General features: G+C 40.3%; 7 protein-coding genes across 13 annotated transcripts; 2 read left to right on the top strand and 5 right to left on the bottom strand.

Annotated features, from left to right (window-relative positions):
• Positions 1-9,004: 9,004 nt before the first annotated feature.
• Positions 9,005-17,437, bottom strand: LOC131233335 (bifunctional adenosine 5'-phosphosulfate phosphorylase/adenylylsulfatase HINT4). Its single transcript, XM_058230015.1, has 6 exons — positions 17,166-17,437; positions 16,908-16,954; positions 9,960-10,036; positions 9,779-9,845; positions 9,449-9,526; positions 9,005-9,298 (listed from the first exon to the last, which is right to left on the bottom strand). The coding sequence occupies exons 1-6, from the start codon at positions 17,241-17,243 to the stop codon at positions 9,196-9,198; spliced, it is 450 nt and encodes a 149-aa protein (XP_058085998.1). The 5' UTR covers positions 17,244-17,437; the 3' UTR covers positions 9,005-9,195.
• Positions 17,438-19,494: 2,057 nt separating this feature from the next.
• LOC131232817 (putative pentatricopeptide repeat-containing protein At2g02150) lies at positions 19,495-23,385 on the bottom strand. Of its 4 annotated transcripts, XM_058229302.1 has the most exons (4): positions 20,661-23,385; positions 20,058-20,130; positions 19,860-19,954; positions 19,495-19,752 (listed from the first exon to the last, which is right to left on the bottom strand). In XM_058229302.1, exon 1 carries the CDS (start codon positions 23,199-23,201, stop codon positions 20,904-20,906), a length of 2,298 nt encoding a protein of 765 aa, XP_058085285.1. In that variant the 5' UTR covers positions 23,202-23,385; the 3' UTR covers positions 19,495-19,752; positions 19,860-19,954; positions 20,058-20,130; positions 20,661-20,903. The 4 variants fall into 4 exon arrangements, with proteins under 4 accessions (XP_058085285.1, XP_058085284.1, XP_058085286.1 ...); XM_058229301.1 differs by having other exon boundaries at positions 20,058-23,385; XM_058229303.1 differs by lacking the exon at positions 20,058-20,130.
• A 3,053-nt stretch (positions 23,386-26,438) lies between these two features.
• On the top strand, positions 26,439-54,707 carry LOC131232751 (protein arginine N-methyltransferase 7). 3 transcript variants are annotated; one of them, XM_058229223.1, is made up of 14 exons: positions 26,439-26,900; positions 36,689-36,923; positions 42,665-42,790; positions 43,838-44,002; positions 44,089-44,207; positions 44,291-44,394; positions 46,310-46,581; positions 48,757-48,993; positions 50,091-50,164; positions 52,304-52,397; positions 52,474-52,623; positions 52,783-52,857; positions 54,285-54,381; positions 54,516-54,707. In XM_058229223.1, the coding sequence occupies exons 1-14, from the start codon at positions 26,470-26,472 to the stop codon at positions 54,671-54,673; spliced, it is 2,337 nt and encodes a 778-aa protein (XP_058085206.1). In that variant the 5' UTR covers positions 26,439-26,469; the 3' UTR covers positions 54,674-54,707. The 3 variants fall into 3 exon arrangements, with proteins under 3 accessions (XP_058085206.1, XP_058085208.1, XP_058085207.1); XM_058229225.1 differs by having other exon boundaries at positions 26,760-26,900; positions 36,694-36,923; XM_058229224.1 differs by lacking the exon at positions 26,439-26,900 and adding an exon at positions 31,674-31,697.
• Positions 54,708-62,330: 7,623 nt separating this feature from the next.
• Positions 62,331-91,368, bottom strand: LOC131233949 (chaperone protein dnaJ 13). Of its 2 annotated transcripts, XR_009165427.1 has the most exons (14): positions 91,026-91,368; positions 85,389-85,675; positions 79,451-79,648; positions 78,696-78,810; positions 77,979-78,065; positions 76,680-76,768; positions 76,031-76,115; positions 69,960-70,013; positions 69,253-69,333; positions 65,256-65,333; positions 64,130-64,369; positions 63,227-63,334; positions 63,019-63,143; positions 62,331-62,636 (listed from the first exon to the last, which is right to left on the bottom strand). XR_009165427.1 is itself a non-coding variant. In XM_058230842.1 (13 exons), the coding sequence occupies exons 1-13, from the start codon at positions 91,158-91,160 to the stop codon at positions 63,087-63,089; spliced, it is 1,614 nt and encodes a 537-aa protein (XP_058086825.1). In that variant the 5' UTR covers positions 91,161-91,368; the 3' UTR covers positions 62,873-63,086. The 2 variants fall into 2 exon arrangements, 1 of the variants encoding a protein (XP_058086825.1); XM_058230842.1 differs by lacking the exon at positions 62,331-62,636 and having other exon boundaries at positions 62,873-63,143.
• Positions 91,369-96,534: 5,166 nt separating this feature from the next.
• On the bottom strand, positions 96,535-109,266 carry LOC131233951 (uncharacterized). Its single transcript, XM_058230845.1, has 7 exons — positions 109,159-109,266; positions 108,693-109,004; positions 108,542-108,601; positions 107,212-107,324; positions 100,259-100,327; positions 99,868-99,958; positions 96,535-96,956 (listed from the first exon to the last, which is right to left on the bottom strand). Exons 2-7 carry the CDS (start codon positions 108,972-108,974, stop codon positions 96,780-96,782), a joined length of 792 nt encoding a protein of 263 aa, XP_058086828.1. The 5' UTR covers positions 108,975-109,004; positions 109,159-109,266; the 3' UTR covers positions 96,535-96,779.
• Positions 109,267-116,058: 6,792 nt separating this feature from the next.
• On the top strand, positions 116,059-120,997 carry LOC131233950 (probable pectinesterase 68). Its single transcript, XM_058230844.1, has 5 exons — positions 116,059-116,440; positions 116,537-116,726; positions 118,343-118,549; positions 119,123-119,361; positions 120,673-120,997. The coding sequence occupies exons 1-5, from the start codon at positions 116,172-116,174 to the stop codon at positions 120,827-120,829; spliced, it is 1,062 nt and encodes a 353-aa protein (XP_058086827.1). The 5' UTR covers positions 116,059-116,171; the 3' UTR covers positions 120,830-120,997.
• A 1,386-nt stretch (positions 120,998-122,383) lies between these two features.
• LOC131233952 (peroxisome biogenesis protein 19-1-like) lies at positions 122,384-138,442 on the bottom strand. Its single transcript, XM_058230846.1, has 5 exons — positions 138,290-138,442; positions 138,175-138,220; positions 137,753-138,089; positions 131,453-131,772; positions 122,384-122,814 (listed from the first exon to the last, which is right to left on the bottom strand). The coding sequence occupies exons 1-5, from the start codon at positions 138,327-138,329 to the stop codon at positions 122,769-122,771; spliced, it is 789 nt and encodes a 262-aa protein (XP_058086829.1). The 5' UTR covers positions 138,330-138,442; the 3' UTR covers positions 122,384-122,768.
• Positions 138,443-144,179: the final 5,737 nt, after the last annotated feature.

The raw sequence follows: 144,179 nt of genomic DNA, 5'->3' as shown, positions 1-144,179 counted from the left end.
GATATTCAACCTCGATTGCTAATCGGCAATCGGTCACGATAATCGGCCTCGATTGCTAATCGGCAATCGGCCCCAAGGCGGGGTTTATAGATGGATGACCGATGATGGATCAAACAATATCAAAGGGGCCCAAGCGTTTGAGTTAACCCATTGGGGAACGATGAGAATGGGCCTATCTAGGCCTAAGGGAAGGTCACAATGTGGACATTAAATCATCACTGTCCATCAATGTGGCCTTTTAACTAACATTGCTCCCAATGAGTGGTCCACATAGAGCCAAACGTATCATGGGCCCATGGCCTCACACAAGGACCTAATACATATTACTATGGGTCTCACTCATGGGTCGCTTATGCATCACATTGGGCCTCGCTCATGGAACTCATGTTCATCATAATGGGCCGCAGCACATGGGTTAAAAAATACATCTCATAGGACCTTGCCAAATGGTCCAGAAATACATCATAATGGGCCTCCAGCATGTCGCAATAGGCCTCGGCACATGGGTCATGAATACATCACATTGGTCCTCATATATGGGCCTCAAATATACATTAAGTAGGTTGTATCCACGGGCCGCACCAATGAGCCTCATACATCAAGTGGGCTGCATCAATGGGCCACACCATGGGCCTCATATACGACAAGTGGGTCGCACCAATGGGCCTTATACACATTAAGTGGACGACATCAATGGGCCTCATAACAGGTGGGCCCTACAAATAGGTCTCATATGCATCAAACGGGCCACGTATCATGGGCCTAATACATATCACGATGGGCCTTGCCCATAAGCCGCAAATACATCACAATGGGCCTTGCCCATGGGCCTCAGATTCAAGCAGGTGGGCCCCGTCATATGGACCACACCAATGGGCCAATATGCATCAAGTGGACTACATCAATGGGTAGCACAAGTGGGCCATATACACATCAACTGGGCTGCACCAATGGGTCGCACAAGTGGGTCATCAAGTGGGCTACACCAATGGGCTCCACAAGTGGGTCATATACACATCAAGTGGGCTGCACCAATGGGCCGCACAAGTGGGTCATATACACACATCATGGTGGGGCCACTGGGACATAAAAATCAAGTCAATCCATGGCTTGTGTGGGCCACACCACACACATAAGTTGAGGGATTTACCCTCCCTAAGACATTCATAATCATTCGTTGGGCCCACCAATCTGTAGTTCACAAATCCAACCCATTCATAAGTTAACATATTGATAGATGAAGTGACGACAAATATCAGCTTACTGGAAACTACTGCAGCCCTTAAAAGTTTTAAGCGGTGGATGTCACTATCCATGTTGATGGTGGGGTCCACTTGAACTTTAGATCTAATTTATTTTTTAGTCTCTAGCATGTAAGACAAGCTTGCCAAAGGATTGGACGGTTTGGGTGCAACATATACATCACGGTAGGGTCCACACACGTGGCCCACCAATTACATGGATGGTGTGTATGTACACCCCGTTTGGATGGACAGTTTATATGGGGGGTCCACCTAGCGGGCTGACGTCTGATACATCAGCCCACCTTATCTCAAAATAGGTGAGTCGCCACGTGGGGCCCACCATACTATATTTTATAATATATAAATTATATTATAATATATTATATATATTATATAATATGTGTATATATATCCAGGCCAGTCCAGCGTGTCCAGCGTCCAGACGCTGGACGTTTGGATGGGCGGTGTTGCTAAAACGCGGATGGACGGCGTGGAAATAAAATAAATACATCAAGGTGGGTTACATGTGGGGCCCACCATAACATTTATCTACCGTCCAATCTGTTAATAAGGTCACAGGGACCTGAATGAATGGAAAAGCTACTGCCTTGCATTATTATTATTTTTTTATTTTGAGTTTTTCTAAGGTTTTTCACATGTAGGGCCTGTTTCAGAAAAATCCAGCCCATCCATTGGATTCCATGGCTCAAGACAGTCCAAACGAGCCCACTATTTGAGGTATTTTGGTGTATAGGAACATCAAGGTGAATTTCAACGGTAAAAAATACTGTTTTCTATGGTATGGCCCGCCAGAAAATCAGATTCACTTCATTTTTCAGCTCAACGCTTAAAATAAGCTGGGGAATGAAATGGACGGCGTGGATTAGACACATACATTAAGGTGGGGCCTACATAAGTGGCCCACCAAAAATATTGAATCAAGCTGACGGCTCTCTCTCTCTCTCTCTCTCTCTTTTTAAAAATGCCCAGCGCATCCAAGAGGTTAGGACAGCATGGGTGGAAACACCATCTCATGGTGGGTCCCACCATACGATATGGACCATGTGGACACCAGACACCACACGTTCCTCACGTGGGTCCTACTTCTGATGGATGGCGTGGGTATAAAACCCTTAGGGGCTGTTTGATTTTTTAATTTCCCTGGTAAATACACAGAATTACCTGATTATTACTTACTACACCTATTTGAAAGTCGTCAGGAATTACGTTTCGAAAATCGGTCCATACAAACGTTGTTATTACTGATTTAAATACGTGGGCCCTACCATGACATATATGAATTATTCACACCATCCATCCTCTAAAAAAATACATTTTAAGGCATGAGCCCAAAAATGAGGAAAATCAAAAGCTCAAGTGGACCACACCTTAGGAAACAATGATCATTAAAATGTCAATGGTTGAAAGTTGTTTTCTCCCTAGGGCCCACAGTGATGTTTATTTGTCATCCAACCCGTTAATAAGGTCACATAGTCATGGATAAAGTGGAAACAAAAATATCAGTTTCATCCAAAACTTCTGGGGTCTTCAAGAAGCTTTCAATGGTGGGAGTTCAATTCCCATTGTTTCCAGTAGTGTGGTCCACTTGATCTTTGGATCTGCCTCTTTTTTTGGCTCATGTCCTAAAATGAGTTGGCTAAAGGGATGGACGGTGTGGATAATACATGAACATCAAGGTGGGCCCCACAATTTAACTTTTTTCTCCTCGGGTGGCGTGAGGAGTGCTGTAAATGAAAGGTGGAGGTCAAATCACCTTGGAAATCTAACCGGAAACACAGAGGTAAATAATTATTACTCATTTACCTTGAATTACCTCTGTAATTAGAAAATCAAATAGGCCCTTACATCATGGTGTAGCCCCACACGTGGGGTGGGTCCCATACACATAGCTCATGATACGGACCCACAGAACCTGCTGCTGTCAATACAGCATATGGGTACACGTCCAGATATTGGACGGTTGCATCAAGGTGGGTCCACGTAGGTGGGCCACAAAATAAAGAGGACAGAGAGAGATCGGTAAGAAGGGGAGGGACCCCGCAAGGCCTTCCCTAAATACAAAGCATACATCAAGATGGGTCCCACCAATGTGGGCTCTTAAATCACAAAAGACAAATACAAGATCACCCACCTCAAGAGCTCTTCTTCCTTCTTCCATAAACGCGTTCTATAGTTCCAAAGAATGTGATCCAACGGTTGAGATGAGGGTTGGATGGTGGAGATGGGAGATAGGAAAGTGGGCCACACTAGCTCTCCTCTCCTTGGAAACCATGGACGTTGGAGTTGCTTGGGAGAATGGGAGAGATGAGAGAGATAAGAGAGATGAGAGAGAGTGATGTAAGGGAGTGATGGGAGAGAGGGATGGTAAGGTGATGGAAAAGTTGACTTTTTGGGGTTGCTTTTGTACTTGGGAATGGGAAGAGTAATGGGTTGAGTGATGGGTGTACTTTTGACAAGTGAGGTGATTGATGTGATGGATTCTCTTGCGATTTGCAATGCGCGGCGTTTTCCTCGAACTGAACGCAGGGCCACATCTCCCTGCCATGGTATCGGATCGATATGTAAGACGCGACATTAGAACCACGGCGATGGTGCGGTCGCAAGGATATAAGTTTCGAGTCGAGCCGACTTTGGAATACGGGATACAACTTAGGGTCACGCGCAACTGCCGATAAAAGATCGCGGGTCACCAGAATTCGATCAAGAGGACCGCAGAAGCCTATGGAACGGTACGGACTAGGATACGAGCCTTACAAGCTCAATGTAGGAATGCGTCTAATTGAGTACAATAATCATTTCAGCCAGTGGTCATTCCGCTCCATGCATATTTAGTAACTTCCAAGTGCAGCCTAAGCCTAGAACCCATTCGCTAGAAAAGGTTGCGGAGGGATAAGGAATATTCAAGGCTTCTAAAAAGAGAAACTTTGATGCTTTGGAAGAGTGTGATGTTGATATGCAAGCACTAAAAAACCTGGATCCTAAAATAAGCATTTGTTCACCACCAACCATGTTATCAGTGCACTGTATCTATGATTGCAATGTGCTGCCAAGATTCCAATGAAAGACCCATGGCTTGATTTCCCAATATCATAGCTTCCTCTATCAACACCAGAATTTTGTCAACTACCATCAAACCCAATCCTTTCTGTTCAACTGCTGTATTGAGAAGGGAAGTGAAATGAAATAAATGTAGCAATTCATCAACAGGCCAGACATAGCTTGTCACGCCCCAAACTCGGAAACCGGGCTCACAAAATTTTCGATCGCCGAATCCGGCGCCGACAGCCTCCGTAGAACCCCATTCTCGGCTTCCAGCGCCCATTCGCCAGGTTCCGATCCTAGGATGCTACGAGGAGGATTTTCAACATCAGTTTGATTCATAATAAGCATAACCAAAGGCATAACCCACAAACAATAACCAAAAACTCCATCACATTTCCACTATGATCAAAAACTTTAAAAGTACAATGAACATAAAGGGAAATACAATGATAATAAACAAAAAGCTCTAAGATGATCAACAAAGCGCTCCTGCCTCAGCGCTGCTGTGCTCCAACGTCACCTGCACACAACGGTCGTGCATAAGCTTATGAAAAGCTTAGAGGGTGGTGTAAGTGTGTGCGCAAGGTAGTAGTTATGCAGTATCAGAGTAATGCGAAATATGCTGATAAATCCATGAATGCCATGAGCCGTACCAAGGCTATGCAATGCAAGGCATGGATGATGTCGGCCATACCAAGGCCATGCGGTGTGGAATGCAACTCAAGCATGCTAATCCTCATCTAAGTCCACATATCAATACAGCTCAACTCTGAAATATCACCGGGATCTAGTACACTCCAGGCCAGATTGCCGCCCCATCGCGCGCAATAAGGTGAGTGGAAAAGACCTCACTATTCGCCTGCTAATATCGGGCTCGGCTCGTCAATAGCGGACCCATTCCTCGAGCTGGTCAGACTGAGCCTAGCTTTAACCCCTCCTCTCGGGCGGGTAAGGCCACATCCCCTTCCAACCGACTACGACACAGTGGAAAACGCAACCGTCTAGCAATCGGCACTCGGCGCTCATGCATCCACTCGGTCTAGACGTTGGAGCTACCTCTTGGTACCATAAGGGTTTAGGAACTTTCACCCAAGGATATCTATAACACCCTAAGTAGAACAAGATTTTCGATATCCAATCCTACCAACCATGATACGCCTGTGGAGGCTACGGCCCTGATGTCGCTAGGGCGTACGGTAATCATGTCACACAATGCGAATGCATGAATCACACTATCCAGTCATGCAGAAATCATGCGCGTGTCGTGCGCTCATATAGGGCAATACCGCATATCCAGGAGCCCTTAAATAATTTGCCCGAAGGCATATGCTATGATCAGTCACTTCTCATATTAAGCATACATATGATGCGTATGTTCATGAGTTATAAAGCTATACTATACATGTTATAAAGTAATGCACTATCCTTCAAACGCAGATGGCCTAGACGGCCTACACACAACAAGTACAGGCCAAACAATGGGCCCTAGGGAGAGTTGTAATGTGGACATTTAACCAACATTATACTTGCAATGTGGACGTCAAACCATCATTGCTCCCAAAGCATAGTTCGTTGTAAACGTCATCACATAAACTATGTTGGGATCACACATTGCAATAGACCTTAGGTACATCCCATTGGGCCTTAAATACATCAAATGAGTCATATCATATGGGCCTTATATTCATCAAGTGGGCCACATCAATGGGCCGCACCAATGGGCCTTATGTACATTACAATGGGCCATAACCCATGGGCCTTATATATATATATATATATCAAAGTGGGCCTCAACCACAGGCCACAAATACATTAAGATGGCCTCAACTAATGGCCTTATATAAATCTCCAAAATGGTTGGACGGTTTGGATGAAACTCATGCATCATGGTAGGTCCCATAGGGATGGAAGGCATAGATTAATCACATACTCCATGGTGGAGGTCCATACTGATGCAAGGTGTGGACACAATACATACATAAGTGAGTCCTAAGTAGGATCCACCGAAATGTTTGTTTTCCACCCAACCTAGGCCTAACATAATGTTTTTTTTCCATCCAAATTGTCCATAGGGTCACATGGGCCTAGGGCCCACTGTAATATTTATTTGCAATCCAATCTATTCATAAGGTCACTTGGACCTTGGCCCAGTGCAATATTTATTTGCCACCCAACCTATATATATATATATATATATATATATATATATATATATATATATATATTAAGGTCACACGGCCAGGGTGGGGGACCCACCGTAATATTTATTTACCATTCAACCTGTTTATAAGGTCATGTGGACCTGGAGGTGGGCCTAGGGCCCACTGTAATGTTTATTTCCCATCCAAACTGTTCATGAGGTCACGTGGACCTGAGTGAAAGGAAAAAACACAAATTTCATCTTGTTCCAAACTTCTGTGGCCCATAAAAGGGGGGTTTCAATGGCAGAGGTTCAATCCCACTGTTTCCTGCAGTGTGGGCCACCTGATCTGTGGATGGAGCTGAAATTTAGAGGGGGCCCACTGCTGGGAGTGGCCCACCTTGTGAACGGTGTGGATCCGTCCGTCCGTCCGTCCTCCAATAAGCAGTAGGCGCCTGCGCCCTCTGCAGCAGCGTCTGCTGCTTAAGATATCTATATACATATATTATTATTTTTTTAAATGGCGTCTTCTTATGGTTTTTCGGGTGTGCGGCCCGCATCATGTAAATTCACCCCAGCCATTGGTCTTTACTGCTCAAGACAGACCCAACGAGTCCAATATTCAATATATTTTTGGCACATCAAAACTTTAGGGTAGATTTAATGGTAGACACACTGTTTGTTATGCTATGGTCCGCCAGCACCTCGGATTGGCTCAATTTTTCGGCTCAACGCCTAAAATGGTCTGGGGAAAAGGTTGGACAGCTTGGATTAACGACATTCATCAAGGTGGGGCCTAAATAAGTGGTCCATCCAAAAAGCTTGTAAATCAAACTAATATTTTTGTTTCCCTAACACGTCCAGCGTCCTGGACAGTGTGGCATAGCACGTCCTTTAAGGTAGGCCCTGTTCAAGTGGGCCACCAAATGATGGATGGTGTGGTCACAACATATATGTAAAGTAGGCCCCACCTACAAATGGCTTGGATCAAATACATGCTTCATGGTGGGGTCCATTCAAGTATGCCACAAAACCATATCATGATCTTATAAAAGAAAATGAAATAGAGAGGGAGAGAGAGGGATAGAGAGTGGGACACGCGTGATGGAGGGACCCCGACACTATGGGCCCTCCCTTGCACTAAATTATACATCAAGTGGGTCTCATTATACATGGGCCCATTAAATCAAAATCCAACGGTGGAAATCCCTTTTCCACTAAAATAGACGGTCTAGATGACTCTAGGTATACAAGAAAAATAAACATAATAATGAGGTCCATGGAGAATGGCTCCATCATGGAATGATCATGATGATCAAAGTGGGCCATCGGCCACATCTTAGGGTCCCAAGTGAGATTCAAACCATTGGTCGGTTGGCCTCACGTGACCCATCTTAAAAATATCAAAACTACTCTACCAAAGCACCTACCGCTTGATCTTCTTGCTCCCTTGGCTTCCTTAGCTCCTTAGCTTCGATTCCAACGGATGAGATGAGGTTTGGATGGTTGAGATGAGAGGTGAAGGGGTAGGAAAGTGGGCCACCTTTGTTGCTTGGGAAAGCTTGAAGAGGCTCATACGTATGGTGTTTTCTCTCTTGCTTGGGAATGAGTTTGAAAATGAGAGAGAGAGACTTGTAAAGGGAGAGAGAGTGATGGGTGATGGAGTGATGGATGTGGTGAGTGATGGGTGTGTAAAAGATTTTTTGACTTTTAGGGATTTTGGTGTAAGAAAGGTATGGGCTTATAAGAACTTTTTGACTTTTGTGGTTGCTTGGGAATGGGTGAAAGGTGATGTGTACTTGACATGTACTTGACATGATGAGATTGATGGGTTGATTGATTGATGTGACATCTCGTAGAGATTCTCTCATAATTCGCACGCGCGGCGTTTTCCTTGCACCGAACGCTCGCCCGCATCTCCTGGCCAGAGTATCGGATTAGCGTACGAGTCGCGGCATCGGAACCGCGGCGACGGCGCGGTCGCTAGGGTACACATCTTGCGTTGAGTTGACTCGGGTTAACGGCATGCATCTCAGGGTCGCACACAAACATCGGATATGGGTCGAAGGTTGCCGGAATTCAACCGGGAAGACCCCAGAAGTCTATGGAACGGTACGGTCTAGGATACGGGGCTTACATAGCTCCACTAAAGAGCAAGGGGGGATCCATGTTGTTGATATTTGGCGTGGATTCCATGTATGTGGGGCCTATGGATTGACAATCCATACCATTGGCTTGATAGATCAAACCATGGATGTGAGAGGATCCAAAAAATCTACCAGATGGGAAGATCCTTGCCATCCAATACTTGATCTTTTTTCTTCTTTTTTTTTTCCATGGAATGTGGACCAAATTGCTGCATTTTTTTTTTCTTACCTGTTTATCGTGTACGACGGAAGGATTAGAATTCTCCAATTTGAGAAATTTGCAGGGCATCTCCATTATGTGTGTAGGGACCCGGCTAATCAATGATATGGATCATCAACCATGGGCTCCACATGTACAGAATCCTATAATTCATTGGTCCAGAAATGAGTATACCAAGAGGACAAACATGTAGAAACAAGAAAATTATTAAATGGTGATAAGATTTCAGACATTCAAGAAGCATTTTTCCACGAGAACCTTTATAATTTTGTAGAGAGAAATCTTTTAAAAAAACATGTAGAGGGAAAATTAGGTCAGACTGAACCCTGAACCAGACAGTTTGAGAAGGATCAAACCCACAGCAGAGCAGTCAACCATTAGCTATGAGTGCACCACTGTCGATGGCTTTATCTTCTCCAACAGCTTCTCAGCCTCTATGAATGCACCAAGAGATCCCAAAGATACATACTTTAAATGCTTCCATCTGTTCAAGCTTTCCAAAAGTTAAAGAAGAAAGATGCAGCACATAACTTCTACATGACAGATTTAGAGTTGTTTTCACAGAAAAAAATAAAAATAAAAATAGAAATGAATGATTCAAGCAAATAGAAGTGGAAATGGCAAAAAATAAAACCTTGGCATGAAGGGAAGTGCTAAACAATGAAGATGGAGATGGTTGACGCTGTTGAATGGAGGCTGATGAAACCCAAACCTGTCAGAGGGCAAATGAAGCTTTACACATGTGAGAGCACAGATGTACCTTTCCAGTAATTCCACAGCAATGTTGTTTTATGAATTCTTCTAAGTAAAAGAAAAAAAAACAAACACTGAGATCTTGAGCACAATACAACAGTTCTTTGATTGATAGAAGCAACGGGAATGAAGCATATCTATGATAGCAGAAATGATTGAATCAAAAGGCATCAACTTCACAAAGGAAACATGAAGTGTTCAAAGATCATACCTATAATGCCTACATCCAGGTGCATCTTTTTGCAACAGAGTTTGTCCGACATTCAACATGTGGCTCACTGTGATGAATGCAAACACTAGAGGCTATAGAAGTTGCAACAAAATTATAAAATGATAAAAAGCTAGAAATTGCCACATTGGTTCATGATAAACTGTCTTATAATTGCATGTACCCAAATGATAATCTTCACTTCTTCTTTGGAGATCCTTGACGGTTGATATATGCTCCACAGGAATAACCAGATAGTGCCTATCAATTTTTCACATCAGAAATGAATGCTTTCATAAATGAAGGTTGTCAGTGAACAACCAGAAACAAATGGATAAATGAATTGCCCTTGGTATGTAAAAATATGTGTTAGCCAATGGATGAAATAAACCAAACAAGATTGTTTCTTACTGTGTTAAATAGGCCAGTGAAACATAACAGAGCATGACGTGGCAAATAAACCATTGAGTATAAATACCATTCAGGCTTTCAGTCTATAAATGGGGTACATGGTTCTAAGTCCTTTGATAGATGTCCCAACAAAGAGTTGGTTAAGAACAAGAACAACTTACAAAAGACAATTCACATCGAACTAAAAAAGGCATCTAATATTCCAATTTGGGGTTTTTGGTGCATGGGCCATCTGGGATGAGGCCCATCATACCAACAGTTTGGATCACTGAACCATGAGCCTCACTTGTAGAAACTGAATACCTGAATATGCTGTACAAACTCTTGGCCTGTTCACCATATAATACCTCTTAGCCATTAGTATTGGTAAATAATCAAAGAAAATATAAGTGTGCAAACAGAAGTTTTCTACATGGTAGTCGAAAATAAACATCTCATCGGTGGTCTGTGATTGATCTTGGATTCTTAATAGCATCAAGAGATGGGAGTCCAAGATTGTGAGTCAATATATGGATCTTTTGACTGGTGAGGAGTGGGTGAGTCCGAGGCTTGACAGACTGCCATTTAATAGCTTGACCAAAGTGGATGCTGCCTTCCTTGAGAGGCCAGCTTCGGAAGAAGTTAAACCCGTGGTGGATGCGCTGGGTAAGGATAAAGCCACGGGGCCAGATGGATTCCCCTTGGCTTTTTTCCAGGCATTCAGGGAGATGGTAAAGGGCAACATGGTCAGTTTTATAGCTGAGTTCTTTTAAGAGCAGTCGGTTACCGTTGGACATGGGCAGTTCCTTTATAGTCACTATCCCGAAGAATGAAGGCACTGATTATTTGAGGGACTTCAGGCCCATTGGCCTATTCAAGAGCCCATACAAGATTCTTGCCAAAATTATGGCCTCCAGGTTTCGGGCGGTCCTCTCGAGCGTTTATCACTGGTAGATTGATCCTGGATAGTGTGATGGTCGTGCACAAATGCTTAGATTCACAACATAGGGCTGGTAGCAAGGGCATCATTTGCAAGTTGGATCTAGAGAAAGCTTATGATCATGTGGACTAGGGCTTTCTAAACTACATGTTGGGTTGGTTGGACTATGGACATCGTTGGAGGCAGTGGATCCGAACATGCTTCGATCCACTAAGTTCTCTCTATTGATTAATGGTTCCCCAAATGGCTTCTTCAAGGCCTCGAGGGGCCTTTGGTAGGGAGATCCCCCCTCTCCCTTTTTGCTTGTAGTGGTCATGGAGGCTCTCATCAAAATGTTGGATAAAAGTCAGGCCATGGGTCTCACTAGAGGGTTCAAGGTGGAAAATGCCAAGCTTCAAATATCCCATCTTCAGTTTACTGATGATACCATACCTTTTGTGAGGTGAATGAAGTCATGATGGATAAACTTGAGGAAGATTATGAGGTGTTTTAAAGTGGTGTCGGGGCTGAACGTTAATATCTCTAAAAGCAAACTTTTGGGGATTCATATGTCTAACGAGGAGGTGGCAAGGTTCATCGTGGTATTCGGGTGTCACTTTAGGTCCTTTCCATCAACGTATCTTGGCCTCTAGCTATGCGTGGGCAAACTGCAAAGCACTTGTGGGACAAAGTCATTGAAAAAATGAAGAGGAAGCTGCCAAGATGGAAGAGTAGATACTTATTGTTGGACAATAGGATCACACTTATTAAAGTTGCATTATTTAAAATGCCCTTGAACTTATGTCATTGTTTAAATGCCTGAAGTTGGTGTTGGCTAGGTTGGAGAAATTGAGGACTTCCTTTTTTTTTTCTTTTTTTGAGGAATGGTGGGTTGTTCATCCCTGTACAGAGCATCTAGCACGACTGTCTGTACAGTGAGTAAAGTCATGGAGGGGGTTTGCTTCTCCATTGGAGATGTGGCTCAGGCAAGGCTTCTTAACGTTGACTTCCCTAGGCTCTCTACGATTGCAGATATCTCGATTGCTCGTTGCTTCTCCTTCTTGAGTGTGGAAGTTGTGTGGTCCCCCCACTGCAAAAGGAACTTCACAATCAAGGAGGTAGAAGAATTCATTGGGCTTTTGGCCCGGCTTCAAGGACTCTGCCCTTCGCCCAATGAAAAGGATCTATTGGCATAGAGCAAAGACATGTTGGGGAGGATTTATGTCTGCTCCTTCAAGGGTATGGTCTCCTAAGCTTCGGTGGGCATGAGCTATATGCATACATGTTTCATTTAGCATTACCCCTGCGACCTTTGCTTGGTTGGTGGGAAGGAATAGGGTGCTCACCATACATAATCTCCAGAAAAGGTCAATGGCACTCCCCAACATTTGCATCCTATGTATGCATGACGTGGAGTCAATGGATCATTTATTCATCCACTACCCCTTCGCCAAAGTTGTGGGACCATTTTTTTTTTTTTTTTAACTTCCTCAAAGTCTCTTGGGTGATGACGGGGACTATCAAGATTTCTTCCTCACGTGGTGTGGAGGTGGGCCAAGGAAGAAGGGAGGGGCAAGGTGGAGGTTAGCTATGTAGGCCAGTCTTTGGGTTCTTTGGGGACAAAGGAATAACCGTTGCTTTTGGAACCCAAGGAGCCATCTTTTGAAGTCTTTAAAAGGGAGAAATCTGATGTTTGGAGTGGGTTTCTTGAATTTTTTTGGGGATTTTTGTATCTTCTTTTGCTTTGACTTGACATCTGTATAGCTTCGTTTGCCCTTTGGGTCTTTTCTTTTAATAAAATCTTATCGCCTTTTTTTTAAGAAATTGTTGTTGTTGTTGTTGTTATCATTCTGAATGATATTTGTCCAAGCAATTCAATCCTACTTTTAAAGTCCATAACCCTTGGTTGAAATATATCATGCCCATGTGCTCTAGGATAATGCCTTGTGAAAAAAACATCAAACCCAGTTCAATCCCAATAAACATTTATTCCTTTAACAACGTGGAATTGGTGTGGAAATAATTGTTGCAGTTGCTCAATTAACCACCTATTGAGCACGCTTGGGAAATAATGCATTGAAATGGATTTTGATGTAGGACCAACCATATGGTCTCACTACTCATTAAAGAAGACCACCAATAGGGGTAGAAGATATCAAGGTCCAAGTGGGTCCCACACTAACACATGAAAGTGAGAGTTCTTTAAAGAAATGGATCAACAGGGAATAAATGTTGAGATCTGGTTAGGACTTAGGAGTCTAACAAGATGAGCAAAATAGCTTCTTTTACAGTCTTTTCAGGAAAGATACTATCTTGTATATGGAGTCGGCCCATTTTGTTTGGGAAGGAGGTTCCAACGAGTGAAGTTAGAAGCGTCTCAAGGCTTGTGATTGTTCAACAAATGGGCCCCACTTTTGGTGAGAGGAAATAGTGTAAAAGAAATCATTAGAAGTACTAGCTAAATTGCGCTTCAATGCTCCACGCATAAGACATAGGGTTATGAGGGTCTAAAATTCGATCTAGAATAAGAACTTTTCTCTCCCCATCTAATATTGGCCATTGTAGAATGTGAGAGGCTTCTCTTCTCCCTTTCATGATATGCATAGGTTCAATCCATCCCCGTGTTGGGGATTTACATTCAATTATTATTATTTTTTATCGGTAATTTGCGCCCAATTATGAGTGAACTTTCTTTTTTCAATCTCCACTATCACTGTTCCATATTCTAGAATTAAAAACTCATCCTCCTTGGAAGGCAGAGAAACAAGTTCTACTCAACGTGATTAAATGCCTTCTCCACATCAATCCTGCACACCTTGGTTGCCTCACAATTTCATTGAGAGATTACACAAATTCGACAAAAGAACCCATCCAAATTTGACAATTTTGCACAAAAGCAGCTTGAGAGTACCATGATGGAAGGCATAATTTACCTTACAGGCATGTTTGGATTGTGGGAAAAGAAAAGAAAGGGAAAGTGTAATGATTATGCAATGATGGACTACCATGGATTCCACGAGCATTATTGAAATGTGGATTCCATTTTTTGGTTATTTGTTTGGATAGCAAGTGAAAATCTCTTTTTATGTGAGAGAATACTACCCTCATAATTTGCGTTGGGGAAATTGACTATGGAAAACTGTAATAATGATTGCCATGTGGAATCCACCCTCTTCCTTGCCATCTGAATATCACAAAATTGTCACATCAATGGAAAACATTTTCTATTTCCTTAGTTTTCCATGGTTTGCCTCCTATCCAAAACACACACTAAGTGATTTGCAATTACTTTCCTAGCATTCATATTGAGGGACTAGGCTCCAAGTTTCAATAACTTTAGTTTCAGGTTGGACTTGAAAAGAATATTTTAGAGGGCTACTTATTATTTGGTTGTTTCCTTAGCATTGAGCTAATGCTTGCAAAATCCAATATTATATCTTATTGTAGCCTACAACCTGATGGTCAAAGAATGATCGAATGGTGAACATGAAAATATAAGTTGGTAATCAAGCATTCAACCTCAATGCACATGGACACATGTACAACATTCGGACCGTACATTTGTTGGTCCTATTGTGGATGGCATTGTGTACATGATCCTATCCACATATTGCAAGATTCTTGCCCATTGAATGTTGCCCATTGTTTGGAACTTCCCCAACCACCCAATTGTAACCCTAAAAAATCTTTGAATTAGTGGCTAGAATCACCCAATATTTGTGGTTTTTTGGAGTACATTGAAGCCATGGTAGGTTCCAACACATGAATGGCCTAGATCTCGCATATTTATGCCACATGTATGAATAATGAGTCATCATCATCATCCTCATTTAAGCTCTATCCCAATTAATTGGGGTCAGCTATATGAATCCTATTCTGCCATTCCATTCTATCAAGGGCCATAATTGTAGTTAGACCATAGGTCATCAAGTCTTTCCTTACTGCCTCCACCCGCGACCTTTTGGGCCTTCTCCTTGCCTTTAAGAGTCTTCAGCTTGCACCAACTCACTCCTTCTAACCAATGCAGTTCTTGGTCTTTGTTGCACATGACCAGACCATCTAAGTCTACTTTCCCTTATCTTATTACCTATTTATGCTACTCCTAAGTCCCCTTGAATGCAATCATTTCTAATTCTATTCCTGTCTTGCCACTCATCCATCATTCATTCTATGAACATGTTGCTCCTCGACCACTCAATATTTTGTCTCGTAAAGCAAGGTCGGTCTTATAACCATCCTATAAAAATTTCCCTTTGAGTGGTACACGGTGATCACATAAAACTCCAAAGGCCCATCTCCATTTCTTCCACCCTGATTGAATTCTATGGGCAACATCCTTCTCAATCTCTCCAGTGTAAGGAATTATCGATCCACGATATCAAAAGTGGTCATCTTGGAAAACTTCTTGGCCAAGAATCTTAACTAATCCCTTTTTCCACTCTTGTTGTTAGTAAATTGCACTCGATATACCTTGTTTTAGTGTGACTAAATTTAAATCCTTCATATTCTAAAGCACCCCTCGTAAATTTAACTTTGGGTTTACACCCTCCCTCATCTTATCAATCAAAAGTATGTCATCTGCAAACAACTTGTCCTACAAATGCCTCCTTAACTTGTCTGTAATCAATGCAAAAAGGTACACCCCCAGTGCAAGCCTACAGTAATTGGGAACTTAGTTCTCTCTCCACTAGTGGTCCTCACATTTGTTACTGCTCCCTGATACACATCCTTAATCTTGTCAATATATCCTCTTGAAACTCCCTTCTCTCCCAACACCCACCCAATTGACTCTCTAGGGAAGTATGAATAATGAGAGTTTCATAAATAACTAATATATTTTCATTTACTTCTAGACACTTTATCTAATTACAATCTGCAATTAAAATGCAAGTACTTGTATAATTTCTATGCACTGAATTAAAACAGTACATTGGAGAAAATGATACTAAATCTGCAGCTTCTTGACTCCCGGTAGGAACAAAAAAAAAAAAAAAACCATGCATCAAATCAAATACAATAATACATATAAAGATAGGGTGTGTTTGGATGCTCTATTGAATTGGGTTACAACTAGTAGTCTAATGAACTGGGAAATGGATATAACCATGTTGCATTTTACTTGCTATGAGGGCATGACATTACTTCCAAGATGGACTTGAAAGGAACATATTTTTAGGGGTCGTTTAGTAGCTTGGATTCTGGTGCATTTGGAATTGGAGTCCAAATCCAAACCAAAATACTATGTTTGGCACACTGGAATTCAGGGGAGAGATTTGAAATCCTAAATAAGCTCACTTTTCAATTCCTCTCTAGAGGATAGCTTACAAAATTCAAGGATTTGAAATCCTCTCTAATGGTCATATTTTTCAAACCGTTTATTTAAGAAGAGTAACACATGCCTTCTCCACACCTCCAAAAGCAGGTCGCCATACACAGTTTCCGGATTCCACATATTGAAAATCCAGGCCGCCAAACACTAACTGACATAATGAAAATCTCAGGGATTCAAAATCCTGGATTTCAGAAAGCTGCCATAGTTTGAGTGCTACTCCCTTATCATGAATTATAGAAAATGTTTACAATTCAATTCACTTGCACATCCAAACGCAACCATAAGAATATATCTCCATTCGAGGATCTAGGAAATGCTCGCAACTCAGTTCACTTGCGCATCCAAACGAAACCATATTCTTATTTTTTTGAAGCAAACACTTGCAATTCAATTCACTTGCACATCCAAATGCAACCATATCCATATCTTTTTCGACGACGACAGGAAAAAAAAAAAAAGAAAACAGAAATTGGAATGAAATCTATATACACCTGAATGCCGAAGGGTTAATATCTTGAAAAGCAACGACCTTTTCATCCTGCGATTGAACGATAATCGAATTATGACAATAGAATAATTTAAGTGATGTAATTGATATCTACACCCGCCCTGATTGATTTGCAAACCCCCAATTCCCCTTTTTTGGAATTGAAATAAGTACATAAATCAACAGAGGATGGGTGTGAGCAGTCGTTTCCACGAAGAAAGTGGAAAATGACAAGAAGGGTAGAGAGGAGAGAGGGTCTGACGGTGTAGAGGAGAGGGTTAGAAGTGGAAGATCGGGCAATTTGGCAGAAGAGGCACGGCCCAGCTACTGCACCCGCCATCTGCACTGCCCGAACTAATACGCTGCGCGCGTCGGAGTTCCGACCTTCTTCTGTAGCAAGGAGGAGACTCGAGTGAGATGCACGTCGCGGTTCTCGACACAAGCGTGTGAGAGATTTGGGCCGTTGATCAAAGCAGCCTTCATCGTCTGGCGGCGAACCCGACCTTTCCACCCATCAGTCCCACTGTCGCCTGTCGGTGACGGCTCATATTTAACTTGTTTGGAGTTCTTCTGTCTCGAGTACCAACTCATTACTCAGCCCCACGCCCACATGCTGAGATGGACTGATGGTTTAGACCGTCCATGTTCTCGTTATTAACGTAAATAAGCCACTGGGAAGTAATCAGGCTTGAGTGATGATTCTAAGATTTGATTTTTAAAGTCGAATGAGAGCCGTTGAAAATTTTTCCTTCTCATTGTCCTGAGCAGGTAGAGATAGTGATGATCACGACCGTCCACTTAGTCAAGTTTTTTAAGATGCCCGGCATATATTCCACAACATAGACGGTTCTCGACCACTTGTCACGTTGAAGGCCTCTGGGCGCCGACCCACTGGATCCTGAATCGCTGGGGGACACGCTGTATGATGAGGAGGCGGATTGCGTACTTAATACGCTATAGTGTAATCAGTAAACTCTGTGGGGCCCACTGTGATGTATTTGTCTTATCCACACCGTCCATCCATTTTATCAGCTCATTTTAGTGCATAAGCCCCAAAATTGAAGCATATCCAAAGCGCAAATGGACCCCATGTGGGGATAATGACATCCACCGTTGAAATCTTCCTAGGGCCCACAGTGATGTTTATTTGTCATCCAACCTGTTCATAAGGTCACACAGACATGGATGAAGAGAAAATACGAATATCATCTTGATCCACAACTTCCGTGGCCCATAAGAAAATTTCAACCGTAGGCATTAAATTCCCCATGGTGTGGTCCATTTGAGCTTAGGGTATGCTTCAATTTTGGGCCTATCCCCTAAAATAAGCGGCAAAAAATGGATGGACCGCATGGATAAGACACATACATCCCGGTAGGCCCCACAGTTTTACCGAGTAGGCAATCCGCATGGGTATGATGAATGACCGGCTTTCCTTTAGATGGGCCTTGATAGGATGCCGTGCTCTGTGCCACAGTATCGTAGCCGGGTGCGTTTTCACCCAGGCTGCATCTTAGATGATGATCTGAACAGTTCAGGTTCTCATTGATGCCTTGTAGAAGCTATCATCTTATAATCTCACTACATTGATGATGCACAGGACTCCATGAAATGACAATTTTAACCTTTCCAGTGTGGGTCCTACACCTATATACGCCCACATGGTGCTCACCGGTGTCATCCATGACCGATATGGGGCAGCATCCGTGGCGAAAGATTAGATACCCGATACACCATTTTTGGATAACCCGAAATGATCACCCACAACAGTTGCATGGAAACACCTTGAAAGAAGTCTTCAATGCACATAGGGTTGCAGTGGCACCAACTCTCCCCACCTCTCCATCCATTGATTTCGTTGGTATGGTCCACATGAGTGGATTGGCATGATCTTGTGCTTGGTAATCTATGATAGGGCCCACCTTTTGCATGGCTTGGATGTCCCACTCATGTAAAGGTGCAATCCTAGCATGCTCAAATGTGATCATTTGTCCTATTTTTGCACCAATTAAAAATAGTCCATGTAAGAACATGAAGCATTCCATGACCCCTATGCTTGCTCAAATAGCTGGATTGGCTCAATATTGCAACACATCAACATGCCTTTGGGTAAACCAAACCGCAAGATGGGCTGCTGGACATTGGAATACACGGATATTCTCAAACGCATGATGGGCATCTCAATATCCCAAAAATGTCGAATCAGTGTCCAAAAAATACTGGAATTTTCGAATTTCCACAAGCAGTTACCCTCTCTTTCAGTTCAATTGACTCCCACGGAGCCTAATCAGGTAATGCTTATGATAAGAGGACCCTTCCAACCAAAAAGGCCACTCACAGTGGAAATGGCCCAGAGGAAGGACTCTGTTTCAATTATGACAAGAAATTTGATTTAAGCCTCTTAAATCATCGGTGACCCCAAGCCTGGATGGTAAATGTTTCAATTCCTGTGACTGAAAAATCCATTTCCAGCTTTCAAGGACTCGTGATGAATCCGAATGCAAAGGGCTAATACAAAAAGTACCCAAAGAAGAGAAAAAATATCATAGCTTTCTTCTAAGACAACCCAGTGTGGAAGTCCAAACCACACATTTACCCAATAGACCTCTCTATGGATGCAGTAACAGTATAAATTCTATTGGAACAGACCTTCCCGTTGACGTAGTATGACAAGAGATGGCACTGCCATATTGTCATTACACGGCATCTTTAAAGAATTACAACACACATTGCTCTGCGAAGAGTAAACGATTCTTGTTGCTCAGTCATGCAATAGATGTAGTTAGATTGAAGTTTGAAGACAGTCTCCATGGGCATGTATTTTGTCTTGAGAAGGGGAAGGCAATATCCTGCAGATAAAGATGAATCAGCATTGCTTGGTATATGACATGCTTTCAAAAGACTGTGAATGACAAATGAACAGATTTTCTTTCTTTTTAAATGTAAAAATACAGACCGGAACAGTTACATCCATATGATCTCAAGGTCCATGAATATACAAAACTATTTCTCTGATGCCGTATCACATTTTTCTTATGCACAATCTACCATCTGCCATAAAAATAAGATACTAGGCTATCAGGTCACAAGAAATATAAGCAATCTAACAGCAAAAATCAAGGAAAGCTAACAATGCAATGAGGGTCTTATCAACCTCCATTTCGTGGGATGGAAGAAGATGCAGCAATTGGATAGCAGTTTGACAGAACAAACCTCTCTTATAGCACCTGATAAAATTAGCTCAAGCTGTAAAACTTTTATAATGATGTGATCTTTTCCATTCGTAACATGGAAGCAATTAGCGCATCACATTTCCTTACAAGGAGATGGGAAGGCCTTGTGTCACATAAGCATAAGAAGGGGTGGACTCCAATGTGTGTTTATGAATTTGCCCTAGAGTACTAAATTGCAGAACTCATCCACAAGTCCAAACTGTGGGTCCCATCATGGTACGAGAATAGCCTGAAAGCCACACTGGTCAGACAATCGTGGTGATCTGTTTTGCCAACTGAATGTTTTCTTTCAGTCCTCCAGTCGATGGCAGCAATCTGGCAGTTAGGATTCTCCAATCAGTATGACTTTCAGGTCCATGATGGAGCCCATGATTTCTACGGCCTGGATGCATGTCACATGTACTGTCAATAACTTGGCACGGCTCAGTACTCTAGAGGCAAATGTAAATTGGTGTTGGGAAGGAGAAGAAATGAAATTTCATTGCCAACAGAATCAGATAAAGCTTCAGACAGCAGAAACCTACCTTTGTAGTTGGTGTGTGTACCCAACAAAAGGTACCATACCATGGATGAGGTTTGGCGAGCATGAAAATGGACAGTCTGACTCTGGACGGACAGCTGTCCACCGTCCAACATGATTGCTCAGTAAGTGAATGCCACTATCTTGGATTCCGATGCAAGAGAGAGGACAGAATAAGGCTGTCTCTTGGCCCAAATCCATTGAGCAAGAACAGCAAATTGGTGCTGAAAGAATGTAACAAAATTACTCAGGTTTGTTCATTTGGTACAGCATCACCAGTAGTGCTTGCTGTTAAACCTCTTCTTCTCATTTCATTTTGTAGCTCGAAGGCTTCATCAATATTGCCTAGCTCATGATACTTTCTCACCAGACAGCTATAAACACCCTCGTCTGGTGAAACGCCATTTCCTATCATCTCATCCAGCAAGTTCCTTGCCTGCTGCATTTGATCACATTTAGTGAGTCCCCTTATCAAGACAGCATATGCATGCAGATCAAGCTCAATACCACTGTCAACCATTTTGTCCCATAGACGGAGTGCTTCCTGAAGATTTCCGTGTTTCAAGTTCCCGTCCATCAAAGATGTGTAAGCTACCTTGTCTGGAGACATACCCTTTTCCAGCATTTCATCAAATACCTTCTTGGCATCTTCCAAGCAACTGTTTTTACAAAGGCCATCAATGAGGGCTGTGTAAGCCAGTACATTGGGCTGCAAACCCAAAACTTTCATCCTATCAAAATGGTAAGTTGCTTCCTCAACTGACCCACCTTTGCACAGTCCATCGACTAACGCACAATATGTCACAACAGTGGGAACTATGCCCAAGTCTAACATTTCATGAAGCAGACTGAGAGCTTCTGAGGATTTCCCTGCCTTAAAATAAGCATCCATGAGAGTAGTGTATATGACATGATTGAGCTTCAAACCGCGCTTTGTCATTTCAGCGACTAAAAGCTTAGCTTTTTGAAGCTCACCCCGGTCACATAGACCCCAGATGACAGTACCATACAACGACAAGTCAGGTTTCATGTCCATTCCTTGCATTTCATTCAACAGAGTCATGGCCTTTTCCATCTGTTTATTCCTGAAATGCCCATGAACAAGGGCAGTGTAGATTAGTTGGTTACTGGGCACACCTGCTTTCACCATTGCCCTGAAAATTTCTTCCGCTTCCTCAACCTTTCCCTCTTTACATAGACCATCAACTATAGCTGTATAGGTAACAATATTTAAGTTAATTCCTGCCTGCACCATTTCTTTAGCCACCTTCAATGCTTCATTGAGATTACCTGCTTTACAGTTTCCATCTATCAGAGAAGTATACGTGAACTCGTTGGGTGCAAGACCGATCAATCTCATATTCACGAAAAACTTGATTGCTTCTTGCATCATGCCTTCCTTGCAAAACGCATCAATAAATGTACTAAAAGTTACAACATTAGGCTTCACACCATTTCTCCTCATTTGGGTGAAATACCTTAATGCCTGCGGCAGCTGTTCGAACTTACAGAAGCAGTTGATAAGGGCATTGTATGTGATCACATCAGGCTCACAACCCACCCTCATCATTTCATCGAACAGACATTCTGCTTCTTCCAACTGCCCAACCTTCCCATGCCCATCAATAAGAGAATTGTATGTGATAACATCCGGCGTGCAACCCATTTCCTTCATCTGCGAAAACAACCCTCTGGCGGCCTTCAAATCCCCCTCCTTGCAAGAGATGTCTATCATGATGTTGAAAGTAAAAACCGACAGTGGAATATTCGCTGTGACCATGTTTGTAAACAACTTCCTTGACAAATTCCTCCGGCCCACTTTCGAAAGTCTGTGCAAAAGAACATTGCAAGACCGTGCCTTTGGCAAAACTCTGAACTTCCGCATCTTTTCAAAGCACTCACTGGCTTCATCTAACAACCCCAAATCCGTCAAGACGCCAAATAGCGCATCAAAAACTCCAAACCCTGAATTGCAGACGCTTCTTGTTGCTATCAAGCCATCGAGAACATCTGAATTGGGTGGGACACATTCGGACGACACCAGCACTTTAAGAACTTGTTGAGCATGAGAATACATCCTAGCCCGGAATAGTATATGCACAAGAATGCAATGCGATTCTGTTGTGTGGCAAAAGCCATTTTGGGTTTTCACCCAATTGAAGAACTTAAGCGCCAGCGGCGCATCTCGTCTCAATTCTACCAAAACTCTAGAAACCTTAGTTGGAGATAAAACCGGATCGAACAGACTTCTTAGCCGATAATCATCCCACTGCTCTTCTTTGATGATTTTACGTATCGAATCTTTATCGTATTCTTCGAGAGACTTATCTGTTTTCGCCTCCGTCGTGAAAGGAAATCGCATTAAACAAATGAAACTGGTGAAGCAGATGAACATGGAGGTGGGAAAAGGAGCGGATTTGGCAAGACGATGGCAAGAGACAACCGAATTATCGTAGTAATGAAGGGATTGATATGGGGCGAGGATTGAGAAGGAGAAGCTTGCTTGTCGGATGCCGGTGCGAATGTGGTGCATGGAAAGGCGCATTTCTTCCTGTCAACAACCGAGATTGGTTGAGGCCATTTTCTATGGACTGATTGTTGAGAGATTCTAGGGTTTTGCTTTTGGTGTTCTTCTCTCTGTTTCTTCCATGGAGATTTTCTAGGGTTTCTGGACTGAGCAGGCGGAGAGACATGGAACAGCCATGAGAAGGCAGCAGGAAATGCAAACAAGGGGTTGGATGGCTTTTATAAGGCGTTGGGCCGAGTAAAACTACTTTTTTCTCCACCTAGCAACTGGCCCACCAGAAAGTGGGCCCCCGTGGCATATGGGCCATGCTCATGAGCAAAAAAATAAAAAATCTCGGCTGTCGGATGATCCTAACAGTCTGACTTTGTGGAGCTGATTTTTGTCCAGGGCGTGTTTGCAGATTGGCCCACCTGATGACTGGCCCAATCATGCAAAATTGTGTAACACTAGCAAGATGTACTGATGCACTCTTGAACAATCTAGACTGTTGATCTGATGAACACACCAATCTGAGATGAAACCCTTCATCGTTGGATCGTGAGGAAGTGGGGTCCTTTTCTCCTGTGATCCAGACCATTTAGCTAATGATAGGCACAGTATTCTCGACCCCGGTTTTTACAAGTGGGGTCCTTTTCTCTTCGATCCAGGCCTTTGATTTGATGGCACTCAAAACCGACGGGGGATTTTACCTAAAAACACCATAAATTGGTTCTATGCAGAATTTTCCTCTTGGCCATCTATCTGCCGGCCAACATTTGAATGATTTGGGATTATCCCACCTACCTTGTAGCATATCAAATCAACGGCCTGGATCGGCAACAAAGGAACCGATCAGATACGGGCGAGGTACCATAGCTTGTGCCACTGTATCGTATTTCCGGCTAACATGACATTGTGCAAGACATCCATACCATCAAGACGGTGGGCCTCACCGCGAAGATCGCCTGGGACAAAATCACGCCCGTTTCACTTATCAGGCAGGACTCGCCATTGGAATCAATGGATAACCGACAATCAGACTCAATGTAATGGATGCGGCCCACCACTGATCGAGCCGATCAGTCTGATTTTGAGAAAGATGATCTTCACGGTGGACTTACTGTTTCCATGACGTTGATGTCCTACGCAAGTGGCATGCTGGCGATAAATATTGTACGGCACCACAAGTTGTGGTACAGTTGTATGTATGTGACTAGTTCTCCAGCAACACTGGCACGCTTTGTCCAAAACCCGCCCGAATTGTTCAAAATAGAACTAATGCCCAAGCTCGTGACGGGCCAAAGTAGCTCAGCCAGGTCGAGAGAGGTGTGCACTGTTCCAGTAGAAAGAGAAACGAAGAGAGTGAGCTTCTGTGCAGGCCAGGCCCGGCCTTGAACTCAGTCCCAAGTGCAGGCCAGGCCCGAAACTCGACGGCCCCGCCCAGCCCAGCCCATTGACAGCCCTATCACCGATAAACAAAGGTCCACCGCTCGACGTTCAAAACTTCAGGTGGTCTTCTTCGCGAGATTCGCTTATTCCACACGTGTGACAGCCTTACAAATCCACACGTGGACATAAGTGTCATAGTGTTACACATGTGTGAGATCTAAGCTTTTCATCACGTGAGATCCAGTGTTTGGATATTTAGCCATAAAAATCAGGCCATTTCAAACCCCAGGTGGGCCACAACATATCAAAACAAATATATGGCTAGAAAAACTTAATCCTTACTCTACCTGGTAGCTGGGACGATTTATAATGTCCGATTTTTTTGGTGGGAGATCTAACCATTATTTTCAACCATATGGAAAGCTCAGATCCCGCACACGTGTTTCATATATACACGTTTCCCCACGTGTGGATGTGTACGGCTTCATACGTCCTTCGTCACTGCATGCCCTATCTCGGCGGAATACAGGCCCTCGATTTGCTCTCTCTGTGGAGGGAATTTACAAAAGTACCCTTTAAAAAGTAATACAGTTAGGGCGTGTTTGGATTCATACATAGTATTGTACTACAATGTAATACTGTACAATGCATATACTCCGAACATTGTATACTGTATCCATGAGTATTATCATAGAGCAATACAATGTTTGGTATGGAGTGACCTTGGATATCTATTCAGTGGATATATCCAATTCAGTGTTTGTTTAAGAAATGGACTCCCTGGTGCGAAAAGTCCTTAACATAGGCCATATGTGTTAGTTGTTATGGACCATAGATTGGCTACTAAAACTTGACACCACTCAATGGATGATGTCAAATGCTCTGGGGGCATCAACACAATGTATGTCTTTCATCCAAACTGTCCAAGATGTAGTGTGCAGCAACAGAAGTTGTATGGAGAGAATATGTATCCAGAAGACATAGAATGCATGCTGTCATGTAAAAATGGTGATCGGACTATACCTAAGATATTGCAAACCATGAAAAATACATTACCTGCTCTTTCATAGTCTGTGAGAATGATGGGTATACAGGAGAAGAATATCAATTTTTATCACAATGAAGCAGCACAACAGTTCATTGCATCTTCGTCTGGGCCAAAGATGGATGGGCGTACATCCCGACTAACGCCCCAGATTCAAACGGAGAGGCATGATCTCCTCTTTCACAAAATGGCAAACAAGCGGAGAAGAGGGAATAAGATATACACTCGCGCAATGGTCTCTCAAGACACCATAGGAAAATGAGATTTTTTTTTTCTTCCAACTTGATCTGCAACGCAATGAAGTCGGTTGCCCTGCCCGATATGAGAAGACGTAAAAGCAGTGACGTGTGCCCATCCGTTTCTATTCGAAGACGTACTTAGGGCGGCGAGTGTATATCGGATTTCAAATCCGATTCAAACATGTGTTAATGTAATATTTTAAAATAAAACAATACTGTACCTTCTGGGCGTGCGATCCAAACACGCCCTTAGAATATTGGGTCCACATGGTATATCAATGACATTCAACCTGTCAATCATGCGCACCCAACCATGATAATCATGCTTTCTGATCGAATTGGCGTATGGGCTGCTTGTATATTTTGATGTTTTTAAGCGGTCTATGTTATTTTCTGCATTGTGGCTCACCTTATGTTTATACTGACCAAAATTTTGGTTCTTTTGCATATCACAGCGGATTACGTCTATTGGACGGGTTGGATATCATACAAATGTCACGTGGGCCCTCACAATCCTCCATTTTTTCGGATTTCTTAAGTAAAAAAGAATACGGTGAGGTTATGGTAGTTTCCGTGGTAAGGAAATGTTTTTCTTTCGTTTCGGTCCAGTGAGGATTATTTAGTAAAATCCCAAATGCTGAGGAATGTTGCTATAAAGGTCCCTTTTTTCAAATCCTGCCGCGAACTCTCCCTCGCAAATCTGATCTCAGAAACCCCACCGCCGCCTCGCCATGCCTCTCCTCCTTCCACCATCATGGCGACTTCTCTAATTTCCCATTTTAGCCTCCAAACCCTAACCCGCCTAACACCTCCAAACATCAGAAGATCCGTTCGAGCCATGAGCTCGGCCCCACCACCACAGCGCCTCTTCCAGCTGAGGCTCGACCCTTTGACGGGGACCTCCGAATGGGTGGTCGTGGAAGAAGACGTGGAAGAAAGCACGCCCAGAGCCCTTCTATCCTCGACTTCGTATCTCGACATGCTTAATGACTCCAGCAGGAACGCCGCCTTCCGTGCCGCCATCGATAGGACTGTAATGAGGCCTTGCCACGTTCTTGACATTGGGTACTGTTATCATTCGATTCATTCTCTGCAACATGTTTCATTTATTTATTTTTCTTTTCTTTTTGTTAAAATTATATTGAACTGATTTTTTTATTTTTAAGAAAGCTTGTTACCTGACAGTTGGTCTTGAGCTGAAAATTCGAGAAACATCAGTGAATAAAGTAGAAAGAAGACCATTAAAAGTTAACCTGATAGGAAATTGGAATAAATTTAGAATAAAATAGGGACTAGTTTGAATAAGATAGAATAAAATCCCAATCCAGTTGGATAGGGACTAGTTTGTGAGGATAAAGATTAGTTTGTTATTTCGTTGCTATGTATGGATTATAATGATTGTGTTTTGGGTCAGGGAGACCTTGGATTGATCTTGTACTCATCCATACATTGAGTCATTGAATGATGAAAATCACACTATTCCCATAAACAATTCAATGTCTTGTGTACTGAGAGGTAGTCTGGTAGAGCCCCTTTGAAGAGGATCAAGTACTCATCCTTACTCGTGGAGCAAGGACCATATCATTTGGCATTAGGGAATCAATCCTGGGGACGCCCAACACGCCACATGAGCTCATCAAATGGAATTGATGGAGGCTAAAGTTGGAATGTAAGTGAAGAAGTGCAGCAATATTCGTGGTTGTTGTGGGAGATCAAGGGGACCCTTGTTGCCATGAGCCTTCAATTGAGTGGTTGTCATCTTCAATGGTTAATGATACAATGTATATGACTGATGATCAAGATACAAGAAGCGAATCCAGTGGACCTAACAGTGGGCCCCGCAGAGATAGTGTATTTCCCATCCAAACAAGGTATGCTCATTTCGATTTTTTGAAGTTCAGTGGCGAAGATCCGATTAGTTGGGTATGCTGCGTAGAGCAAAATTTCAAGTTCCTAAACATGCTAAAGGATCGAACAGTTCTGTGGCATCCTTGACATAGGATCTTCGTCAAGTCCCCGTGTGCATGTTTTGGATCAATTGAATACAAGGATTTCTTGAGAGGGAGGGAGAGAGAGAGATTCATCATAGGGCTTAAGTAAGAGGTTGAGGTTCAAATGTTCCGGTGAACTACTTTAGTGGTAACAATTGGGCTAGCACACCCTATATTATTCCAATGATAACAAAGTAGGAGATGCTCTTGTAAAAAACTGTTATGAGCAGAATACATGCACGCTAGGAGAAGTTCCTATGTTACAATTGTGATGAAAAGTTCGCATCAAGACATCACTGCATGCCACAACAATTGTTTTTACTAGATGGAGATGTTGAAGAAGAGATTGAGGAAGAAGTGCGCCCAAAGAATGATCGAACTTTGAGGACAAGGTTCTTCAAAAGCAGGTAAAATGATTGGATATGAGAATAAATTGGAACAAAATCCCAGAGATAGGTACTACTTCGACTAACATGAAATAAAATCCCTTCCCAGTCGGAGAGGGACTAGTTTGTTAGGATAAAGGTTAATTTGTTATTTTGTTACTATTTTGGATTAATATGATCTTGTTTTGGGTTAGGGAGATCTTGGATCGTGTGTGCATGTGTGTTTGTATTGAGTTATTGTATAATGAAAATCACTGATTGATTCCTATAAACAATTTAGTGTCTTGTGCACTAGGAGAATCCCCCTCGAAGAGGATCATGCACAAGACATTGAATTGTTTATGGGAATCAATATGTGATTGTCATTATTCAACAACTCAATATTAGATGAGTACAAGATCAATTCAAGACCTCCCTAACAAAAAAGCGTAATAACATTAGATGATTGTATAAGGAAGATGGTAGGTTCTTTGTTACCATCCAAAACTTAAAACCCATCCCCAGTCTCCTCCAAAATCCATAATCCTAAGCATAAAACCCTCAATTCCAATCCTAAAACCTAAATTTCCCATAAACCCAATCCTAAATCCTAATCCCTAAAACCCCACATCCCAACCCTAATTTTCCAAATCCCAAAGTCTCAAACCCTAGTTCCCACAAACCTAATTCCCTAAAACCCTAACTCTCGAAACCCTAATTCCCAAAACCCTAGTTCTTAAACCCTTTAACAGAACCAAGAGATTCCCTTTCGAATTAGGTCAATCCCTATGTTAGATGGAAGTCCTACCTTTCATAGGTCCTATTTAATCATGTTTTATAAGATTTAATTGCATGATTGTGATTTAGTCTTGAATTTGAGTATAATTAAATACTTGACTTCTTTAAGTTTGTGATAGATTAGTATTATTTTGTGCTCTAAATTGTTCTAGTTAATCTATTTATGATCTCATTGCATCATTCTAGGTTAGGCCATCTATCCTGTATCAAATTTTGGTATCAGAGCCTAGGTTTAGCATAGGATTTTCATATCGCAATTAGGGTAGGTTTTCATATTGCCGTGTTTAGGGTTAGTAAACTTCCCATTGTCATAACATTGCATTTAGAGTCTTTAGTTGTTAGGGTCCCCATTAGATCCCCGGTTTATGCCCATTCATACTGGGCGCACAATGAACTCGGAACAGCTTACTGAGACCCTCAATGCCATCAACCACCATCTCGCGGCCATCAAGGCCTAAAGTAGAACCAGTAGTCACCAACTGGCAACTCTTAGGAATGAGATCAACACTCGCATGAACCAGTTGGAAGCTTCCCTCCAAGCAAACCCCGACAATGGGGAAGATGACCAATTTCAAGTGGGAAGTGAAGTTGAAGGAGTTGAGACTGCGCCACTTGCAGTCTTTAGATGTGCCTTAGGCCAGACTATAGAAAGTGATGATTGGCGCAGGAATTCATTTTTCCACATTTATGCCAAGTGTGATGATAAAAATTATAAGTTGATCATTGATAGTGACAGTTGTACCAATATGGTCTCTGTTATGTCTGTGGATCACTTAGGTTTGATAGCATTCCTCACCCTTGCCTTATCGAGTCTCATGGGTTGATGTGTCTTCGATTCCAGTTTCTCAGTGTTGTCCCATTTCAATCCAATTTAGTTCCTATATGAATACATTGTGGTGTGATGTTTTGCTTATAGATGCAGGTAGTGTTCGTAATATCGATACTATCGGGCGATATATCGGCCGATATTATCGTTATCGCGAGCCAACGATATGAAACCCCTTAGAAGCCCTCAAAAATTAAAAGAAAATCCTGGAATTCCTTATTGTGAGATATATCACAAGATATCGCATAATATCGTCAAATATGGCTGATATTGACGATACATCGCGCGATATCAGAAATTCCGTCTTCCTCTCCAGAAATTCCAAAAATATAGAAAAAAATTTCTCTTACATTTGAGTCCCTTTCGACTAGATTTGGTGGGCCACGGTTGAAATCAACGGATCAGGTAAGAAAAACCCTAATCGCCCCTCTTTTTTCTTTTTTCCTTTGAGGATAATTGTTTAGGAAGGAAACCAAATTTTCGTCGGGAATTATGGGGATTCGAGTTAGGATTTGAAGAAAAAGTGGAATTTTGGGATAGATTTTTAGTAATTTTGGGTTGGGAACTACAGATTTCCGGCGAGGATTTTGGTTCATGGTTGCGGACTTCGGATCGCCTTTAACGGAGAAGAGGAGTCTTTCGAGCTCTCTTTCTTGGTCTCTTAAATTAGGGAGCAGATTAGGTGTTACACGGGCAACAACTTATTGGGTGTTAACCTTACCATGTGGGGCCCATCTTGATTAGTGTGGTTCAAATCCATGCCGCTCATCCATTTTTTCATATCATTCGAGGACTCTGTGCCAAAACTTAAGCAGATCCAAATCTCAGGTGGACCATACCACTGGAAAAAATGGTGAATGACCATTAAAAGAGTTTTGTAGGCCAAAACAATTTTGGGTCAAGCTAATATTTGTATTTTTCTTTCATCGAGTTATGTTTGACCTTATAAACGGGTTGGATGATAAATAAACATTACTAATATCCTTAAAATAGGCCTTGGAAAGTTTTTAATGGTAAGCATTCAATCATCACTATTTCACGTGGTGTGGTCCACTTGAGATTTGGATGTGCTTAATGTTTAGGACCAAGTCCTAAAATGGGTTGTAAAAATGAATGGACGGAGTGGATTCACAACATATCATCAAGGTGGGCCCTACAATAAGGGTGACACCCACTAAGCTATTACCTGTGACACTTGATCCGCTCTTGAGAGTGGGTTCGGTGTGACTCGATTGCACTAAAGTTGGTAAGGCCCTTCCGGTGGGGCCCACCTTCATGTATATATTGTATATCCATTCCGTCCATCCATTTTTAAAGATCATTTTAGGTCCTGAGACAAATCCAAAGCTCAAGTAGACCCCACAACAAGAAATTGTAGGGATTGAACTCCTACCTTTGAAAATTTCATGGGGCCACAGAAGTTTTTGATTAAGCTGGTATTTTCATTTTTCTTTCTTCCATATCTTTTTTTTTTTTTTGAAAGATAACGATTTATATATTAAGAAAGAGAAAAAAGTACAGAAACAGGAGCGAGGATCCGCTGAGCGAGCAGAAACTACTAGACTCCAAGAAAAAGAAAATCAAAATCCTTTAAAACATCTACTTGAGCAGCCCATTCAATCATCAAACGCTTTGCTTTGGAAGCAACAACCTCTGCGGGATTAGAGACATCCCCAAAGCATCTGCCGTTTCTTTCTTCCTAGACGGACCACCAAATTGTAAGAATAGCCATTCTCCATATCTGAGTCTTTTTCTTTCCTATTCTTATCCCATGCTGAACTTTCAGGAGAAGATTCGCGGAGCCCGAGAGACACTAATTGATTCTGAATCGAGAAACAAAATCTGCCCAAATGCTTGCAATAAAAGGACAATGAATGAGAAGGTGATCAACCGATTCTTCTTCCCCCATACGACAGGTTGGATCTCAAATAAATATCATGGTGAGCCCCTAGAAATGGTTTTAAGTTTAAATGGTAGGCATCACTATCCCCATTGTTTTCTACGGTGGGGACCACTTGAGCTCTGGATCAGCGTCATTATCTGGATCATGCACTAAAATGATCTCTCCAAATAAATGGATGGTCTGGATACAACACAAACATCATGGTGGGGCCCATAGTTAGGATCCCACTCACATTCCATGTTCCATTTTGTGCGTGGATTGGGTACTACCCCCACCAAGACGAGCGTGATTTCAGTGGAACCCCCGATTCACTGAGGTGGGTGGGATCACTGACCGTAGGACCCACCTTGATACATGGTCCTTATATCCACGCCATCCATCGGTTTTGAAATTTCATTTTATGGCATGATCCAAAAAAATGAAGCAGATCCAAATCTTAAGTGGGCCATAATAAAAGAAACAATGGTAATCGATCAATGAAAACTTCTCATGGGCCGCAAAAGTTTTGGATCAAGCTGATATTTTTGTGGTCTCTTCATCCAGGTCTTTGTGACATTCTCAACAACTTGGATGGAAAATAAACATTTTGTTGCCCCCATGAAGTTTTTAATGGTGAGGATTCAATCACAACTGTTTCTTGTGGTATGGTCCACCTAAGACTATGGACTTGCTTCATTTTTGGAATCAAGCCCTAAAATAAGCCATAAAAATATATGGACGATGTGGATGTAATACACATACATCAAAGTGGGCCCTACAATTAGGAATCCACCAATCTCTATTAAATAGTCTGTTCGATGGCAAATAAAAATTCCGTTGGATACGGGTTGCCTACTGGCAGTGCATAACTTAGGATCCTGCCAGTACATAGCTTAGGACTCTTTACAAAGGAAACCTATTATGCACACTTCTTTTTTGAGATTTTATGATTTAAAAGTGTGTATTAAAGTCTTTTTAAATAATCCCTGAAATTTCATTGAAAAATTCAATAATTTCCCCAATGTTTCCCCATGTTTCCCAAAAAGTGCGATAAATTATGCTATACAAACGAGATATCCCGTACGATAATTGATAAGTATCTGTATCCCAAGGGTGTGATACATGGTGTGATACCGATATTTCGAACACTGGATGTAGGCTACATCATTATGGGCAGACCTTGGTTGTATGATCACGATGTGACACTATTTGGCCACTCGAATACCTGTTTATTTATGCATGAGGGTCAGAGGATAAAGTTGAATCCTCTCCCGCCCAAAAGCACCTCGGAAAAGGAGGACATCAAGAAATGTGATTTTGAAGATGTGAGGAAATTCCAGCTTAAGTCTCTTCTTATAATAAATGCCAAAGAGTTTGAAAGGGAGACTAAGGCTGATTCGACGGTTTATGCCCACGTGTTAAGTGAGGTCACACCTAAGGTTAGTTTGGAGATTTCATCTAAGGTTACACCCGTGGGTAGTGTAGAGTTACCACCTGAGGAGTACGGTATTGGAGGAGTCTAGTGATGTTATCTTAGATGATATAATGGATGAGCTAACACCTGTGCGTGACATTTAACTTGCCCTAGATCTTGTCCCTAGGTTAACTCTACCAAACCTTCTTCACGAACAAATGAGTCCCACGGAGGAAGCAAAATTGGAAAGGCAAGTAGATGTGCCTAGGAGCCCCATAGATTTTATTCCCGCATTAGTCTCACATAGGTCATCAGAGTCCGCAGATGCATTTACATGTCATATCCATGATTCGCATGTTGAAATTAGAAAACGGATTAACATGAGCAATGAATGAAACGTACAAGATATTTGCTGAATCTCATCACAGGTTTAGAAAGTTTCAGGTAGGTGACTATGTGATAGTTCATATAAGGCCTGAACGGTGTCCACAAGGGATCGTTAAGAAACTACAAGCCCATAATATAGAACCATATAAGATATTGAGTAATTTGGGACACGATGCATATGTTGTAGATCTTTCACCTGACACGGGTATTAAATCTACATTCAATGTGGAAGATCTTGTATCTTTTTAGCATCTAGCGTCTACACCTACTAGCCTTTATTCAAATCATCACCTTGATCCTGATGATATCCCTCCCGACCTGTCGACCCTTGGCCCATACTCGATTATTCTTCTCAGCATCTACCTATTTTGTCATACATACCTACCAAGAGAGAAAAGATATAGGATATCTGGGATGAGCGAGTGGCATCTACACGATATGGAGGTTATCGGGAGTGCCTTGTCAAATGGAAGGGCAGGCCAAAGTCAGATAGTATGCGGATCATAGAGGTAGAGCTTTAACGCGAGACTCGGATCTCCTCGAGTGTCACCGCAACTTCATTTTGCCAGAGGCGAAATCTCCTCAGCCGAGGGGAATTGATGATGACATCTAAGCAACATATTAGAGGGCTGAGCCAGTCTCCTTATGGCTAGACGACCATTACATGGGGCCCACTTGGCCCAATTCACATTCTTAGCCATGTTGAAGACCCCACACTAGGAAAATGCACTTGGGCTGCATATACGAGTTTGATCGACACATCCGACCATTGGATTGCGTGGACATGATGATTGGACCGTTGGATTTTGACTGTGGACCATTCTGACAGTTGGATCATCATCAACGGACATCTTGATCGTGGGCCCCCATGGGCCATGAATTAGTTTAGTTGTTTAGTTTGTTTACATGTTTATTATTTTTGGTATAGTTTATATTTGTGTTGAGATTAAGGAGTTAGGGACAACTTTTAATTCATTAAGAGTTTATGTTGAGAATCTTATCTGATAGCACCTTTTTGTAAAAGGTCTTTTCTAAGACTATAAAAGGTTGGATGTCCCCACCTTAGCCATTAAGCATGTTACGAATAAAAGTGATTTCTCTCCTTTTGTTTTGAGATTGAGCAAAATTTCATCCCATGATTGGATTGGTGGTGCAAAGCCACTAGGAGCAATTCCCTAGTTATCTTTTCTACTTTTCTCTCTTCTCAACAAGATATCATCTTCTTCTTTTCTTCCTTATTCATCTCTTCTTTTCTTTTCTTCTTTGTTATCATTTAAAACTTAGAACCCATCCCCGATCTCCTCTAAAATCCATAATCCTAAGCCTTAAAAAAAATCCATAATCCTAAGCATAAAATCCAATTCCGATCCTATAACCTAAAATTTCCAAAACCCCAATCCTAAACCCTAACCCCTAAAACCCCATATCCCAACCCTAATTTTCCAAAACCCTAAGTCTCAAACCCTATTTCTCAAAACCCTATTCCCACAAACCTAATTCCCCAAAACCCTAACTCTCAAAACCCTAATTCCCCATAGCCCTAATTCCAAATCCTAATTCTTAAATCCCCAAATCCTAAAACCTTAGTTCTTAAACCCTTTAACAAAACCAATAGATTTCCTTTCGAATTAGATCAATCCCTATGCTAGATGGAAGTCCTACATTCCATAGGTCCTATTTAATCACGTTTTATAAGATCTAACTGCGGGATTGTGATTTAGTCTTGAATTTGAGTATAATTAAATACTTGTCTTCTTTGAGTTTGTGATATATTAGTATTATTTTGTACTTTAAATTGTTTTAGTTAATTCATTTATGATCTCATTGCATCATTCTACCTTCATCATAATGCTCCTTTGGGTAGGTGGGTTAATGTGCGTGGGGGGGGGGGCGCATTTTCACGCCGGGCTTGAGTGGGGTTGCCTGTGGGATGCGGGGGTACACTCGGGGTGGGCGGCCTGTGTGAGGCGGGTGGCTCGTGTGAGGTCAGTGGCTCATGTGAGGCGGTACCCATGTGATGTGGACCGAGGTCCTAACTCATGCGATGTGGGGCCTGGGCTATGAGATAAAGGGATTGATTCGCCATGCTCTATCAGTTCGAGCTTTTAGAGCAAGTGATTAATTATCCTGCATCAAATTGGTATTAGAGCGGGAGGTCTCATTTGCGAGACTCCTCACCGGGGGTGATTAATGCGGGGGCATTTTCACACCGGGCTCGAGTGAGGTTGCTTGTGGGATGTAGGGGCACACTCGGGGTGGGCGGTCTGTGTGAGGCAGTACCCATGTGATGTGGGGCCCACGAGGGGGGTTTCGGCTGAGGTCTTAAGACTCTTAACCCATGCGATGTGGGGCTTGGGCTATGAGATAAAGGGATTGATTCGAAATGCTCTATCAGTTCGAGCTTTTAGAGCAAGTGGTTAATTATCCTGCATCATGGGTTTTCTTAAAATTTCCATGAGAGGGATGCTTGGTTTTGATGGTATAGAGGGGTTTTTAGGGAGGGTTTTATGGCCTGTTTCGTTCTTGGAGAATTCATTCATTGGTTTTTATGTTTACCGGAGAATGTTAGAATCGGCCTAGTATTTCTTATGGAATGATTAAATCTTATTTGGTTGATACACTGGGCTTTTTGGGGGAATCTTAGAGAAGTCTAAAATTCTATTTTAATTTCTCAGGTTTTCCATTCCCTAACTAATAGGCAGGCAAGTTTTTGAAAAAAAGTTGGGGAATGGGAATCCTAGGGAATATAAAAACCAACAAAAACTTTGAACCAAACTTGTTCTTTATAAAAACCATGGAATTGCAAGGTTGAGAAATTAAATATATATATAACAAAAAACCAACCTAGCAATCAAACACCCCCTTAAGTTTTGACAGCGATTTTGTGGTATGGAGGGGTTTTTTGGGAGGAATTTAACTTTTAACGATCTTCTTTCTTCGTTGGTGTTTCTTGATTTTTGCCTCAAGTACAAAGGTTAGGTTAGAAGCTTTCTTTTCTTCATTGTGTCTTAGCTATCCTTGCGAAAATCAGTTTGCTCGATGATTGATTGACGAATGCAAGTGGATGTTACTAGCTCTGATGGTTTTGCTTTATTTTAATTTTGGAAGAGTTCTAAAGTGCATAGTTGTTATGAGATAGATCCATCGTGCTTTTTCTCGTCATTTCTAAAATAATTTATTGTTGTGACAGGGCAGGAACCGGCTTGCTGTCTATGATGTCTGCAAAAGCGATGGATTCAACAAGTGTATCAGAATGTGCTAGTATTGAGGGCATGGTATCAGCTTGTGAGTCTTACCTTCCGATGGGTAAATTGATGCGGAAAGTTTTACAAGCCAATGGTATGGAAAGGAAGATACGTATCTTCCACAAACGCTCCGATGAACTCAAAGTCGGTTTGGATCTCCCCTCACGTGCAGATATACTAGTAAGGAGGGCCTAAATTCTATTTTATTTTTAATCTTTTTTGTAATGTTAGGCCCTGTTTGCTTGCCACTTAAAAATGAGTTCATAATTTTATGTATTAGAAAATTTGGTGGGGATTAGAAATAATCTTGATCTCCCATAATTTATATAAGCTATGTTCTCTAATACATTATTACCATTAATTAAAGGAGATGAAATCATTTTATGTGGCAACCAAACAGGGCCTTAGTGTTTACTTTGATGCTCTCTCTTAATGGTTGGAAGTCATGCTTTTGAATCAGAATTTGATGCCAGTTGGGTTATAATATGTTTCAATAATTGAAGGAAAGATGGGAACTTAATTCAAGAGTGAAAGGAATCGATTAGAACTAATTTCTTGCTCCATAGTTTGAGTATATTTGCTTTTGAGAGGATGTATTGATTTAATACATTAACTTGTATTGAGTTTTGCTTTAGAAATGTCGATAAAGAAGAAAGAGTCAAGTTTATTTGTAAATAGCTCTGATGGAGGCAGGTTGCTTTTGTCCAGTGAGAGTCCAACCAGTCACGACTATAGATAACTTCATAATAAAGTATTCTGAAAAGTAATAGAAATTACATTGGCATTTATGTGTTATTTCTCTATCTTCTTTGTTGTTAAGTAATTTACACTTCTATTGCCCATTCTAATGAATTCTTGTGATAGTGTGGATCTTGTTAGGCTACTTCAAAGGTTCTTGATCTAATATTTTGATGTAGTATTTGTAGATCTCAAGGAAGAATTCTACTTCCAGTCACCAAGGGCAGAATCATATACCAATTATGAGGAACCAATTGCCTGGGCCTATACTCCGAAGGATATTGAGTGAACCCTATTGAATTCTCTTAGGTGTAGCTTCTATGAAGTCTATTGATGTAGGACCGATGCATGAACCAAATAACATGTGAGATCAAGTAGCAAAATTAAGACAATTAACAAAAAAACACAAATATTGCCATAATCATCACGAATACCATGAAAACCAAAAGAACATCGTGTATAATCCTAGCCTAAGTTACCACCATTGCCACACAAGATCATTAAATAAAAAGAAATTAGGATCTAATGGATGTAGGGACATCCAATTAGCATAGGGCATAGTCTATTTCAAAGTAGAAGGCCTAATATAACCTAGGGTAAAATTAGGGTTTTAAGAAATTGGGAAAATCTAGGAAAGTTAGGGATTTCTAGATTTAGGGTTAGGGTTTTGGTAGAGAGAAAATGGGGTTTTGATTTAAGGGTGAAAGGAAGCCAAAAAGGTCAAGGTGTGGCCGTAGGGTCAACTTGGAAGGTTCACACGTGTGGCGTGGGATGGATGGGTTAAGTCTTTTGGGTTTGGGATTGTAGATAGGTAAAGGAAAGATGAGTTTAGGAGAAGATGAAGGCTTAGGATTGGAGAACTGATGAACTTGAAGAAAATACCATGATGGAGGGGAAAATAGATGATGATGTGGGGATAGATGGAGATCTTGCACTTTCGTTGATGGAGATTAGCCTCACACCGATCTCCCTTCCAAATTACAAGGAAGTATCTTCAAATCTCATGAAGATGGAAGAAGGAGAAGAAAGTAAGAGCTTTTATTATTATTATTTTTTTAAATCACAAAATCCAATGAGGGAAAGGGTCACACGCCCACCATCTTTTATAGATCCAAGAAAGTTCAAAAATTACAATAAACACTTTGTTTTGTGAATTTTGACGAAAATAACCCTATTTTAACTAAAATCAACTAAAAACACTCATAATGGTATCCAAACATAACATAAATAAGACTAAATTCTATAAGCTCATAAAATATAAGAAAAATTAGTGTGGACGATCCACGATTAATGGCCCGATCATGTGATCCAACAACCCGATCATCACGTCCCTACAATCCAACGGTCTGGATCATTCCATAAAGCAACCCATGTGCATTTTCCCAGTGTGGGGTCTTCCAGATGCTCGCACATGCACATGGGGTCTTTAGGACTATCACGGGTACTCGCCTAACCACAGGGAAATCGGTGAGGCCCGCCTCCTCTGATACATACACAAAGGTGTACATGAAGTGATGTCGTCATCACCTATATACCCATAATTGCCAGCCAGGCCATCAAAGTGCATGAACCGTGCAATATAAAGCTCTAATGCTGCTCCTAAAAATTCATATTATTAGATAGCATCAACAATTAACAAAGGTTGTGTAATGCAAAGTATCACATATCAATCCCTAGCACAATGCCATCCAAAAAAATCAAATTTGAATTTCATATTAAAGGCTTCCCCTAGAATTAAGAATTGTATTAAAATTCGGTAGACCTAAATGCATGCAATCGAGAAGGCACAAGCCTCCAGTGTGTGCACCCTAATAAACTAGGGTCCTACACACGCATGATAAATTATGCCCCGTTAAATTCAATGCATCTATTTCCTACAAAAGCAATGTATTCAAAGTTCAAACATGCATAACTTTTCCCGTTCTAAGTTAAATAGCTTTGACTAGTATAAAGGACTAGAGAATTTTATTCTTTATGGCAGATTAGGTGGGTTCAAACTTCGAACCTGCAACCTCAATGTTCAAATGCAGGCCATCTACCATTGAGATATGGGCTCAAACTCAGAGGATTGCCTAGTTTGTTGCAGGAAAACATGCATTTTCCTAAATTACACTTAAAACCTTAAAAAGTTAAGAAGAAAGATAAATTTCTCCATATATGTGACATACCAAGTTATGAGCGCTGTCTAAGCAAGTGAAAGATAATTAAGGGTCTATTTGGATTGCGAATTACATCAGTAGTGTATTGTAAAAACGCCATCATCATGATTTTACAACGTTTTTTCAAACAGGTAATTCAGTAGTCAAATGCAGATGTTTTACGAGACATGTAAAGGAATTTGTAAACATTATAATTTTACATTGTATTGCAGTGGAAATCTCCTATCCAAACACAGACATCAGTGTATTTTTGTGGGTGATTTGACATTGAAGTAATGTGAAAGTATCATCATTACAATTTTAGACGCCTATCCAAACACGGGAATTGTTGGCCAAATTACTTGTTTTCAGGACAATAGTATTGTAATTTGTAGTCATTGCACTTTTACAGCAAATTACTGATGTAATTCGCAATTCGAACAGGCCTTAAACACAACCATGGTTTCAACAAGAGCCTTTTTTGTTAGACCTGAAGGTGGAACCATAGACATGTCACATGTGTCCTTCATGTGATTGAGCTTCCCCAATTGTCATTTGTCATTAGGAGACTTTGTCTCTGTCTATATCGACCTATTCCTTCCACCTTCCACCTTTTAGCAGTGGCTGAACATCTTGAAGGTGTTGTGCAAAAGATAGTTGCCAGAGAACATATTGAGAGCATGGTTAGATGAGCCAGCATGGGTGAGTTGCTAGCCTACTTGCCTGCCATGTGAAATATGCTCTACTAGCAGCTTTCTATTGACTTGATACTGGTGTGAAAAGCATTGGCATGTTTGGATGCACTGTTGAGTTTGATCGCATTTACTATTCTAATAAAGTGGAAATGACCAAATTGTAATTTCCTTCTGTAGCATTCATGTTGATGGCTTTTTGTTTTTTGAAAGATATTGAATTTATTCAAGCCAAAAAGGCAAAAAGAAAGGGAAAGAACACAGAAAAGAAAGGAAAAAAAGAAAAGGAAGGAAAAAGAAAAATGCAACCAACCAATTAAGGCACCCAATCCTTCATACACTGAATACTCGACAATACATCGAGGATATTGCCGTATAGGCTCCAAATTGCTTTTATTTCAAGTTGGACTTGAAAGATGCATAATTGCAATTTGAGGTCTACTTCGTTTTAAGTAATAACAGAAAACATTAGTACTTTTTATCATTTGTTCTCGATTGAACTGAGTGTCACAGTTCAATTCAGTTCCGAATCCAATGACAACCTTATACTCTACGTTTCCTGCATCAGTGCATGACTAAGGCTGTAATTCTTGCCAAACTGATCCTTGAGAAGTTGGCTTTCAATGTGCCTCTAGAACCTCTTGAAGATTCTACAGTCTCCCAAACTTGATCACTCGTGGCTTGGTTATTGCTAGAGAGTTGCTAACATCAAGAGTTCCCAATAGGCTTGTACACGAGCCAAGCTAGCTCGAAAAGCTCATTCGGCTCGGCTCGTTCTAGCTCGGCTTGATTCGGTGACTCGAGGCGAGCCAAGCTTCATATGACCCAACTCATTTTGAAAACGAGCCAAGGTTGAGCAGAGTGGAGCTTGACTCGGCTCATCTCGAATATATATATATATATATATATATATATATATATATATATATATATATATATATATTTCTATTATATTAGATTTAAAATAATAAAAGTTAAAGACTTAAAACCCTACCATACCCATTTGTCCCTTTCTTTCCTTTTATTACCCAACCCGCCACACTTGATCTCTCTCTCTCTCTCTCTCTCTCTCTCTCTCTCTCGCCCGAGCTCCACAGTCAATCAATCAATCTCTCTCTCTGTCCTCAGCCACTCGCCCGAGCCTGGCTCAGCGTCTACCCGACTCATCTCAACCATACGACCCACACTTGGTCACTCGCTCGAGCTCTTTCTCTCTCTCTCAACAACAAGGTACCTCTATCTAAATCTAATCTTTTATATTTTTTTATTGATGTAATTGAAAACTCCAAATCCCAAAATTGAGATTTGGGGTTTTGAATCTTTGATTTGGGGGTTGTGTCGGGTGTGGGTGTTGGGAGCAGGCTCGACTCGACTCAAGGTAAGCTTTCCTTGACTCGATCCACTAGCTCGCCTCGAGAGGTTTGGCAAACAAGCCAAGCTCCAATGGTAAGCTTGAGCGCTAGCTCGAGCTCGAGGAGAGCACAGACGAGTCAAGCCAAGCTTGGCCCACCTCGACTCGACACAGCTCGATGTACAGCCCTAGTTCCCAATCAATGACCACCTGTCTTATGTTTATTGATGACTTTAAGGGAAAAGTTGCAGTTGGCATAACTTGAAGTAGTTCAATAATGACGATAGTAGAACGTGTTGAGTCGCTAGCAAGGGGTGTCACCTGCACCACTGCCTACAAGCAAAGTAATTTTGCAATGTTGCATGGATGCCTCACTGGAGATGCAAGCAAAACATCTGTGCCCAAGGTGCCTTCTTCCCAAAGATATCATCTAATGAAAAGGACCAGAGACTGTGGTTGACAACATCTCCAACAGACAAGAATCTATTATTGTAAGCAACCTGCATTTAACGTGAAGTTGAGTGGATCGGCCCATTTAATGCACGATCTCGACACAACAGCTGAAAGGGCAGCATCAGCAGCTCGATGGTGTATTTGGACAGCTAAAGCAGGTGACACGTGTCAAAGCCATCACAAGGGTTTCTGCTTATTAAGAGAGGCATTTACAAGGATTCATGATCCTTTTTCTTCCTTCTTGACTGATCCAGATCTTTTTCTTTCTATTGGTCCCTTCCCTTATTATTTTCATTTCTTCCAATGGTTAAGATTAGTACCATGACTCAACCAATAGATTGCTCTCCTACATGCATTTATAATAAACTACCAGAAACTTAGGGACCAAAGAGGATCCTCGACCTTCACAAATCAGCTTTCACTCAGAAATATTAAGCGCCCGAACTGATTTCCTTGTAGCTTGAATATCACAATGTGTTCTTTTAGAAATATCTATGTTCTGACTATTTTTTGTTAATTGATTGTGATTCCTTTCAATTCCAAATGCAGGTTAGCGAGATATTAGACTCAGAATTGCTGGGTGAGGGGCTAATACCGACTCTACAACATGCACACGACGAGCTATTGGCTGCAAACCCGCAAACGGTTCCATACCGAGCAACTACTTATGGCCAGGTGAGCTTGATTTTGTTCTTTTATGTTTGTTCTCCGGGAAGTTCCTATGGTAGCTTCTTTCCTTTTGAAAGGAAAATTAGTTTTTGTGTTGTTGTGTGTTGAAGGTTTTTTTTTTTTTTGGAACAACTTTTCTTGAAGAAAGAAAAAACGAGGGTAGATTTTACTTTTTGATACAAGGATAATGGCAACAAAGAGGTATAACTACTCTGCAAAGGGCAGACGTTGCCAATATGTAAGGCGCCCCTAGTCACCTTTCTCTAGTAAGGCGACCACCACATCATTTGCTCCATAATGCCTCAGCAAACCCCAGATAAAAAGAATTAAAACATCTAGAAAATTTATCAGTAACATCACTTGTCCCATGGCCTGGATTGCTTCTTCAAGTGCAACAAGTGATTTGTTTTGTCCTTTTGACATAATAGAAATTAATTTGACTTCTATCTGATGTGTTTTCCTTCCAAAATTGGCTGGAAGCGTTCTGTGCCTATCTTTGTGTTGTTTTGCTTCCACTTAGATGTTTATAGTGATCGTAATATGTAAGGTATGCAACTGGATATGGGAAACTTGGCCCTGAGTTGGAGAGTTTAGTAGTCAAACAAGAGGACTAAGCAAGAGGCTCCTTATGCATTACATGCATTTGGATTGCATGATGTGAAGAGAATGGTGTTGATTTTCATAAATGTGGACCTCAAGGTTATCATACGTTCTCCACTTCTATATGAAGGTCGATTAGAGGTGATGTCATCATATTTCCTGTATATGGTAATCCCATGTATATTGTTGATGCACTGAATTTACATGGGCTTGTCATGCTGTCTTGAATTATCCTTAAAAAAGAGTTGAATTCATCAAGATAAATTGAACCTGGTTTCAGGTTTTATTTGCCAGAATCCTGTAGCCACTTTGAGTTTGACCTTGCAAATTACCCAGATAATGATAAAAAGAAGACAAAAATATTCGCTGAGATAAACAGAAATTTAGTACCATTCACTGTGGGGCTTTTGGATGAAATTAAACTCACACGGTGGCCATGTTCTGGTTTCTCAGCTGGTTGAAAGCACATTCTTATGGAAGCTACATGATCTACATGGTAGTGAAGTTCATGCATCAGACGGTGTCCATCTTACTCCCCTAGGATTGGAGACAGGTATTCGTGTCAAACCTCAGCAATACGCCATGCATTGCAACGCAATGTCATCAGAGATAAGATTGGTATGAATGTCAAATGTACATTTATAGGCAATTGCTGCATTGAGAAACAAGTGCTCTAATCCCTGCCAAATGTAGTATTCTCACAGCTATCAAAGCCCTTCAAAATTTTTGAATTCAACTTTTGGAAACGGCCAGACAGTCATGGAGAAACCGAGCTACGCATACAGGCAACTGACAGTGGCACAGTTCATGCTGTAATTTCATGGTGATGAATTCATGCCATAATTAATGTTATCTGTAGCAATTTCTTCAAAATAGGTCCATGACTATCATGACTTACATCTACAGGTGGGTGCTTCAACTTGATTACGAGGGGAGAATCTTCTATTCTACAGCACCACTATGGATAAGTTCGCCCTTCAACACTAGGGAAGAAGTTACATATGCTCCTGGTGAGTTTATCCATTTGGTGTGGATCAATGACCTAGAATTGGCATTTTGTTTTAGAATGCCTCAGCAAAACTGAGGCGGAAAGAACAACTATAACCCGAAATCCCAAGAATTGGCAATTGATGTGGGAAGGAACTATAAAATACTTGGAATCTCATAGAATTATTCATTTTTATGAATGAATTGTTTATTCAATTAATTTGGAAGTAGTCGTATTTGATGCGGACATCAGTGGTGCACCCTTTAGAGTGTACCAAAGGAGGAGGCGTCTCTGACAGAGTATCGAAGCAGAGGAGTTGATGTGGATGGACGTCGGGTCCATTGGACCCATTTTCTGACGTGCTATGAGTGTAGGAGCGGCATGACCGCACCCTAACCACAGGCCCATGGGGCAGATTTCATACCTGTCGCACGGGTGTTTTAGTTTTAGGCGTTTTTTATTCTTTTCCTTGTTTTCAGGGGCTTTAGTGCACTTTTTTTTTTAAAAAAAAAAAATTTCTTTTTTTTGTTATTTTCCTTGTATTCAGGTGCTTTAGTACATTTTTACTTTTTCCATGGCTTATATATAATTGTGAGAAACCCTAATCTATTTATTGAATGAATGAGAATTCGTATGCTTTCTTCCTTTTTTTATCAAAGAGATTAGGGTTTCAGGATTGACCCTTGGGTGTTGAGGATATCACCTCGGTTTGACGTTTCTTTCTTTATAGATCTTAGAGGTGTAGGAAAAGGTAAGAATCAATCGTCTTCTTTTCTCTGATGCCTTAGAATCCATACTTTCTTTCATCTCGAACTCATATCTTCTTCATTTCTTTCGTTCCTTTCTGGATATTCCATTTTGGTTTGAACGGGAAAGGGGGATGGCTAATCAGGAGAATCGGATCCAAACTTGATTGTGGACTGGCTTATGCTAGATGTATGATATCTTCATATCCCTATGTCCTCCCTTTTGACTGTTTATGTGATTTTATGCTAAGGGGCATGATCCCGACGGAATGATTTCATCTCTGTGTTGAGATTTGCTTAATCAACGTAATTGATAACAGTTAGTTGATTAACTTTATTATTTGAATATCTTCAACCTGATTATACATGCATCCATGGTTAAGCCATCACATGTCCCTGCATCAATATTTTGCTTAGATCAATCAATAAATTGGGGTTATAGTTGAAAAAACCAATAGAAAACCAAAATAACTAGTTATAGTAGGCATGAAGGAACTAAATGATACTTTTTTTTTTTTTTTTTAAAATACATGTTTATAAAGTGCTTTCCTAAGTAATCCATTTTTGTGATTTAATATGATAAGAAAAATACCGATTGAAAGAATTAGTTTACATTTGCAGTTCTTGATTTGACAATCATTATAGACAGTACCAACAAAAATAGGTGCTCAGTCATTATAGATGGTACCGACAAAAATAGGTGACATTGGTATAGAAAATGTGGATTCATCATTTGTGACCTCTAGTAATCCCATGATTTCGAATGATGAATCAAGTATCCCAATGGTAGGCATTAGTTTCTAGATAACCATAGTTAACAAATTTTATTTATCTATAATTGTCGATACAAAAAATTATAAAAGAGGAATACAAAAGAGAAATTTTCAAGGTCAAAAGAACAAAATTACAAGTACTTATATTTTCCAACTCTAAGGGCCATGTATCCCATGCCATAACTAAGCCAATTTATCTACTTTTGATTTTTGTTGCCTACGGATCTGAGAAATCTCTCCCACTAAAGGAAAGGAAGACACATCTTTTCTTGCATCATGGGAAGACACCCCAAGAATAATTTGATTTTCTCCATGAAACTCATGGCCTTTTCTTTGTCCTAACTATTTACAAGTTTATAATTGACTTTAGTGTTTAGGCTATAAATATAAGAAATTTCATATTTTTGTTCTCCACTAGGTACCACAGATTGGTGTGATCATTGGAAACAATGCGTTTGGTTCATTCCTGGAACAGGACTATCTGTATCCAAGGATGAGGTGGTTTTCTTTGAAGCTGTTCATGGTGATACTAGCATCTCATATAATCTCAGGAATGCTAAACCAGAAATAGAGACTGGGGATTACGACTTTCATATTGGAGACTCAAATCTTATACTGTCACCAGAAAGGGTTGCAATTTATGGAGACAAAGAATGGAGACTTGCCATGTTAACAGCCACAAAAAATGCGGTAAGTATGCATAAAATTTCCCAGTTTCTCGCAAATCGGTTGCAATCTTTGTGTCCAAATATAAAATCAAACATGTATGTAATATGATCTAGTGATTCTTCATTTGCTTTTGAATATATTGCTTGTGTTTCCATACGTCTTCTTACATTCATAAATTATATGAATAGACTTTGAATATACTTGCATCAATTTAGTTCGACAATGCATAGATTAGGACCCCATACAAAGAAAACCTATTATTTGCACTTCTTTTTTTTTTTTTTGTAATGTTTTGATTTATAAGTGTGTATTGATGTCTTTTTAAATAATAATTGAAGTTTCATCGAAAAATTCAACCAATTTCCCAATGTTTCCCCATGTTTCCAACAACAACGATATATTACGCGATACAACCGATATATCCCATGCGATAACCGATACGTATCCGTATCCCAACGGTGTGATACATAGCACGATACCAATATTTCGAACATTGGAGACCACAACTAATATAGGTTGCATGAAAATGAGTGACCGGGACATAAAAAGTCAATTTTTTCTTTCGTATTCATCATAAGTAGGATCATCAGGATTGTGTTGTTTCTTAATTCCAATAATGTATCCTAGCCTTGTTTTTATGTTCCATTATATATATGGGTTACTTGCAAGGTATTCCATAACGGTAATGGTGGCCATAACGGCCACCACTGTTACCTTTACGATACAGGTCACAACGGCTATTACAGCCCCCATAATAGCTGTTACGGTCTCTTTTTTTATTAAAAGAAAAAACCCAAAAAACCTGTATTTGCCCCTTACATTGAAAAAAAATATCTGAAAAACCTGTATTTGCCCCATAACAGATCATTACAGGGCTGTTACGGCTTTTATAGGGGGTGTAATGGGCTATTAACAGTGGTTACAGGTCATTTTTTCCATAACGGTTGTTACAACCGTTATGACTCCATAACGTGTAACGGTTGCCACCGTTGTCTTTATGTAATGGCCTTCACAGCACACCATGGTTGCTTGACACCATTCTAAATAATTTGTGCCCTCTAGTTTTACTGTAGTGATTGTAAGACTAAGGCTATCCATTTATCCAGATGACATCTGGGTGGGGTTTATTCTCTTCCATTTAGATAACCGCAAATAAAATACTCTTTAGGGATAATAATTGGAATAATAAAAAGTGAAAGAATTGTTCGAAATGACCTTCCGGCCTTGCACATCAATCCATTAAAACCAGAAACCTTCGAGGGGCAGATCCAAAGATAATCAGAGGTCCATCAGTACTTCTGGCGGTAAAAAGAGCAATCGGACCTGAATCTGGCGACGAAGAAGAGTTCTGAAAACAAACCTAACGACTTTAGAAGGTGTTTGGAGCATATCTGGTGAGGTTTGACAAAGCTGAAGATCTCTTTTGTCCAGATCCAATCACACTGGATAATTCTGATGTAGATTTTTTACCGCAGGATTTTGTGCAGATCCGGCAACAGTAGAGGGGTTCCTGATGCATTTCTGGAACTTGATTCCAGTCCAGCAGACAACAAATGCTTCTTTGGTGAGATTGATTCCTTCTTTCAGAGAGCAACCGGTGGAGAGATCTCTTTCGATAGATTGGCATCTATAGGGTGGTGATAGAGAAAACTCTCTTTCACCACCTTACAGATTTGATGACTAGAAAACTGTTGGTAGACTTTCAAAATTGAGTCTGTAGAAGGTTCTCTATAGTTAAAGAGAGAAGGAAGAATAGAGAAGCTAGGGAAGGTAATGCAGATCAGACAAGCTCTCATACCATAAAAATTAGAAGAGAAAAAAGAGAGAAAGACGGGAAAAACGTGAGAGCAAAGGAGAGATTTTAGATATCTTCCTTCTCCCACTTTTGATTATATTTAAAGAGGAAAGGGTTACCAGATATAAGGATCATAGCTTTCTCTTAGTTACAATTACAAAAATTTTAAAAAAAGGAAAGAAAAAAAGAATGGTGTACTGCAGGAGCCCTTAAGCCATTAGACACTGACTAATATGGTGCCCTGCAGGTGCACTCAAACTATCTACACTAACAATATACAATTAATCATTTATTTCGAGTTTGTCATTGAATATTTTTGATTTAAATGACTATGCATTCTATCCCGTCCATGCTTGCACGCATAGTGTAGTCATAACAGAGTGTTTATTTTATCTTTGCAGTTGCAGAGTATGGTTTCTCCTCTGTGCGTTGTTGCAGATGATAGTGTATTCCTCACAATACTTACTGCATCTCTTTCAACAAGTTCACATGTAATCTCTATATTTCCGGGGCTACGTGAGAAAGGTTTCCTGTATCTGGAAGCTGTTGCTGATGTGAATGGTTTCTCAATGGATCGTGTTGAAGTTCTAGGAAGAAGGAAAACGTGCTTGACATTGGAAGATACTAACCATAGAAAGGTAATTTTCTTCCTTTTCTGGTGGTACTTCAATTTCAAGTAATGCTTCTAAAAACCGACTAGTTTTCAGTCTATCTGAGCGATACTGGTTTTGTTGAGAAGAAGCTCAAATATATCTAGTAGTTTGTGGTTGATAAATCCTATTTTGTCTATTTGTCCGAATGTTGCTAATATCTAATCAGTACCTCAGCAACAAAAACCAAACTTACAACAGACATTTGGATGCAGTTGAAAAATTCATGGATGAAAGACTGAAAAATTCAAACTTACAGCACCTGTTTTTCGCAGAAATATTAAGAAATCTTCCACCATTGATCTATGATTCCATGTCCTGTATTCCATTGTCAATTCTTGTCAAAAGCATGGACAAAGATCTTGATACGATCATTTCCAAGTTAAATCCATTGTCTGGCTTTGTTGAAGCTTAGTATCATGATTCTGTTACTTTCATACCATGACTGTCCATGCCAATTTGATAATGCAGTTGACTAAGATCTGGCATAATTAATATTGTATTTGTTTGCATTAAAGATGAGCTTTAGGATTTTGTTTTTTTCTTTAACTTCATAATGTTTTAGATGACACACATGCGCGTGCACGCCCGCACACACCACGCACGCACACATATTAGAATGCTGTTGTTGTTGGTAAAGTAAATTACTTGAGGGCCTGTTTGGATTACCCATCCATATACTGATGTCTCTGTTTGGATTCGAGGTTTGTATGGCAATGCCATGGAAAATGCAATGATTACAACTTCCTTTACCCGTCTCCTGAAAACATCTGCATTTGTCTTACAATTCCCATGTTTGGTTTGGTGGTAGTAAAATCGTAATGATGACTATTATGGTAATTGGTAATCTGAACAGGCCCTAAAGTACATTTTGGCAGCTGAAATGTGTCCTTAATAGACCTGATTATGATATTTGGATTCTTTCTTGTTTTGTGTGGGTATCTCAAAGAAATATATTGATTTTCCCCATTTTATTATAAGAAAAATTGACTTTTCAGGAAATGGCAATGAACATGAAAAGTCATGGAACCATTCATTATTGATTTCGTGAATAAAGAGAGAACATTTTTACTTTGTTTTTGTAGGTTGATCTGTTGATCGGAGAACCATTTTATTATGGAAATGAGGGGATGCTCCCATGGCAGAATCTGCGGTTTTGGTAACTAGCACTTTTATTATTCCTCATAATTTGATTCTTTAGGCATGATGTTATGAATCTTTGGACTTCCAGATTGGTGTACTGATGCAAGTAGATACACAGTTCCACGCATGTATCAATTTGATTACATGAGTGGGCCTGCCCACATACTCACATGTGTCCATATACTATAGGGTCCACGTGATGGAAGGAGGAAGTTTTAGTCTTTTTGTTTAGTGCTTTAAAATAAAGGGAGAATGCCAAAATTATCCTCGTTTAGAACCATTAAGGTGTAGAATTTTGAGTAAGGGTGGATTAATCATTTCATGTAGCTTTAGGGTTTTCTTTTGACTGAAAATATATATGAAGGGCTCTTTGGATGTTAGAATGCTTATGGATGATACTTGAGAGAAGTTCAAAAAGTTTATGTACTATTTATTATTGTTGTTGTTGTTGTTGTTGTTGAGTGCTTATGTGCTTGTGTGTGTGGCACGTGTTGCCTTTTGATACTAGCATATGTTGCTTGACATCTCGTTGTTTTCTCTTGTGGAGTTGCAAGGAAGACTTCTTCCAATCTGAATTTCTCTTATTGCAATTCCTCTGATCGGAATAGAGAAGTCCAGATTTGATGTCAACTTTCCAGTTGCATTAAGTACATGATTGCATAACATCTGCTTTAAAATCTCATTGATTATGCAGATTTACTTTCCTTGCTGCCTTTTAAACATTTCTTGATGTTAGTCTCTTGCTGAACTTACAATGGCCTTGTGACATTGCTGAATTTAGAGAAAGAAATAGAAATAGTTAGATTGAGATTTCTCTATCCATGCCGACACAAGGTTTTAAAACTCTAAAACTCGATTAGACTCAGTAGTGTGTCAGGCCGAGTAAGTCAGTTGAGTTTTTTTCTAATTCTGAAAACCAATAGGTGATATTTAATATGTAAAACGTATAAATATTGTAGTCTTGGGGAATCAAGTCGAGTTTTGTTGAGTCAACTGAATCTTGACCATGTCCTGAACTAATTGAACTTTTCTTATTCTTGATGAAATCTGACCTAGACGAGTTAACTTGGCCAAGTAAGAAAAGATTTTTTTTTTTTTTTAAATTTTTTTTTATTTTTTTTGAGTTTGCCGACTTCTTACGTCAAATAGAGGAAATAAAAACATGCTGGGACTATTTGGGAACTGCAACATTCAGGTCCCCTTTTGTAAGAGGAAGCAAAATATCCACTTGTGATCCATATTATTTGATGTCCCGTAGATTTTCTGGTGAAAGAATTTATTACTAGAATAGTTTATATTTTTGGCGGATTTCAAAAAAAAATAAAAATATATGGCTCCCTCCTTGTCGTCTTTTCATGTCCGAAGATGAGGTGGCAGAGTTGGCTTCTCTGTTGGACCATATCAAAATTTGTCATCCGCCCTTTGGCGAAAAGGATAAGATGTGTTGGCTCTCAGACAAGTCTGAATGTTTCTCTGTCCGGTCCTTTTATAAGAGGCTTCAAGCTCAAGGTTTCGGGGGGTCCTCTAATGACTTGATTGCTACCAAGTTTATTTGGTCCTATGGAGCCCCTCTGAAAGTTGCGGTGTTTGCTTGGCTAGTTGGCCGTGGCAAAGTCTTGACAGGGGATAACCTCTAGAGGTGGGGAATGGTTCAATTCGGAGTCTATTAGTGATCTTTTCCTACATTGCTTGAAGGCTTCCTTCTTGTGGAATAGCATCCTATCCATGTTCTGGATTAGTTGGGCTTTGCTCAAGCTCCATTGATTTATTCTTTTTGTCTTAGCATGGGGTGAATCTCAAAAAGGAATTGAAAGTCCTTTGGCAGGGCTTTGGGTTATTTGGGAAGAAAGGAACGGGAGATGCTTTAGGAATTCGAGCCACTCTATGGGGAGGGTTGTTTGGGGGTTTGGTTATTGAATGGGCTTTTGCTGGGGGGATTGGATTATTCTTTTATCACGTAATTAGTTTGCGTGGCTGCTTGCCTCTCCTTTGTAGTCCTTTTGTTGCTTGTTTGTCATATACTTTTGTTATCTTTCAAAAAAAAAATAAAAAATTGCTTGATTTATGTAGTCAAATCCTCACTATCCCTGTCACTTAGTTTTTGCTTGTTGCAACTTAAATAATTTATCCATTGTCATTTCGAACTTGGATGAAGGAAGGAACGAACTATGCTGGACTCGATTTTATCTGAAGATGTGTTGATCATGCCTTGTAGAGGAATCCTAAAGGCTTGTGCCATGTCACTTCCGGTGGGTTGGTATTGTTTGTGTTAATGGTTTGAACCTAATATTTTCATGTTTATATAATGATTGCAAACCAATGCAGGACTTGTGGAGAAGTCGCCGCTGCCTGCAAAGAATCGAAGATTTTGACCATTCAGCTGTAAATGAGGTTTTAGGGGCCTGTGGTGATTTACCTACATCAATTGAAGGTCCTTGCCTGCCGTATTTTATCTGGCAGTGTGGTGAGAGTAAGGTAATTACCATGTACGTGTTTGCACACCTGAAATTTCCAAAGAAAAGTTTCTAGTAGAACTTCTGGACCTAGAAGCCACAGAGGAATTCATTGTTCCTTAGTGTTTAGAAGATGTCTTTAAAACGAATAGTGATCCAACTGTGATTATATACATTTCAGGAACTCAGTGAGCCATTTACAGTCATGGAGTTCAATTTCACAGAGTCCATCAGGACATGTTTTGGTAAAGCCAAGGTATGGCAGTGTTCTTCTGACAAGAGGTTTAGGGTGCATTTGGATTCTCAATAAACCAATTGCATAAAGAGGAAATGAACAAAGCTGGGTGGCACTGTTTAACTCATAATGGAAGCCCAAACACTGAATGCACTTCATGCGTTTCAAGCTGGACTTGAAATGACAGCTGTGATATTTTTGGGGCTAGCTCCTTATGAACAGAGTGGGGCCAACTCTGCAATGATCTTTCCTACTTACTGAGTTCAATTAGTGTATTTCATTTCAATTGAATATCCAAATTCCAAACGTACCCGTTGCATATCAGGCCGCCCATGTAGGGCTGTCAATGGGAACTGGGACCCAGGGAGTACCTGATGGAATCCACTCGATTTTAATGGATTAGTTTCCATTTTCTTTGACCCATTTAGAAAGGGGGTCAGGTTTAGGCCAAGCATTTTGTACACGGTTAAAAATTCGGTCCAGTCGGGTTCAGGTTTGGTCCACCATCTTGAAAACAGTTAAAATCGGGTCAGGTTTGGTCTAATTAATTATGTAGATTTAGTACATATTTTCTATTCTACCAATGGAATAAGGTCTGCTAAGCTATATGCATTTGTGAGAGACCATTTATGCACCACACTTGTCAAAGTGGCAAAATGTGTGCAATCTAATCCATCCATCAGTTTCGGCCCAACCATGTAAATGCTCAGTTGATCCAGACCCATCCGACCCAAACCACATCAGATTAGGGTCCAAGTCCTTTAAAAAAAAAAAAAAAAGAAGACCTGAACCCAGCAAGATCTGAAATCCAATCAAACTACCTGACCTGAACCCAATTTGTTGACAGCCCTACTTCTGTGCACAGAAAGCTGGGGTTGAAAATTTCTTTCCTGGAGAAGTTTTTGACTTTGCTTGTGCAATAATCTTGGTATTGACTGTAACCATGGTATTCATGTCAATCAAATTTCCTGTCAAACATGTGGTCAATGATGTATTTATTGGGGAAGGATCTGTGTGGAATGTCCTCGCTATATTAAAATGGGGTGTTGGATGGGTGGCTCCACCGTGCAATGCCAACCCCTTATCTGCTTTTATCAGGTGATCCTAACCATCCAATCAAGAAGCTTCTAATGGGCACTTTAAGTGATACAGTTTGCATTCACTTTCAACAATGAAAAACCCATTGATCAAACAGTTATATTGTTAGATCAATCTTTCAGAAAATGGGATCAGATCGGTCTTTCAAAAGAAAATCAGAATGATTTTTGGGATGCATGTAATCCAAGGTTGCCCACATTTCCAATACCAGTTAAATTGCGCCATAATAGAGCAGACCATCTTTTTCATTTCTTGACAGAAACTGTTGTCCCTGAGTGTACATGGAATGGCTACCCTCTATGTTCTGCTTTTTAGTTCCACATTGCATTTTAAACTTTTTTGTACTGCAGGTAGAGTTCACTAGACCTGGAATATGCCATGGGTTTGCACTTTGGATTGATTGGGTGATGGACGCGAAGAACGAAATTATTATATCAACAGGGCCAGGTAAGCATCTGCAATAAATAGATGGTGTCTTACTCCCATAAACTTCTCAGCATTAAGATTAAAACTTCAAGAATTCAAAGGTTCGTATCACTCTAGACCCCTTATATCCTTACAATTGGGATGATTGATTTCAGAATGCAGATATTGGAAACAAGGAGTGAAGCTTCTGAGCGAGCCTGTGCGAGTCAGCACCCATGGATCGTGCAGTATGGGTGAATTTTGTTTGACTGAAATAAATGCGTCTTTCAACCCGTCCACCAGTGAATTCATCATGGAGTCTGCTTTCTTATAACTATGAAAAAATTGATACTGTACTAGCTCCCCATCCTTAGAACTTTTTTTTTTTTTCCTTTATTGAGCCAGACAATGATCTGCATTCACTGTCCTTTCTAAATGGTAAATGGTGGTGACTCATCTGCTGTACACATGGCATACCATGGCAGTCTAGACTGCCCAGTATGTCTGTCCATTGTGTGGAGAGCATAGCCTAAAAATCAAGCTGGTCGGATGACCTTGACTGTCTTTTTTTTCTTTTTTTTTTTGTCCATTGCAATTGGACTACTGATGAATTTATTTACTGCTACCAATTGGACAGGATCATTCAATCAGTGTGGTTTTCCAGCTGTGTTCCATCAGTTTAGATGGTCTGGATTGAAGTAATCCTATGTCATGTGTGCAGATGCATCCCAACCATTAAGAAAATGACGGCGAATGCTTACCGTAATCTTCTCCTTTAATCTAACATCCTCTATGTACTAGTTCAATCATTTAGCTGAATTCATAAATGGATTCAGCATTGAGTGGGTCATCAGTTTTCCGTCAAACTAACTCAAATTGAGGATTCCACTCTTTCCTCGTCTGTTTTTGTAGGTTTTTTTTTTTTTTTTTTCTTGTGAAAATCAGTATTGCAGCAATCCTATCCATCTGCTACCTCAAGATACCCGAAAATATCATCTTAATTGCCTGATACTCCAAACTGCATAGTGTATCAGTAGACTCCGCGTAATGGCATTTTCTTGCTTATCTGGTTAAACAAGATTATGAAATAAGCCAAAATAGTTGCAATGCATGGGATCAATCTACCCAACAATTACTGCATCCGTGTATGACCCTTTTTCTAAAATAGAAGTTTGAGACAAAAGAAAAAAGAATAGTTGACCCAATGATCAAATTAATACATTTGGGTTTTTTGCTTTGAACATTTGGGGTATGGTTTAGAGATCCAGGGCGTTGATCTAATAGGATCTTCTGCAGATTGACCATATTTAGAGATGCTCTATCGAGAAGAGTTTTTAGGGCAGGGCCTGTCTGTGTTTGGGCTCCTATGATAGTTCACCACCATTCTAAAATTGGAGACAATTCAACCATACCCAAGGCTTAGTTGTACAGGAATCCAGACGGTCCAAATTGCTGACCTAGTTGTGAATGGACCATAACAAAATTACTTTAAGAAGATGATAACCATCTGATTTTTGCCCTTGGAATTTGGACATTTCACTAATTTACTTTTAACTATTCATTTGATTGCCTTCAGTTGGATGGCAAGGATTTCTTGATTAGTGTAATTTTATTTGGCCCATCCAGTGTGTCATAGATCTGGACCATCCATTAGGTAGGGCACATCTGAACATGCCAGAAACAAAAAAATAAAATAAATAATAAATAATAAATAAAGAAAGGCAGGTGGTACACATCCAGGTAGACATGTACACTGAATTTGGACAGATGGGCATTGGGCATTTCTTATCTCTTAGGGCCCGTTTGGATACCACCAAATAAGTTATAGTAGGTAAGTAACTTATTTGAGATAAGCTTGGTTTATGATCAATTATAAGTAACTTTTGTACTTCAAATTACTTGATCTCTTCATCTTAACAAGTAAAAACCAAGATAAGCTAGTCGAGGCATCAGCAGCTTATCTCAACTTCCGATCCAAATGCCCCCGTAATGACCATTATTCTCATGATCAGTTGACCAAGCATTATATTTGGTCATGTTCAGTGTACCTACCTCATGAATGCCCCGGATCTCTGATGCTCTGACATTCATGCTGTCCAACGTTTGATCCACTGTTAATTTCTGCCCCCTCATTGAATTTCTATCATTTTCAAAATGGTAGTGCACCATGATGGGAGTCTAGCTTTGTGCTACGTGCAAACTTTATGATCAGGAGTTAAAGAGTATGAGAAATAATACTCTTGACAGTGATGGATGATACGCAAGCAGTTAGAAATTACTTGGAAATGGCATATGTGACATAAATAATTCAAAATAAACTGTCTAAATTATGGGCAACAATTTAGATGTATTTTCAAATTTTTTTTTTTTTAAGTACTCTTAATTTTATTATCAGAATATTAGATTGCGGGAAATTTATTAGACAGTTACAAATGAAAAATATCCAATGGTCTTTTATTTCCAAAAACAAGTGTCGACAAACCAGAGGTTAGGATCGTTCAACCAACCTCATTTTTATACTGTAAGGCAATGATAGTGGGTTCCACAATTTACTCATTTTATTTTATGAGAATATACGCTGCTTGTACCATTTCTAAGTGCCTATGTATCAAGTTGGCCCCTCCAGCGATCCCTCTTTGAGTAGGAGATGCCCAAAGCTTCTCAACGGGATAACCCCAACCTTTCAGTTTCAATTTGTGAACTGCAAAAGTAAGATTTAAGGAGAGAAGCTTAGAGAAAACACCCAAGATTGGTAGGTGGGTTCACCCAACCTCGGATGTTTGGGGCACAGTCAAGCAAGGTGGGCCATATCAGACCAATGGCCCGAACTGCCGAACCATAGGCCCCACTTGCACAAGCCACAACCTGAAGTACACATCATCTATCCGGACCGTCCATTAGGTCCAGCCTGCTCTTCATATTGCTTGCAAAACAAAAAAAAAAAAACAAAAAAACAAAAAAAAAACATAATGATCAGATATTCCAAACCGTCCAATCAGTGGCATGCAGAAATTGATGGACAATATTGTTCACTGACCATCGAGTTACAAGATGTTTAGGAGTCTGATTGCTATAGTTTTTGCACAGTGATGAAGGAATATTAGGGTAGATGAAATGGATAGACCAGATAGGTGATGCGAATGATGACATATCCAAATGTAACCATATGAGGGGCAAAGTTTTTTTTTTTTTTTTGTAGAGAGGCAACTAAAAAATTTCATTGAAAAGAAAAGTAAGGGTACAGACCGCTGAGATAGCGAAAATGAGAACTTCCAGAAGCGGAAAAAACAAAAAGAAGAGAAACAGAAAACCCAAAAAACAGAAAAGCGAAACTATCCACGAGACAATAACTACACCCTGCCAATGTGAGTGCCGATGAGAAGAGGTGTGTGGCTAATGTATGAAGAGTGACAGGCCCATTCAGAGAGGAAATGCTGAATTCTGTTTATCACATGGATGGCGGAATGGAACTCGTCTCTGAAGCATCGTCCGTTTCTTTCTTCCCATATGGCCCACCAAGCAGCCAGGAGATAGGTTCGCCACATCGTAGCTCTATTCTTATCCAGGGGGACTCCATGCCATGCCGCGAAGACAGAATTAGTGGACTGAGGAGAGGACTAAGAAATGTCGAATTTGGAGAGGATAGTTGACCAAAGTGGATTGAAAAAAGGACAATGAACAAATAGGTGGGCCGTCGTTTCTTCGTTTGATAGGCAGCAAATGCAGACGTTTGATAACAACATCCCTCTTTTTCTCAGATTATCAATAGTGAGCACTTTTCTCTTTCCAACCAGCCATCCAAAAACAACAATTTTTAGAGGGACCTTATATTTCCAGATCTTCGCAGTAAGCGTTCCTTTTGAAGATTCATTTTTCTGATCCAGGAACCGGTATAGAGATTTAACCGAGAAGGTACCCTTACTGTCAAGGAGCCAAACAAGCTTATCATGCTGATCCGAATGAGGAAGGCAATTTTCTAGACACTGGAGAAGCTTCACGTAACACTCTACTTCCCAATCGTGAAGATTTCTTCTACAGGGGGGAGTACAGACAACGGCGTTTCCTTGAATACAATAACAATCAGCCACTGTGAGAGACGGATTTGGGGCTAGCCTGTACAGATCTGGGAATTCTTGTTTTAGCGCCTGGGAGCCCGCCTAAATGTCATCCCAAAAACGAATTTTGTCCCCTTTCCCTATGGAGAAGCGGCATTGAGTTTGAACCTCTCTATGATAAGATATGATTCCTCTCCAAACAGCAGAAACTCCATTCTTAGACACCCCCTTTGTCCACCAACCTTGAGCCGATTTCCCGTATTTACACTTGATCAACCTATTCCATAAGGTTCGTTCTTCTACTCCAAGTCTCCACCACCATTTTCCTAGGAGGGCGTAATTCATAGCTTTAAGATTTCTGATTCCAGCTCCACCATCCTGATGATGTTTGCAGACATCAGACTAAGCAACCAAATGAAATTTTTTCCGATCCTCACTTCCGTGCCACAGGAAATCCCCTCTGAGCTTCTCTAGGATACTTAAAATTTTTGCGGGGCATTTAAAAAGGGACATGCAATACAATGGGAGATTTGAGAGCGCTGCTTTGATCAGAGTGAGCCGTCCCCCAAGCAAAAGATACCTACATTCCCATCTCGCGAGATAGAGCTGAAAGCGATCAATGATTTTGTCCCAAAAAACCATCGGGGGCTTACCAATACATGGGGGAAGACCGACGAAATCTGTTGGGAGACTATCATGGGTGCAACCAAAAAAATCAGCAAAACGGCAAATGTCGGAGTCGCTAATATTGACGCCTATCAACTTGGACTTGCTGAGGTTTACTTTCAAACCTAAAACTACCTCAAAACAACGGATGGATGTACGAAGATTGCCCAATTTATCCCAATCGGCTTCACAAAACAGGAGTGTTTCGTTGGCATACTGGATATGGGAGATGGGATGTTCCATATCTTTTATCTGAAAACCTCCAATAATACCTTCCGCCTGGCCGTTTCTTAACATACACGAAAGAGCCTCGACCACAATAAGGAAGAGAAATGGAGATAGCGGATCACCCTGTCGGAGGCCTTTAGAACTTTTGAAATAGCCTTTGGGGGATCCGTTGATGAGAACCGAGTACGTAGTTGATCTGACACAAGCCTTCATCCAATGTAGCCATTTATCATCGAATCCCATCCATTTTAACATGTATAGGAGGAAATTCCATTCAACGTGATCGTAGGCCTTCTCGAGGTCGAGTTTGCATAAGATTCTTCTTGTCCCGGATATGTGGCTGGAGTGTAGACATTCAGCAGCCATGAGGGCACTATCAATGATTTGTCTACCTTGTATGAAAGCACTTTGATGATGGGAAATGATCTTGTCCATAACTCCTTGAAGGCAATTGGCGAGAATTTTTGCAAGAATTTTGTACGGACTCCCGAGAAGACTGATAGGCCTGAAATTGTGGAGTAAGTCTGCCCCTTGCACCTTCGGGATGAGGACAATGAAAGTGACCCCAAGCGTATCTGATAATTGGCCCCTTTCATAGAATTCATTTACGAAATGAAGGATGTCCCCCTAAAGCAGCTCCCAGAAATGCTGGAAAAATAAGATAGGAAATCCATCTGGCCAGGGGCTTTGTCCCCTGCCAACGACTGAATAGCTCATTTTACCTCATCAGGGGAGAAGCCAGATTCCAGGGAGGCAGCGTCCAACTCAGATATTCGGTCCATAGGTAGGAGATCGAGGGTAGGCCTGTGATGGATATCTGACTTGAGAAGATTGGAGAAGAAAGAGACTGCCTCATCGGAGATCATCTGCTTGTCTTCTGTGCACTCCCCATTTATCGAAAGACAATGGATTTATTAACACTTGCCCGAGCATTTGCAATAGCATGAAAGTAGCGAGTGTTTTTATCCTTCCTTGCACCTAGCCTTCTGTCTCCAAGAGATCTCCTCCTCTAAAACCTGAGCTGAATAATCATTGATAAGCTCAGCGCGTCGAGATGACAATGCAGTATCTGTCGGATTGACTTCGAAGGCAGCATCAATGGAGTGAATTTGATCCAATATATCACCGGTTTCTGCCTGCCATTTGAGGAGAAACTCTGATTTCCAAGCTTTAAGATGAGTCTTTAACATGATCAACTTTTTACTGAGTCTGAATCCTGCAAAGCCATCGACCTTCATCTCCTTCCACCAATCAGAAATGAGCTTATCGAAACCTTCAATCTTTAGCCACGAAATATCGAAGCGAAACGGCTTAGGGCCCTAGTTTTCCTCTTCCATAGAGAAAAGGATCGGCGAATGATCAGACGTTGGCCAAGAGAGAAGAGTCTGCAAAACATTCGAAAAAGTTTCGGACCAATCTACAGAAACAAGAAAGCAATCTAACCTTGCAAAGGAGGGCGGCTCGCGCATATTTGACCAAGTAAATCTGGAGCCGGATAATGGAATATCTATCAGCTCATGTTCATCAATCCAACGAGAAAAGGATCGCATCGCAGCAGAGACACGACCAGGCTGAGATCGCTCCTCTGCAAATCGGGTAACATTGAAGTCGCCACCGATACACCATGGACCGTCAAAGATTTTCCTAGCAGCATGAAGATCCTCCCGAAATTCAGATCTCCTATCAGCATGGTTCGGGCCATAGATCGAAGTAATGAGGAGGGAGAAATTGGATCCAATCTAATTTAGGACCACAGAGACCGAGAATTGGTTGATCCGACTACGATCCATCGACCAAATATCAGAGTTTCAAGCAATAAGAATCCCACCCACACTACCTGCCGCATTAGAAGCCTCCCATTTAACATTTCGAACTTTCCAAAGTGTATTGAGAAGTCGAAAAAGCCGGAGATTTAGTTTCCTGGAAGCAGATAATGTCAGCTTTGTTTCTTCCCGCGATATCTTTTATAAGGCAACGCTTCTTTTTGGAGCCCACGCCTCGCACGTTCCAAGATAGAATTTTCATTTTGGAACTGATCTTCCCCTACGGCCACCACGGATAACACCTTCTGTAGGCTCTAACTTATGTCCAGGACTGGTTAGGAGACTCTGCAACTCTCTGTTTCTGATGGGCTTTGCATGAAATTTTCTTAGAGCTTTTTGACATTTCAAAGGCTTGTCTCAAGCTTCGATGTAGTGGAAAAGAGCCAAAAAATCTTCAGGATGATCCCCGAAAGAGAGCCCTAAGGATCTTCCTATGTGGCCCATAGCATCTCTGATCCACTATTTTTTTTGGATGGAGACCGCCAGCTCTGATCTTGCAACCGCGACCTCCAATTCCATTTCTTGAAATGGGGAGCCCATTCTAACCTAGATCAGCTCAGCGTCTATTATGTGATCTCCTGCTCCTTCCTGAAATAAGGCAAGTAAAGCGGAATCTTCCATGATCAGGGGATCAGAGATGGCTCACGGGGAGAGAGCGATAATTGATTTGTCGCAATCGGTCGTAGGGAAGGTGACGTCAGAATGAGAATCAGCAGGTATCGAATCCCGCAGGGTCAAGATGGGGGATAACGAATCCATCTCACGCTGCCGAGACTGGAGTTCAATGTCTTTGAGGGATGACATTTGGGCGGGCTCACTAGATCATCTCTCAATAAGGATTTGAATGGTTATCCTTAGCATCTGTACAGATCGAGCCTGTAGCTCATTTGAGGCACTTTCCATCATAGTTTGAAAGCAGCTTCACTGAAAAAAAAAAAAAAGACAGCATGTCAAGATGCGCAAGAACAGCCCTTCATCTTTTACGGTCTACTGTGGTTGATAAATGCCCCAAAATGACACGGTAATCATAGCCACTTATGGGAGTTTTCAGATTAGAAATGGGTGGCTTGAAAAAAGCCCAGTGCTGACTGATATGATATCAATTTCTTGATTTGAATCGTGATGCCAACCTTATCGGGCAGCCTTCTCCTCACACTGCCGCTGCTCATTTCACCTTCTAGAAGGTATCTAAAAATAATTGCCCATTACCACTTCCCCAAGAAAACTGGAAAGTAGCATCTCAAATGCAGAACCACCTGAAAGGAAATGTATGTACGTGCCCTGAGAGCTGTGGTTTCTAGGGCAGAACCACAGGAATACCAGCCCCTTAACTTATATGGTGCATACATCAAGCTGAGTTTCCTAGAACTAAGTAAAGAACTATACACACTGTCACTCAAGGCAGCAGTGGCCAAGGTAGCCGACCTCGCCTAGTCAGACCCTTTGCAGGCTTCGGCATGCCCGATGAGACGCACAAAGTTTCAGCAGCAGATGATTTTATCAACTGTGAAAATTGGCATGGTACCTGTTTAGACAAAGGTGTGCTCAAAACTGTTCAGACAGACGGCCCAAATGCTAGACACATATGTGAATTGCATCAGATAGTAGAGAAACAGATCTTTCAATGTACGTAAAATGCGATGATTTCTGACATGAACACCAGCGTGTGTACTAGTACGCTTGCTATACCCATGTGGGCATGCATGCTAGTGTGTATATGAGAGTGGGAGCAAAACAGAAAATCTGGTGATCCATGGCATGGATAGAAAAAATTGGACAGGTTTTATTTCATTATTATCAGACCAAATTACAGTAGGTATGTGAGATACTTCTTAGCTAATCAGACTAAGTACATAAACAAATTAAAAATCTAATCCGGTGGGGGCAGTGGCCCACAAGAAAGCTACCTCAAGAGCATGCAAAATTGTTAGAGGCAACCGGCTACAGCGTAAAATAAATGAATTACTGAGGAGACCTAGATCCTATGGATCTCCTGTGGAATCACCAATTCCTCATAGTCATCGACTGCCACCTGTGTTCAATCACCAAACAGATTATCATCCATCAAAAGACATGGCAGAAAGAAGGAAAATAAGGAGAAGAAATTTAAAAAACCTCGAATTTGTTGCCACCATAAGTGTACTCCACATGCAACTGTTTAGGTTCTCCAGGGCAGGGATCACAGAAACCCATAATGCCTGATTTCTTTATACCCTCATGAAGCTGCACCCACAGATAAGAACAGTATTTCATGGTCTGGATAGATGAAATGTGATGTGGACATGTCCATCTAAGATCATTTTAAAAGAACTAATTCAAGTTGATACCTAAAGTTCCAGTCATTGGATATATAACAGTTTAAATGCGTAATTCATGCTTGACTGCCTGTCTCACCATCGTAGGGGTGGCAATGGGCTGGGCTAAGGTTGGCACAAGCCTGGCCCTGGTCCCCTATGCGCTGCCTGGCCTTTGTCAATGGCGAGGCCAATCATATAGACAGTTTGAATCATTGAAAAGGGCTACAAAGCTAACAGCTAAAGTCTGGGCATATAATTTATCAGTATGTCCAGATCTACGAAACCTCAATGAGAAATACTGCTTGCAACGGCTTCAGATAGTTAACGGAAAAACTGCTTGTGGAGATGATGTGTGGAGCCAAAAGAATTGGAAATTAGTAAAGCCATCCTTCAGCAGCAAACATGGCATGTTTATGTACTAATCAGGTCCATTCATATATCGCCTTAGCACTGATGGCATAAGTGTCAAAGGTTACACTTATTCAAGCATTTGTGTTCATTGATTGATGTTTGTCAAAATGACAGTAGAAAATAAAAATAGTTAACAATAAGAAGCAAAGTGATTGATAGGATTATCTGATAGGTTTGATTTTTGAAACATAAGCAAAATCCTTATTAGGGTCCAATAGATGGATGGACACAAATGATTACTCAACCTGTCACACGTGCACCATGCACTGCGCAGTTCCCTACTAATTACCAATCAAGATGACAAACATACCTTAAGTTGCGCAGAATCATTCACCAGAAAGTTCAGAGGTATGGTAACGTCCAGAACTTGTGAAGCCAGTTCATCATCTACTTCTCTTGATTCATTCCTCCTCTTAAAAGCCTTACGGTTTCCATACAAAGCTTTTGTAATAACTAGTCCCTCTGTATCTAGTTGTTTGTTTTTCTTCCTATTCGCGACATTTTGTAATAACTGCTGAGCCTTTTCGGCTGCTGCCCTTGCCTCTTGGACCTGCATATGTAGAAATGAAAATGAAACAAGATTAACAATCAATGAGCCAAAAACACGTGCAATAATATGAGAAACCAATGTCTAAGATATGATCGAAATCCATGCATAGCTCATGGTAGACACCGATAAAGCCTTACGAGAGGAGCTGCAATCACTAGGGAATGAGATCGAGGAAGCGCATGACAACAAAACATCTTTACAAGAGGAATCCTTGGGGTAAAGATAGGATATTGGTGGCATACCTGTGCTAAGTTATTCCCAAGATACTAAGTCAATAAAGAGCTGTTTGGTCACAAGATATTTGTATAGATGTGATTTTTGTGGCATGAAAGTAGCAGTTGCAATGCTGCCATTAGTGTTGGCTTCAAAGACAAATTAATGAGTAAAACTTAGCGAAAGGTTCACAAATACATGGTAATGATGGATTTGAAAGAAAAGCAAGAAGCATGAATCACATCCAAAAAAACAAAGGCACCAGATGGAAGGGATGATGAGCCAATACAAAGCCAAGAGTATCAAACTTATTATTTACCTTCTTGAATGATGACGAGAAGATGAACTCGTTCTCAAAGATAAATCTCTAATCTCATACACCATACAAGAAAGTCTATATGGTTCAGAGTTCGGATATGCCAGACAAAGCACAACTGATTGTCTCTACAGAATCTCTCTCCATTAAAAAAAAATGGCAAAGAGATGCAAAACATAACTCCAATCTGTCTCCAAACTCCCATTTCAATCACACATACTCTTGAAATACATGAGATTCAATTGTATGGGTAGAATGCTAAACTTTTCTGACACGAACAGACTAAGTTACTAAACATGCATGAAAACAGGAAAACCACAAAAAGAGAAGATATTAATACTCATTCTACATTCGTACCTGAGCTGAAGATTTTTCCATCTTCTCTAGCGCCTTCTGTCTCTCCCTTTTGCGGTAATAAGGTTTGACAACAAACGTCTGTAAGTTGAACAGAAGATTAATAGAAGAGAAATGGGGCTAGAACAACTTGGACAAAGGGAATTACGAGTTCAAATATGGCTAGTAACTTCCATTACACTAGTTATTCCAAGGTATGAGCACTTCAGACAAATTCTGTGAGGAGAAATTGTAGAGCATTTTTCTAAATGCTCTTTAAGTTGCCTCTCCAACTGTATCTAACCTAAAATTCAATACATATTTACTAATGAAGTGAAATATTTAATCATGAACAAAGCCAAATAGAAATAACCAGTAGTGGACGGTTGTGCCAAAATTTCTTTCCTGCATTCCAAAATCATCTGTTTATCTAGTCATTCCATATTCCATGTAGCAGCTAATCTATTACTTGGTTCTTAGAGATTATGAAACAAATGGGTACATTCAAACTCAAGCTTCAATTGGACCCATACTTTTAATGCCTTAAACACCTTCGAATTCCAAGAAGTTTTTCTGAGTGCAATTTGATCTTGGAGAAAAGGAAAATGAGCTAAATTTGCATGATAAAATGATGGGCCAAAGCAACATGAACAACACATTTTGCTTCTCTTTACTGAATTCAGGCTATATTCTGCTGGAGATTTTCCCTCTCCATTGAATACATGCAACAAGAAATGTACTTTCAAATACGACATAGTACAGGTGGCAAAGTTATAGAATTGCTTTGACTTAAATTCTGCTCTGACAATTGCTTCATTTTATTTTCTCACCAATTAATACAAAATATATCATTTTTCTGAAGAATAGATATTTTACTAATGAGAACCCAGAAAAAGAGTACAAAATATGTCATTTCTGCAATTAAAACATTATGTGCTTGGGGACCAAACTGGCAAACAACCGGAAAGTTCTGACAGAGGCTCCCAATCAAATGTGAATAGGGCAGCTGCGAAAGTGTTTGGAGCAATCTCGGAACGGGGCAGAGCAGTTGCTTCTCTAAAGTCCATCCCATGCATTATCCTTGATAGCAACCAGGGGGAAGCAGACCCTGTGCACCGCCCGCCACCCCCCCCCCCCCCCCCCCCCACGGCTAGTTGGTTTAAAGCAATTTTGACAGATGCTTGTTCGGTAATCTGGGATTCTCTTGGGCAGGGTGTGCCGTAAAGGCCGTTACATAAAGGTAACGGTGGCAACCGTTACACGTTACGGGGTCGTTATGGCCATAACAGTCGTTATGGGAAAAAATGACCCGTAATTGCTGTTAACGGCACGATACATCCCTTATAAAGGCCATAATAGCCCCGTAATGGTCTATTACGAGACATATATAGGTTTTTCATGCTTTTTAATCAACATTACGGGGCAGATACAGGTTTTTCGAGGGTTTTTCCAATAAATAAAAAAATAAAAAAGAGAGACCGTAATGGCCGTTACGGGGCCATAACAGCTGTTATGCTCCGTATCGTAAAGGTAACGGTGGTGGCCGTTACAGCCACCGTTACTGTTACGGAACACCTAGCTCTGGGGTGGGGGGGTGTATTTCCAATCACTAAGGGAAGAGAATTTTGAAATTCTCGGGGCCGATTGGTATGCAAGATTCCTCTTACGGGAGTTGCGGCTCCCCTCCAGGCTAGTAAAATGATTGGTTCTAACCAATTATGGCTAGTGGTTTTTGAAGGCGATTCAATGAATGTCATCAGACGGGCAACCTCCGGCACATGCCCATCTAAAGTGGCTCGAATAATTTAGGAGGTTCTCAATCGGTGCAAGGACTTGCCTATGTCGTTTAAATAGATAGGGAGAGAAGCCAATGCTGTGACTGACAGTCATGCGAAAGATGGAGCATCTTAGAGTACTTTAAATATGGGATGATAAATAATTTTGTGGATGTTTTGTGGATGGGGGCTCTGTTTGAGGGTTTTTTTTTTCTTTTCTTTTCTTTTCTTTGTGGTTCTTTGGATCTCTTGCCTTTTTTACTTTTTTCTTTTCCTATTTGTTTTTTCACCTTCTTTCAATAAATCTCTCCCCTACAAAAAAAAAAAAAAAGAAGGGAAAAAGGGGGGTGGGGGTGGAAGATAGTTGCACTAGCCAATAGTTTCTCAGAATCAATAGGAGGGTAGAAATTCGTAGAGCCAAATATCTTATCTAAATATTTGGATTAGCTACTCGATTGAATGACTTCACACAATGGTCCAGCCTCTCAAAGTCTCTAGACAAGGGCCTTTGTAATGGAGAAGGAAGGTGTCAAGCACCTTCTCTGCTTGTGTTTATACACGGTCTCTATTTAGCGGGAATCATTCTAGATTAGAGCTTAAGAGTATAATCCCCAACTTAAAGAAATAATATATATTTTTTAAGCAAAGGAACATGGAGGGTAAAATGTGATGAAAATTTAGTAATACAACATGGAAACTGCGTCTTTGATTTTTATTTATTTTTGCAAGGTGGTGATTTTATTAAGGCCAAAGTAGAAAGAATTACAAAGCAGACCAAGAAAGAGGGGGGGAACTTTCGCCTGCTCTCTACAGATAGCCTCGACTCTGAGAGATTTTATGAAGGAAAAAACAACTCAAGAATCTTGCCACTTGTAATGGTCTGGAAGCAGTTTCTTGAAACCCAGAAGTTGAGGTGTTCTCCCTTACCAATTGTACTAGAAGAGGGTTTAAGGTAGCCCTGTTCTCTTTCTTGTATTTGTGGTTCATTTCGTCCTTCTTTGCAGGTTTAATCTCTAAGGGGATGGTTTTTTTTGTTTTTTTTTTTGTTGTTTTTCTTGGAAATAAAGGAGAGTGGAAAGGAGAGGAGATTGTAGAGAATGGTTAAGAGATCATAAGGCCCTCTTCTTGTAGAGAAAGGGCTTATTTATAGATTTGAAGTAGTTTTTTGGTAATATTGGGAACTTTTGGGGGTAGATATGACACTTAGCACCTTCTCATAGGACATTGGGAGGAGAAACTAATGGGGTGAACATTTTGTAATAAAAATCAAAGGGGGGTCGAATCTGGCCAAAACAGGATATCCATGAGCAGAACTCCAATTTCAATGTGAACTCTATGGGGCCTGTTTGGATTAGGTGAAACCAAAATGTGGAAATGGAAAACCAAACTTCACATTTGAGGAAAGGGAAATGTGTGGAAACAAAAACAAAAGGAAATGTTTTGCTTGTTTTTTGAGGAAAACCATGGAAATGGAAATTGATTTGTCCCCTGCCTAATTTTGTTTTCGCAAATAGGGTAAAAAATCACATTTGTGGAAATCCATTTCAATTCCACAGTTTTTCTAATGAGTTCACCAATCCAAACACTAAGCAGAAATCCAATTCCCACCCCAGAAATATTTATAGAAAATAAAAAGGGGTTGGGGCCAGGCTTGGTGCAACCTGGTTCCACTCCCCTTGCTTGTTTTGCTCCAAAACTGGGGAATTTTGGGTTGGTTTGGCTCGAAATGGACTTAGGCTGGTCTGTTCCGATCCTAGGCGATGATAAAAATTTCAAAATAGGAGTTTGGAGGCAACTCCCTGATAACCTGACACAATCAGACACTCTTGGGGACCTCCTTTGTCTGGTGGGGTGTCTACACTGCTAATAAAAGAACCAAGATAAAATGCCTAGGTAACACTGATTCAAACAAGATTCTAAAATCAATTAAAAACACAAAATCGATCTTACAATGGTGTCTTGTTACGTTTTCTTTTTATTTTTTATGAATAAGCTAAAATTTTATTCAAAGCAAAAAGGAGCTACAATGGCAAACAGAGAAAAGCAATAGCAGATTATCTCATTCCTTATGACTTATGAGCGGTTCCTTTCTCTTTCTTTGTTTCTCTCTTTTTATTTTCTGAAAGGCTAATTATGAGCAGTTCTTTTTTACTTTTCAGTGGCTTCTTTCAACCAACATTTATGGAAAATTTTGTTTTCTTCATCAAGGAAACAATGATAAAGGTTGATGAAAAGAGTAACAAAACCTTGAGGAGAAAATAAAGTGATGATGGAATGATTAATGCCCCAGTCGCGATTATTGGATTCAAATGTCTAGAAAGCAAGACCTGCACACATGCCGATATGTTAGCATTAATATTATAAAAGCCTATGTATTAAAAATTTATATATATATATATAGAGAGAGAGAGAGAGAGAGAGAGAGAGAGTCATGCTCACCTGCACACCTATGCACGTGCGCACCTTTGCACACGTGTCATGGGTGTCTAATCTGAACGGTCCATGTGATGCGGAATCCCATGAAACCTCATGTGACAAATTTTCACCCTAATCTAAAATTCTGGTCGGCCATAGCAAAGAGAAATGCAAATCAAGGGAGGAAACTGTTTTCATTTTTCATGGCCCATAAAAGTTTTATATCAAAGTAAAACTTGGGCCCAGGGGGTTTCACGAGGTGCTGCTTCACATGAACGGTTCAGATTTTGGATCCACATCACGTATGATGGGTTCTAAAAAACGTTCGCACCAGTTCCGTGCGAACTGGTGCGCAGGTGAGCATTTCCCTATATATATATATATATATATATATATATATATATATATATATAAAACAAGCTTTTATTCTCTTCACAATTTGTTGAGAGAAACCAAGAAGACTATTCTAGAGCATTTAAGCAACCATGAAAGGTAAAGATAAATTAGTATAGGGTGCACAGGATGAGATTTAGCTTACAGGAATTATTAGCTTTTGCCCCCCACGATTCAATTCAATTCTCCAAAAGATTCCCTACAAGGACAATTTGAGTCTAAATACATTGAGCATGACAAAAGGAAAGAAACAAATCTCAGCAGGATAAATGGTGTTAATTCAAGGTAATTACGAACCATCAACTAAAAGATGATGTTTTAGAAATTGAAACGGAACTGAAAAAAATGACAAAATGACAAAGAAAGCAAGAAAAGAATTCACATTTAGATACAAATGTTAAAACAGAATACCTTTGACTAAAAAATTATAACATGGATTAATTGATGACAGATTAAACCACATATAAGTATCAACCTAATTGAGTGCAGGTGTGCAAAATGAAGTGATGTGGAGAGCCTGGGATTGAAACTACTAGACAATGAACTCCTTGGCAAATGGGTTCAGAAACTTGGGGAGAAATCTGATGCCCTACAGGGGCGAGTGATTATGAAGTATGTTGTTGGGTCCATCGGGTTAGATGCAATTTGAGGGGGGGGGGGGGCTCTCCACTTAAGTTCCACAGGTGCAGAGCATTGTTATCAAATGCGATCGCACATGCGCATACTGTTGATCAAATCGCATATGCCATGATGGCATATGCAATCCTGGCAAGTATGCCATGGCATACTTTTATATGCGATAAATATGCGATCGCATACTGCATATGCGATTGCATATTTCCCAATAGCCAAGAGCGGAAGATTTATATTTATAATTTTTATTTTTTCAAATTAGAGAACTTTTGCCTATAATTAGGCACTCATAAACCCTCCATTTTCACCATTCTTTACTCCATAGCTCTAAATCTCTTACTCTTTCTCTCTTACACCTCTTTCTTTCTTACTCTAATCTCTCTACAATTATTTCAATTATGTTTATTTTTTGTATTTTATAAATTGTGCTTACTTTTTGTAAATTAAGTTGTAAGTTATAACTTGTAAGTTGTTTCAAGTTATCCATTTATCATTAAAATTTCTTTGTTTGAAGTTTACAATAATTAGTTATCTTTTAATGTAGCTTGTTGATTGTTTTGTTAAAATTCATATAATATAATATAAGTAATTAAATATATCACTTAATGAAACACTCAAACTATAATGAAATAAGTAAAATAACCCAATCCAATCATGTGTACTAATTAGAGGAGTTTTTCCCTCTTTTTTTTTTTTTTTGAAAAAAAATAAAATGCCATGGCATATGCGATTGTGCAATCGCATATGCCATCGCATATGCGATTTGACAACATTGGTGCAGAGTTCCAAGAAACAAACCTCCAGGGGATGATAAAGCCTTGCTTTTATGAAAGAATTCATCATCTCTATTTTAGACCTTTTTTTCCCTAAAGCATGAGTTCTTAAGTGACGGATTTTCCATGGGGCATCTAAATGCTAGAACGCTTGAGCTACATGGAACTCAAGATTTGAAGTGGAAAGTTCCATGCTTCCAAAGGACCCATTGAGAAGATGTTCGATGGTAGTGAGGAGGGAGAGCTTCTTGTACCATGTATTGGGTTATTAGTTAGGTGGAGATTTTAGCAAGTACTATGAGAGAATAAGGCTAGAATCACCTAGATATCACTTTAAGGAGGTATTTGAAAGAGGTTGAGTGCAAGTTATTGCATAGGTCAGACGAGATGTGTTTCCCATGAAGGGTGTTGATAACAGACTTAAAGGTCCTTGTGGAGTTTTTTCCTTGTAAATCTCTATGATTCAGAGAGGTAGTTGTCTGCTGGCCTTACTATTGTAGGCTCAGGTCCCTCCTAGGGAATCATTTTGCTCGGAAAACAGCAACAGATTAAATCTTGACTTGTGAGTCTATGACTACCTCGATAATTGGAATTGTTGATTGACAGATGGTTATATCAGATGCAAAAGAGGAAAACTGGTTAATCACCTTTTGATCCATCATTCTTTTGCTAAACTGTTGCTGTTCTTCCCAAAAACCAGTGAAGCTTGTTTAATTTTTATTCGGGGGAAATAAAAATAGAATGATTTAGGTAGCATTACCATTGAAGAAATGGGGCACATCTTTTTATTATTATTATTATTATTATTATTTAAGGATGAACTGAAATATATTAAAAAGGAGCAAGCTCCAGCAAAAGAGAGATGGGCACATCTTATGGAAGATTCTCACATTAGTGGCTTTTTGGTGACTTTTCTTAGTGATAACTGAGCATGGATATGAATATCGGTACCGTATCGGCTGATACGAACATATCATATCTGTATCGGCACGAGCCGATACGCGATACGGGGTCGTATCAGCCCAATACGAAAAAATTGACCTATATCGGCCAATACGGGGCCGTATCAGCCCAATACGAGAAAATTGACCTGTATCGGCCAATACGGGGCATATCGGCACCAATACAAGGCCGATGTGCCCATAAAACCCCATTTTTTATTTTTTATTTTTTTAATTCACTCGTCTCCTCTTCTTCCTTTCATTTAAACCATGGAAGAATCTTTAAAACTCATTTTAAGCTAAATCTAGACCTATTTGGGGATTAAAATAAATTATTTGAATTGGATTCAACAAATCAAACCATTATGGGAGGAAGAGTTCCGACTCCATTCTCTCAGAGATGCAGGATCTAGACTAGAAAGAGGAAGGAGACTGCTTGACAGAGGAAGAGACCAAGAGAAGATTAGAGTTGTCCCTCCGATATGAAAAGAGAATCAAGGAAGAAGAGATCAAATGGAGGCTGCGATCGCAAGCAGTGTGTCTTAAGGAGACAAGAACACCAAATTCTTTCATAGTATGGCAAGCGCCCAAGCTAGGAATAACAGGATTGCGAGTTTGCTTATGATGATGTTTGAGTGATGGAGAAGAAGCATATTTGCAATGCAATTGTAGACTTCTACAAGCAGTTGCTGATAGGTGATAATGCGATCCGACCTCGTCTAGACTTGCTAAACTTCCCTTCTTATCAGAAATTCAAGTAACGGACTTGGAGAAAGCACCATCTAAGGAGGAAGTGAAGACAGCGGTTGACTCTCTTGGGATGCTTCTCGGTCCTCTCCTTTTACAGAATTTTGTCAGCCTCAGACGGATCCACTACTCACAATTACCGCTTTTGGAAGTACGGAGCTCCCCCTAAAGTGGCTGTGTTTGTCTAGTTAGCGGGCAGGAATAGGATTCTCACCATCAACAATCTACATAAACGTGGCATGGTGCTTCCTAATATCTGTCTTTTGTGCATGAGAGAGAGTCAGTGGATCACCTTTTCATCCATTGTCCGTTTACTAGGAGGATGTGGGAGATTGTCCTTCCAATCCTTAATGTCTCTTGGGCTATGTCGGCTTCTCTTCCTGCCTTTTTGGCCTCTTGGGATGAGGGAGGAATCGGAAAAGAAGGAGAGGCTATTTGGCATTTGGCCATAGCTACTCTGTGGGTGATTTGGAGGGAGAGGAATAGGAGTTGTTTTGAGAACAAGCCGCAAACAGTCGATGCCTCCTCACGGAGAGCTATGTCTTGGGTTAAAGATTCAGTTTTGGGTTTAAAGGACTTGGATCCTTTTGTGATTGCCGCCCTATTGGGCATTTGATTTTCTTCTGCTATTTTTTGGTGTTTTTCTTGTATTATTTTCCACCTTTGGGCGGCATCCAATAAAGTTTTGTAGCCTTTAAAAAAAGAAAAAAGTAGACCATTATGGGAAAAATCAAAAGGAAGGGGTAAACCTTCACTTTCTTTTTTATATTTTCATATTCTTTTTGTTGTATTTCCAATATAAGGGGCCATTGTTTACCAAATCATGTTTGATTTGTGTTCAATTAGGGCCCATTTAGTTGACCTTCAACAAATCAAATTGACAAACAACATTCTCATAAAAGAATGGTCCAATACATCATTGAATACACGGTCAAAACACACACACACACACACACACACACACACACACAAATTATACTCTTGGATATCTTTTTTGCTTTTTTTCTGATATTTTCCATATTCTTTCTCTATAAAAATAAAATAAAAATAAATAAATAAACTGATTGATAAGGGCCGATACATCCCCGATACCGATACTCGATGCCGTGTCATATCATTTTTCCACTAGGTCGATACGCCAACCGATACCAACATTCAGAACCATGTAAATGAGGTTTTATTAAAAGAAAGAAAGAAGCCAAAAGAACAAAACTATAGGCATAAATGAGAAGAAAACATCAGAGTCTACTTTTTGGTGACTTAGAGAGAAGAATGACCAAATCTTCCACGAGGAGTCTACTTCACAGATATTGTTAAGAACTTAAGATTAGGATTGTTTCATCGAGTGATGAAGGTGAACCTTGCAAGAGTTAGTGCTCCAAACATAACCAGAAAGTGGAAGTTGGTGACTTTTGATAGAGTTGTGTGAAATTTAAAAATAAATAAAAAATAAAAAAATAAAATAGAAAAATAAAAAAATCAGTGGCGGAAACTGCTGACTGAGTTTTCAAACTTACACTTCAATGGGTACTCATTCAGGTAACCCAGGCCCTCAGGGTGCTGACAAAGTAGTTTGCTATGATCAACATAACATTATTGTTGCCTTTTTTTATTTTTTTTTGAGAGAGATAACAGATTCTTTATTATTATTATTATTATTTTAAAAGGAAAACAGCAAACAAAAGGGAGGAGATCAGACCGCTAAGATAGCAGTATGATCACCCTCCAAAAGAAAGCAACTTACAGCCATCTAAATTGACACCGATAGAGGCCCACTCTACTATATAAAGCTGAACCCTACACCGGACAGATTCCGGCGTGTTAGAGATATCGTTGAAGCACCTCCCATTCCTTTCTTCCCATATTGCCCACCAAACGGCCAGGAGGGCCATTCTCCAGACTATAGACTTTTCCTTTCCAAGGGAGGGTCCATGCCATGTTTTAAGTAACCGATTCATCAAATCAGGAAATACCCACGAAAGGCTGAACAACTGTAAGGTTGCCATCCAAACCCGCTTGAAGAAGGGGCAGTGAATGAATAGCTGATCTACCGATTCTTCGTTAGCCAAGCAACACAGGCAGACGTTTGTGATTATCATTCCCCTCTTTCTCAAATTATCTACTGTGAGGACCTTCTTCTTTCCCACCAACAACCCGAAAACCGCTATCTTTGGGGTGACCTACTTCCACATGTGATGTGTCATTGAGTCAACTGAGGGGGAGGGATTACTACTGAGAGAACCGTATAAAGATGTGGTAGAGAATTTTCCCTGATTGTTGAAACTCCAAACTTCTTTTTTTTGGTTAGCTTATCAGTACACCCCACTGTCAGTTCACACTTCACTGTTAGCCACCCCCACTAGGGATCGATACCAAGACCTCAGTGTTGAAACGAGGTATCTTTCACTCAGTCTACCACTTGAGCTATGGATCAGGGTGTGTCGAAACTCCAAACTAACATGTCTTCTCCAGACTGATCTGGAATACAACTGCTGATGCACCCAAGAAGAGCAGCATATTCTTCAATCTCCCAATCTAGCAGATTTCTACGACAGATGGGATTCCAGATTATTTCATCCCCGCAAATGGAATAACAGTCGGCTACTGAAGTGAATTGATTGGCAAGAACGATTCAAATGAAGACAGACCAAATGCTCTTTTAGAGTGGATTATGGTATTCAGCACTCCTTGCTCCAGTAGGGTAAGATGGTAACTCTTCAAAAGCAAATCTTATTGGTGTCTAAAAAGAGTTCAGATCCAGGGAAGCTAGTGGCGATTATCAATACTATTGGGATGTTTCTTCACATTCCATGCAAAGGACTTGAAGATTCACAAAGTCACTTTTCCTTACCAAAGAGACAAATCTAGGCCTAAGTGCTTTCCAGTCCATGTCTCAAGAGCACAGAACTTGATGATGAGATTGCTTATTTGATTTTCAGTACAGACATGCCATGCTAGGAACTTTCTCAAATACTGATTTCCAACCACATAACAAACAGGAACCATAATAAATAGAAAACACATAAGATGGTTTAATGACAAGAAATGGTAAATTCAAAAAAAAACAGAAATAAGCAAATACTTAAAACTCACTCCCCAATTGCATACATTGCTCCAATCACCTGAATGCCTAAGGTATAGAGCATTCGGACAGTGCTGAAATCAGATATTCTTCTTCCACCCCCAACTTCAAATTCAAGAGCAGTGCTGCAACATTCACATCCACTAAATGACAGAATAAATAAAAGAAAATGCATTTCCATAAGCAGGAAACGTTCTCCTACTTTACCATGTTTAAACAAAAAAGAGAAAGCAATCTTCCGAGGTATCCTTGGTAGTTATAATCATGAAAGTGAGACATTTCATGAGAAAGGATGATTGGACATTTTATTGCACAATTGACAAAAGTTAACAAGAAGACTTATCAAATTAGCAAAGACACTTTACGTGGCTACCAAAAAAACATTACTACTTGTGTATGGAGAAGGCCTGAAGAACTTGCTCATGTGAAAGATTCTACATGATGCTGAATGATATGTTTACAATTTAAAAAGAAAAAAAAAAGAAAGAAAAGTTGATGGGTTGAATATGAACATATGGTGCAACATGAAATAACTAGACTTTAGAATCAGATGGCATCAAATAAGTAATTTATTGGTGTTCTTTCAGATTTATCCATATGTTTCTAGAACATAAACATTAAAAAAATGAGAACAATATATCATGTGGAAAAAAAATCTACAAGAACTTCAAAGAATTTCAATCACATACCTTCCAATTCTACCAGCAATTCTTCCATGAGACTTTGAGGAGAAATGACGAGTATAATGAGCTGATGCACCAAAAGAACTGGTCCCAAACTGCAGAAGATCAGACAATGACTCAAATCAAACTCAATGGGCATAAATACATAACAAACTACAGTTCCAGAAATGCAGGTTTCCTGTTTCCAGACTAGATAAAATTGTTTTTACCTTTTTTTTTGTTTTGTTTTTGTTTTTGGTTTTTGCAAATGTGTTGTTTCACAGACAATCTGATTTGATTCAACCCGTATCGTTGATAATAATAGGAACTAAACCATTATAGAAAGAAAAAGTTTGATTCAGAGGGAGAGAGAAAAAGGCAGAAATTGGAACAGAAATATCATTTGATTTGTCGATCCTCAAAAAAAAGAAATAGCAAAGTTTCATGGTTGGGTGATAAATGGGAAATTCATGGAAAATTGCAATCCCCACCACGTAATAGTGCACCTACCCGTCTTCATCAACATTATTTTTCGACCAGAAACCCAGAGCTAACTATCGAGACTTCGGGCTATCCGGACACAAACTTTGAGCATTGACGAGACTCCGTGTTGGTACTACTCTCATTAGCTGGCAAGGTTTGAAATGTCATTGGAAACCAATGGAATGGCCCAATTTGCACAGACGAACTTAGTAGCAACACATACGATATTACATTGGAAACCTTGCCTGATTCACACGGAATAACCACTTCCGTTCAAAAAATAAAAAGAAAAAAAAATGACATTTCCATCTCTCGCAGATGCAAAATGTTTTACTTATCACTCAGGTATGAAAAATGAAAAACAGCTGAACAACCACTTTTCAAAATGTCTGAGCTACTCTACATCAACTTGGACAAAGACGCTTGTATCAGTGTCAGGGTGGCGAAATGGTTGTTTTCAAGTCAGAGTCACGGACACATCTGTAAAAGTCTCTAAAATAATAAATATTAGATTTTAATGGTATATTGTAAGTATTTATATGTAAACATTCTCAATAAAAAATATATGATTACAGAACTAAGAATCAATTGTTCATATGTAATGTAAATGTTTATCCCACAAGTGGAAGACAATAATAACTAAAAATATATAAATTAGGTTTCCGAATGAGCCAAGTTCAAAAGCATCAGACACGTGGAAAATGGACACACCTCGACACAGCATACTACTAAAAAGTGGCTTGCCCTTGGGTTTTTCCTAGTTTGTGCAACATGGATTGAACATCCAAGTTCAAACAACTACAACAAAAGGGAAAAAGCTTAAATTGTTGAGGATAAATGTACCTTCACCTCCCCAGCAGCAGATGTTTTTTCATCTTTCCTTTGCCATCCAGCAGCAATAGTAGATTCAACACCTAAAACAAGTTGTATCTGAAAAATGAAGCAAGGTATATTAAATAATAATAATAATAATAATAACAAAGATACACTATCCTAACAAACAGTCTTCATGAACCCAATAAAAATGATGAAAACATAAAATTAAACTAACACGAGACAAACATGGCAAGCATGTCTCTAAATGGTCTGAAAAACATGAAATGATATATGAACAATTCTGCCCATCTTTTTTTTTTTTTTTTGAGAGAGAGAGAGAGAGAAATCTGAAAAATCAATTAGAGTGGTGCAAAAGCGCAAAAAGAACCTGCCTATGATAAGTCTTCTCTATAAAGTACCTGAAATACCTCACTTCTTTAAAAACAAGAACTATGGAACATAAGGAATGACCAAAAAGCATAACCTAGTTTTAAGTTTCCACGGGAAACATAAAAGCTGGTGAATAAATTCCCCAGAAACCAAATAGGCCCTTAGGGTGTATCTTTTTGAAATCCATGCCACAACCTGCATAAATCTCTTATTCATGCTTATACCTTATGTAACAAGGTCACTCCATTTTCCATATGGTATCCCATCTGAAACCCGCATCACTCATGTCGGCCATATATTGACAATAAAAGAAAGAAAACAGAAAAGAGAGCATATAAACAACAAGAATCATACATTTCCATTTGATGTTTCTGAGAGTTGCCGAGTCCAAGTATTGGAAAGATTGATTGAGCCATCTCTCAAAGACATTGCAATTCCAGTAGTGGCAGTCGAATGAACAGATAGATTACTGAAAAATAGGCAACGTGGAAAAAAGATTTGCACATTAATTCATATGAAGTAACTGAGTTCTGGTGCCAAAATAAAAAATAAAAATGACAATAATAGAGGCCGAGTTCCCTGTTCATTACAAACAGGGAACTTCCCTGTTTGATACCTAATCTTAACATGTGGGTCCCATGGTTGGTTTATCTGAGCTGTTGATCTGATGTCCCTCATCATGGACAAACCATGCCCAAAAAATATCTTCATTTGATCATTTCTAACCTTTGCATCGTTGGCATGTAAATGAATGGTTAATAAGAAATGCACCAACAGTCCACATTCAATGGATAAAAGACAAGATTTTGTCGTTCAGATCTTTCAATTTGTTATAGGTTTTGGTCATGCTTAATCCATTATGGGGTACATGACATCAGATCAATGGCTCGGATAAACCAACTATGGGCCCCACACATATAGATTAGGTACCAAACAGAGAAGTTCCCTATTTGTTGAGAATAGGAAATTCAGCCTCTAATAATAAAGCAAGAAAGAAAGAAAGAAAGGAAAAAAAAAAAAAAAGAAGAAGAAAAAGGAACGAACTTGTTCAAGGAAGTGGTCAGAAAAGCCGTTAACAATCAAGAAGCTTACAAAGGTGATTGCCCTACCGAGTTGTTTGTACTCCAATGAGAGCCCGTAGACCAGCTGAAGCCATAAACTCTATGGAAGCAACTGAAGAGAGCTGGTGCCTCAACAAAGCTGTCGCTGCCCCACCACCAGAATTTCCAGTAACAGCTAAGTTCCCACCAATAACAATAGTATTTCGCTTCGATATCTGGGATTGAACTTCACTCGACATTGCCATTCTGCCATTTTAGTGGCTAAAAATTAGTAACATGTGGAGAAAAGTAAAGAAGAGGAGGGGAAAAAAGAGAGGAGAAACATAACTCAAACAAGGCACTTAGGGTGGACAACTCAACAAGTGGAACCCAGGCAAAGAGGGCCTGCATTTCTGTTGGTTCCCTCACCAAATTGGTCATTTCAAGGCTAACTTTGATGGTTGTTCAATTGGTAACCTGGGTTTTTCTGGGGTGGGGAGATGCATTACAAACCATTAAAGCAAATGGCTAACCAAATTTTCTGGGATGGTTGGTATCCAGGACTTCTTCGAGGAAGCCATAGCGTTGTTACAGGCAAGCAAGCTGGTTATATCATTTGGCTTGATCTGATTGATAGTTGAGCAGACAATGCTTGGGGATCAATGGTAGGTTGTTGTGGAGTATGGCAATACCAGCAACAGTTTGAGACATTTGGCTCAAGAGAAATCACAGGATTTTCAGAAGCTTAAGTTGCTAGCAGGGTGGGTGAAACCTAACATAAATTTCAGGGGTTTCTCCATCCTTAATGTTTTCTAGCTGGGATAAAGTGATTCAATGCAATTGGTAGAAGGCAAAAGCCACAAGTAGCCGGACAGCTCACAATTTTTCTTTTTTGCTTTTTTCCTAAATCAATTTCAATGGGTGATTATATGGGAAACCTGGATCTGCAGGGGTGGGAAGCTTAGTGTGGGATTCTAGCAGATGAATTTTCTGGGCAAATTTTATGTGGGATTCTAGCAGATGAATTTTCTGGGCAAATTTTATGTGGGCCCATGTCCCACAATAGGACCTAGCATGTGCTGATTTTGGGCTGTTTTTTTGCAAAATTTTAGGCGTAGATGTCATAGATCGCATTTGCCATCTGTGGAAAATACGAAGGCTGATGTGGAAGATATGATTGAAGATTTTGGGGGCACTTAGTATATTATTTATTTTTTTGCTATTTTAGACCAAATCTTTGTTGGTGAGATTTTTATTATCTTGAATAAATTATTGATTGATTTGAAATTAATCTAACAGTTGGGGGATTTTCATTAAAGATATATAGGGATTGCTCTTCAAGCTGTCAAGATTACAAGAGAATTCAACTTTTTTCCTAGTTAGTTTCAAAAGGGGACTCTCTAATGTGATTACTTGGGTGAACCACGGCTCCAATCCGTGGACCCTTGCATTCTTAATCAAGGAATCAGTTCACTTATGTTGGACGAGGGGGGATAGTTTTCAGCAAGTTCCTAGGGAAGCAAATGCCAGCTCGAGGCAAATAATTTAGCAAAAAATGGAGCTGGTAGCGTCAATTCCCAAACTATCGATATAAGAGGGCAGCAATCAAAGCTTAATAGTTTTTTTCTGATTTTCTTTTCTTTTCTTTTTATTGGTTTCTTTGTATTGGGTCCTGTAATTTGTGGTTTTTGTTTTCAGTTTGGGTTCTTGGGCGCCCTCTTCTCCTGTTATCTTTTTTATTTTTTTGAAGATTCTCTTATCTCATATATCTTTTCTACCCTTAATAAATTTTCATTACTAATGCAGGTTGAACTGGCCCTGTGATCCATGGGCCAAGCCAAGTGCTTTAAGCCCAAGCCTAATAGTTGGCCCATCAAATAAGGAGGCCCAAGCCTCCTATCTAGGTAGCTAGTTAGCAAAATCAATCAACTAGCTGTGCAATAATCCATTAGTCAAATATTTTTAAATGAATTATTATTCATTTTATTTCTTTTCCATGTTTGTAATAAAGTCATTGGTTGTCAATGACATTATGAGTCTTCCTTATATGTGCCTAATGAATAGTATGAAAGCATCTTTAAATTGAATAAAATTTCTAGAATTGTTTGCTTCTACTTTGTTTGTGTTCTTGTGCTTAGATTGAAGGTGCCTATGTTTGGGCAAAGATCCTTCCCATCAGCTGGCTACACCAATTACCCATTGAAAAAACCAATAAGAGGGAACTTTCCGAAAACACAATAGAGGGCTGTGACAGCAATGGCAAGGCCAAAGATGGCTTGGATGGAGGTACAAAATGATGAGGAAGGGGTAAAAGACAATCAAGAGTTTCCCCTCATTTCCTGAGATTGCGTGGAAATCAAGTTAATAACTTAATACCTTCTTGGGCAAAGCCAATTTCATGAAAATCACACACACACACACACACACACACACACACACATATATATATATATAAGATGAGAGAGAGAGTCCCAGTCTCGAGCGCACCAGTCCGGAAGGACTTCATCACGATCTTAACGTGTGGCCTACTGTGATGTTTAAGTAAAATCCACCCCAATCACCAGATGTGTCACTCACTTTAGCCTTGGGACCCCAAAATCAGCATAATCCCTAATTCAAGTGGCCATATGAATGAAAATAGTGTGAAGGAGGGACGCCCACCCTCCAAGTTGTTTCCCTTTGTTTGGCCCACCTAAATCAAGGATATGGCTGATTTTCGGGCCCTAGATATAAATTTGTGTTGCATGTAATGATTGGATTGGATTTTGAAAATACATGATGGTGGGCCCACCCAACTAGACAACAAATTGACTAAATAGCTTTTACATTGACGACAGGATTGTAGAGTGAAGCCCTCACCACCCTTTACCTTGTGGTGTGAAGACACTATAGAGCTCACCTTGATGTATGTGTTTTATCCACACTGTCCATCTGTTTTTGCAAGTCATTTGACACGAGACCAAAATTGAAGTAGATCCAATACTCAAGTGGACCACACCACAAGAAACAGTGGGAATTGAACACCTGCTGTTGAAACTTCTTGGGGGCCACACAAGAATTGCATCAAGAAGATACTTGTGTTTTCCCTGTATGTGACCTTACGAACAGGTTGGATGGCAAAGAAACATTACGCTTGGCCCCATGAAGGTTTCAACGTTGGGTGTCATCATCCCCACTGTTTGTTGTGGTGGGATCCACTTGAGCTTTGGATATGCTTCAATTATAGGCTCATGCCCTAAAATGAGTTGAACAAAAGGACGTACAACGTGGATAAAATGCATACATTACGGTGGGCCCCACAGAGTCTTCACACCACATGGTAAAGGGTGGTGAGGGCCTCACTCCACAATGTAAAAGCAATTTACGTCAATTTGTTGTCCAGTTAGGGTGGGCCCACCATCATGTATATTCAAAATCCACTCCAACCATTACACACAATACTAAAATTTATGCCCAAGGCCCGAAAATCAACCCTATCCCTAATTCAGGCGGGCCACACGAAAGGAAACAGTTTGAGTGTGGGCATCCCCCCTTCACAATGTTTTCACTGGTATGGCCCACCTAAATCACAGATAGGGTTGTTTTTGGGCCCTACAACTGAAATGGGGTGACACATCTAATATACAGAGTGGAGTTCACATACTCATCAGTGGGGCCCACTTGTGCCAATCAATGCAACCGACCCTGAAATGCTTATTTACAGTTCGGTTATATACACACATACATACATACATACATACATGTATATATTGGTAAAGGAAAACGTATTCCACACCATTCTTTCCACAAATAGAAAAAAAGTAGGATTCCACAAAAATCATTTTCATCTCCAAGGTATTCAAGTTTCAACATTCCCAAACACAACCAAACAAAGAAAGGAAGTACAGAAACACTTCATCAGACCTAAATCGTCCATTTTCGACCATAACCCATCCATTCCAATAATTGATTGATGACTTAGACAAGTCAATGCTTCTCGTTTGATTCGACTGAGACTCAGTCGGACCTGATCCAGTTCAAACTGCAAGAGTCACCCTCGACTAGGCTAAGTCAAGCCGATTCACCCCCGACTTGGGTGAGTCGCAACTCAACTCGAGACAAACAAGTCAGCCCTAGTTTCCAAGTCTTAAATCCTTTGATTCTAATACCACATAAGCAGCAATTATTCAGCATGCTTAGGCTTTTTTCAAATCAATGAAGATGGCCAATTCTCTCAATACCTACTCTTTGAGATGTGGAACCACTTTGTTAGCAATTGGTACTCATTTGGGAATTTTGCAGCCCATAAACATAACCACTCCAACTAGGTGCAACCAAATAATCATCACGAATGTTAACTCCCAATGTCGACACTTGAGCTAATGCTCACCACTATATTGGGAAGAAACTCTAATTAATTAATTAATTAATATATATATATATATATATATGTATGAAAGATGAGGATTTTATTGATCTGCACAAACACTACAAGGGGAAGAAAAAATAAAGGCAAACAAAAAAGACAAAGAAAAGGAAAAATACAATAGGCTGGCCCACAGCAGCACAAAACCAAGGAAACAAAAGCCTATGAAGCCCAATCCCTTGAAAGAACTAAAACTCTAGAGAACACCCCGCCGAAGAGACATTAATATTCCTAAATCAACAATTGTCCCTTTCAGCCAACACAGCCCACAAAACTGCCAAGAGAAGAATTCTCTATTTCCTTTTTCCAATTGTTCCTCCTGAGTCCACATGTCACCCACAAAAGAGATCATCTACCAACTTAAGCATTACCCACGAAACTCCATCAAAACGGAGGACACTCCACCAAATGTCCAAAGAGAAGGGGCAATGAATAAAGAGATGGTCTACAGTTTCCTCTACCCCAAGGGAAGAAACTCTCATATATGACAACACAATAACCATTTTTGTATCAACACTTGTATAACATTTTCTACACAGATCCGGCAATGTTCTTAACCATCTATGATTATTTTGCTTTATCAATCTTAAAGGACCTAAACAATATCACAATCGGAAGTGGCTTGTCCAACACTTAAGCACTAATCTCAAGCACATATATTTCCATGGTATTAAAAAAGAATACCCCAATTTATGTTAATGCATGTTTCAGGCATTCTATTCCTGAATCATGAACTAATGAGCATGAGAACTTTCAAGTATTCGTCCATCGAAATGCACATAAAATGGATTTTCACAAATAAGGGGTCATTTGGCACCATGGATTTGGGGGGATTTGAGGGGATTTCAAATCTCCTGATATGTTTGGCACCATAAAGTAACCGGGTGTTTCAAATCCAGGGAATTTCAAATCCCCTCAAAGAAGGGGTTTGAAATCCAAGATGGAAGCTAGGATTACATCTAAAATCCTTCCAAGAGTCACATGCGTAACACGTGTGTCACTAGGCTAGTAATCTATTGGGCAAATGGGACATGGCGCACTGATGATATCCCAAAACAATCAGATTATCAACTGCATCACTAAAATTACTTTAATGGGATTATCTGCACCGTCCAAACATTGTCCATGTAAATCAATGGTTAAAATTTGTTGGTTAGTCGCTTGAATGTGATCCCGTGCTAGTGGCACATCCAAGACTTGGAATTTCATCATTTTCGGCCAAAGTACATATTTCAACGGGCTTATTACAACCATTGTATCAAACATTACATACGTACACTAATTAGGGATATTAAAGTTGATTTAGTAATTAAATTCAAACCCTTGTAAATTTACTATGCATAGCTACTTTTGGATTACAGGGGATTCTAAATCCAGTGTGCCAAACACAACAAGAGGAATCCAAATCCAAGGGATTTCAAATCCATGGTGACAAATTAGGCCTAAGAGTTTTAGCATAAAGAAAATGTATGTAATAGAGTGCTTACAGCCTAAATAGAATTGTTAGAAATGGTTTTAAATTGAAAATAAGTGCTTAGAAGCACAAAGATTAAATAATTAAAAAGAAGAAGAAGAAAAGAAAGAAAGATAGGCAGGTTGTACCCTCTCAATATGCCACCACCACTTAAAAATTGCGGCAAAGATAAATTGGCAAGAAGTGAACCAGAAGGTCGGACATGGGCGGAGATCTTTTCTTCCTCCTTTCGACGCCGCAGCCTCTCAAATTCTTCCTTGATTTCTTCTAGTTTATTCAGTTTTGGACCAAGCTCCAAACCTGAAGTTAGTCCTTCCATACCATATATATCATATATTTGCCTTTTGTGCTCATCGGTTAAGATTTCATAGGCATCACGGATCCTTTGGAAGTTTTCAGTAGCAATATCTTTCATCTGAAATTAAATAAGCAGGTCAAAATGAATCTAATACACTCATGGAAAAAGAAGACAGCTATACAATATTCAACAAGAAAATGATATTTAAACAAATAATTATGAAGAAAGCATGCCAAGATTCTGGCAAAAGAAAATGCCAACAAGATTGCACAAAGAAATGCAACATGCAGAAACAAGGATAAACTCGTAAACGTACACGGATACATGAAATGCATGTCCAAGCTTTTCTGCGTGGGTATTCTAACATGCTGAAGAGGATCATGACCATTGACGAGCGCATATGCAAGTATTGTTGAGTTTTTTAACCATTAGGGCCCATGGTCCAATCGTCAGCAATCAGCCAGGCCTTTGATCTGATGGGGGCATCTCGGACAAGCAAAATTCTCCCAGAAGGACAGGATATTAGCCATCCAATATTTTTGCCCTTTTCAGTTAACATATACTGTTCCTGTATTTATTTTCTCAATCATCTATTTACAGGACACGAATCAAAGGGTAAAGCTTGTCCTGTTAAGGAGTTTTTTTTTTTTTGAAAGGTGACAACAATTATATTAAAAAGAAGCACGCAAAACACCAAAGAACAAACAAATTGAAACGAAAAAGTAAACTAAAAAGGAAAAATACAATCCCTCAACCCATATATACAAGAAGCCCCACTCTATACAAAACGCCTCGCCCTACTCAAAACCACTCGCCACATCCACATTATAACTGACATTGGGGAAGCATCTCCCATTCCTTCAGCCCAGACAGCCCAAAAGACAGCTAGCAAGCTAAGCCTTCACAAATTGCCGACCTGCTTCTGAAGACCTACCATATTCCAAACCAGAAGATCTCCGACAGATTTTGGCATTGTCCATGCAACATTGAAACCAGTAAGGAAGCCCGACCAAATCTGATTTGCAAACTTAGAATGTCTAAAGATATTATTCACCGAATCTGCATCTTCAGTACACATAAGACAGATGTTCGGGATGATCATAGAATGCTTCTGGAGATTATCCAATGTCAGCACGTTCTCCTTTCCAACTAGCCAGCCAAGCGCCACAAACTTGGAGGGAGCTCCATATTTCCACACATGTCGAGTTTTCACTTAACCACTTTCCCCACTATGGCCAATCATATTTTAAAAGACCAAACTGAGAAGCCTCCAGACTTGTTCCCCCTCCACATCAGCTTATCCTGGTCCTCAACTACCGGAATGCATAGCTGAAGGTGAATTAATAACCTCACAAACTCTTCTATCTCTTAATCAGATAAGGGTCTATGACAAGGAGGTGACCAACAACTAAATCGCCACCTAAAGAGAAGCAACTAGAGACAAATGAATTAATGGTAGAAGACAACCGGACTATCCTTGGAAACAGATTTTTCAATGGGAGGTCGCCAATCTACACATCTTCCCAAAAACAAATCCTTTCACCGTTTCCTAGAGAGAAACCAACCCCCTCGAAGAACTTACCTTTCACAGTCACCACCCCTAGAGTTGTACACGAACCGAGTTAGCTCGGATAACTCGCTTGACTCGACTCGGTTCGAAACTAAGTTCGAGCTGATTTTTGGAGCTCAAAAAAATTTTGAGCTGAGTTCGAGCTTGTCCGAGCTCGAATCAACTCGGATCGAACCTCAACTCGAATCGAACTCGGATCAAATCAGTTTGGTGACTGAGTTATTTTGATTTTGATGTTCCTCACCAAGTGTTTGATGAAATGACTCAACGAAATGTTGTTTCGGGTGCATACATTATCCGCGGGATCGGCTGGTGGCGAGGAAGGTATGGATACGAAACAAATCACTACAAAAAAAAAAAAAAAACTTTACATGATAAAACTACCTTTGTACCTTGATTTTGATGTTGCCTACCGAGTGTTTGATGAAATACCCATAAAATTGATGTTGCTGTTTTGCATATTATGAGAAATTGAAGGTACACATGTGTTTGAGAAAATGTCGCAAAGGCTCGAACTGGCCCAAGTTGCTGACCGAACCGAGCCGAGCTGGCCAATCAGGCTTGAGAATCGAGCCGACCTTAGTTCGAGCTGGGGTCAACTATTGGTCGAGCTGAGTCGAGCTGTGCCAAGCTCGACTCATGTACAGCTCTGACCACCCCTTTCCAAACAGCCAAAGCTCCATATAAAGATAATTCTAACATGCACCACTCGCCTTCATTACACCTATACTTGCTTGCAATAGACCTTCTCCGAATAGCACATTCCTTCACTTTGAACCTCCACAACCATTAAAAGAGCCAAGTTCATAAGCCTCAAATCCTTCATACCCGCACCTCCCCTATTAAAAGGCTTGCATACCTCCACCACGATAAGAGATGAAATGAAACTTCTTCTCTCCCCCTCCTTGACAAAGAAAATCATGCCTCAATCTCTCTAACCTCACCGCCTTTGGGCATTTGAACAAAGACAAAATATAACGGAAGATTAGAGAGGGCAGCTTTTATGAGAGTGATTCGGCCACCAAAAGAGAGATACCGGCTCTTCCAAGATGTGTGAATGGTAAGGAACCCACCCCACATCCAAATATCCCGGCCAGCAAACTAACCTCCTCGGTCAACATTTAAATTCCCAACATGATATTCTTAGGATTAACTTTTAGACCCGAAACAACTTCAAAACAACAAATCACCAAACGCAATCTCTCCACCATGTCCGCATTAGCATCACAAAATAAGATCGAATCATCCGCATATCGGAGGTGGGAAATCGGCCGACTCGTCCTACTAACCCTAAAACCAAGATATAACCCAACATCTCCCAACATTCTCCCAAAGCATCCACTACTACCACAAACAAAAGCGCGGTTAAGCAGATCCCTTTGCCTCAATCCCCTAGAACTTTTAAAGAAAACCCTTAGGAGACCCATTTATCAACATCGAGAATCTAGTTGAGATGATACATTCCATAATCCACCCCTCCATTCACTACCACACCCAATACGTATTAGCATGTACTCCAAAAATTTCCACTCAACATGAACATAAGCCTTCTCAATATCTAGCTTACACACAATTCGTTTATTCCCCTCGTTGTCTTGAGTATAAACATTAGGCACTAACAATGCACTATCCATTATTAGCTGCCCTTCAGCAAAGGCTCCCTAGGTCTTTAAAATAATCCCATCGAGAACCGCTCGAAATCTAGAAAGCCAGAACCTTAGTAAGGATCTTAAAAGGACTACCTATCAAATTAATTGGACGGAAATTTGTTAAGCCCTGACACCTTTGGAATTGTGGTGATAAACGATGCCCCCATTTCCATTGAGATCCACCCGCTTTCATGAGATTTGTTAAAGAACAACAAAACATTATTTTAACCATTTCCCAAAAAACTTGAAGGAATGCCAAGGGGAAGCCATCCGGCCCTAGGGCTTTATCCTTGTACAACAAATCAACTATCGCCTTGATTTCCAACTCAACAAATGGCTTCTCAAGAGCCACCAAACCTTCATTGGAGATGCAAGGGATGGTCAGTTTTCTAACTTTGGTCTAATCCACCCCTCATCTGACAACAAATCCTTGTAGAACTCTACAACCTTGTCACACACCTGGTCTTTCTCATCCATCCGAGTTCCGTCCACCACTATGCTACTGATTTTATGACAACGTGCGCGCGCACCATCCATGTTGTGAAAAAATCCGGGATTCTTGCCCCCCTCCTTAAGCCATGTGGCTCATGAATGTTGCTTCCACTAAATCTCTTCCTCCTTCAAGTGGCTAGCATACTCAAACGTAAGTTCTTTTTGGAGATCCATATTGTCCTCCCACTTCCAAACTCAAATTTCCCCTTTTAACAATTTCAATTTTTGATTTAAAACAAAACTTGCAAAACCTTCCAAGTGAGGCCTGCTCTATGGTAATTTGTTGTATAATGAATGAGTTATATGATCCTCGACAAGAGCATAGGCATAATAGTGTTGACTACAAGTGGGGCCCATGGTTCAGTCATTATTGATCCAGGTTGTTGATTGTATGGGCCTCAAGTTGGATGGACTGTACTCCAAGAATCTCCTGTATTGGAAAGATACTGACCATATAATATTTGACTCTATTTGGTTGAGAATCTCCTGAGTTATATGATCCTCGACAAGAGCATTGCTCCTAACCTTTCAAAAAAAGGCATAGATCATTTATGAAGGAGCTTTTGAGGGCATGTCCATCCACTATGGGGCCCAATAGATCAACAATCTTTATCGCCCATACATTATTAATGTCCATCTATATGAATTATCAGACAGGACAAGCACAGGGTCTGTTTTTCATGAACAATGTATGCCCAAATCTTAAAGATTAAACTGGCCTAACTCAGGTATATTTGGAATAAATATTATCAGTTCACGAAAAACATCATCCTCCAGATGAAGGAAACATAGATAATAAGTGTGAAGCAGCATTTATTGGGACAAAGTTTGTGTGAGCATGAATCCTCCAACATCCAATAAAGGTGGGCAAGAATCTTAATACGCATTTCAACATGAGCTTTAGAAAATTAACATTTTGAAATGCTTTCTAGGTTCCCACCAAGTCTTTAAATAGTGGGACTTGGGAGACGAGCATGGTGTGCACCAACTCTCAGTTTGCACTGTGCGTATTAAAATCATCCATATTTATATGATCGCAAGACACATGTTTGTGCTAATTAACTTGTTGCCAGAAAAGCTCGTCTGTGCCTAAGGTACCAGAACTCGTGGTATGCCCCTGTGCTTTCAGAAACCCGAACAGTTAAATCCTTGATCAGGACCGTCCATTAGGTTCATCCCACTTTGCATGTGCCACCATAAAAGACTCGTGTTGATCAGTGGATCCAAACCTTCCTAACATTGTCCTATTTCCTTAAAACCTTCAATTTGCCAACCCAACTGGGTGGTTATGATTATCCAATCAAAATGGTTCTTGAGAAAACAAATGTTATCCAAAGTGGATTTTATTGAATGGACTATTCATATTAACTACTGGACCCAGAATCCAAGCCATCCACTTTCTTCTGTCACTGATTAGATGGAAAAGCCCCTCTAACTGTAGTGAAATTTTCCATGGCAGCCTGTGAAAAACAGGCGATCCTAATGGACGGACCGGATCAATGAGTTGATCTTCGATATGCCAAGAAGCCCGGGGCGCACAAGATTGTCTGCATGCGCATGAGCTACTGAAATCGAACGTTAGAGGGTCGTTTATATGCACCCGGCAAATCCCAATCAGTTTGGTTTTACCAGCGGCTGACAGAAACAGCATCTTCCATGATTAGATTTTCCACCTCTATCGGCCCGAAATATCAGGTGAGGGAAGGTGATTGAAATGGGAATTCGGGAAAACGAAGGGGTAGAAATATAAAAATACCTGCGGAGATTGGTATTTATCAGGGTGATAGATCTGGGCCCACTGACGGTAGGCTTTCCTGATCTCCTCGTCGGAAGCTTCTGGAGAGATGTGGAGAAGAGCGTAGAGCTCTCTCTCTGCCCTCTCTTCCTTCATTTCTCCTCTTCTTTCGCTCTTCCTTCTTCAGGTTTCAGTTTCAATTTCAACCTTTCCAAGCTATTGGCGCCGTTCGCACGGAAAAGGAATGAACGGTGGTGATGGTGGTGATAATGGAACCTTGGCTTTGGAGACGAGAGAGCGGAAACGAGATTGATGTTTTAAGGTAGGGTTTTAGGAGGAAAGCTTGGAAGAGGGGTACGGAAGTGGCGAAAACATGGGGACCAGATGCTAACTTGCACGTGGACTTCAGCAAGCAGCAGTGGAGAAATGGACCACGTGTGAGATCAGAAATGTTTATTGGGTTGGCCCCGCGTTTTTAGATGCTCTTTTGCGGATCAGACACGTACACGAAATAAATGGACGAGTATGATTAAGTGACTAAAGGGTGCGCATGTGAGAAATCTAATCCACAGATCAGACTGCTTTCTCGCGCAAGGTATCTGTCTGCTTGGGATCCGAGGATGAGTGGCTAGGAATTTTTATTTTTATTTTTACATTCAAACCCACACCCATGAATGGCTAGGATCTGAACAGACGCGAATGCATAAAAAGCGGCATCGATCCAGTAAATGAGCAGAACGCAGATATGGGAAGCGGATTGCGTACCGAGTAAACACCGTGGGGCCACCATGATTTATGTATCTTATACACTCCGTCTATCCATTTTTACTGAATAATTGTACGGCTCGAGGCCGTAATGAAGCATACCTAAATCTAAAGTGTACCACACCAAATGAAACAGTGTGAATTGAATGTCTGTTGTTGAAAATTTATTAGGCCACAGAAGTTTTGAATCTTGCTGATATTTATGCTTTTCCTTCACTCGTGTCTATGTGATCCCATGAATAGGTTGGATGACAATTAAACATCACTGTCGCCCCAAGAAGATTTCAACGGTGAAATTCATTCTTCTCAATGTTTCCTGTGGTAGGTCCACTCCAGCTTTGGATATGCTTCAATTTTTTGACTACCCCTGAATTGAGGAGGAAAAACATATGAACGATCGGGATAAACCACATATATTTATAATGGGCCCAATAGAGTTTACTCACTACGAGAAAAGCATGCTTAGTTTCTCATATGCAATCCGATTTCACAATTATGTGCCTTTCTACTTTTGTGCAAGTGCAAACGTGGCACACTTATGGATAGGGGCCATTTTTCAGGGTGGGACATCTAAACATTTTTGGGCCAATCCACTTATTAGGTGAGCCATGTTGGCCCGTCAAACATGGATTTTTGAATGCACGTGCATAGGTGGGACGCCTTCATCAAGCGTTTCTCAGGGGCTAATGAATGGGATCTTGAGGCATATAGGCCTCGGGTATCACCCACCATTTTTATTTGCCCAAAAGAAACCTTAATACCTTGAGGGCCTGTTTGGCCGGGCAGATCTCTTCGTATTAGGAGGGATGGGATCAATTTTAAGGTAATGATGGTGGTGTCAGTGGATTGTCTTAAGATCCATGAGATTGCTTATATCCCGGGACAAGTTCATTGGGTCTATTTGGCACGCCGTGCATATCCCGGGATTTTACCTTCTGATCCATCCAACCAAGGGATAGGATCTATTTTAAGGTAATGATGGTGATGTCAGTGGATTGTCTTAAGATCCATGGGATTGCTCATATCCCGGGACAAGTTCACCGAATCCGTTTGGCTCGTCATGCCTATCCTAGGATATTGCCGATCCCATCCCTCCTAATACCGTGGGATTTGCTTGGCCAAACAGGCCCTAAGGGCCCGTTGGCCGGGTGGATTGGAAGGGATTGAATGGTATTAGGGTGGATGGCATGGATTTCAAGGTAATGATGGTGTTGTCAGTGGATTGTCTTAAGATCCATGGGATTGCTATATTGGGCCTGTTTGGCACGTCAGGTCAATCCCGCGATTAAACCTTCGCATCCCTTCTAATCCCTCGAACCAAACATGTCTCAAGCGAATTTGAACGGATTAGGGTGGATTGGACGGGATTTAAAGGTAATGATGGTGTTGTTAGTGGATTGTCTAAAGATCCATGGGATTGCTGTATCTCGGGATCAGATCACCCAACTTGTTTGGCACAACGGGGCATCTTGGGATTTAAATTCCAATCCCTTCCACTACCATCCAATCCCTTCCAATCCTCCCGGCCAAACGGGCCCTAATTGTGGAAATAGACCTCAGGTTGTATTGATGAATCCAAAAAGACCAAAATACCCCTACTTTTTTAGGTGCTTACTCTAACTGACAGGGGTGTTTCGGTCAAAATACCAACAATGATTCCTGTGACTGCTCTACTCTAGGAGATTTTCAAGTAAAAGACTCAATGATGACAGACTGTGGTACCCTTCCCTGTTCATACTAACATGCAATCTCTACTTTGTCTATTTATATATTCTCGATACTCAATTTAATCACAAGTAAGATTTGAAATTGATCCATAACCATTTTACTATGATCATATCGTCTCTACAGAGAATGCATAAGTTTTACGTTTTCGAGTTCAGTTTCCACTATTGTCTCCGGTTCCAAGTTTTCTAAGGTTTTAGGTTTTAGGTTGCCTGAGTGTCATATTAGGCATCCATGGTTCTAGACTAGAATTTAGTGGGGCGTTTGTTGCATGATATTAGATGGGATTAGGTGTGAGGGAATTGCATTTGGTTATGTGCAAATTGCATCTCCCATTTTAGGAGGATAGGATGGGTTGGGATTAGATGAGATGGAATTGCATTTGGTCCATTTTGAATTCCGGGTGATGTAGCTTTGTATTCATATTAACAAGTTTTGTGAGTCCTACCATAATGTGTAGACTATATCCACACCGTTCATTCATTTTTCGAGATCATTTCAAGGCATGGGCCCAAAAATCAGGCAGGTCCAAAGCTCAAGTAGACCCCACCATGAAAAGCAATGGAGAGTGAATGCCTACCGTTGAAAACTTCTTATGGACATGGAAGTTTTGGGTCAAGCTGATCTGTGCTTTTTCCCTTTCAAACATGCATATTTTACCCTATGAAGAGGTTGGATGGCAAATAAACATCACAGTGGACCCTAGGAAGATTTCAATGATGGGTGTCATTGTCTTGGTTGCTTTCTATGCCGTAGTCTACATAAGCTTTGGTTCTACTTTATATTTTAGCCCATACTATAAAATGATGTTGCAAAATGGATGGATGGTGCATGTATAACACATACATGTTATTCTTAATGGTTTCAAATGACAATTGATATATTTATTCAATGGGCATCAAACGAGAGATTGGATGCCACCGTGATATAGAAGAGTTATGTTTGTCCCACGGTGTCCCCATGGTAATAAGGGATAATTTGGTACCACGCTAGTACATGTGCTGAGGAGCTTTGGCGTAGCCTGTAGGAAAAGATATCATACAATACTCGGCATGACCCGTACTCGGGTTTTGAGTTTGAACAAGTGGACCCAACGGGTCCCCAATCGACAACACTGTTATGATGGGCCCATCTGTGTGGATGGCCCCTGTACTGAAAACTTCCCGATCAGATTCAACTATTTTTCAGTTGAATGTGGACCTACACTGGCCACAATTTTTTAATTAATTGAAGGGCTAGCTTGGCAGCTAGGTGCATAATCCAAGCCATCCATCAGGTGGAACTACAATCATAGATGTTTCTAACACATAATTCAGGTCGGTATAGTCATCAGGCGGTCACTATATTAGAGAAAGGTGGGTGACTTGGACAACTTCAGCCTAGTCTTCTTGGTGTAAACAACGGCCCACCTTGCCAGTGGTCCAACCTCATTCTTCAGCTAGGGCATCAACATAGTGGGTCCTCATGTGGATGGATGGGATCTCGCACCTATGTGCCATGCTAGCACATGCAATTGCGTGAATATAGGTCACATAAATTCTTCCTTTACCAACAACTAGAATATTTTTAGATAATCTATTCGGATCTGCCCATTAACTCATTACAGCAATCTCCAATAATTTTTTCCAAAAATGGCTGCATGGATGATATATGTATTGAAATTTAAATCATAAATGACCGTGGAATTCATGTGAATAGGAATTCTTAGTGGCATTTGGCAATATGCATATGTATTCCATATGAAATCTAAAATTTTTGTTTGACACTTTATTCCATGTATGGACATGCATTTTACTAAAATTTAAATAGTGGCTCGCTATAGGGTTTATATGAAATCTACTTCCATTATCAGTTGTGTCACTTCATTTTAATTGTAGGGCCGAAAGTCAGCTCGGTCCTAATTCGAACAAACCGTATGATTTAAAACAACATGCACACATTTCCCAACTGTTTCCCTTCATATGGCTCACCCAAATCATGAATCGGTCCAATTTTTTGGCCCCACGGCTGAAATAGAGTGGCATACCTAGTGATCAAGGTGGATTTTATGTAAATATTAAGGCGGGGGACCAATTCTTGAAGCCAACTACGACAGTGACATGAATCAATCTAGGCTAAAAAATATTGTTGGATATGACCACCATGATTTTCATGTAAAATCCACCTCGATCACCAGTTGCGTTACTTAATTTTAGCCACAAGGCGCAAATATTAGATTGCTCTATAATTCAAGTGAGTCGGGCCTGTATGAAGGGAAATAATGACCCTCACCCTTTGAATTGTTTCCTTTTATGTAGCCCATATGAATCGAGGATGGGCCTAATTTTTAGTCTCTACATTTACCTTTGTATCTAATGGTTGGAGTGGATTTCATATAATCATCACGTTGGGCCTTAAAAAAATCTAGGGTGGGTGACCCTTGGTCTGGCCTACCCAAATCACACTCTGAGATGATTTTTTTGACTTTACAATTAAATTAACGAGACACATTTAGTGATTGAGGTGGATTTCATGTAAACATCACAATGGAGCCGACCAATTCTTGAAGCAAGCGTGCAATTCGCCATCTATGGTAAAGAGTGATAATGCCATTTGAAAACACATCTCTAGCCAAAGAATTCAACAATAGGTGAAACAGAAATCCATTTACCACTTGGTACTACTCTCAGAACACATTTTATGCCTTTACTACCGATTACCACCCTTTACCACCGTTTTCATGGTGCCAAATAACCCCTTAAGCCCTGCCCATGACACGCAAGCACAACACTTTTTCATTGGGCATGTCAATCCCAAATTACAGGCAATTCGCATCTAATATTCTTTCGTCCCCATGATCTTCTATTCAATGTGCTTGGAAAGATATCCCCCAGGCAAATGGGCGTAAAAGCTGATCTCAAAAAGGCATTTGACAGTGTTAGCTGTAAAGGTCAAGGTCATGGGCTTTCCTTCTAAGCAAGATAAAATGCAATTCTTTTTTTCAAGAATTAAACTGCTCTCGAGTTCATTATTATCATTATTATTGCTCCCTGGGGCTACCTCATTAACAAATGTGGGCTAAGATGTGGGGATCCAATCTCTCCCTACTGGCTCTGCTCATAATTGTCATGGAAAGCCTGTCATACATGCCGAGACTCGCAATAATTTTGGGCTAATCCACTAACCATTTTCTAAACGGAATACCATTGTGCCCATCTGTTGTTTGCCAATGGTGTGCTGATTTTTTCCCAGCCCCTGATCCTAACTCAATACAATGTTGAACTGACATTTTAGAGGAGTTCATGCCTATTTAACCTTGGTTTTAATCCCAGCAAATGCACTGTATCTTTCTCTGCTACATGAAGGATGCCAAAACAGGTTCTGCTGCATGTCCCTGGCATGCCTGGAGGTTCGGTCAAGTATTTGGGGCTCCCTCTCCAGTCCAGCCAGCTCAAGTATTGTGGTGATTCCTCCAGGCAGGAACTGTGGACATCCAATGTTCAGTCAGAAGATTAAAAATAAAAAACAAAAAATCAACAGTCCAAATTCAACAAACAAATGCCCACGAATCAGAGGTTGAGAACATTGAAGCAATGGAACTTCTGGATCTATAGCAGGTCTACAACTTGGGCGGTTTAATTTGAATCAGTGCACACAACTTTTACAATTCATGAAGGCTTGAGCATCAAGCATAACAGAATATCAGTGCAGCACTCCAACTGGTGTCCAATGGATTGACTAAAATAAAATAAAAAATTGAAAATGATATGAATATCAACAAAAAAAGGGGTTACAATGATCCAGTCAATCTGATTTGGGTTGACTGCAATAGCCAAAAGTCCGATGGTTTCAGTTGTGGTACATACACGTCATGCATGCATTTGCAATGTGCCAGTTTGTAAATTGGATACATGAAATAAATTCTGAGGGGTGCTCATGGTTCTATGATCCAAACCATTGATGTGAAGAGCCTGACCATGGATGACCTATGTACAAATAATAATAATAATAATAATAATAATAATAATAATAACAATAATATTCCATTTGGAAGATCCTAGCCGCATAGTTTGTGGCCCTTTTCTTGGTGGAACATAAACAGTTGATGCAGTTTTGTCTCTTAACAGTCTATTTGGTGACGACCTTTTGAAGGGTTAAAATCTCTCCAATCTGGGGGATTTTTTTTTTTGTGCATGTGCCATCCATTATGGGCCCATAATATCAACTGTTCACATCTGCTACTTGCGTCTGCTTGTGTTGAAAAGCTGGACTGTACTATACATCCTTCAGCTCAAGCAGTATATGATATATCGCACCTACAAGTAATAAAAGGTAGAGCAGCTCCTACTAAAGGTACTTTCTTCAGTGCAACTTCATATAAATTTCACACACACGGAAAATGTTGTCATAAGGTCAACTTGACTGTCTTGTGATGTGTGAGATCTGGACCATGCATCTGGTGGCTCCCCTCAACATGGGATGTCCCAGAAATCAGCCATATCAGGAACTAAGGCGGGCCACACCATCTGGAGCCCACCTGAGTTTGGAATGGCCTGAAATTTGGTGGAACCCCTCATCCGGGTGGGGCACACACAATGGCTGGGTCCGATGTTTGGACCACATCAGTGGGCCCCACATGCACACTTAAGGTGGACATACCACCTCGGCTGTTTCCTATGTTGTGATCCACCAAAGTCATTATTGGGCTGGATTTTGGACTTTCACGCCTAATATGGGGGAGCTAGGAAAAGAGGAGAGATGTTTGCAATTACTACCGCAAGAAATACCTGACAGATCAAAATACAGACATGTTCAAATAAAGGACCGCCGACAGAATCCCTAAAAGGAGCATTTTGAGTTGCTCTCAATGGCTATTTTTCCCCCGGATGTTGGGGTGGGGTAACATATCCGATAGACAGGTCAATGTCTGACACACATCACAGTGGGGCCCATAGAGCTTAACTTTACTGTAATTTACAATGAGGTTGACCTTATAGGAACAATTTCCTATTTACAACTAACTCAATATGATGGACGTGCTCTATTTATATAAAGCTTTCTACTGTTAATCCTTCCTAGGGGTAACATATCTTGTGGACAGGTCGATGTCCGACACACATCACGGTGGGACCCATAGAGCTCAACCTGACTGTAATTTACAATGAGGTCTACCGTATGGGAGCATTTTCCCATTGACAACTAACTCAATATGATGGTTGTGCTCTATTAATATAAAGCTTTCTACTGTTAATCCTAGATTTATAATACAAGGAAACAAATCATAATCTAAGTAGACCTTTTTTTTTGAAAGGTGTAATCTAAGTAAACTTTAGCCTACATCAGATCAATGTTACCTAAATCTCCACCCCCCATACGTTTTCCATTCAGAATCATGCAATCTAGGTTATGGGTCATGATCCAGACCGCTAATTATACCAACCCAAAGTTATGGTTTGCACTCTTATCGTTGATTAAGTTGTAACTCGAACTTATATGTAGAATGTAGAGTTTTATACTTTGATTTATGAGATATCATATTACCAATGCAGGATTTACAATTATAACATCCATCATTTTAGCATATTAACTACATCAATTTTGGATATATAACTTGGTTATGTGTACTTCGTAGCATGTACTCTGCCCCAAGTGTACCACTTCTTGAAGTCGGAGTATTGTACACCCATTTCCAATTAGAAGAAGCTCATTATCTCTAGCATGTACTGATATTAAACTAATTTAGCCATTTCAGGTGTTTTGCTCACCCTTTTCAAGAACTTTGATTACTGAAAGAGGGAAACACAAGAACCTTAACCTCTTGAACAGGGACCACTTTATGCAAAAGGAAGTCCTGATCAGATTGGCATACTCAATGTTGAAACAATTGGACAATCATCAGGACCTCAGCTTCCTACAAAAGATCAGCAACAATTCCTATGACAATGTTGCAAGTGAAGACAATACAAACCAAACAGAAAAAAAAAGAAAAAGGAATACAATCAAATGCTATACTAATCTTGTAAGTGTATGCTGTGGGAAAAAAGCAGAATATTTATGAGTCAGTGCACTTTTTACATGAAAAGAGACTAAACAGAAATAAAGAAATCAAACCAGTTTCACCAGGCAGGTTATAAAGAAAAGTTGAAGTCAGATGGGAAGCCGTTCATTGAGCTTTTGCCCAGCTACAATGAATGAGCCCAGTTTTGAATGATTAGCGAAACAGGATTCGTAAAGCTGACCCAAATATCTAGGACGACACCATTATGCTGATTATGAAGATGATGGAAGCTATGAATTTGATCATATGTATGGAGGTTATGAATGTTACTCAAATCAATAGCGAATCAGCCCTCAAATTCTTCTTCTGGGAAAAAATCCAAGTCCTTGGGCGGACCTCTTCGAAGTTTTTCTTGTAGCTCTGGCTGTTTGGGAAGGACGAGTTCAGCCCCCTGACCTGACATTTCAAAATATCTCTCCAGGACCATCTGATAAAGAAAAAAAGAAAGAAGAAAATGACATCAGTAACACAGTATCTTGAAGAACTAGCTCAAATGGATGAATTCTTGAGTACCAGGGCAGCATAGGCATCAATTCTTCCTTGGCGAACAGACTTCTTGAGGCCCCTAAAAAAGCACAAGAAATTTTATAGTGCCGCTCCTATTTGAGCGTATTCTAACAAGAGAGAAAACTATGGCTGTCATATTTGTGAGAAAATATCAATATGTCATGAATCCAAACATGAAGTTGAACCATAATAGTCAATATGCTTCACCAAAGATAATTACCCATCAATCATGAAATCAAGGGCTTCGTTTGATGTCCCATATTCATCCTGCAAGTATACTCTCCAACCCCTGCATATTGACAAGGAAACAATATTCATTTCCAAAGAGGAAAGAGGTTTCATTAGAAGGTAGAGAATACTGTCTACATGCTAGAAACATGAAAATGAAATCTAAGCATGGAAGATCCACCCAACTTCCTCACAACCCATGTATCATTTGAATGTTAAGAGCAATTAAAAGAATCCACTATATAGTAAATAAGATCCCCAAGCCCACTTGTCAATAAGAAAGATGTGTGTGTGATTTGAGCTTTCCATCAGCCGGGCCACTGTTTAGATCTTCCTCTCCAAAAATCAGTCTGTTTACTCCTCAGGTATGACACTGTACAATACATTAAGGGACGGCTAGAAGAAAAAAAAATTTGCTTCAGCTATTAATGTGTTTTGCAAACTGTAGCCCAACTGATGATTGGAAGAGCTTGATTTTTTGCCCAGAAGATCTAATATGTGTGGCTCACCTGATGGAGAGTTCGGCTCCACATCTGCCATATTTGCATGTGTGCGTGTCTGTAGATTGCGCAGGTTTCTACATGCATGCAGACTTAAACAAACTGACTGACAAATAATAAAGCTCAGGGATAATTTCAGGTCATTAGGGGTATGGACCCTGTATACAAAGGACAAAACCTGTAAGAACTACATCTTTTTCTGCACTCTATCCAGTATTCCTAATATCAGCGATATTATCGATAATATCACCAATATTACCGGTATCACCAGCTTGGCGATACTGAAACCACCGAAAATGCAAAAAAAAATCCCAGGAATTGGCAACATCTTGGCGATATATTACCAAGTATCACTAAGTTGTCACTATTTCGAACAGATCGCCTATGTATAAATTCTAGAGTTCGATCGATATTATCACCGATACAAGTTGAAGCGAGTACATGCATAAATGGTCTGAAATTCAGAAAATTGGAAAAGGGGGGGGGGGGGCTCTTTTCTGTTTTTCTTGTTTTCTCTTTTTCTTTCCTTTTGCTTCTTCTTCTTCTTCTTCTTCTTCTTTTTAATCCTTTGTGCATGCTTCAATAAATTCATTCTCTCAAAAAAAAAATCAGTTTTTTTTTTAAAAATAAATAAATAAATTATAATTTGGAGATCTGGTTGGGGAGTGAATTAGACCACTCCTCTTCCATTTTTGTGAATCAAATCCCTCGATTTGGAAAAAAAGGGGGAAATAATTAAAACATGTGTAAATCTACAAAAATTAGAAAAAATTTAAAAATGAATATATATATTTTTTTTCTTGGGATCTAGTAGGGGAGTGGATTTCGACCACTCCACTTCCATTTTCATGAATCAAATCTCTCAAGTTCAGGAAAATTTTGGAAAAGGGAGAAAACATGCCTAAATCTGTGAAAATGGAAAAATAAAAAATAGATTTTTTTTGGTATCTAGTTGGGGAGTGGATTTCAACCACTCCGCTTTGATTTCTGGATTTTTTAATTATTTAAAACTTATTTAAATTTTTGAAAATGAAAAAATTGTTTTATTTAAATAATAATAATGACACTGTTTCATGAAAAACTTATTAGTGTTTTCCTTATATGGATGGATGTTGATGAGAAATTTGTTGCATTTTTCATTTTAAAAGAAATTACATTTTGCCTTATTGGAGTTTTAAAAATTATGAAAAAAATCTGTTTACTTTTAAAATAATTAATTTACTTCATAATTATGTATGCATGTATGGATGGACGTATGATATATGTACGTGTGGATGTGCGCATTGATGGATAGATGAATGGATGTGTCACGGACAGATGTATTGTGCATGTATGGCTGGATCATTGTTGCATTAGTGTATGCATGGATGGATGGATAGACATGTATGGTTATATGCATGTATGCATGCATGAATGTATTAATGTATGCATGCATGGATGGATGGATCATGTGTGTGTGTATGTATGCATGCATGGATGGATAGTTGGATCATGTATGCGTTATGTATGTAAGTATGGATGCATGGATAGATGGAATATGTATGCATTTATGTATGTATATATGCATGGATGGATGGGTGGATGCATGTTTGTATGCACGGGAGGATGGACGTATTAATGTATGGATGTATGGATATATGAATTGATGGATGGATAGACATGTACGGATGTATATATGTACACATGCATGGATGGTGGATGGATGTAAAAATGCATGTGTGTATAGATGGATGGATAGACATGTATGGATGTATGTATGTATGCATGGATGGATGTATGACCTTTTCTTTGATTTAGAAACATGTTTAAGTGATTATTATGTTTCTCATAATATTGTCTGTATGAAGATGAACTCATTTTGGTTACTATTGCACTGATTTCTTACAACAATACATGCTTCTAGGCCCCCATTAAATGGTAACTTATTATATACATCTTTTTTGCAAGTTTTTATTCCTAAATATGCAAATATGTATATTTTAGCATCTCCTAAGTTTCACTGAAAAATGAAAATCCCACCATCTTCCCAACGTTTCACAAATGTTTCCTTCAGTCAACGATACATTTCTGGGTATCAGTGATAATATCAGCAATAACGATACATGTTTTTGTATCCCCAGCCAGTGATACATGTAACGATACTGATACTACGAACACTGACTCTATCTAACATGCCTAGGATGTGTGGGTGTTTAGCCTTTAGTGTTTAAATAACAAAAGCCTCTTCAACAGTATGATAGGACTATCCATAAAAATAAAAATAAAAATAAATAAAGTAAACTTCAAACTAATAAATACATGAACTTTGTCATGCTATACCCATTTTAATAGAAGCATTGACAATCATGATCTTGATCATGAGTGGGACATGCATATCTGAGTATTCTCCTACCTCCCCTATCTTGAGTAGATTTCACTGCTACAAGTATAGCATAAATACCCTTGATTTTTATCATTAGAAATTTTTGGGTAGATAATTCTAGACAATTCTAGCCACAAAACTCTCCTCGAGAACTCTGTCTAGGGTTCTTTATACAATTCTACAAGGCTCTAGACTGATCTAGATGTCTCTACGCACTTTACAAGCCTCTTATGAACAATGTGCGCCAAAAACGGCTTACTAAAAAAGAGAGCCTCCAAGCCTGTGACAAGTGACATTCTATAATAGTTTGTATACAAGGGAGGACTTGGTGAGGCCTTATCTTAATACCATCAACCCCGACATGGTAGAATGAGAAGAAAGGAAATTCAAGGAAGAGAAGTGTCAAATCTCGATGAATTCACTTTCAAAATTTACCATTTTAAAAAAATATATTATCAAGAATGATCTCATTGAAGTCTTGAAGGAATTCCATTCACAAGCAAAGAGCGGACCTGTGGGGATTGGCCTTCCTTCAGGTAATATAGATCGTTTGGCAGACACACTGGGTTGCAGAGCTGATTACCTATCTTGGTGTACTCTTGGTCCTGATCCTAGATCTCAGTTGGCTGATAATTCTCCAATGACCTATCTCGGTCTTAGTCCTAATCCATGATCTCTGAAATTTGGACCTAATGATCAAGAAAATTGAAAACAATTGGCAGCTTGGAAATGAAATTACATATCATTAGGGATCATACAATGCTAATCAATTCCACAATTATTAACCCCAAAGTCTATTACTCACTTCTTCTTCTTTTTTTTGTAATTTTATTTACCATTGCAGCAATGGTGAAGAAACTGAAAAGATTCAAAGGAATTTAGCTTTGCAAGGGAGGAGAAGGATATCATTATCATCAAAAAGATTGGAAAACATTTCAAAATCCAAGAGAAGGGGGGGTTAGTAATTGAGGGTATTAAGGAGAGACATTAGGCCTTACTAGCTAAGTTGTAGTGGAAATTTGAGAGCGAGATGAATGCACTTTGGAGACGGTAATATCTAAGGGAATAGGATGGAACCCGAAGGAGGGTATGGAAATTGCCCGGGGTATTTAGTTTGGAGGAATATATGTAAGATGGAGGATGTAATGTTCACAAAGAAATCAGATTGAAGTCAGAATTAGCTCTATGGTAAAGTTTGGGAGACCATTGGAAAAAGGAGATAGCAGTGGTATTTCCTCTTTTATTTAGAGTGGTTGTTAGTAGTAGTTAAGAACCATTATGAGATTTTGCACAAAAAGGTGATATGCAATATTGATGGATTTGAGCTATGAGCATGTGGTAAAATTTGAGAGATCATTGGGGCTTCTAGAGAAGGTTGTTACTAAAAGAGGAGCAAAAGCTGAAACTGAAAGAACTTGGAAGTGGTCAGCAGATTGAAGATTCTCGTTTACCACCTTTTCAGCCTAACTCAATTGGGATAGTGATTCCTCACTTTGGACCATTTCCAACATCATCATCATTGTCGTCATTGTCATCTAAAGCCTTATCCCTTCTAATTTGGGATCGACTGCATGAATCTTGTTCCATTGTCATATTGTTTGGATTCATGGTGGAAGTTGTGGCATAAGTTTGACAGTGGCTGCCAACTTGATGCAACCTCCTTGATCCGGGAATGGGACTGACAATGAGAGCACAAAACTCCCGCAAGCGCAACGTAATAGACTATTAAACAGGTTGATTACAATCAAGCCTATCTAATAGTCTAGTACATATGATTACAATCAATGAGTTATTACCAACATCATAATCATTTTCCTAATATTTGCATTATGCTCAAGTCTTAAGGAGGGACAAATTGATCATCACTTTGTGAATTGTAGTGTGGCGTGCGCTTTCTTTCTTTCTTTCCTTTCTTTTTTTTTTTTTTTTTTTTTATTGAAATTTGAAAGATAGTTAGGAATGCATAGTTTGAGGTGATTTTTTCAAATTATTCAGTTCCTCATGGTTCTTCAAGACAGGGTAGTGAACGTTATTACAAGGAGGAAAGGGATCATTCATGAAGAGAGGTTAAGGTCCTTTGGAAATTACTTGCCCTAGCTATTCTTTTGGGAGATTTTGAAGGAGAGGAATCGCTGCAATTTTGAAGATAAGGCAAAGATCACGACAATGGTGGAAAGCACCAAAGGTCGGGACTAATATAGTAAACTAAAGAGCTTTTTAATATGTCAGTTTCCTAGATCCATGCTAGGTGAAATTGATGGACCCTCGCAAATAAAGACACCGATGTTGGGACAAGCGGGGAGATAGACCATGACCCAAAATCTCCCATATAGGACACGCACCATCCAATCTTTGTTTTCCCATTGAATATGGACCATTCATCTATTCAGAAAAGAGAGGATTGACCAGTTAGGGAAAAGTTTGGGATATCTCCCATTGATTGTGGCAACCATCAGATCAATAGTATGGATCATTGAGCCACAACCCACACTTATTCAAACATAAGGCTCGAAGATATTGTGAAATCCTCACTCAAGGATCATATAATTCATCTTTTAGCATCATCATGCAATCTGAATATTGCGGAACAAAAGGATTGTCCATGCATTAATAATGGAGATTCCATACTCAATTCTTAAAGGCGTACCTGATTGGGAAAACATTCCCGACGCTGCAATGTTGCCGACAACGAATCTTGGGTCTTCCGCACCTTACACCCTTAGGAGATCCTTCAATGGGACTAGGGTTTTCTCTCATGTTTGGATGAGGGGACCAAGACATCTATTTATAGGAAAGAGGGTTAGAGAAGCTTACCCATCACAATTCTCTCTTCTAGGGTCTCCACACGAGGGATGTACACGAACCGAGCTAGCTCGGTCAACTTGCTCGACTCAGCTCGAAAAAACTCGAATCGGCTCGGTTCGAAACCGAGTTTGAGCCGAGTTCGAGCTGGCCCCAGCTCAACTTTACTTGGTTCGATATTTAGCTCGAACCCAGCTTGACTTGGATCGATTCAGGCATTCTCTAATGTTGTTCACCAAGTGTTTGATGAAATGACTCATCGAAGTGTCAGCTAGTGGCAAGGAAGGTATGTTTCATCAAACAAATCCCTTTTTTTCTTGATTTTGATGTTGCTTACAAGGTGTTTGATGAAATACCCGTAAAACCGCTGCTGGTGTTTTACATTCAGTGAGAATAAAATTTGAAGGTGCAATCATGTGTTTGTGAAAATACTGCATAGGCGAACTCGGCTCGATCTTGGCTCGAACTGGCCTGAGCTGCCGACCGAACCAAGTTGAGCTGGCCAGTCAGGCTCGAGGACCTAGCCGAGCCGAGTTCAAGCTGAGGTTAGATAGTGGCCGAGCCGAGTTGAGCTGAGGCCAACTCGACTCAGTTCGACCCGATGTACACCCCTACTCCACACCATAGGTTTCCATATCTGGCTTAATAACCGTGTATAAGGACCACGGTTCAAGCGTCCCGCCCCGAACCTATCTGCAATGATCACAATTGTAATGGGGCCCATTGAATCGCTCAATCTGTATGATCCAACAGTCATATCAAAATTGGTGATCATGTGTGGCCCACCGAATAAGAGTCTTACACATCATTGCCTAATCCGTAATGGTGATGTTGAAAGATGAATTATCTGATCCTTGAGTGAGGATATCACAGTATCCTCAATCAAAACTGATTAGTGATTTAGGAAAATGTTAAACCTTGACAAGAAAATCATAGGGTGTGTTTGGATGCAAATTATCAAACTGATTAATTGCACTAGAGCCTAGAGGGTCATTTTTTCCATAACAACCATTACGACCATTACCTTTACGTAATGGCCGTTATGGTCCCAATCCTGAATTAACAAAAGAGCCTTCCTAATATAGTAATCTCAGAGATCTTGCTGCTGTTCCTGAAAGACTTTCTATCAAACCAAATAGACCATAAGACGGCAAGCAATGCTAACTGCCACTTCGACCTATCTTTGGAACAGATTTTTGTAATTCAAATCATTTGTGCATCCAAACACAGCCTTAACAACATAAGAATCAGACTGATGCCACAAAAGGAATCATTTGTCACCTCTCCGCAGCTAGAACTGCAAACCTGCCCACAATGCTCCGAACTTTGTTCGACTGAGGATTCTCCTTACCGCCTCGAGATATAGGGAGTCCAATTATAAATTCATCAGCCTCCTGTGAATTCTCAACAGAAAAGAAACAATCCAAAATTAGATTTCGAAAACCAATCTTATACCAAATGGGATGCTAATACAATTGATCACCTACCGGCAAGGTACCACAACTTGCAGTACTGCACCATCTTTCCTGCTAACTTGTGATTTGTGCAGGACATCAGTACTATGAAAACAGTAGGCTCCACCATGAATATCACCTGGCACAAAAATCAGGCCTGCTGGAATCAGCGGACAACCAAAGGTCTGACTCAACATACAGGAGTTGCCCACCTAGTGGACGGATCAGCCTGATTTTTGACAAGCACGAGCTTCATGGTGGGACCTACTGTTTTTATGGTACTGATCTCCTACACAAACAGCATATTTGCAGGATGGGATGGTAGCACTGCATGTAGGTGATCAGTTCTCATGCTAATATCGTATGCAAACATCACATGCACTCTATGGAAATGTGCCACACATGTAGGATATCTGGACTGCTCATTCAGTGGGCATGAAAAAATCACACCATCTGCATGATCCTACCCATTTGATCAGAGTTTTAATGCAAGAAAAGGAAGTAGCAAAGATTTTCAAAAATGGTTCTCATTCAATTTGCAAAAAGCGTCCTACAAAGTTGGGGGCTATGACCCATCTATGGTGGGGTGTTGCACGAACGGTCTAGATTTTGTTAAAGTCTCTTGATATACATTGATACACCATTCTCTAAAGGCCAGAGCTTTTAGAAAAGTGATTGTTTGACATGCTCTGATTGCTATCAGAGCCAAAGGTTAAAGTCTTGGAATCTTGGGGGCAACAAATATACCTCCGTAGTGTATTAATATATTCTCCCACTGGTGCTAGGAAGGTCATTAGATAGTTTTCATTCTTAACCGTTCAAGAAATGTTGACCAATCGAATAGTCAAATGCTCGAGCCAAATGCAAATGCCGCACACGTGCCAACATGGCACACATGCGTGAGAGATGCCGTTCTATCAGGCTGCCCAACCTTAGCCCAAAAAGTCTGGCTGATCCATTTATATCGTGACCCGCACGTGTATGAAGAAATTGACGGTGCACAGGACAATCGATCACCAAACTCAAACGTTTTATCTGCCCACCTTGTGAGAGTGTTGGGCCTTATCTTAAGGCTAGGTGACATTCACACGAGGGGCCTCCTGATGAACGTCCTGGATCTCTGACACGTACGCCACATTCATAGCAGAGATTCCTACCTCTTCTTCAGCAATATCGAGAAGGCGAACCTCGAGCTTCCGCCCTCGCAGTTCCAACACCTAAAATCAAAACCACACAAAACCGTAAGAATCGACTCGAACTCGAACAGAGAGAGAGAGAGAGAGAGAGAGAGAGAGAGAGGAGATATACAGTGAGAGGGCGAGGGGAGAAGCCCTTGCTGAGAGCAAGGCCAGTCCTGGACATTCCCAAATCTACCCCTAAGCTGAAACCGCCTCTCCATAGAGGGTCCTTCTTCCGACGTAGGGCATTTGGGAGAATCTCTTCTTCTTCCGGATGTACCCTTGCCCTCAGTCTAATCCCTTTCCCACCTCCGCTCCAAGAATAACCAATTCGACTTCCCCTGCGGAGGTCAGTCCAAGCCCTGCAGCAGCAGCTGCTGCACGGTAGAAGCAGTGCTTGCTGCTGCACCATTTCACCCGATCGAGGATTTCTTACCCGGCGCTGGCAAAAAGCAAAACCAGTGAAGAATTAGTGGTCGCTTGGATAAGTCGCATTAGTTGCAGAGGACTTACAAGTTGTGTTTGGATGTTAAATTTCACCTGTAAGTGAGTTATTGGTAAAAAGCCCCACTTGAAGAGGGTAAGATTTCACTTACGCGTAAGAGGTCGTTTAGATGCCTGCAGCTTTTTACAGATCTTTCTCCACCCACCGTCTCTATATCTCTTCCGCAGGAGAGGCTTTGGTGAGGCCCGGGTAACACTTTAGTGAGTGAGGCCCTCTGACCGTGGGCCCACCTTGATGTACGCCATCCATAAGTTTTTTCGTGCTCTTTTTCAGGAAATGATATGAAAAATGAAGAGATCCGAATCGCAAGTGGACCACACAGTAAGAATTGAATGTCAACAATTAAAAACTTCTTCCGGGCCACAAAAGTTTGGATGAAGTTACAATTTTTATCAAGTCCGATTTCTTGCTAAAGCCTGCAGTAAGTTTCTGCCAGGTAACTTACGTGGGCCACTGTGATGTTAGTGAGACATTGGCAATATATATATATATATATATATATATATATATATATATATAACCAAAACTCAAGTGAGCCACGGGGAGCAATGGCTAGAGAAACGCTAGTATTAAAACCTCTCGGGGCCCACAGTGATGTTTATATACCACACATACTGCTCGTTCAGTCATTTCTCACTGGGATGAACTGAAAACACGAAAGTTTTGGATGTCTTATTATTTTTGTCTCATGTCCTAAATTAATATGGAAAAATGTATAAATGAAGTAGATTTCTCACAAATATCCTCATGGGCCTGCGTAGCTTCCCGTCACAGGAACTTCTAATAAAAGCCCTTAGCAGAACTTCCGATTAAAGCCTTTATCTGGAAATCTAGTACATTGAAGTTCGTGTGACCTTATGAGTAGGCTGGATGGCAAATAAACATTCAGGTATTAAGGTGGGACTTAGGAATTTTCTAATAGTAGGCTTTTAATTAACCTTATTTCCAATAATAGGGTTGACTTGAAATTGGGATTTCATTTGTTTTTGGGACCATAACCTAAAACGAGCTGGAAAAACCGATGAAGCATGGATATGCAACACATACATCAAGATAGGTCCCAAGGTCAGGCCTAGCCCACTAAGTTATTACCCAGGCCCCCACCTACTCGACTCCCCTGAGAGAGAGGGTCTCCGTAAGGGTCCAGTTGTGTGGAACTTCCTGCAGACTGAGACTCTGTAACCTTAAGCGGTGTGTGGCCCACCGCAATGTTCATTTGACATCTACTCTGTCTATTGGTTTTGCTAATCTATTTACGACGTGAGGTTGATGATCCAAAACTCAAATGGGTAAGTCCATTTGAACACCCACCATTGAAACCCTACGCAAGTTTTGGAGTAGGCTGATAATTGTTTTTCCCTCCATCCCAGTGATAATCACCCAAGAAAATTTTGGATTGGAAATAAAGGAAAAAATTCAGGCACCACGGAGGTTTTAGTAACTAGCATATCCCTCCCCTCTATTTAGAACGGTGTGGCCCAGTTGAATTATAAATCTACATATTTTTTTCTCCCAGCCTAAATTGAGAAAGTGACACTGATGGACAGAGAGAATTTCAAGCAGACATCAAGATTGACCCCAAGGATGCTCACGCAAAAGGCGTGTGTGGGATTATATGATACTCAGGCACTCAGAAATTTCACACGTGATATTTGTTAATGCAAATAAAACTGACAAGATTGTGTGGCCCATTATCACCAAGTTATGGGGCCAAGATCAGAAAATCCTCAACTCAGTTTAATGGACACTTATTTATGAAAATAGGACAGTTGAATTTATTCACTCTACTTGTCTGATAAATGTCCACCAATCCAACCGTGAGATAATCAATCAAGTCTCATTTTCCTTTCATAATACATTTATACAGGTTACCATAATTTAAGAGGGTGTAATTTGGCTACTTATATGCCACATATGTAATTTCATAGTGCTTGTGTATCTTCTATAGGTGCTTTTTATGTTTTTTTTTTTTTGGACTGTAGTTATTAAAATATATGTTTGGGTTTTTTAAATTATTTTTTTTTTTACTTGTTGCTTATATTAACTAGTTGCTTCACATTACATCTAATTTAAATTCGTTAGTATACTTTTGTGGATTACTTGATAATTAATTTAGCTTAAGAATTAATTCAATAATTTATCTAGATATACTCAACCAATGGCATGTCTTATACCAATTATATATATATATATATATATATATATGTGTGTGTGTGTGTGTGTGTGTGTGTGTGTGTGTGTGTGTGTGTGTGTGTGTGTATTCACATTATATAGAGCTAAGTTGTTTACAACTTAGAGGTTACAGGCATCCAAGTGACTATTAACATTTTACTCACTGATGGACATTTTACCCGAGACCAAGGGATTAGTTGGCTCCACCAAGAATAACCATAGTATTCCCAAATTAGAAGATCCTTGTGTCATTTCTCCATGTACCCAGCTATTTGCAAGAGCACCATTGATCGGCTGGGAAATAGGATTATCTCAAGGAGAAATGATGACATGCAGGCTATGTAAACTTTCACATAAAATCATTTCTTTCCAGCTAACTAATCACATGTGCATAATATTTTATTCATGAAAAGGGCGGCACATAATCATGATCATCGCCTGATAAGAAAATCAGTTTAATCCACTCATTAGGTGGGCCACACAAGTACACTGAGTCACACCATTGCTTGTCCATTGCTTGACCTTATGCACTCCCGTAGGTGGATTGGCCTGATCTTTGTGCTCTATTATCTACCTTTTGCAGGGATAAGAAATATTGGTTGTGTGAAGTTCACATACAACTGTTTTTTTGTGATTTTTTTCTCTTTTCTTCAAGGAGAGTTATGGGGTATGTTCCACCTACGGAACCAACAGACCAACGGTTTCGATCACTCAGTTTATGGCCCTACTACATGTGCAACTTACAACTGAGGAAATAATAAATCTCACAAAATAGATGTTGGGAATTTTAAAAACACAATGAAATATAAAAGTTTTGAAAACTCGACTTTTAAACTTTTACCATAATAAGAATATCTGTTCATATACCCTCAAGTTTCTAAAGAAGGGAAAAAAAAAACTAACTGTTAGTGTTTACATGACCAAAAGCCCACCTGGTGATCTTTTATTCGAACATAGGAATTCTCTCCAATATATTTAAAGACAGGAAAGAGATGAAAGCCAAACTAGTCAGACCTCGAAAGTAGGGCCTAAGATTTGGTTTGTGAAAGTTTATCCAAACGCATAACATAGATTGAGATTTGCCTTAAGATGCCATTTATGCATCAGCAACCCATTTTGAGGGAGCATCAATACGGGCTCCAAGGTATGGTTTGCACCTTAACTTGAGAAGTTGTAAATGCTGGCTGGGCCCCACCTATTATTTTTTCTGGGCCCGAAAAGCCAAGACCAACTAACGGTTGAGATTGGTGGACATTCGAAAATCGTTCAAGTTGCAGTATATGAAAATAAACAGTGCCGAACGTGTAACTTTGTAATGAGAAATGCCACAGCTATTAATTGCTGTAAACCAAAACCATCCGATTTTTTACTCTCTGTGACCATTAGACATGAATTTGAAGATGAAGAGAGAAACCAAGAATATCACTACTGTGGTGGGGCATAAACCATCCGCTCAGGAACAATCAGGTAGGCATTAAGGGAAAAAACGTGAACGGGCTATGCTCTATCTGCAGTGGACCCAATATTTGAATGGTCTAGATGGACGTGATATCAATCTGGAGCTGCAGCAGGTGCTTGGTCTTAGGAGGATAGTGCATGGGCTGTATAACACTTGGGATTTACTCTTTGGTCTTTATTTGTATGTGCCACCAGATCCACCACTAGCTCTTCGATGGTCCCAAAGCAAGATGTGCACAGATCAAGATCAGACGGCCTCGAGTGCCTCACTTAGTCGCTTTTATACTTTTTACAGGGTACTTCAATGAGAGGAAGTTGTTGCAGGGAACCCTGCAATAAAAAGTGGTGGGCCCACCATGAAATGGGTTACCTCCATTCCGTCCATCATTTGCACCAACTCAAATTGGTACATGTGCCAAAAAAAAACAAGCCAATCCAAAGCTGAGAAAGGGGGACAACATGCCCATCATGCAGCCTTCCTGGGGCCCTCTGTGGTGTTATATGGGATCCAACCCATTCTTAAGGTGATCCAGCTTGAAGGAAAAACCCAAATATCAACCTGATTCAAAAGTAAGGTTTCAATAATAGAGATCCTCATCCCACTTTTACATGTGTTGTGGCTTTGGGTTTTGATTCGTCTTATTTTTGGACTGGCGTCATAACATGAGCTGGCCCGAACAATGGATAGAGAAGATGTCACACACATCACGGTGGCTCCACAGTTTTTTTTATTCCACGGTGTGGCAACAATTGCTACAGGAATGTAGAGAGATAAAGAGCTCGAAGGGTTCGACAGCAACCTATTCTTACTTATATGTGTGTGTGTGTGTGTGTGTGTGTGTGTGTGTGGGAAATGGTTCCGTGCTGTGGACCTCATGGGAACTTCCCAGGCCTTTAAGTGGACTAAACAGTGAGAATTGAATGGCGATGGTTGAAAACTTCTTATGACCTGGAAAAATTGTGAAGCAGATATTTGTGTTTTCCCTTTATCAGGGTCTATATGACCTTATGAATAGTAGGATGGCAAATAAACATCATGATGGGCCTTAGGAAGGTTTCAACGGTGGCTGTCATTATCACCCTCCCTCCGGTGATCCACTTGAACTTTGGACCTGCCTTATTTTTGGTCCCACATACTAAAATGGTGTGGAAAAATGTATGAACAGTGTAGATGAAACCAATACACTGCCTGGGCGGATTAACATCGTGGCATAGGCAGGACGCAATCTGCTTCCGGGTTACAGGAAACTCGCGTCCAACACACACCGTCCTACAATGCCAGACCCTGATCACATATCACGTGCACCGCTCTGGCGCGTGACTGGCTCCGGAACTCGACATCCAGCGGTAAATTGCAATTTCCCTTGGTACTCATTCACCTGCGATAACACGCCGCGAATCCCGATAAATTGTCGGGAGCTGCGGACCCGCAGGAGAAAAGCTGACCCCACCATAAATGCAAAGGACAGTGTCTGGCTCACAAGTCCACCAGGTGGGCCCCCACCCCATCCTGTCGTCGAGAGAAGCCGAGATGAAAAAACATCCAATTCGTCAGGGACATCTTCGTCTTTTCGAAGAAGTCCAGGAAGAGCCGTTTCCAGGACTCCATCGGGCATGTCGGGTCGGGTTTTGTCTCGTGTCCGGCCATTTCAACGTTCCAAACGGCTTTTCAAATGTCTCCTCTTTTTACGGGAGCGGATCGCCTGTCCCCGGGCACAGACACTGTACGCGGAGCTGTGTGGGTCCATGGAGATATACGTGGAAAATCCACTCCGTCCATATGTTTTTAAAGACCACAATAGGAAATGATTCTAAAAACCAAGCATATCCAAAACTCAGGTACGCCAACCAATAAAATAGTGGGAACAACAACGTCACCGTTGAAACCTCCTGTATCTGACCATAATGTGTATATGTCATCCATACCGTTCATAAAATAATTACCACTAAGGGAAGCTGTAGAAACAAATATCATCCAGATACAACACTTCTGTCACCGCCAGGCCTTCAATCCCCGTGTTTTAAAATCCTATCCGATTTTGGTCTTGCAAAACAGATGGACGGAGGATATCTATATGGCCCCCGCACAGCTCTCTCTGTGCCCGGGGTCACAGGCAATACGCTCCCCTCTTTTTACAGTACAAAAGCTGCCTGCCCCATGCCTAGCCATAGTTAAAAGCCTAGCTGAGAGATGACCGTTGGAATGTGGAATGATGACTGCGCTGGCTCACATGTGGGTGATAGGAACACATGTGAGGGAACAGAGCCTCTCATCAGGGGGTTCCCACTATGTGGATGAGACTAATGTAATCAGGGGATCGGCAATACATGGACAGAATAAATGGATGATTTGTATAGATTCACCAGCGGTCCAGATTCTATCTATACGTGTGGTTCATTTGATTATCTTGCCCAGATGATTTTTGACCAGTGATATTTCCAAAGTCGGGATTTCCTGATCAACGGTCCTGATTTTCAAGATGTATGCCTTGTGTCCAATTTGTGAGGTGAGCACACTTAGCATTTCTCCAGTAGACATGGAGTCGACTCGAGCTACTTAAGTGGTCCTTCCACGACTCGGCTCACATGCATTTTCTCACTTTTTTCTTCTGGACGCCGTTTCCTATACGGCGTTTGCAGAAGAAGCTTGTTATGCAACCGGGTGTGTGGGCCCCTCCATAATTCATAGCAGCATCCAATCCATTCATGAGGTGCCCCACTGCAAGTTTACCCGGCATCCCAAGAGTTAGCCTGATTGAAAAATACAGGTGGGCTCACACCACAGGAAACAGTTGGGATGGGGGTGCCACGAGTAAAATCTCCCTACCCTGAGTCAATGTACGGCCAACCATGTTCTGTTTATGCCATGCAATCAAAATAAAGAAGTGTTCCATCAGGATTAATGAAACCCTCAAATCAGGCCATTCAAAATCTCAGGTGGGCTGGACTAAGTGATTTTAGAGGCTAGTCATGATCTAACGTAGTATGGACATTTGTCAAATGGTTGAAAAAATATTTTAAAAAAATAATCCAAACATCCTAATTCAACAAGTGTCTGCAGATCGGTGGTTATGATTGTGCAAGCAATTTGATTCTGGAACCGTGACTTAGCAACAGTAATTTAAGCAATTTTTTATATCTAATTTGAGTGCCTGTGTTTAAGCGTCCTCCTTTTACCAGACTTTAGAATAACTCCTGAGGACAAAAGCCGGTTCGACTCAGTGTAATCAAAGGCAAGCCGAGCCGAGCTACCATACACCCACGACTCACCGATAAAAGAGAAAACACGACCGTTGGACCGAGATTTATCATTTATTCATCTCGACGCCAAGAAAAACAAAAATCATTGGATCCTCTCTCTCTAAATCCCAATATAAATCAGTCAGCATATCCAACCAAGAACGCTTCTCTCCGCATCTGATCCAAGACATTCTCCCCTTTTGCATTTATTCACCCAAATCGACCATTCATTAGATGGGCCATCTCAAGGCCTCCATCTTATTCTACTTCTCCTTCATTCTTCTAGTACATAAGCAAGTACCACCATTCATTGCAACTGCCAGTATCCTCAATTCAACCACAACCAAGCATCATCACAAGTGGGTCGGGCCCATTGGCTGCCGTGTAATCACTGTCGACAGCCACGGCTTCGGTGACTTCCTATACGTCCAAGCAGCCATTGAATCAGTCGCAGAGAACAACAGAGAAAATGTCATTATTCAGATCAACGCCGGATGTTACTTGTAACATTTCAGTAGTCCTTTGTTTTTTTTCATTTTTTATGTAGTTTTGTGCAATAGGTTTTCTTAATTTTTACCTAATTAGCTGATTTTTGGCAGAGAGAAGGTTGTGATTCCTCCGACGAAGCCGTACATTACATTCCAGGGGGCCGGGAGGGATGTGACGGTGATCGAGTGGCATGACCGGGCCAGCGATCGTGGGCCAAACGGACAACAGCTACGCACTTATAACACGGCTTCTGTTACTGTTTTTGCTAATTATTTCACCGCTAGAAATATTAGTTTCAAGGTAAGGGATCCTTTTCTTTTCCCCACTAATTAGTTTGTTATGTGGGGCCCACATTGGCTGTGAACCGTTTAGTTGGTCATGTGGGCCCCACACACGGTTTTTAATTTTGCTCGCTTGTTTTGCATCCTATGAGCTCTGAACTAGTTTACATTCGTTGTCCCTCTATTGTTTATACTGTTGGTTAGCAAGGACCGTTCATCTAGTGGGCCATATGATGGACTGCTCCTGGTAGAAGAGTCGTATAGGACAAGCAATCATATCATAGATGAGGCCGGATTTGTGTGTACAAAATTGCTGGTGGAAATAAAAATGGATTGATTATTTGGATTACTTGAGGAAAGACTATCCATATTGACGGGTACGATTCTTTGATTAAGAAGGGCCCCACTAGATTCATGATGCGGATTGACCAACAGTGCAACAAAATTTAGTACACCTTACCAACGCGGCTACTAGCTAAAGTTGTCATTACTGCGACGAGGACTGGTTACATGCCATCGGTTGTATATAGGTTTTCTTTGTTTTTTTTTTTTTTAAATACAGGCACACACACCCCCACACACTCACGCTAGTGGAATTTCACCACCAATGGATACTCGAACCCTTGACCGGGTGTTGAAACTCCTGAGAGTCTACCACCCGAGCAAGAGCAAGGATCCCGGTTGTATATGGGTTAACTTGCAATTCATCTTTCAAGGGCAAAAATGGAAAAACAAGAACTCCCAAAGCTTAAGAATTGGGTTGTGACGTGCAGCCGGTTGTTGTTGATCAGTTCGATTCCTATTCCACGTACAACCTCATGGTCAAGATCAAGATGAAAACCAATATAACGTCTGATCTTGATCGGACGGTCATTAAATTATGATGAGTTTCAGGTGGTGGCCCGCAGTTGCGGGGACGTGTTTGGTGGAGACTTTTTAATAGATGCGTTTGTACTCTTTCCAAATTGACCAAAATACCCTTTCTAAATGGCATAATGTCGGTGGTCTGCGGATCATAGCGAGGTTGACTCTCGATTCTCTGGTTTCAACCGGCAGGCCATAATGCAATTAAATAAATAAAGAAGAAGGATTTCTCCCTCTCTTGGGTTGATTCTTGATTTAACAAACTGACAAGGGTAATTTTGTCAATACGATAATACTCTGGTCAAACTGCACCAAAGACTCACTGCCGGCGGTTTGATGCTTGCCGTACAAATAGAAGGCTGTCTTGGATAAATAATTTAAAGTAACAGCTTTCCTCTTCATAGACGGATAGGCGGCTTGTGGGAAAAATTCCCTAAAATAAAATACCTGAGGTCATAGGTAATTTTGCAATTGTTACTGAGCGGGCTGGGCCTGGCCGCTTCTGGCCTGTTGGGCTGTTTATTTAGAGCGTGTTGGCCCGGATCCACCCAGTTAGGCCCATTTGGAATTTGGACGTCCTCGTTTCGATATAATCCAATCCTGGTATGGGACCCACTGCAAATTGATGAGATTTCGAAAACCATTCTGGTTGGTTTTTCACGAAACGACAATCGAAAAACATCAGCCCAGCCCATCTAGGGCCCAGTTCATTGACCATGAATAACATCATCATATGAAGGTGACCCACTAACCGAACATGCATATATTCAGAACACAGCTCCAGCACCGATGCCCGGCGTGGAAGGATCACAAGCAGCTGCATTCCGTATCTCCGGCGACAAGGCCTACTTCTCCGGCTGCGGCTTCTACGGTGCTCAGGACACTCTCTGCGACGACGCTGGACGCCATTACTTCAAGGAGTGCTACATTGAAGGGTCTATAGACTTCATATTCGGCAACGGAAGGTCCATGTACAAAGTACGTACAAGAAACACCGATTTCAAATATTCACTCATTGAATTCTATATATAGAAACGTGTGTGGCCCACCTGACGAATAGAGTGCCCTGATCTTTGGGCCAGTAAATGTTCAGTCTTTACTGCCACATGATGAGGGGCCCAGATCTCGCCACGTCAGAAGTGCTACGAATGGGCTTTTCTGGCTGTTTCTTCCTTTTGGGACCTTTTGAAATTCTGTTCTTTTTGTTTCCGTACAAAAGTAACGGATAGTTTTCCTATAAAGTTCAACTCGTGGCAAATTACTAAAATATCCCTACTTTGCGAAAAGATCGAAACAATCACGTTCATGCTGTCTTCCTTGCTAACGTGTCATGTATAGGACATCTCAACGGTTAGAAAGGTGGACCACAGCATAAATGAAGATCGCCGTGCTCCATCTAATGAATGGATCGGCCTGATATGGACGCAAGAGGATCTTCATGGTGTGGCCCAAAACACCCTCGAATTTTTCAACTCGTACCTAAAAATAACGTGAAACGAGCCGAAGGTTGTTTTCGTCATTTTGTCTATTGCTTGGTTGTGTTGGGTGTAGGATTGCGAGCTACACTCGATCGCGACGACGTTCGGTTCCATCGCGGCGCAGGATAGGAGATCTCCTTACCAGAAGACGGGCTTCGCTTTCTTGCACTGTAGGGTGACGGGGACAGGCCCGCTCTACGTGGGGCGAGCGATGGGCCAGTACTCAAGGATCGTCTACTCTTACACGTACTTTGATGACGTGGTGGCCCCTGGTGGATGGGATGACTGGGACCACACCAGCAACAAGAATAAGTAAGCCCGCTCTTCCCTTTATTACCCTTCCTGCTATTTCCAGTCAAGAACCCTTAACGAGGGTCAATTTTGTCATTTCGAGAATGAATGGACAAGAAATAGTCGATGATGGGTTTCACATGTGTGAGATCTGAGCTTTCCATCAACTGAGATGCACTGTCCAGATCTTGTTGAGTAAAAATCAGATTATTTTACACTTCAGTTGGGCCACACCATATCAAAACAAATGAATGACTACAAAATAAAAATAAAAATTCAACAGTCAATTTACTCTGAATGTGTGGCCCACATAAAGAGTGAAATTATCTCAATTTTTAGACAGAAGATCTAAGTAATACGTTCAACTCTGTGGAAAGATCGGATCTCACACTTTGAACGTTGCACGCATGTGGATGCGTACCGCATCTTGGAACTAAAAAGCACGCATGTGGATGCGTACTTGCCAGAGTTTCGTGTGGATATGACATCCAACCCGTTCAACACTTTGGGCCCACATGAAGACTACATGGCAGAAAAATCAGGGTGATTCGCTCATCAGATGAGCAACAATGGCAGTTGTCCATTGATTTCTATCGATGGATTGGCTGGATTTTTCGACAAGTCAGGCCAAAATTTTGGACGGGTTGGATTTTGTTGTAAACCTTGGCACGTTGACACCTAAGTAGCTGGACGGTAACTTATCGTACAACTAGCTGCACGTAAGACTATTTCGTGTTTCACTGCCGAGGAAACTAATAGCGGGACTGCGGTCGTGCCTGTGCCTTGGTTTGAAGCCCCGTTAATAAACAGGACGAGAAGAGCCAGACCCGAGCCCAAGAAAAGCCCATTTGTGCAAGGTAAAGACTCGAAGACTCTGATCTAGTCATCACTCGGTCGAGTTGGAACAATTCCCCCTATTTTCAGTTGTGATTTGGGGTGTTAAACCGGATCAGGTCCAATCAAGTCAGAGTCGACTCGGATGAGTTGAGTCTTAAAACATTTGTGTTTACGATGTTAATGGGCATGAAGCCAGACATAGACTAATAAACAGCCCGGCCCGATGTTACTTTTAAATCGGGTCCACTAATCAGGTGTTGACATGGAACATGTCTGCTAAATCTGGGACGTTCATCAATTGAGGAGTGTCATGGTGAATATATCCCACCGTAAAAAGTCAGGCCGGTCCACTAATGGGGGCGAACCGCAAGTAGATGATGAACATATAGTGATATACACAAGGCCCAAATGGTCAGTCATGGATCTCGCACATACGTGTGGGGCCAACCTAATGAAGCATGCTCAAACATAAGTTGGGATGGTTTTTATTGGCAGGACGGTGTTTTTCGGGGTATACAAGTGTGAGGGCCCAGGAGCTGCTGCGGTGCGGGGCGTGTCATGGGCCAGAGAGCTCGACTTTGAGACTGCACATCCATTCCTAGCCAAGAGTTTCGTCAATGGACGGCATTGGATTGCACCATCAGATGCTTGATAAATCACTCCACTTGCACATTCACAAATTCATTGATTTATTATTATTTATGTATGTAGGATTCCCGGAAATTTCTATTCATAACCTTGCCTCATTGGCCATTATTTTTCATTTATACTTGTATCATTAAATTGTTATTTATTGAATTCTTGTGTGAAATTTGTGGAATCTCTTCCGGCAAAAAGGCACATAAAATAAATGAATGGTTAAAGATAAAATGCTCACGATCCACTTCTGTGGTCCACCGGATGATAAGATCAATCTGAAGCAAGGAATCTACAGTGGGACTAATTGATGATTTGATGAAATCTCCGCACACGTGTGGTAAATTCACTTGCAATGCACGCTCATAGCATCTCCTGATTTAATTTAAATTTTTGTTTTTTGTTTTTTTTTTATAACTTTGCTCCTCGTTTCAAGACATGGGCTCACACGACTTGGTAGACTAAGAACGCATGAAGATGTTGACTTCCCAATGAGGAATTATACAGCACGTGGCCTGCAATCTTTATACCGTATGCCTCTTTCCAATTCACAGTGGGGTGCGCGATTGTTAATTTATCTTGCTAACCGTCCAGTTCTAGGCCACAAAACAAAAGGTTTAGATTCTTGAATCAGGGAGATCTTTGGAGAATCGTCCATCCACAGTGAAATAAAAGAGAACAACGGTCCAGATTACCAATCCAATGATATGCTGTACAGTTACGTGGGGTTGGATAAGTAGTAACAACACTTCCCCTTTGCCACGCACAGGACATGTGGGGCCCCCCATTTTGACTGACAACCCACATTGTCCCTTCTAAGAGGATTGCATATTTTATCCACACCATCCATCCATTTTGACAACTCATTTTAGGTGTGAGCCCAGAAACGAGGCAAATTCAAATCTCAGATGGACCACACCACAGGAAACAGCGGCGATTGATTGCCCACCATTAAAAACTTCCTGTGGGCGTTGAAAGTTTGGGATCAAGCTGATATTTGTGTTTTCCCTTCAACAAGGTATGAGTGAACCCTAATCAACAGATTGGATGGCAAATAAACACGCCCTAGCAAGTTTTTAATGGCAGGCATTCAATCACCATTTTTTTCCTGTGGAATGGCCCACTTGAGATTTGGATCTGCCTCATTTTTTAGGTCATACCCTAATTGAAGGCTGGTGTGGATAAAACACAAATCACTGTGGGACCCACAGAACCGTCCAGTAGCTACCTTGCTAAGGTCAGGGCCCATGGCTATGTGGCGTGCCCACCTGATGATTGTATCAGCCTGATTTCAATGCTGTGTGGGTGGTCCTCGTGATGGGGGGCTGTACATGATCATTCATCCTGCTAAAATACAAATAACCACAAAAGGTCTTTGCTTCCCCTGTAAACATGGTATCCCCCACTTCGAGGGGGTTGGGGCTTCCAGCGACAAACACAGGCCAAAGAAACAGAAATCTTCTAATCATCACATGGCATGGTCATGGTCATGGTCATGGTCATTTTCCTCAGGTGTTCCAAATCCATGAATCCAAATTCACAAACGTTTGATAATGACAAGAGCTCGAAATCATCCAATTCATGAATTTTGATGGGTGACAACCAAGATACATGTGGGAAAAGTGCAAATGTCCAAACCCCAAACCGGCCTTTTACAAATAGGTTTTGCTAATGAAGAATAGTGGGCCATGATTTGCTGGTGAAGATCTTTTTCTTTTCTTTTCCAGTAGTGTGGTATCAATGGAGAATCTCAAATTTCATCGAGCTTGTTATTAGGGGGAAAAATTCACAGGAAAAAGGGTTGAAAATGCATAAGACCCATATTTGTTACCCCAGCTGGCATTCGGTGACCCAACCCCCAACAAGACACTTGGGCTCTTGTAGTTCACCTTATTTTCCACATCCAATGGGAAATGAAACGGACAAAGGAAATAGACTTGGATGATAGCATCATCTCACATTATACAACAATTGGATGTTGACTCCAGCAGCTCTGGGGATCTGCAGGAACAAAAGGAGGTTTAGGTTAAAGACCACCAAACCAAACACCCCCCAGTACCAAAAAAAAGAAGAAGAGAGGCAATCACCGACCAATTTCATTTTAAACTAGGATTACATAATAGAGTATCCAGCTGCTGTGAGTGCACGAATAGTACTGTCATTCCAAATAAAATATGAAGGGTGCACAAGGAAATTGAATTACGATCATCCAGTTTAATCAAACACGAAGTGACAAAAATTCATGGCATTTCCCTTTCCAGTATCCGTGATGAGGATGTGGCATTCATATTGCAGTCGCATTCTTTCAAGTCGAGCTCGAAAGTCATGCAATTGCAATTCAGAGCACATGCCCTCAATGTGAATGCTATGGAGAATATAATTTGGCCATTTACTTTCTTCTTTTTCAGAGATTGGTCATGTCATTTTATTACAATAACACTCACAATTCAAGTGAATAGTGCATCCAAACACAAATAACACAAACTACTCAACATACTCATAGGCAAAACTGCCGACTGTGTACTGGTTCTTAGAATATGATGAGCAAAACAATCACCTTGTCTCAGAAAAAATACCCAACACTTTTTCAATGACTGAAATGAACATATAAATGCCCATTGGCAATTCCTATTGTCAATATCAATATTCATCGGTCTCCCTTCTTGATTGGGACATTAAGAGGAGGTTCTGTCTGCAATGATGTTATATGGGTTCCAGCTTCAGCTATCAGAACTGTAGAACACCCACCAAACCCATGTAAATACCCAATTATCATGGTCTAAATCTCATGACTAGATCCAGAGCAATCAGATGATCGAATTCATTATTTCAGGGCATGCTCTGTAATCATCAGGTGATTGTTCCTGCAAATCATTAGATTTCCGATTCTTTGATCAGTTCTATTGACTATTCCTTATAATAAAACTTCAGAAGAGCATCCTACTACAAGTCCAGCACCCTATTGAGACCTTTATTGGTTCATGGAAGCAGAACTATGATGCATGTACTTAAATATTCCACTTTTGGAGAACTATCCTAAAGCTTTCAAAGTACTCTCAATTTGTCAGTTACTTGTAGGGAAAATTTTTATAGTGTTTGCTTTCTTATAAAGGGATTGTTACTTCGCAAGGGAATCTGCTATAGTTCCTGCGACCTGGATCTTTTACTTCTAAAATTTTCGCCATTAACAAGCCGTAGTTGTTTCAGTGAAAATGACTCAAGTCTTCCTTTAAAATAAAATTTATAAAAAATAAATAAATAATAAATTTAAAAAAAGACCATTACAGGGCTGTAATGGCCATTACGGCCACCATTACCATTATTGAATACTTTGGCAATGCATACTAACATCTCATCTGACCAGAACCAGAATAAAGCTGTCCTTGGTGCAAGTCACATTTACCACGTGCCTGGTAAGTTCAATGCACGCATCAAAGAATTTTCTGGCATGGAAATGAACCATTTGACACTTTTTGCCACGTGTTTTTTTTACGACTCTCAAATTAAATAAAAATAAAAAGAAAATGCTGGAGAAAGCAATCCTCTATGAAGCACAGCCTGATGCCACCTACTCCTACAACCTGTTACCTGTATCTAAAACGGCTCCATATATTTGACCAACATTTCCATTATACTTGTGAAAGCCACACCAACTACATACTCAAGCCAAACCCTGTCAAAAAGTCAGCCAGCAGCTGATCTGGCATATTCACAACGTGATATTGGTTCTTCCATTAGTCATCCGAGTCCACGTTAGGACTGTCTTTGATGTTTTTATTCTCATTAATTAAGTTTTGTTGAATTTACAGATTCCTACTCAGAATTCATTCAATTAGGGAGGATCACTCGTATATCAACCATAAATTTCCTGTATAAGAGAAGGCACAAACAGTGAAAGCAGAGAGTAAGCCCCTCCTACGAACCACAAGTAATCTGCAGATTACAAACATGACACCTGCCTGACTCCATCATCAGAGTTCAGACAACTTATTTCCACTTCCACTTCACTGTATGCATGAAAGGGTCAGGTCACAGTATTACTATGCTGCCTAAGAAACCGATTAATAGTCTCAAAATGACCCATCATGCCCGAGTTGATAGTTCAGAGCAGCAGTTGACCAAATAGGATACTGTCGGATTAAGATTGAGACAGCAATGCTAGTCCAATCCACTATTACTGTTACAGAGCAGCAGTTGACCAAACAGGATACTGTCGGATTAAGATTGAGACAGCAATGCTAGTCCGATCCACTATAACTACTGTTATTAATCATCTAGGGAACACACACACCCCCCCCCCCCAAAAAGAAAAAAAGGCGTACACACAAAAGAAGAAGTTATTGTCTAGCAGGTGACGGAATTACTGATAATGGGTGATGTTCAGACCACATTCTTCATCTAAAGACGGTTATGGTGAAGGACCCTATTTCTCTTCAATGGTTGTCGGCATAGATGTTGCTCATTCAACACGTGTGCATGTTCAATGAAATCTATACAGCAAAATACACCTATTATATCAGTGGGGACCTTTTTGTTTTTTGTGATGAATATCACCAAGCATTTTTAGATGATGGTTACGGTGAAGGACCCTATTTCTCTTCAATGGTTGTCAGCATGGATGTTGCTTATTCAACTCGTGTGCATGTTCAACAGAATCTATACAGCACAAATATGCCTATTATATCAGTGGGGACCTATTTTTTGTGATGAATATGACTGAGCATTTGTTTCACCTATTATATCAGTGAGGGCCTTTTTTTCTCCTATTGTTTTGTGATGAATATCGCTGAGGATTTGTTTCACATCCAGCAAGACAGCAAATGCTTCAATTGAGCTGAACAAGTAAGAAGTTAAGTTGCTTCATGACGCAGCTGAGCACTCGCTATCATGAATTAGATTAAAATTAGATGCCACCCTAATATTCTTTATGCTATGATTGATCTGGATTCTGAACCAAGTACAATGGCAAGTTGCTTCAAGACTTATCCATTACATTTAAATCAGATGCCAGACCTAACATTGTTTATGATCCACTTATCAGAAACCTCCAAACTCCTAGCATGATTTAAGATTAGATTCAACCTGGGTGTATAGCGATAGACCACTATTATGAATCATGCAATAAGATGCATTCAAGTCTTGGTCACTATCAGCGGCTCTTCATTTGGAAACAAAATTTGAAGTTGGATATACAAGTTAGACACAAATGTTGACATGATTATTATGCAAAATCATTAACTTACTCTTCTATTCAAGTATTATGCACATAGGTTTACACCTAGTATATTTCTTAATGAGAACAAGAACATCTAGTACAACTCCACCGGTGTGTTCCCCATGTCAGCACCTAACTTTGATGCCCTCTTTTTTTTTTCAAAAGCAATGGGAATTTTATTGGAGTGCTGAGAAGTCACAGAAAACCACAACCCAAACAAAAGAGAGATGACAACCCTTTTAAGATATTGATACAAGCGGCCCACTCTGCAAAACAAGATTTAGCCTTACAAGTTACTTGACTTTAGAGTTGGCTACATTGTCCATGGGGTGTTGTAAATAGAGCTAGGCATCGGACCGAGTCGGATCGGATTCGGTCCAACTCGACTCTGTTCGAGATTTGTAGGGCCTGACCCGAACCCGATCCGATCCGGGACGGAGTCCGGGTCATCTAACCCAAACAGATCCGAACTCCTGCTGGCCTAAATCGATCCGAGTCTGACTCGGTCAGGAAAACCGAGTCGGATCGGATTGGGTAAGACTCGGTTCGTTCATTTCTTTCAACGGTGTGGAAATCATTATTCTCAGTCTCCCATGGTGCGATCTACTTGATCATTAAATATACTTAAAATTTAATACCAACCCCTAAAATGATCTGAAAAAACTGATGGACGGTGTGGATAAACTAAAAAGTTCAAGATGGGCCCCACATAGTTTACCTAGAGAGATAAAAATGTACAGCTGTATAGCTTCCTGAAAAAGCTTTACACCCGCTACATAGCTTCTCCAAGAAGCTTTATAAAGAAATCGGATTGCGTGCTGAGTTACTCAGTACGCTCATATCGTACTGAGTAAACTCTGTTGGGCCTACCGTGAATTCATTTGGTTTATCCACGCCGTCCATCCGTTTTTTCATATTATTTTAGGGGTTGAGCCCAAAATCGAATCATATCCAAAGCTCAAATGACCCATACCACAGGAAACAATGGAAGTATTGATTTCCACCGTTGAAACCTTTCCAAGGACTCCAGTAATGTTTATTTGTCATCCAACCTGTTAGTAAGATCAAAAAGACAAGGATTAAGTGAAAAAAAAAAAACATCGGCTTGATCTAAAACTTCTGTGGCCATCAAGAATTTTTCAACGGTAGACGTTAAATTCACACTGTTTCCAGTGGTGTGGTCCACTTGATCTTTGAATAAGCTTCATTTTTGGGCTAACCACTTAAAATTAACTAATAAAATGGATGGACAGAGAGGATAAAATGCATAAATGACGGTGGGCCCCACAGAGTTTACTCAATACGCTAAGCGTACTGAGTTACTCAGCACGCAATCCGCTACCCTTTATAAAAGTACAGCCTGGCTGTAGCTAGCCTGTAGCTAGCACTAGCTGTATTATAGCTGCTCTAGTACATGTCGTGCGAAGACAGCACAGATGCTCCTCGAGCTCTGAGTTGTGAGAACGGTTCAAAGGAGATCAAAGTTACATGGGCCCCACAGTGATGTATTTATTATATCTACACCGTTCATCTATTTTTAGAGATCATTTTAGAGCATTATCCAAAAAATAAATCATATCCAACGATCATTTGGACCACACCATAAATAGTGGCAGAGATAATGATTTTCACCGTTAAAAAATTTGTAGGGCCCACCATAACATTTATTTTACATCCAATCTGTTCATAAGGTCACAAGTACCTGATTGAAAAGGAAAAATAAATCTCATAAGGTCACACGTACCTGAATGAAGAGGAAAAACAAATTTGATATTGATCCAAAACTTCTGTGACCCTAAAAAGGGTTTCAATGGTAGACGTTCAATCTCCCACTAGTTTTTACAGTGTGGTCCAGTTGATGATCAGATCTGTCTTATTTTTTGTCTCAAGCGTTAAAATGAGCTCGCCAAATGGATGGATGGTTTGGATATAAAACATACCTCGTAATCAGACCCACAAAAACAGCTTCGTAAACCATTCTTCGATCGAGCTGCGACTCTCTTTCTCTCTTCCGATCTCTCCAGCAAAGAAATTCAAGCTCCAAAATCATCTTCTTGCCTTCTTCTTCAACCGAAATAGAGAGATAGATATAGAGAGAGAATCACATATATATATAGAGAGAGAGAGAGAGTTGACGGGCTCAAGTGTACATTGGGCGGGATTTTTTGGCGCCAAACGTAAAGCCTAGGTGGTAAAAGTAAATATATATATATATATACTAATATATACGGTCCGGATCGGGTCAGTCCGAATCAGATCCATCGGATCGGGTCGGTTCAGAACAGGGCCTATCCAGATTCGACCCGAAAATAATTCGGATCTGGATTACGCTACCCAATCCTGACCATTCCTGACCATCGGTTCTGTTCGAATCGGGTCTGATCGGGTCTGATCGGGCCGGATCCACCAGTTTGGGTATGAAATGCCCAGCTCTAGTTGTAAAGGCCGTTACGTAAAGGTAACAACGGCAATCGTTACACGTTACGGGGTCATAACCGTAAGAGCCATTATGGAAAAAATGACTCGGAACCACTGTTAATTGCCCGTTACTACCCCTTGTAAAGGATGTAACAGCCTCGTAATGGTCTATTACCGGGCAGATATAAGTTTTTCGAAAAAAAAATTTCCCAATGTTATGGGCCAGATACAGGTTTTTCCAAGTTTTTTTTTTCTTTTAATAAAAAAAAGAGATTGTAACGGCCGTTAGGGGGGCCGTTACGACATGTATCGTAAAGGCAACGGTGGTAGCCGTTATGGCCACCATTACCGAGCTACGCTACCTCCTACCTGAGCTGCCTTACCTAACAACTTGCAGTTCGAATGGCAACGTTAAGGAATACCTTGATATTGTCCCATAGGTGCTTAGCAGGTTTTACGACATAAAGAGGAAGTCCCACATAGGAGGAAGAGAAAGAACCTGCCCTACAAATCCAGATACAGGTTTAGTTCTTAAAGATCCAGACTAGATCCTGATGCAGGACAATTAACCGCTTGCTCTAAAAGCTCGAACTGTTAGAGTATGGCGAATTAATCCATTTATCTCATAACCCAAGCCCCACATCTCATGGGTTATGACCTCGACCGAACCCCCTTCGTGGGCCCCAAATCACATGGGTACCGCCTCACACAGGCCACCCACCCCGAGTGTGTCCCCGCATCCCACGGGCTACCACACTCAAGCCTGGTGTGAAATATGCATTAATCACCCCCAATGAGGAGTCTTGAACACGAGACCTCTCCCGTGGGCCCCGCCCACCCCGAGTGTGCCCCCGCATACCACAGACGACCCCACTCAAGCTCGGTGTGAAAATGCCCCTGCATTAGATCCACTCCAATTCAGGTACTCGTCAGGTACCCATCAGCAAGGAATTCATTAACGATAACGATGGCCATAACAGCCACCGTAATTACCATTTGATACAGGCTGTAACAACCACATGGCCTTTTAAAAGATAAAGAAAAAACTGAATCAGCCCCATAATAGACATTACGGGCCATTTTTACAAAATGGCAATTACATAACCATTTTTTAAGACCATATGCCCATCTGGTCTTTGGAGATAGGTTTCGAGTTTAGTTTGGGACAAATAAGAACATTTTCATGGTTGGGCCCAGCCCATGGATGGATTAGATCACACACACACAAGTGTCACTTTAACAAGTGCATAGTGTGTAAATGGGTTCTCTTACATGTGTGGCTTAAGAAATCTCATTTCTTTTGCTAGAATAACCATTAAATATTAAAAATATATAATTTTATCAAAACTAATTGAACCCAACCCAACCTTGACCTGGTCCATCACATGGATCGGACCCAAAACTGACCAGACCCTAACCAATTCCAAAATGTGAGACTTGAGCCCAACCCATTTTCTTAATGAGTCCAGAAAAATGACCCGTTAAAATCGGGTAGGGCCCATTAGGTACCCACGGGTCAAGGCAATGTTTTAAATATCGGCCAATATATCCCACGATATATCTTGTATCCGACCTGTGCGATGCGAAATGCACAGGTAGTGCCGATATATCTCACATGTTCGATCTGATGCACATTTTCAATTTCCAATCCCTTTTTTTAAATCAAAATTATGTAAAATCAGTGTCAAATGGTTACAAATCCATTGGTTCTTCATGTTTTGCATGAAAAATCATGGAGTTGGAGCTTTGATTTCAATATCCATTGGTTCTTCATGTTCTCCTTTTTTAAAAAAAACCAGTTGTCAATTGAGACTAATTTCGAAGTGTTTAGGAGTATTTGATGAAGTGATCATCACACACTCTAATTTCAAATTTTGAGTAGGTGGATTTGGGAAAATTCGGTGAAAATTCAAAATTTCCCTAATTTCTCCCAAATTGCTTGCAATGTTATACTCCAAACATAAAATTAAGCATGTATGAGGATTGATCTACTGATTTGTTTAAGTCGTTGTCAATTTTCAAAAATTAAAAATCATTTTTAATTAAAAATTATTAAAATATTAAATTTTTTCGAAATTTCCCTCCAACCAACTGTGACTAATTTTAAAGTATTTAGAAGTGTTTGATGAAATGATCATCACATACACTCTAAATGTTATGCATTCAATTTTAATATAATTGCATTAGTTCACTCAGACAATGCATTGCTTAGGACCCTATGTTGAAGTGATAAAGTCCCTTGATATACATTGATACACCACACTATGATAGCTTAAGCTTTTGGAGTAAATGGTTGTTTGACATGGTCTCAGAGCGGAGGGTCCTATGTTCGAATCTCGAGAGCAACAAATATGCCTTGCTAATATATTATTCTCCCACGGGGGGGTTAGGAAAATCAGGTCCGGCCCAGGGACCGGGAAATTAAGCCCGGCCTATTTATGGTATTAGTGTCCCTCCACCTTTGTCAACATGTTCCCGTGCAGAGTTCCCACCTCGCACGTGCGCCGGGGGGGGGGGGTGGTTCAATAGAAAAAAATAAAAGGAAAAGGTAAGGAAAGCTTAGAACTTCGCCTCAAGTAATCATTGTCAATAAAAAAAAATTAGATAAGGTTGTGAACCCATCCTCTACCACAGTATCCAAATGAACCTTGTAAAACAGTTTCATAAAAGGACATTCTTAACCTGAAATAAAGCAAATCATCTGAGAACACAAAAACTGCAATATGACACCAGAGAATGTTCTAAGAGCATGATTTTGAATTTTACAATACATTCTAACCTTATGAACAAACAAGTTCATGCACATGACCCTTCTGAGTTCCATCACTATCTAGCAATTTTTTTTCTTCAAAAGAGAACTCTAGCATGCTTGTAGGACCTCTTAAATCAACAGAAAAATCTTTGAAGAAAAAGAAGTTAAGCCTATTTTTATCTCAATAAATGCTAATACTATGTAAGCATGCTTATGTAAACAAATGGTCATATAAAATACCATAGAACACTTACAGTTGGCCACCCAGATTAGTTAGATCAAGATCAGGAGCAAGCTCTTGAACAATATCATTTGGAGGTTGGCCACATTCCTGCATTTTCTGCATGAGTTCAACAATCTTGGGGAAGTTAGTAGGATCATTTTCATAAACTTCGTTTAGTTTCTTTATGAGCTCATATTGGTGGCAATAGCGATCATATTCTTCGCTGCTCAATCCTGCCTTGTGCTCCTCCAACCACTTTGGATATCTTTCTCCAATTTCTCTCATGGGTTCATGAAGAATCTCCTTTGACAATAGTTGTTGCATCATGGTCTCCACAATAGATTCCATGTCCTGGACAAGAGCAAAAGAATAATTCGTTACACACAGATCTCAAAAGACTAAACCAATGAAGGTTACACATTATTAAAGGCAGTTTGCATAGATCCAAGCAAAATCTGCTATTGTAGCTGAAAGTTCTTCTCACTGGAGAGGCTATAATAGCATATAGTTGTACTGCGCACAAGAGCACCTTTTTACATACACATAATTGGAGATAAAAGGAATCATTTTTTTTTAGAGGGAGATAAAAGGAATCATTGGTGTAGTTACAATGTAACAAGAATGTGCTGTCATCCTGATACCAGTAACTACCTCCACAGTAGGAAATTGGTGTATCCCTGGGCTGAAGCATTCAGGGATTATATAAATCAAGAAGGGTTCCTTAGCATAAGCCAATTGCATCCGTGGACTTCCAAATCTGCAGACAATCATCCTTTTCCCTAACCTCCATATAATCCCCTCCATTATCTTGTCAAATAAACATCAGCAGACTGTTGCAGCAGTCTAGCTTGCTAAAATCAAGTTTTAAAGGCATGACATCCCATGACATTATTGATTTACTTAATGGGGAATGATGTGGAATGTTTGAGTTAGATCGTGGGTAATTTCTTCCCCTTCATCAGGAATGAGATTTTTACCACTTACTGTTCTTTCAACACCCCAATTAGTTGGGATAAGGGTTAGATCATGATGTGGTCTTCTCTCAATAGGGAAACCTCAAATTAAAATAAAATAAAGAGGGAGATAGAGAGTATAAACCAAGGCATAGAAAAGCCCTATGTAAAGAAAGAATGTCATCTGCCGGCGTATTGATAAAAAGAAGACTCCCCCTCCAATTAAGATTATTATTATTTTTTTCCTGGGGGGGAGGGGGAGGGGGATTCTCAACCATCAGAAATCAAGAATCCAATGTACAAAACAATCTCCACAACCAAGTAACCTCTTTGATTCTAATCAACAAGAGTCAAATAGGAAGAAACCATAGCTTATAGTGAAAACATAACATGGTGGAAGCTTTCTTCTAGCAAAGGTTCAAAAGAAAACTTTCTTTTGATAAAGTAAATGTGTAGTCAAACCATCAAACTAGCTTAGCAATTAAGACTACTATTCAAATATTCCAGTTCATTACATGACTATCCATAAGATTCCTACTTCCCTCATCAGTAGTGCAGTTGATTGAATAGAATGGGGCTAGGTAAATAGTTATCTTGGGTTGGAAGAAGGGAACTGATGCAGGTAGATCTGGGCCCACGACCCATGGGCCAAACCAATGCCCATTAAGTCCAATCCAAGCCCAAATAAGGAGGCTCAAGCGTCCTCTTTAGGTAGCTAGCTTATTTGGGTAATTAGGGTTAATGCACTGATTTGTGCATCTTGTTTGTCAATCACATGAGTCCTCGTGTCATGCAGTCGGTTGAGCCTCTGAAAGCTGAAAACCGAAGACACAAGCGAACAAGAGCATCAAGGAGCAAGGAACAGGTAAATAAGGTGCCTTGGTGACCCTAACCCTTGAACATCTAGATGATCTGGGTTTAATAGGTAAACCTTGTTGATCATCCATTAGCCTTAGAAACCAAATTGAAACATGATAAGGCTTGAAGATGTGCGAAGCTGCTTTGAAATCATACGCCCAAAACAACAAACTTTCAAGTGGTGCTCAATCTCATCGAGTAGACCTCGAAGGGTCTTCGATGGCATCGAATAGATAACTAAGATATGTCCAGCAAGAATTAATCGTATTATCTGATTTTCTCAATGACATCGAAGGTTCACCTCAATAGCATCAAAGACCATTCGATCCCATTGACATAACCGTTATCTACCCGTTTTCTTACTGTTGGAACTCGAACTTTTTGTAAAGGGCATTCGTTTCTTAGGCATTTTCATGGGTTTTTGGTGCAGTAAAAACTTGGATGATTCCATGATTATATCCATCATCCCAAGCCTCTAAACGAATGAGTTCTAATTCATCTTCGTTGAGATTAACACTCTAATGAGGATTTTAACATCCACCTTGAATATAAGCTTAAACTCCACCATTTTCTAAATATTAGACTTAACCTCTACAGGCATACCATTGTCTAAATCATCTAGAAGACCCATCTAGGTGACTCCTTTACGAATTACAACTTCCCATTTGTTGTAGGAGATTCTACCAACCTCTCATTACCTTGGTCACCGCATCGGAGCACTACATGTAAAGTGTTTGATCTTGGAGTTGAAGCATTGGCAAAGCATCGACATCACCATCAGGGAAGCAAAATGGAGCTAATTGAAGCACAAGACAACATCGAGCAAGCTACCACAAAAGAGACTCAATCCGACATGTTATCAATTGTAAGAGTCCATATACTCTCTTTCCTTATGTAGGATTGAGGGTAAGAGTTGGTGATCCAAACTTAAGTAGATTCCTATATAGGACATTGTCTCTTATGTAGGGCCTAAATCTAGGTTCTTGTATAAAACTTTGGCTCTTGTGTGAGGCCTAAATCAAGTTCTTGTGTAGGCCATCGGACACAGGTGCGTACATGTTAGTCTCCGTGGGAACCTCCGACGGGAGTAAATGTAGGTCATTGGATTAGGACTGAGGTTGTTGGTTAGCCTAAGAAAAACCAACTAAAATCTCTTGCGGGAGCCTTCGGCGGGAGTGTACGTCATTAGGTTCTTGTGTAGGACCGAGGTTCGTGGCGAGCTTATAGAAAACCACAGAAAGTCTCTTGCGGGAGTCGGTCTTTGTGTAAGATTGTAAAGGTTAGAGGTTAACCTAATTTAAAACCTCCAAAAGTGAAATCTGGTACACTCGTGGGTTGAGTGCGTCCACCGTGATTGGAATAGGGAAACCAAACCACTATACATGTTTGTATTTGAGATTGTAATTAAGCACTTGTTTAATTATGCTTATGTGATGAATGTTTAATTATATGTAAGCATGATTAGATGAATGTTAGGAGTTGATAGTTAGCACATCCCACACACACATGTACACTGTTATGTTTATATACTAGTTGCTTAATTGGCATATCATTTGTAATCTGTGTGATTGGACCCTCTATTAGCTTGGAAGCCTTAGAGTTAATTGGCTTGTTTAGCTTAACTTGCATATTAGCTTAAATAGGCAATTGGGTTTGAAATGTAAAAATTTTAATTGGTCCTAATCACCGCCCTCTAGGACATAGCCTTCATTCATTAGCTTCCACACGCGCAGCCCTGGTAATCCCATTACACCACGTGTGGAATTTTCAATTACCTAACAAAATCAATCAGCTAGCTATGAATAATCCATTAGTCAAACATCTTTAATGCATTCTTATGTCTTTTCCATATTTGAATAAATCATTGGTTGTCAATGACATTATATGTTTTCCTTATATGTATGTTTCAAAAGCTTATATAAGGGCATGGGATGAGTAGTATAAAAGCACATTTGAATTTAGTCAAATTTATAAAATTGTTCTCTTCTATTTGTTTCAGTCGTCGTGCTTAGATTGAAGGTGCCTACGCTTGGGTGGATCCTTCTGATCAACCAATTGCGCCAATTGAATTTAGTCAAATTTATAAAATTGTTCTCTTCTATTTGTTTGAGTTATCGTGCTTAGATTGAAGGTGCCTATGCTTGGGTGGATCCTTCAGATCAACCAATTGCACCAACAACATCGCAGACCAAATTAGAAGAGGGCCATTTCTTTTTTAAGAACACAAGGTTTGCAATATACACATTCAGCAGTCAACCCACAACTTAAAATAAAATGGTACCACAACATCTATGACTAGATCCTTAAACATCTTATCAGATATGATGCTCAATTGAAAGAAACGGCATTATTTTTTTCATTCCATCTACTGGGAAAATTATTATTATTATATTTTATTTTATTTTTGGTGGGGGGGGGGAGCTTTCATCATGGAACAAGCCACATTCAAGAATCTCCACTATCAGGTGGCCTTCAATATATGATAGGTGGCTTATAAATGGCAATTAAAGCCCATGGTCTAAATTTAATGAGGGCCAAATTGGATGGCTAGGATCATCTGAAATGGGAGGATTATGTGGAATATCCTTTACCCTGCCAAAGGGCCCACCACATGAATGGATTGGATTCCGTTTGGATCTCCAAAAAGGAAAGGGTACAATTTCTTCGGGCGAGCACATTTTTTAAGGGGTCGTTTAGATGCCTATAAATTCGATAAAATGTAAGTAACTTTTTTACAGTTTGTGTTTAGGGAAGAAATGTTACAAGTAACAAAGTCTCAACCTGTAACTTTGTATCAGGTAAGATTGCAAGAAATGTAATAGGGGAATTAGATGTTTTTCCACTCACCGGTTACTTTGTTACAGGTAATGGCTATCTATTTAGAATTTGGGAGAGGCAGGTGGAAACACAACTGCATTGAAGGTGCACCTCTCTCTCTCTCTCTCTCTCTCTCTCTCTCTCTCTCTCTCTCTCTCAGCAAGGTAAGCCCTAACCCTTCTCTGTTTTTCTTTTTTTCTTTCCGATTCTTCGTTGTTTTCTCTTTTGCGTAAGGGTGGAACGGACGAGGTTGGCTAGGGGCAGTTTTAGATCCCTGACCGTAGGGCCCACCATGTACTTGCCTTCCATCCACGCCCTTCATCCGTATTTAAAGCTCATTTTAGGGCAACATAAAAAAATGAGGCAAATCCAAATCTCAAGTGGACCACACCACATGAAACAATCTTGACTTAATCCCAACCATTAAAAACTTCATGGGGTCCACCAGAATGTTTATTTGCCATCCAACCAATTGATAAGGTCACAAAGACCTGGATGAAGAAGCCACACAAATATCATCTTGATCCAAAACTTGTGGCCTGCAAGAAGTTTTTAATGGTCAATTACTATTGTTTCCTATACTATGGTCCACTTGAGATTTGGATCTTCTTCATTTTTTGGATCATGCCCTAAAATGAGCTTTCAATATGGATGGACAACGTGGATGTAAGGAAAATACATCACGGTGGGCTCCACAGTCAAGGATCCCACCTGCCTCGATGGATCCGGGGATCCACCGAAGCCACGCCAGTTTTGCTAGTGACGCTGGCTAATAGCCAGATGGCTACTATTTGGTGCTTTGTGGGCCCCACCATGTTGTATTTGTTTTATCCATGTTGTCCATCCATTTTCCAAATCATTTTAGGGCTTGATCCAAAAATTGAGGCAAATCTCAATCTTAGGTGGACCACACCACCGGAAAACAGTAGTGACTGAATGTCCATGATTAAAAACCTCCTGAGGCCCACCGTACTGTTTATTTGACCTCTAACCTTTTGCTTACCTTTAAGTTTTTTTCACATTACATATATTTTGAATACGTGGGCCCACTTTTAGGGCCTACATAATGATTAGTTTAGCTTAAGAATTGGTCCAACTATTCATCTAAATGGGCTCAATAGATTCCGTACTTCAAGCTTTGGTTGGTGTGAATATACAGCTTCTTACCTGTAACTAACTTACAGGTTATCAAAACATAAAAAATAAGTTACCTGTAAGTAAGTTACAACGTACACCCATACAAGATTACTTGTAACTTTCTTTCACCTGTAAATAAGTTACCTATAACTTACAAATTAAAAAACTTACAGGCATATAAACACGGCCTAACAGAATATTGTAAATTGTCTTCCAGAAATATACATATCTAACATATGTGAAGGTCTTGTCAGGTCTGGGACTGAAACATATACACCAATTATAATGAAGGCTAAACAATACACCGTATCCATCAAGGATATAAAACAATGCCTCCACCAGACTGGGATCAGCTATTTCACATAACCAAACCCAATCCATCAATTGAATTCCAAAGCAGAGAAGCTAAAGGTTTGTTTGAATGTACCAAATTTCTGATACTTAATGAATAAAATGGAAGATTAGTATCAATACCTCTGACACACACCAAACCCCAAAAACCCTAATCCCAAAACCCTAGAAATGTCAAGAACAGTAACAAACAGAGTAAGTGCGGATGTGTGTACCTGAGAGCCAGCAAGCTCCTCGAACTGCTTGACAAAATCCTCCATCCCTTCCTTCCCCAAATCATCCCCAGCTACTGCAGCCGCGGTCGTTGACTCCAATCCGCAGACAGCTTCTCGGGTCTGCTGAGTCAGCTTCTCGAGCGCCTCTGCGACGTGCGAATCCTTCTGAACCTTCTGCTTCCCCTTCTTGCCTCTGCTCCGCAGTTCCGGCAATCCGAGGCCCAGGCCCTGTACGGCCGCAGGAGCGGAAGGCGAAAAAGAAGAAGAACAAGTGGAAGAAGACGACGATGAAGATGATGATTTCTCTGTGTTGGCATCGCCAATGACATCTTTACCCCTGCAAAAGGGAAGGAGCTCCAAGTGAGAGGCCAAAGAGAATATGGAAGGAAGATAGGGGTAAAAATGGAAATAGAAAGAAATACCTGTGAGCTGAATCGAGGTCGAGCTTTCCGAAATCATCCAAAGCGCCTGCGAGTATTTACATACACATTAAGAGAGAGAGAGATGAGGAGTGAGAGAGAGGGATGAGAATCTTACTGTCGAGGAGTTCGTCTAAATCGTCGGAAGGGTCGGCCATCGATGAGAGAGAGAAGGGTAGGGTTGTAAATAGAGAGAGAGTGGGGAATGTTTTGAAATGAGAGAAAAGATACAGAAACGTAGGACGAAGCAAACAGCAAGGAGGACTTAAAAAGGAGAAAGCATACGATATGTGGCCTGCATCTCTGGACACTGTACATGGTTTTCAATTCCGACATGTGTGGCCCACTTTATGGTAATCCAAGCCATTGGAATGTTGATTATTACCTTAGATGGACTTTTGATTCTAAAATTACTATTAATAATTCAATTTAAACCTCTCTAATTGTGTCCTACATATAGACAGTTGAGAAGTGAAGCATAAGAACGCTTCACGACCAACCGGAAAAGAAACTAATATTAGCCGTTGGGATCCTCTAATCAGGTAATATCTATTTTATGCTCTGTAAATAGTGAGTTCCCTCAGATCAATGGTCTGGATTGACACCTGTCGTGATCGAAAATTATGCTGTGCAATGCAACCGGCGACGTAATATATAAATTTTAAAATAGTTCGGCGTTTTGCTTTGGGGCTAAATAAAGACAGACTCACGTAAACTACCTGGAATGTTATTTGATACGCTGGCAGCGTATTACAAGCAATAGGTATGCATTCATCTATTTTATCCTTGGCATATAAATAACTGAATCCAGACCATCCAAGTAGTGTTCCCCGATCAATATTAGATACATCTGGACTATTTTATCTATTAGATTATCTGATCGTAGCCTCTGACTAATATGTTTTACATTTTGATTCTGATCCCTAACTAATTCTCATTTCTTCGAAAGTCCACAACCGTCGATTACAGTAGTTCGCTGAATTTAGAGTGGGTCGAAACGAATTTGGACGGCTTAGATTGTGATTTATGTGTACTCCTTAGAAAGCGACTGAGTGCATGGGCACCGCTCGTCACGTTTCGAGTACGGTAAGTGTTAAGTCGGTTATCGAAGAAGTCGGATGAACGATTTGCGTACGTCGCCTTGTTTTTCGATAGCTCGAGGAGAACAATGCAATCCACCCCGTCCATCAGATACATCACGCGTTGTTTTACATTGATGTCAGAAATCAATTGGGTGGGCTATCCAATGAAATTGTACCTAAACCTTTGCATTTGCGTGGTATGGCTCACCTGAGTTTTGGATGATTTTTGGTTCCTGGTGAAGACGAGGCATCTTATGAAACTTCCACCCACGTGAAAGTAACCAAGTGCCAAGGATCCTTAATCATGCATCAGCTCGGTTCGAGTACCGATTGCAGTGGGATTCACGTGTGGGAGCGTGTGTGCGTGTGTAAAAATAAAAAATAAAAAAATGAGGAGAAATTTTCGACTGTACGACCCATTTATGGCCCATTTAGGAGACTAAGCCCACCTCATTTTCCATTGCCAGAATACGCCCCAGCTGTACGGATGGCTTGCCAAAGGTCGAAAATGCCCCTACTTGTTCCTTCAAGCGGATCGGTGGTGCTCGAAGACGAGCGCTGACACTCCTCGAACTCCGAGTTGTACGAACGGTTCAAAAGATATCAAAGTTACATGGGACCCACAGTTACGTATTTATTATATCCACAACGTTCATCCATATTTCGAGATCATTTGGGAGCATTATCGAAAAAAAATCATATCCAAAGACCAACTGGACCACACCACAAAGAGCAATGGGAAAATTGCTTTTCACAGTTAAAAATTTTGTAGGGCCCACCATAACATTTATTTTCCATCCAATATATTCATAAGGTCACAAAAGCCTGGATGAAGAGGGGAAAAAAAATTTCATAATGATCCAAAACTTCTGTGACCCTTAAAAGGTTTTCAGTGGTAGACATTCAATCCTCCACAGACTTTTACAGTGTGGTTCACTTGATAGCTAGATTTGTCTTATTTTTCATTTCAAGCCTTAATACAATATATGGACGGTTTGGATATAACACATACCTCATCATAGGACCCACAAAAAGTGGTGGGGATTATAAAAGTAAAAAATAAAATAATAATAAATAAATAAGCTAGGAACTTATGACTACGGTGTTTTCTATAGCTACGGATTATAACTGTAGCCATATCCGTAACCCTTGCCGCTTCGATATGTCCTTTTATATGTATCGAAGGTCTTTCGATTAATCAAAAAGGTCTAGAACTGTCCAACAAATTTGCCTTAAAAATCCTACAATTTTCGATACATATTGAAGAGTATTCAATATGTATCGAAGATGATATGACTAATAGCTACGGATTATAACCGTAGCAATAATTATAGTCTGTGCCAATTTATGAATTTTTTTATTTTTTTTATTTTTTATTTTTTATTTTTTAATTTTTTACATAGATAAATTTATTCTACCTACAATTTTCTCTAATACATATTTATATAAATATGTATACATAAGCATATAAAAAAAATTTCTCTTTTTTTCATTTATTTCTTTATTCATTTAACAAGAATATCTCCTAAACCAAAATTAGTTACTAGACGTACCCTATATGATTTTGGGGTAGGAGAAGCTACTTTAGCCAACTAACCTAGTTATTTTTCAAGATTCCATTAGATCTATGGTCAAAAATCCATTTCATTCACTTCGCGGTCAATTTCATTCATTTCATTTACTTCGTGATCAATTCCATGCATTTCACAGTCAATCCCGATGATTCCCCTTCACTTCACAATCAATTCCCTCTACTTCACGGTCAATTCCCTCCACTTCACGATCAATTCCATGCATTTCACTGTCAATTCCGATGATTTCCCTTCACTTCACGGTCAATTCAACTATTCCGTGTTGATTCACGGTCATTTCGAGGCATTTCACTGTCAATTCCCTTCACTTCACGATCATTTGCATGCATTTCATGGTCAATTCGCTTCAATTCATGATCATTCTCATGCATTTCGCAGTCATCCCAAACTATTCCGTGTTGATTCACGGTCATTTCGAGGCATTTCACGGTCAATTCCCTTCACTTTACGGTCATTTGCATGCATTTCACGGTCAATTCGCTTCAATTCATGATCATTCCCATGCATTTCACGGTCATCCTAAACTATTCCATATTGATTCACGGTCATTTTGAGGCATTTCACGGTCAATTCCCTTCACTTCACGATCATTTGCATGCATTTCATGGTCAATTCGCTTCAATTCATGATCATTCTCATGCATTTCACGGTCATCCCAAACTATTTCGCGTTGATTCACGGTCATTTCGAGGCATTTCACGGTCAATTCCCTTCACTTCACGATCATTTGCATGCATTTCATGGTCAATTCCCTTCACTTCACGATCATTTGTATGCATTTCACGGTCAACTTACTTCAATTCATGATCATTCCCATGCATTTCACGGTCATCCCAAACTATTCCGTGTTGATTCATGGTCATTTCGAGGCATTTCACGGTCAATTCCCTTCACTTCACGATCATTTGCATGCATTTCACGGTCAATTCACTTTAATTCATGATCATTCCCATGCATTTCACGGTCATCCCAAAATATTCCGTATTGATTCACGGTCATTTCGAGGCATTTCGCGGTCAATTTCCTTCACTTCACGATCATTTGCATGCATTTCACGGTCAATTCACTTCAATTCATGATCATTCTCATGCATTTCACGGTCATCCCAAACTATTCCGTGTTGATTCACGGTCATTTCGAGGCATTTTACGGTCAATTCCCTTCACTTCACGGTCATTTGCATGCATTTCACGGTCAATTCGATGCATTTCACGATCAATTCCCTTCACTTCACGATCGTCCCAAACTATACCGTGTTGATTCACGGTCATTTCGAGGCATTTCACGGTCATGCCCCTTCACTTCACGGTCATTTCCACACATTTCACGATCCAATCGCTTCACTTCATGGTCATTCCCGCCTACTCCGTGTTGATTCACGGTCATTTCGGTACATTTCACGGTTATTTCCGCGCATTTCACGGTCCAATCGCCTCACTTCACGGTCATTTCCATGCATACCACGATCATTCCTGCCTATTCCGTGTTGATTCACGGTCATTTCAGTGCATTTCACGGTCATGCCCATTCACTTCATGCGGTAAGAAAGGTAATTATCCTCTTACCCTTGTTGTATTGTTGTATGGTTTCAGTTTGTGGTAATAGCTCTCTCATCCACATAATTATCCTCTCACCCTTATTGCTAATGCAGTGAATCATTGAAAGGCCTTACTTATGGGTGATTAAGGATTGCTTTTCTTTTAGAAGAAATCTATATGGAAGATGCTTCCATATCCACTATGTAATCCATGCAGTAAGAAAGGACCAGGAGGATTTTCATAAATAAAGTCCTCTCTTGCAATGGTATTAACATAGCACTTGCTTCTGATAGTGGTATGGGCTTTATGCAAGGGCTTAATGGAGATGACTGTGGTAACAATCAATAATATTCACAACCTTAACCCAACTAGCAATAGTAATTGGAATGCACGAGCAATGAGATGCCCTTTTGGCTGTTAATGTAAAGTTTCATTTAAAATTCATATTACTTGTTGGAATGGATAAGGTTGGGCTCATGTCGATCATGTCAATTGATTGATTTCAAATGCAGAACAGAAGCTCAACACAATTGAGGAATTTGAAGTTGTAGTTTTGCTGTTTGTCTTTAAATGGAAATGGAATATCAGTCACAATCATTTGTTTAAAAGCATTAGCTGTGATTTTATTCTCTGCATATAGCGGGTTTTTTTAAGTTGCAGTAAGCCCGTGAGCTTATCCCAACTGATTTTGATTGGATTAAAGTAGATGGTGGAGTAGCGGGATTTTTTTTCTTTTCTACATTCAGGTTCTTGACTTGCTAATTCTTGCCACCATATATATTTTTATCCTAATGATTTAGTTTTGTATTGGTTTGCAAAATCTGGATTACCAGGAGCTAATTTTGCAAAACCTGCAACTGAATGTACAACTTTTGCAAACATAACATGGCTTGAAGTCATCTGCTATACACCAAATTTTAGAGAGAAGACCAAACAGGTAACTTAAGCAATCCAAATGTGGGCTATTCAAATGGAGCAGAAATATGGTCACGTTGATGGTTCAAAATTATTTGAGGAAACCTTTTGCAGCGATGTATCATAAAAGGTGGCCCTAGGAATGGCATTTCTTACACATGGAGTGGTGTGGAACCTTTTTCTTTCATATTTTTTGCATTGAACCTCGAAGGTTTACTTTCACCATCAGTGAAATTACCTTTGATTCACTAACGACCGCACTTTTTTCCATAGTTCTCCTAACCCACAATATTGCAAGATATCAGCCACTACCTTTCACTATAAACACACTGTATCGAGATCGTTGATATCGATACAAAATGCGAAAAACTTTGTGAAATTCAAGAGAATTAGGAAAAATTTAGAAAATTAAATAATAATAACCATACATGAGGGGTTTCCACTTTCCACTTTATATGGACCAAGACCATGTTTTGTTAGACAAAGCCAGTACAATTATATCCAAAATGGGTTCGTATCATTCATACAATGAATAATAAAGTACAAAATGAGTTCGTATCATTCATTTCCGGGCATTTCGCGGTCCAATCGCTTCATTTTGCGGTCATTTCCATGCATATCACGGTCATTCTCGCATATTTCGTGTTGATTCATGGTCCTTTCGGCGCATTTCACGGTCATGTCCCTTCACTTCACGGTCATTTCGGCACATTTCACAGTCTAATCGCCTTCACTTCACGATCATTTCCATGCATTTCACGGTCATGCCTCTTCACTTCACGGAATTCTAGTCTCAGCTAAGCATTTCCTTTCCCAAAAACCATGTTTTGTTCAGTCATCTTGATATGTCGACAGTTGCTGCATTTCGATATATCGAATGT

Source organism: Magnolia sinica, chromosome 18 (assembly GCF_029962835.1).
Source record: "Magnolia sinica isolate HGM2019 chromosome 18, MsV1, whole genome shotgun sequence".
In the NCBI taxonomy this organism is placed as follows: domain Eukaryota; kingdom Viridiplantae; phylum Streptophyta; class Magnoliopsida; order Magnoliales; family Magnoliaceae; genus Magnolia; species Magnolia sinica.
The sequence above is the reverse complement of the archived record's forward strand: the minus strand, read 5'-3'. Positions and strand labels throughout refer to the sequence as shown.

Coding starts and splice junctions, on each gene's coding strand:
- LOC131233335 (XM_058230015.1), bottom strand. CDS start 17,243: ATGGCGGGTGCAGTAGCTGGGCCGTGCCTCTTCTGCCAAATTGCCCGA. Junction 10,037..16,907: donor ATTAACCCTTCGGCATTCAG/GTGTATATAGAT, acceptor AAAAATTGATAG/GCACTATCTGGTTATTCCTG. Junction 9,846..9,959: donor AAGTGAAGATTATCATTTGG/GTACATGCAATT, acceptor CATTCATCACAG/TGAGCCACATGTTGAATGTC.
- LOC131232817 (XM_058229301.1), bottom strand. CDS start 23,201: ATGCGCCTTTCCATGCACCACATTCGCACCGGCATCCGACAAGCAAGC.
- LOC131232751 (XM_058229223.1), top strand. CDS start 26,470: ATGCTGAGGAATGTTGCTATAAAGGTCCCTTTTTTCAAATCCTGCCGC. Junction 46,582..48,756: donor TAACAGCCACAAAAAATGCG/GTAAGTATGCAT, acceptor TTATCTTTGCAG/TTGCAGAGTATGGTTTCTCC. Junction 50,165..52,303: donor TGGCAGAATCTGCGGTTTTG/GTAACTAGCACT, acceptor ACTTGGATGAAG/GAAGGAACGAACTATGCTGG.
- LOC131233949 (XM_058230842.1), bottom strand. CDS start 91,160: ATGAAGGAAGAGAGGGCAGAGAGAGAGCTCTACGCTCTTCTCCACATC. Junction 79,649..85,388: donor GGTGGTGGCATATTGAGAGG/GTACAACCTGCC, acceptor CTAAAATGGCAG/AATGGCAATGTCGAGTGAAG. Junction 78,066..78,695: donor CAGAAACATCAAATGGAAAT/GTATGATTCTTG, acceptor TTCATTTTTCAG/ATACAACTTGTTTTAGGTGT.
- LOC131233951 (XM_058230845.1), bottom strand. CDS start 108,974: ATGGTGCAGCAGCAAGCACTGCTTCTACCGTGCAGCAGCTGCTGCTGC. Junction 108,602..108,692: donor TCTCCCCTCGCCCTCTCACT/GTATATCTCCTC, acceptor TTTTGATTTTAG/GTGTTGGAACTGCGAGGGCG. Junction 99,959..100,258: donor CTTGATTTCATGATTGATGG/GTAATTATCTTT, acceptor TTTCTTTATCAG/ATGGTCCTGGAGAGATATTT.
- LOC131233950 (XM_058230844.1), top strand. CDS start 116,172: ATGGGCCATCTCAAGGCCTCCATCTTATTCTACTTCTCCTTCATTCTT. Junction 118,550..119,122: donor ACGGAAGGTCCATGTACAAA/GTACGTACAAGA, acceptor TGTTGGGTGTAG/GATTGCGAGCTACACTCGAT. Junction 119,362..120,672: donor CACACCAGCAACAAGAATAA/GTAAGCCCGCTC, acceptor TTTTATTGGCAG/GACGGTGTTTTTCGGGGTAT.
- LOC131233952 (XM_058230846.1), bottom strand. CDS start 138,329: ATGGCCGACCCTTCCGACGATTTAGACGAACTCCTCGACA. Junction 138,090..138,174: donor GACCTCGATTCAGCTCACAG/GTATTTCTTTCT, acceptor TCCCTTTTGCAG/GGGTAAAGATGTCATTGGCG. Junction 122,815..131,452: donor ACTAATCTGGGTGGCCAACT/GTAAGTGTTCTA, acceptor TTGTTCCTGCAG/ATCCCCAGAGCTGCTGGAGT.